This window comes from Homalodisca vitripennis, chromosome 6 (assembly GCF_021130785.1).
Source record: "Homalodisca vitripennis isolate AUS2020 chromosome 6, UT_GWSS_2.1, whole genome shotgun sequence".
NCBI classification, from domain to species: Eukaryota; Metazoa; Arthropoda; class Insecta; order Hemiptera; family Cicadellidae; genus Homalodisca; species Homalodisca vitripennis.
This window is the reverse complement of record NC_060212.1, coordinates 168,402,935-168,547,113: the sequence shown is the minus strand read 5'-3', so window position 1 is coordinate 168,547,113 and position 144,179 is coordinate 168,402,935. Positions and strand designations below refer to the sequence as shown.

Below are 144,179 nucleotides of genomic sequence, written 5' to 3'. Positions count from 1 at the left end.
TTAAAATTACTTGAATTTTGCATTCACTCTCCATAATTAAAATATTTGTTTAATTACTGTTTGTATCTCGATTTATTATGTAAGCATACATCTTTGTTATTACACATAATAATATACGACTGAAAATCAGTAAGAAACGCAGTGAAGAGATTAGAATAGACAAGCAGATAATTTAATGCAGTTATACTTTATTGGATTAGAGTATATATGAATCAGTTTACTTGAATACGTAAATTACAAAGGTTTAATAAATAATTATTTATATTATGTAACTGTTAAGGGGAGCCAGTCGCGAAAATATATTAAAAAATGGATATTTTAAAAATAATATTTTTTAATTCTATGTATCTTCCAGATTAAGAATATAGATAACACTTTATAGTTATTATATTTCGTTATTTATATAACAAATTTTTAGTAAACCCTTACACTCAATTTTGAAGCTTGCTCTAAGACTGGCCTGCGTTAGGAGTGATTTGTTATAGTAGATTATTTCTCTTTGGAATTTATTTTTCTGCTTAGGTTGGCTACATTGGTTTGTTTATATTGTGCATTGTAAAATAATCATTTGACAACACTGGCATGTGTCATCTACCAAACTGTTTGTTTACTTTGTGATCAAGTGTTATAGTTTGAATTTGTGTTTTAGTGAAAGAGTCCTTTTATTCATCAGAGTTTCTTAGCTTATATTGTTACATAAACTAATTTTCTTGTTATCTATGCCTAGAATTAAAAAGTTTAACCGTAACAGTAAGTTTAGAGGTAATCAGTTTACACGCACTAGGCCTAACGCTAACTCTTCGAACAATGATTCTGATATGCCTACGCCATCTACAAGCTGTAACAGCCCAAAGAAGTCATCTAGTTATAAGAAACTGAACAGTTCTAAACTGCCTGTTGTTGGTGAGTATAACAATACAAATGTACATTTCAATGTCAACCTGGAGGAAGTGTCCGCATTGATTCGATCTTTTTCGGAACTAGTGGAAGTTCCGAAGCCTAACTTAACTCTTTATAAAAATTTGTATACATTTAATGCACCACGCTTATTTAATTTAATTTCGTTCAAAATTCAGAAAAAAGAAACTAGTTCACAATTTTTAGTTGGCTTAAAAAAACTATTGTTCACGTTTCCTGACTGTGAAAATTTATTTAGCGTTATTGAATAGTTTGTTCTTTTTTCCTTCACAAAGGGGATAAAGGGGATAGGTTTTGTTTATTTGATCCAATTCTAAGTATAGCTCATTATAATAAATGTTTAGATATATTTAATTGTTTTATTTTACTTGTTATGAATAATAGCAAAAATGTCTAAGGCAGAAATAATAAATGTTTATTTTAAATGTCCTTTAAATTTTTTTACGTAAAAAAGATGTATTTTGATTTTTTTAGTCAGCACAAATGCAGCTGTTGTCTTCTGTGTTGTTTTTAAGTGTTTTTTCAAGTGATGGATATCCCACACGGGCCTTGCCTTTGGGATATACCTAATTTATTTCACTACAAAATTATGTTATTTTATTATTAATTATTTTAGTTCTTTTTTAGGATATTGTACTTAATTGTCTAGAATAATTATGCTGTGCTTAATTTTCTTTTAGTATTAGTACTTTACTGTTATTTGTTTGTATTATGTAAAAAAAGTGAAATAAATTTCTTTTTGAATTGAATTTTCAAAATGCAAGTTTTGTGACTGTTCAGATTGTCTTGAGATTAACCTTGATGACACATTCAAGTCAGGTATTGTTCATCGCATGGTTTTAACGTGTACTAATTGCCAACAGTTTCAGACCAAAATGAATTCCAAGGTTGTAAACAGAGCTTACGAGTTGAACTTGAGGTACATATATTATAGTTGATAAACACTTAGGTCGATAGGATAAGGAACTCAGGCTGGAAGAACATTTTCCACTGTAATGAACATGGCTGCACCGACCAACAAACCTAACTTGCACAATAAGTTAATTTTAAGTGCGGCCACTGACGTATGTGATGCATCACTCAGAAATGCTGCAACTGAAGCTATATAGGATAATGAGGGAAACCGAGATGTGGCTGCTGCGTTCGATGGAACCTGACAAAAGCGGGGACACACATCGATGAACGGCATTGTTACTGTAACTTCGTTTTGACTCAGGAAAAGTCTTAGAATTTGAGTGCATTTCTAAATATTGCAATTTTTGTGCTCAAGGAAGTTTGTCATCAACGCCGGAAAGAAAAGAGGCACATAAGAACTCTGGCTTATGCACCCAATCTTATTCAGGATCCAGTGGTGGAATGAAGGTGGCCGGAGCTAAAATCCTTTGTGCACGATCTGAGGCAAAGCTAGGCCTACCCTACACCCAATACTTTGGTGATGGCGACTAAAAGGGTTTTGCAGCGGTTCTGGAGAGTAAGCCATATGGTGATAATGTTAGTATATGTAAGTTAGAATGTGTTGGACACGTACAGAAACGTGTAGGCACTAGATTTTGGAAGTTGAAGAAAGAAAATAAAGGCGTGAAATTTAGCGATGGTAAGTTATTGGCATGAATAATGACCTGATAATAAATGACCTAAAATTTTATACTTTAAGATCTTTGCTATACCTCAAATACTGCTACATATATTTTTTTTAGTTAAAGTATTGATTATTTCTAATGTTAAACATTACGATTAATACGCATAAAATTTTTTTTCATGTTACTTCATAAATCAAATAGAGCATATGAATATTTTTATATTTACAAATACAGGTTATTTTATTGATAGGACAGTAACAAAAATCTTGGTGTTGATCCATCGCCTGTCGAAGGATCATTAGAGAAGGAACATGTCCATTTCTCGCTGGGAGGTGATCTCTTTTTCTCGTTATTTTGGCATTCTTTCTCTACTAAGACTGGTTGAGGGGATATAAAAACTGTTTGGTGGCGAAGGAAACACGACATATTTATTCAAAAAGCTAAGAAAACTACATTTTCTTTTCTCTTCCAGATAATGGAAACCTTAATCTTAGATAAAAATGGAAGCGTCTTTCAAAGATTAGTCGTATCCTTGGAAATAAATTGCAAGACGGTAAATATTTTATAATTTATCTTCATTAGTTTCCATGGATTCGCTGATTGTAGAGTGATGTTAGAGTAAACAACAGACAGACGTGAATGGCCTAATTATGTTATAATATAGTAATTTTTACTATTGCCGCTTGACTAATTTACATATTAGGAGATATCTGTGCAATCAAGAACAGTGGAATGTTACATTAGATTTCTTAAAACAGAGGACGAAGAAATTATTATGCCAGGCCTTGATGCGTTCCACTAAACTTTATATTTTACGTAGAACGAATTGACAGAAAGCCACAGAACAGAGACAATCTTAGAAAATGTATAGAAATCTAACTATGAAAAGTGGAGAGGAATTTAATAGTACATGATACAACAGGATTAGACTGAGTGCCCAAACCTATTATCTAAGTTTATTAGGAAGAGGATAGTCGAACAAAATACGTATTAAACGCCTAAGTATCTTGATACTACATGAACCCTCGCCGCTGATGCTATTCGAGTTTTGTTTCTTCTTTGAGTCAGAAGGAAGTGACTAATGTAAACTTACCACTTACCACCATATATATATAGTTGTATATTTTATTTTATTTTATGCTAAAGTTATATTAAATTACCAAAGCTATTTGAGGGAGACGGGTATTATGAAACACCGAAGCAGTTATACAGCACAGTTTGGTTGTATTACAATTTATCGGGATTTTTAAATGTTCTCAACTTTGAACTCACGGACAGCATCAAGAGGTGGCGGGTAGAGAATGACTCTGCGAGCCTACTTTTAAATTTTCAGTACAGAGGGTGCTGTAGTCGATTCACCGAGTGCCACCTAATACTGTCGTGATGTCGTGACAAGCTGGTTCACATGTTGTCTACAGTATCGCCAACTCAACTACTTGACGCTTTATATTGTTAGTAATAATTGCATTACTAATATGACCAGTGGGTTATTTGCCGCTGAGAAAGTTTATCTCTTTTATGAAGAGAGAGATCACTTCTTCGTGATGGGAGGCTGAAGAGCAAGGTGGCAGTGACCGCCCACGAACTCTGCGTACCGAAACTCCGGACATTTTCACAATCAATCCGCTTTAACTTTCCAAGGTTTCTCTCCCTACCTGGTCTGTAGATAGACCATCACTAACACTCAAAGAAAAGACTGTAGTAATAATACAAACTGCAATCAAATATGCAGTTGGAATTAATCAAATCTCCGTAACCAATTACATACTTATATTAATATGTCCTTCTCTCACTTGGCAGATTATGCATTGGCTGAGTTGCTGATGGGATGACGTGGGACATTTTAACTGATGTCATGAGGTATTCTAGTCGGTGTCGACTCAGTGTGAGGAAATCATGTTGTCCCAATTTACCTCTGTACTTATCTACTAATAAATAACTTAAGACTGTGACTATGACTACTAAATGTATATTATTTAAATCAGTTTACCCATTCAAGTATGTAATAATATGTGTAATTATCAAGCAATAGCAAACGAGGTAGGTATTACATCAAGGCACGTGACGCACTACAGACATTGTGGTTTCATGGGTGGTTTTAAGCTTAATTTCTTCTTGAAATATATTTCGGAAAGTTTTCTGACAGTCACATTCAAGAGGAGAAAATACACTATCATCGAACTTGATGTTGCCTCTGTGGAAATAAATCTTCATGAAGAATTTCAAGTTTATATAGATCTGTTAGGAGTTACAATTTTGCATGTCGAGTATTTTCATTTCTATCAAGGCAACAAGGCGATGGATGTCCCTCCATGATATTTTACTGGATCTTTGAGCTCCCTGAATATCTTCTAGATTTCTCTATAGTAAGTTTATCTGTACACATCGATTTTTCTTGTCTAGATAGAAACGATTGAGTCCCTACACATGGTTTGGCTGAGCGTCAATGAAGCCTGTCGATCAGAATGTTAGAAAAAATTAATATTCTATCTGCCAGAGGGATTTAAAAAATCCTTTTTGCCTGATATTTTGTTTCTAAGTCTGCCTGCTGGTCATCTTAAGAATAAAAATGGGCTATATAAAATGCAATGAGATCTAGATTTGAAACTGTTACTTCAAATGCAGGGAGGCCTATTACGAAATATATTCGGTAGAGCATTACTCACGTGTAGCTGTAATAAAGTTATAATTACTACAATCCAAAAGAATTTATATAAAACTGAATTTATAATTAGTATCGGTTAAATACATCGATAATCAAAATGCTGTAAGAAATGCGATTTCGTATATTGTTCTTTTAATCTTTAGATATTAAAGTTCTATTTATACACATATTTCGAGTAAATAATGTACTATATAAATGATGAGGCTATTAGTATTAACTGTTACATGTGTTCTGAAAGAGGAGAAATGATTGGGGTTTACAATAAAGAACATCCTATCCAAAACATTTACAAAGTAATCTTAGTTAATTACAACACTATTTAAATTTTACAGTTTTTCTAAAGGCTTTAAATTAATAATACACAAATAACATATTTACAACTGACATACTAAATAATATTTTAGCACTTTTATAAGGTAAATCAACATTAATATTACGATAAAATCTACTATTATAGCTGTCACAGTCGAGATTAGACTGTCAACATAAGAATGAATTATTAATTTCAATCTACAATGAAAGCAATGTGGTTGCGTAGCAACAGCTTAACACTCAACACTTAGCATTGTAGTAAATGGTCAGGGCTACTAAGCGTAACTACATTAATGTAGACCAATGTCAATACAATACATAAGTAATTCTTCTGATATTGGTATTAATACGAATTATTGTTTCATGAACCAATATCTTGCATATTTGAAGATTTTTTGAGCAACAGGAAAAATTAAACTAGTACGAGTAGTAGATAATACAACACTTTCCCAATACAAATTATACTTTGAACGATGCCTTATTTCATATCACAGCTATTTAAAATTTTTAATAAAAAATTAAAAGTACTAACTTAAAATTATGGACCAAACTACCTTTCTTGTAGAAAATGTATTAAGAAATTAAATGAAACTTTAAGTGCTTAAATAAAATAATAAATAACTAACTTATTAAAAGTTACGCCGAGCAAGTTTCAAGTCATTACATTTTGACTGTTATAATTAAAAAAAAATCTTTCATTGTGTTTCAATAGTTTCAAATTGGTCTTTTTTATAGTTTTATCCTTCTTGAATGGAAACTTAAGAATATGCATACCTAGTCGGTCTAAGCTTTACAATATGTCACTTATTTGTAATTCAAACTGCAAATGTCAATAATGTTTTGAATAGCTAATATAACACATAACTAGGTTAGTTATTCATCTCAGGAAAATATTATATTGCAGATCTATAAAAAAACTAATGTTTTGTATAATTTAAAAATATCAAATATCCTGAAAATATCCTGTTTCCGTCACAATCTTTCCATGGTCAAAAACACACTTCAAACATACAGTTGATTAAATGTGTTAAAGGTTCTATTTTATGTCACTCAACTTCAGCTTGCTCAGACCCAAGTAGGATGTTGATCAATTTTCTGATTTAGCATTCGTGTAATATGTTAGCAGAAACCGCTTAACTCATTAAGCACGCGCTTATGGGGTTGTGTTGAATAATTTAATCATAGTGTGGAATCACTGATGGCGCTAGATGGCAACGTTTTTTATATAAAACTCAAATTTACTCATGTGATATCAATTTAATATGTATCGCTACAAAATATAAAAACTACATTGCCTTAGTGCCTTAGGACATTGAAATCATAAAATTAAACTACAATCTGTTAGCATGATGACGGCCTCATCCATGTTCCAAAATGTATGTCTGTGTGTGGAAACCATGATTACAGCCAAAGTTAGTACTAGGTTGCAAGATTTGTAATAAAAACGTCCTTGTGAGCAAGATACCCAAACATTAACAATGGCGAGTCTATATGTTTCACAGGAGCCATTATAGTTCCAAATGATACAATATTTGACAGGTATCTGCTCTTACTGGGAATTCTACTACGCTGGTCTAATGATATTTGGTTAGAGGAGCATAGTGTTTTTATACATTAAATAAATGGAGGATTATTTTAAAATCCAACAATTTATTTAACAGTATACACTATTTACAGTAGGCCTCCTATATTATAAACGTAATATGGGATTGAAATTTAAATGTGTTGTAAATATTACAATATAATGTTTTCAATTTATAAAATGCTTTTATTTTTTTATTACTTGTCCAATGTATTGTTTCAAATTACAATTTATGGTCTTAATAGTAGTAACCCGCGAGTTCGCACGCAATTTCGCACGTTTTTTACCTGTATGACCACGTCTGGTTCGAGTGATTTTTATTTCCAAAGCAAATTTTGAATTTGCTTTGTTGCCACGATAAAGACATTAGGCCAAACCGTTTAGAGTTATGGCAATTGTAAGTTACTTGTTCTTAGTATGATACTGCTATATCATACTATGTATAATAGTATGTTCAAATATTTTCAATGCTTGATTTTGCCTTGTTTCCCGTTCAGGAAAAAATACATCACAGATTATAGAAGCCAAGTTCTGTCAAAAGAAAACTAATATCACCTTTATATCAGCCTTTAAATGTATAGTGACTGTTAGATAGTAACGTAGCCTTTTAGATCTAATACTTCTAGGCCAAATTCTTATGTTTTAAGATATTTTCTAAGGCAGGTGAGTGAGTACTTACATAATAGTTAAAATCTACTTTAAAACTACTTTAAAAATAATGATTATTCCTACTACAATTAGAAATAATTCTTACTAGAATTTAACCACTATAAATGTAAAAAAATTGAAAAAATAAAAATGTTTACACAGTACAGACGATTACATTTGACAAGATCCTTTAATTAATATATCACTTTAGAGACCGAGATGGATTATTTTGCTATTTTAAAAGCCAATGGGGCGCAGCCCAGAGGTATTTTCGAAATATGACTAGGTCTATATTCATCCCAGAAGCCGTGAGAATTTGCAAGTAAAATTTCAATACAATCGGTTGAATAGTTTATGCACGATATTAGAATTAGGACATTGAATTATTATTTTGTGTTAGTTATCATCTTATACAACATGTATTCAGTTTTAAATGTACTTAAACATTCCATTTAAAGTATGGTATTTCAAAAAGAGCATATGCTACTATTTTTTACAGCACTGCTTGGTACAAAGTGAGTTTCTAAAACGAACAATAGTATTGTGTGTATTTTAAATATTTAGTTTTAAGTATAGTTTTAGCAGAATAAATTCTTATTAAAATAACGTAGTCTTAACTATACTTGGTATTTAGCTATAATTAAGAAATGTTATTCTCTTTTATATAATATGACACTGAAACTTGCTTACTTTGACGTGTTTAGTCTTATCTTTAAAGCTAGTATAATTTATAAAATGAGTTAATTGGCACGATAATCTTTAGCTGCACGCTTGCACTTGTTTGTAATATTGTAAAAAAATACAAAAGAAAAAAAATGTAAAATTGGATAGATATGAAAATAATCCTTCTGATCGCTATCAAATAACTATAAAACTGTATAATTATTTGAATTTTAAAAGAAACATGACATGTATGATATAAACTATATTTGACATGCAAAGTTGAGCGTGTAAGGTGTCCTCTAGGCTAAAATGTACAATATACTTTCTAATTTCTAAGCATATAAATCAATTCTTTATTATTTTAAATATTGCATGCATTTAATTTCAAAAGGCAGTTAAACTGAAATTTTAGTTCATGTGTGTAATGTAAAGAGATAACAGAGGTTCGTGTTCATGACGATACAAATGTGTAAACATTAACATGAAGTTGTTTCTTAGAAGAATAAATTCACGAAAATCTCTAAACTCCACTACTAATTGTTTCGCTGTTGATAACTGCATTACGAAGAACTCTTATATTTAAGACTGCTTACACAAAAGGCAATAATGTGCTGTAATAACCAATTATTCTATGCAGTAGAACTAACTCTCCTCATCAGGGCGGTGTTTGAGTAATTAACTGAGTATATTGTAGTGGAGTGACATACCTAATATTCTTGGTTTACGAATTTTTTAGCTGTAATATGATGCAAAACATGGTCATATTAAATAAAAAACAATAACTTACGTCAGTCCAGCTTACTAATAAAATATTTACCTACAGTTTTATGTAAATAAATAAAATTAAAATGTCATTGGTACGATTGACTGGACCGATGTGGTTATATTTATTTCAAAATCTGTCAATAGTTCTATTAGTTTCTTTCTAAGAATGTAAATGTAAGACATCCATGTTTCCCAGAGTTTTCAATGAAACAAGAAATTACAAGAATTTCTTCTACTAGAGGGGGTATAATGAAACAGCAATTATAATTTATTGTGTTATCGGACTTTTAGTATATAATCGGCAAATAGTGTAGTATGTATATTATTTAAACATGCATTGCTATAAAATTAAGTTTAATGAACAAAATTGTGATTATATGCATGTAAGGTACTAATAACTGGGATTTCTGGGCATTCAGGCACGGAAAATTTACAGTAGCTGAAGGAAGAAAAGAGTGATCGGGCTAGAGATTATCACGCCTTAGTGTTTAGTACAGGCCATAATACAGGATATGTAGTATTGGCCTTCACTACAACATATGAGAAATAAAAATCAATCAAAATCAAAATCTTTTTATTGCAGCGACATTGTACATACATAGTATGGCTAACGTCAATACGGGGTTTCTAAAATTCCAAGCATTCATACACACAATACACATTCATACTTACAATTTTACAATCACGCCTCTTTCATTCTTCGCCAATGCAGCCCACTTGGCACAGCAGAGTCAGTCTTCTAATTGGGCGGTCTCCCAGTCAAATGCCAAAAACTCACCCGCATTATAGAATGCCTGAGACACCAAGAAGCGTTTGAGGCGAGTCTTTAACGCCTTAGGCGTTGGGGCATGTTTAATTGAATTGGGCAGTCTGTTCATAAACTACCGTTCTGTGTCTCCCAGTTTGCTCTGCCACGCGTCTCATACATGTGTATGTCTTGGCCTCTGGTTAAGGCACATTTACTCACACAAAACAAAGTTGTTTCCAAAATGTAGAGGCACGGCAGAGTCAACAGCTGCAATTTCCTGAAAGCTTCCCTGCACGACTCTCTAAAATTTGATTTTGGCGATTACTCTAATTGCTTTTTTTTTGGAGTCTGAATGCTCTTTGAAACTGAGTGTTTGCGCAAGCTCCCCAAAGGACCACTCCGTAGGCAAGATGGGGATAAATCAAGCCGTAATACGCCGTAATCAGTACCTGACTCGGACAGTATTTGGCTAAAGATCTCAAAACAAAAATGCCTGAGCAGATTTTTGCGCAAACATGGTCAATGTGCTCATTCCAAGTCAGCCCTAGGAATTTTGAAGAGCAGACTTCTTCCAGTGTGGAGTCATCTAACAAAATGGACGGCTCACACTGGTTGCCTGCAGTGTGCAAGGCAAAATTTAAAACGTTGGTTTTTGAAGAGTTTGTTGTTAGATTGAGGCTGTAGAAGTATTGGACACAGTTGTTGATGTCAACAAAAGCCTGTTGTTCCAAAACTTCGCTTGACATTGCATTGAAAAAAAGAGTCGTATCATCGGCAAACTGCACCAATTTTCCATGCAGAAGCGATGATTTTATATCGTTCACGTAAAGCAGGAAAAGCACAGGACTGAGTATAGACCCTTGAGGGACTCCATATCTCAGGTCCATTGGTTTGGATGATTTATTTGATATTTGGACAACTTGGGATCTCTGACTTAGGAACGAGCTAAGCCATTTAACAGGCACGCCTCGAATGCCGTGGGACTCAAGTTTGTCGAGCAGTGTACCGTGATCTACGCAGTCGAATGCTTTGGACAGGTCTAAAAAACACACTCATTGTGTGGTTTCGACATTCAATTCCCTCTACAATCATAACGACAAGACTCACAACTGCGTCTGTTGTCGATTTGCCCTTTCTGAAACCAAATTGTTCACTTGAGAGCTGATTGTATTTGTCCAAAAAATGAAGCATTCTTATAAGAAATAGCTTTTCAAAAATTTTGCTTATCACTGGCAAAATTGAGACAGGCCGATAGTTAGTAATTGAAGCTGGGTCGTCTTTCTTAAAAATAGGAATAACTTTAGCAATTTTCAGGAGAGAGGGAAACACTCCTTTTTGGAATGAATAATTTACTAATTGGGTTAAGGGTCTCACTAAATGCTTGCAGCATTTTTTTATGAGCCATGGAGACATTATATTGAGGTCGTTTGATTTTTTGGCTGGGAGCTGCTGAATAATTCGGTGAAGCTCATCCTCAACGACGGGCGCCAACACCATTGACGATGTGGGGCTTTGTCTTTGCAAGGGGCGTACTTGAGGTTCAGATGGCCGGGGACCCCGCCCATCAGCAACGGATGCAAAAAAGTTTATTAAACTGATCGGCAATCTCCGTTTCATCGTCCACAAGCCTAGACCCAATTTTAATTTTGACTGATTTATGACTTTTCGTTTTATTATTAATGATGCCCCAAGTTGTTTTTGAAACATTTTTTGGAAGAGAGAATAGATTTTGAGACATCATATGCTTTTGCAGCTTGGATCACTTTCCTGTATGTTTTTTTGTAATTCTTGAAAAAAGTTTTAAATTGTTCGTTTGAAGTGGTTTTGTAAATTTCGGAGAAAAATTTTAGTTTTTCTCTAGAAACTAAGATACCCGCTGTGATCCAGTTGTTTTTGGAAGTTTTTTTCGCAAACATTGATCATTTTTATAGGGCAGCAAATGTTAATGTGGAAATTTAGAGTGTCGTTAAACAATCTAAACTGCTGCTCTACAGGTTGGAATGAATTTAGAAAATCCCATCTTTCTTTAGAAAGAGAAGTGTTGAGGTGAGCGATGTTTTCTGGCCTTATGTCTCTTACTGTTTGTTTAATTTTGGGCTCCCTTTTGAGTTGTACCCCACTAACGACGGCTTCTTGGCCATAGTGGTCTGAGACAGCTGTATTCACTACAGACACCGCGACACTTGATTGGTTGGTGATTGATATTGTCGATAGCAGATTGTGTTGTAGCCGTCACTCTCGTCGGAGTTCTGACTAGTAACTCCAGGTCAAATGACCTAAGTAAATCGACTAATCGAATTGTAGAATGTTGAGTGTTGTCCAACGCGTCAATGTTGAAATCCCCCATCACGACAAATTCCTGACGTTGGTTAGTCAGGCATGTCAATAATTTTTCGAATTTAGAAAAAAAGTGTCTACATTCCCACTAGGAGACCTATAAATTCCGATCACGACTAATTTTGATTGATGCATTTGAAGTTTGATACCGACTGCTTCAAAATCTTTTTCGATTAATTCTTGGATCGGAAAGGGGGTAAACAAGAAATTTTGTTTAAGAAAAATACTAACGCCTCCTCCTTTGGAGTGAGTTCGACAAAACGCGGAAGCCAATTTGTAATTTGGAATTTTGCAGAGTGCGACGTTCTCCATGTTGAAACCACTTTCGGTTAATACAAGGAGATCGGTTTTCAGATCCTCGCACATAAGTTGGATTTGATCCAGTTTGTTGGTTGCAAATTGAGAATTTTGATGAAGCAGTCTTACTTCAGTTTGTTTTTTAGTGTTTGTTAGTTTTAATTGGGTTTTGTCTGTCAATACCGTAACCGTTGGAAATAGAATCGAGGGGGTGCTTAATTAGAAGATGGACACGGTTAAGGCGCTGAATAAGGACGACCCCCCCCCCTAGTCTAAGTGGGTGCTTATTCAGATCATGGACATGGGCTATTGCGCTGATTTAGAACTCCCTTTTGTGACGTAAAATTGATGTCACGAGCTAAGAGATGCTATTTCCAGGGGGTGCTAAATCAGGCGGAATAAAAATTAGCTGTATTATCTGGTCTCCAATCTGTGAAGTGAGAGGCTGAGGCATTGAATATTAAATAAGCGAGCGAAGCGAGCCCGTAACCGTTGGAAATAGAATCGAGGGGGTGCTTAATTAGAAGATGGACACGGTTAAGGTGCTGAATAAGGACGACCCCCCCCCCCTATGTCTAAGTGGGTGCTTATTCAGATCATGGACATGGGGCTATTGCGCTGATTTAGAACTCCCTTTTGTGACGTAAAATTGATGTCCACGAGCTAAGAGATGCTATTTCCAGGGGGTGCTAAATCAGGCGGAATAAACATTAGCTGTATTATCTGGTCTCCAATCTGTGAAGTGAGAGGCTGAGGCATTGAATATTAAACGGTAACAATCAAAGTTATTTAGCGCAGCCGTAGTATCCAACATCAGGACTAACCGTAATAACCTCATCAGTCCTTTGTCCTTATAATTGATTCATCTCCTGTATAACGAATCAAAAATAATATTATAAAACCTTCCTGCATGGGACTCATAGCTGGTTTATTCAACCACCAACACTTCAAAAGAGTTAAAGATAAACGTTATTTATTTTGTAGTAGATATAAAAAATATCAGTTGATTTGTTATGTACATTTTTTCAAGATACGAATCATAAAGATGATATTACATTTTTATAGCAAAACCACAAAGTACTGTATGTACTCAGTTGACATAAACTAAGGTAACTTACACAGGCTGCCTAAGGCGGACTTGGCACTGGATGTCACGGGTTGCGTGTCTCAGGATAAAGAGGCAGTAGCTTCCCTTCATGGGTACATGGAGGTCGTAACTAGTATTTCTATGAGGGCTTTCACGTTTTGCAATTTAAGGGTCGTAAATGGAAATTATTCTTCTCCTCCTTTGTAATAAGATTATAAATTTAAAATTAGCTATAGTAAAGATTGGAACTATAGTTAAAATGTTATATATTTTTATAAACAAATACTATAAACTATTACAATTTTCGAATTTGTATAAAATAGCGTTGTATCTTGCAGTACAGAATATACAGATTGAATACGTAAATAAAATTTTCCAAATCTTCATAATAGCATTGACTTTTCAGCTAATGGGCCTTGCATCAATATGTGGATAGTGTGGCTGAAATATTGTAGGGTAAAGCTAGTTTTGTTCGGTAACATGTACGTAGTGCTATTATGCAAACATTTAGTTTGCAATCTATTTTAGCCTCTTAATATTTACCCCATTTTCTTGAATCTAAATTAAAAATTGTAGGATTTATAATTATTTTAACACTTAACTCGATACATGTTGAATAGACTTATACAATTATAATTACAGTTTCATTCGTTCTCCGCTAGATAGTGCTCAACCACAACGTTTCAGTGGCAACAGATTTAAGTAACGGATGGATTATCTTCTCACATATATATTATTACTTATAAAAGTCTAACGGTGTGTCTCTGTGTGTTACTTAATCATGTAACAACTATTGGACCGTTTGTACTGAAATTGTACATGGACATTTTTAGTATCCCCGGTTAACGTATAAGCCTATGCCTATTTCGAAAACATTTTTTTACTACGACTTACTGATCTTTAAAAATCCCCTTTTAGTTTAATCAGGAGATATTGAATGTGCTTTAATACATATTTAAACAGGCTATAGTATATGTTTGTTGGTATTCATCTGTCAAATTCAAATACACATTTTAAAATGGCATGTGACATGCCGAAGAGCTTTTTGTCTGGGTTTATTCTTATTGGCATTATAATCCACTATAGTAAAATGATATAATTTATAAAATGATATGTGTGTTACACGAAAAGCTAAGGACACGACTTAAGTCACCTTTTAGACTGTAGAGTTTCACCACACTGGAGCAAAATAGATATAATTTCTTACTGAAATCTGCGAAAACATCTGAGGGGCCAAAACGCTTCCTCTTCACACTAAATTATTTATTTACTATTTATTTAGAAATAAAACATACAATTTTGTGTGATTAACAAAAATATGAAATAGACATTATTGTTATAGGATCGCTTCGTCCGTTAAAAAATATGTGTGTAATAAACAACACAGTCAAGTTTTATATACATTTTATCCCAAAGAAAATCATATAAAGCTCTTTTAATTAAATCCAAGAATTATACATTTTCTAAGGATGTGAATAATTTCTATCAGTAATGAACTACTTCAACAGTGAGTACATAAATTATAGCTGCTAGGTTGTAGTCACGCAATTTCGTAGGATTTGCACATATTATGAGCACATGTGGTTCTACTGAAATATATTTTCGACACCACTGTTGAGTTTACCTTGTCGATACGATCTATAATTTAGCACATACATTTTTATAAATGGCATCTAATAAAATTTATAAATCAATGTTCTTTCCTATAAACTTCATAAAAACATTAACGAAAATTTTTTTACAAAAGACATTCTATTGAACAACGTAATACATTTCCAACACGTTTCTTTAATAACTAAGTTTCCTTCTATTTGTTTAAAGTGTATACAATGTGAAATTCAAATACTTGTAGTTATTAAAATAAATAATTAACTAAATAGTAAATAATAAAACAAACAATTTTTTTTATTTTTTCGTACATTAAAGTTTTAAAAATATATTTCACAATTTTCTAGCACAATTAAAAATACTGCTACCTTAATTAATTTTTGGAAATAAACTACTGCGTATAGAGGTGAATGTTCCTTTTACAATATTCACGATGTCGATAATCCTTTGTTCCAAATAATCTGATTCAACACTCCTCACATTACAAACTACGAGTATGTAGTAAAAACGGCTTGTTTTTATAAACCGTCAGTGGTAATCTTACCAAAATTGAATACACTGTTTATATAGACATTAAGGATCAAACCGCCGATGTCTTGTGTAAATGATTAAAATCGGACACAACATCTATTAATAAAACATAGGATTTCCTATACGATAAAATTGAATATAAAAATTTCGCATTCTCATTAGTAACAATTTTGTTACTCTTGTTGGAAATGTATAATCTTTTAAAATAAGCAACGACACTTATTTTCTAATTTTCGATCGATTAAAATAAGTGTCGTTATATTTGTGCCAGAATAATAAAACATTTTAATATCGCTCATTATTAAAAAAATAAATTTTATTTGCTAACAGAAATTAATATAACACTTTGGGTTAAGATTCTTATAGTTTATAGGATCTACATATTATTGCAAGGAATAATAACGATAACCGATTTAGAGCAAATTTTACAAGACAGGGCCCACATTGTGGTTCTCAGCGAATAGCCAAGAATACTGAAAATTAATAAAAGGCAGCTCTCAATGTGGGCCATGTCTTCGTCACACGAAATCCGCTCTAAATCAGTTGTTTACTATTCGATTTCAAGAATCTTTGTGTAGTTAAATTTTGTGAAAATATCCTCTAAATAGTAGTATTCTTGTTAGTAGTTCTTGTGAAACATTGTTGGTTTTCAAGACATTCTAAGTTTAAAAGTTTTTTATGGCTGCATTTTGAAAATACTAAGATACATAAAGATAAATTCAGTGGATGGCCTTGTTATCATTAAAAGTGCAATGAAGTATAATTGACTTCATTGATTTTTTAGATATTTTTAAATAAAAACACAGACAGACAGATGAGAAACTAAGCGTCGGAGACGCTTAGTTTGTTCACAAACTTCACCATGTTCATATGGTGAAATATATTTGTCTTGACCTGAACTATAATGTAGTCTACCTTCGTCCAGAGAGTACGAGACTCCCTGTGTATATACTGTGAATTTAAAATACTACGCAAATAATGTAAAGTTGTTATTTTAAAATTATAAAAAAATTATTCTTATGACGTACGAATATTTAAGAAAATAGCTTACAAAGCTGTGAGAAAACCGGTAGTTTATTCAAGCTTACCTGATCCAGAATGATATGTTAGGATTAGTAATGAATTAATTCAATTATAACTACAATAATAATTGATCAGTTATTTACCTTGACTACATACAGCAATGTTTTAGTTAATTATTAGTGGACAATTTTTATGTTTGGTTTAAGAATATAAAACGTGAAATAGTGTGTTATATAACTTAACGTGTATTAATTCCTTGTAAGAAATCATTGCTTTCATAAAAATAGATTGATCATTATCATTAATATTGATAAATAACATTAAGATTTACTATAAATAACAATCTAAATTTTAATTTTATTTCATTTCAACCAATCAGTAGAAAAGGAAAATAATCTTAATGGCTTGGATGTGTATTAGTATCAGTTAATAATTTACTAATAAAAAAGGTAGGTACATAGTGAAGTCAAATTTGAAATTTAATTATTTTTGATATTTCATGTATTCTGAATATGTACTAACAGGAAAATATTGCGATTTTAATTAGCACTTCCAGTTTGATTTTTTTTAAATTTTCTTACCACAATATTATAATTTTAATTAGTTTGTTCAAGTACCAATGTAGGAGTTTCGAGATTTATAACCCAAATATAAATTATTGATTAACAAGTTTTCTTCTTTTGTATATAGTTTGGAATTGTACTAATTTTTGTGGAACATAATCGTATAATTAATTAGAAATAATTATATTCCTCTTGAGGCAATCGAATTAAAAGAAATTTATAAAAATAAATACAAGAAAATACAAGAAACTAGGTCAAATGTCACACAAAGTGTTGTAGAATATGAATAATGCAGCAGGAATGTAATGACAGCCAGTATGATTAAAGAAGTTTGTGGGGCTGTACAGTTAAGTGGTCGTAATAAAGGAATTCTTAATAATGTTATGGAGTACTGTATACCCTTATGATATTAAACCGAGGGCCCATAGCAATAAACACTAGAAACTTTGTGTTTTATAATAAACAGTTACGAATTAGAAAATATAAAACAATTTTACGGCATCTAAAAGAAGAAGATAATATTTAAAGAAATGAGTATATGAGCAAAACTGGCACGCTTAGTTTTGGCCCAGAGAAACAATGGGGTCATTTGCATTTTTATACCTTGTCGGGCAACTATATAAGATTCTGATTTTCAACATGTAATACCTAACATATTTTAATACTTGAGAAAGGAATCTCAGGAACGACATCTTTAAATTGTTAGCTTTACAATATAGCTGCTCTTGAATCAAAATATAATTCAGGATAGATTGATTATTTTCTAACCTACAGACTCACCATAATTTGCCATACGCATTCTGAATGTGTTTTATTGTCCTTCGAGATGGTCAGCTCAAAAACATGTGTAGCTACTCAAGAGAAATATATATTTAAATCATCTCGCTCCTTTTTTTCTTTCTTAATTATTTTTTTTTTCTTTCTACTTTGTTTCTTCTTTTTAGAGGCAGCCCATTACTGCACGTTCTAATTTCTATATATTAATTGTCCTCTCACCCTATACAAATTGTATTATACATTTTGCATATAACGATGGGAAATGTCTATTATCCTTTCAATATCCTCTCGTTATGAGGTACAAAATAAGGAACTAGTAATAAAAAGTAATGTCTACTTCAAATTACGGTCGTTGACAGTAAAATCAATAATTGTATTTAAAAACGGCATAGTCGTTCAGTCTATGACGCCTTTAAGCGAAAGGACTAATCTTAAACAACAGCAGAGAATATTGAAGCAGTGATTTTTAGTGATAAATATCGACATCTGTTGTCCCACTAAACATTAATATGGTGGGGGGGGGGGGGGGTGGGGGGGGGGGGGGGTGGGGGGGGGGGGGGGTGGGGGGGGGGGGGGGTGGGGGGGGGGGGGGGTGGGGGGGGGGGGGGGTGGGACCTTTCTGTTTCTGCTTATTTATTAATGACATCGGTAGTTTTTTTGGAGAGCTCATATTTTGTCTTCGCGGACGATGTCAAGATATTTAGAGAAATCTGTTCTGCTAATCAGCAAATCGAGTTGCAAAGAGACCTGGAGAGGATCCAGGACAGGTGTCGAGTTAACGCCTTGGATTTGAATGTAGACAAATGTATGGTCATTTCCTACACAAGAGCAACACATCTTTGCCAGTGTGATTATATGCTACATGGTGTTTATTCTTCGAAGAGTCGTTAGTGCTCGTGACCTTGGTATTCTTTTGACTTCTACCATGGACTTCAGTGAGCACATAACTAGCATTGCAAACAAATCTGCAAGAATACTTGGGCTCGTCAGTCGCACCTGTCGGCAGAACTTCTCCATTACATAATTTAAAGCTCTCTATGTTGCACTTTTTTCGGCCTATAGAGTTCTCTACGATGGTCTGGTCCCCCTACCAAGTGAGACGAACCTCTATTCTGGATTCAGTGCAGAGGCGATTCCTCAGGACGGTCGGTATCAAACTTGGCTTCCGGTACAGGGATGTTGATGTGCAAGAAATCCAACGCAGTCTTCAACTACCCATCCTTGCATTCCGAAGAATATTAATGGACGTGGTTTTTCTTGCAAAAATTATTGAATGGTCTCATCGACTGTCCGGAGATTCTTCGCCAAGTTAATCTTTATGTTCCTCGTGGATCCAGACATTGTCAGCTTTTCTGCAAGCATCACCATCCTACTAACTACCACTACCACAGTACTATACCAAGACTAATGAAAACTGGTAATGCCGAATGTCCTGAAGTTGATTTTGTTTGTTCCTCTCTTGCTGCCTTCAAAAACAGATTAGCTACTATAATTGTGATTGAGTAGTTGTCTTCTAAACCTTGGTTCATATAAAAATATTATGTTGTTATTATTATGTATATTGTTATGTTGTTATTAGGTCTAATTTTCTAATTTAATTTATATTGTTATTAAAGTTGCCTTATGTTAACGATTTTACACTACATAGTATTATTTTGTTATATTTAAAACTTTATGCTATATTGTAGTATTAGTATTTATTGTTTTATCATTGTACCTGAATGAGCTATTCTCTTATATTAATTAAATGTAAAAATATGTATTGTCGTGTACAAATAAACATTGTAACCAATCTATCGAAACAAAATATCCCAATTTATGGGGAAACTGACATATGCGCCACACTGTAATTTTAATTACAATTTACATGTAGTGTGGTTTTCCATATGTATCTATCAGAGGATGTGATATAATTTGTATTGAAATGTATTTGTGTAATGTTTTGGCTGGTTAACATTGCTCTACAACTGTTACAACGCTGGTGGTTATAAGGTATTGTTGTTGGGTTTAGTGTCAGTACTGCAGTCTTTGGGAAAGTTATAAAAGGGAAATTGTTAAAGGAATATTTTGTTAAGCATTTTGAATGTCTTCTCGCTTGGTACCGATCAGGCATTTTTAATCCTAAAATTTACCCTACACAGGGTAATGAGGCATTTTTATGAATAATTATTATTTATAAATTTGTAATTAGGAGTACATTCACACATTCTTTACGCAACAGGATGAGTGAACACTACACATTTTTTTTGTTTCAATTATTTTTTATACTTTAGTGGAGGTATATATAACTTTGAGGTAAAGGCCATATTGATAAGATTTTATACTCAAATATTCTTTATTATTAATCTAAAGTTTACGGAATTTTCTGGACATTTGCCATTGTTTAGTGATACAAAGAAAATCAGTAACACTACGTTTTCGCGTGAACTGCAATCTAATCTTCCTCGGGTGAATGAATAAGGAACCTAGCACATAACTACAAGCTAGGTTAAAATAAACAAATCATACCAGAGCGTTGTGACACAAGTAAGTCGGGAATCGAAACAAGCATGATGTGAGACAACTCCATCCACACTGACTCTAAAACATGCACTCAATAAAATGAAAACGCAAACACTATTTATTAAAACTGAACTACAGGACGTATTCCTGTATATCACAATCGGTCAGCTCTTGACGACCAATAACCTAGCTAGGACGCTAGGTGTTTTAGAATTAGTGTGCATGGAGTTATGAATTCTGACTTATATGAGTACCTGAACGCTTTGGTATGATTTATTTATTGTAACGTATATTGTATTTATGAGTTAGGTTAGTTGTTCATCTGGAACAGAGATGAGGTTGCAGATCTCGAAACGTAGTGTTTCTTTTTTGTACCACTGAATACAGCAAATGTCTGGAAAATCTTGTTTCCTTCACAATCCTTCCATCGTCAAAAACAAAATGCAAACAAAAGAATAAGCTTTACATTTGAAAGGATAATGTGATTTTGGGCATTAACAATTGCAAATCAAATCAAATCAAATAATTTATTGCCAAGGACAAAAAACATTTTGTATTAGCATAGTCAAGTATTTTTAAAGTGAATATTATCTACATTCTTATGTCATAAAACTCATTTACAGTATACAAACAATGCTCAATAAGTACATTCTTTACATACAATTGAAATATATTATATTCTAAACTTCTAACATTTAAAGGCAGATGATTGAAAAACTTTATGGTATTGGACTTAAAACTTTGTTGAGTTGTTGAGAATTTACATTGCTTCTTCCTTAAATTATCCTTGAATCTTGTATTATAGCAGTGCACCTCAGAATGACTTTTAAAATTGTCAATGTATTTTTTAACATATAGCAAACAATTATAAACATATAGACTAGGTAAGGATAAAAACTTTCAACTCTTTAAATAATAATTTACAATGTGCTCTAGGCCTAGCACCACACACTAGTTTGATAGCTCTTTTTTGTAGTACAAACAAACACTGAGACACTGAACTGTTTGCCCACAAGATGTTACCATAAGAAAGATATGTATGTACAAAACTATAGTAAATTAAAAGAAGTACTTGAGAGCTGACGATTAAACTTAACCTTCTAATCATAAAAAATTCCTCTAGACACTTTTGGAGCAATATATTTAGCATGAGATTGCCATTTAAGATTTGACTGGACCATTATGCCAAGAAATTTAATTGTTTGAAAAGTATTATTCCTTAAAGATATAACAAGATCTTGAGTTTTGGTCAAATTCATAGATAATTTATTTACATCACACCACTTAGCCAAAGCATCAACTTTTGAAGCAAAAAACGTCATCAATATTAGCATTTTGAGATTTCATGCTAGCACAAATATTGTCGGCATACAGAAAACAAGTAGTATTATTATCTTCAATATTACAAGGCAAGTCATTTACATATACTAAAAAAAAGCAGAGGTCCCAAAATTGAACCCTGTGGGACACCCTGGTCAACATTTCTAAAATTAGATAAATTGCCTTTAAAATAAACTGCCTGTGAGCTATCAGTAAGATAAGATTTATAAAATTAATCGACTTGTAATCAAAACCAAGAGCTTCAAGTTTCATTAATAAGATATCATGAGATACTGTGTCGAAGGTCTTTGAGAGATCAAAGAACTTTGCACTAATATGCACACCATCCTCTAAACCTTCCAGACAATCCTGAATAAAAGCAAGGACAGCATCTGTAGTTGACCTTTGTTTCCTGAAACCATATTGTTGTGTGGAAAGTAGTTTGTTACTTTCTAGATATTTTATTATTTGTAAACTAAATAATCTCTCAAAGACCTTTGACACAGCGGAACAAGTGAAACAGGCCTAAAATTAGCATATTCATCTTTGGCACCTTTTTTATGAATAGGAACAACTTTTGACATTTTCAGTTTATCAGGAAAAATGCAATAATCAATACATTGATTAAAAATGTCAGTAAGAACTTCAGAAACCAGATAATTACTCACTTTTAACATTTTAGAACTAATATTATATACATCAAAAACAATTTGAATTACTTAAGGAGTTAATGGCAGCAAAAACTTCCTCGGCAGATACAGGGTTCAAAGCAAAAACAGTAAGTACATTAACAGAAGACAAAATACTATATACAGATACATTAACATGAACTGGCACATTCTCAATAATTTCCCTAATACTACTGATAAAAAATGTGTTAAAACCTTCAGCTATCAGTGGACATGTCTTATCATCTAAACATAATTTAGGCTTACTATTTACATTGAGATTGTTATTAATAATATTCCATACTTCTTTAGGTTTATTTACTGAATTTGAAACTGATTTATTATGATAGACTAGTTTAGCACTTCTAACAGATCTTAAATATAGGCATCTTAATTCTTTGTATCTAATTTTTAGGGCTTCACAACCACTTTCTTTAAAATCATAAAAATATTTTAGGCATGTCTGCTTAAATGCATCTAATTCAGGGACATACCATCTTTTAACAAAATATGATTTCTTAAAACGCATAGGTTTTAAAGGAAAAGCTAGATTAATAGCCCATACAAATAAATTCAGAAAACTGAGAAAACTAAGCATCAATATCTTTACATTCATATACAGAAAACCAATTTACATTTTTTAAACAATTTAAAAAGGATGATTATACTATTGTCATTAATCTGTCTTCCAAGTTTAACAACACTGTCATCAGCGCCCACAATTTTGACATCAAGTCCAATTTTTACTGTCAGCGCATTATGGTCAGACACAGCCATAGGAATGACTGAGGTCGTCCATCTTGAGGGATGTCTATTGTCAATACAGGATCCATCGTAGATGTTACCAGGACGAGTTACAACGTTTTGAAACATAATGTGCATACCATAGCAAGTCACTAATTGGTTCAACTCCATCGTATCATAATGAGTAGTATCATTAAAATTAATATTAAAATCTGCACAGATAAGCACTTCAGTTTATTTAGATGATAAATAAAATAAAAGTTCGTTGAGCTTTTCAAGAAACAGGTGTAACAGATTTGCATCAGGTATTCTATATATACAAATAACTGTTGTGTTTAATTCTGTAATAAATACCGCTGACAGTTCAAAGATATCTACCATACACAAGTTCATAATTTCGGGAATTGGACGACAACTTAAACTATCTTTAACAAAAATAGCAGATCCCCCATGTATTTTTTCCGATCGACAAAATTTGGATACTAGAATGTAGCCCTGTAACCCAATCAAGTCAAGTTGTTCCGCTTTCAACCAATGTTACACATACAATATCACTGTTCTCTGTTGAGGCAAGCATCTCGATAATTTCAACCTTTCCGCAGAGGCCTTGACAGTTCCAAAGGCATACACCTATTTCAGATATACTGCTTCTAGTAATAGGCCTAGGCCTATTTAAAACTCTAGTTCCACTGGCAGTATCTTTAACTTTAAAACCTATGGTATCACTACACCTTTTTGATCCTTGTCCAAAAAAGACGACTGGATATTACCAACATTGTTTGATCGATTTAAGAACCTAAAACGACTAACATATGTTCCATTAGGCCAAAATTCTGGCACAAACACTGTATCCCAGTTTGATATAGGCACACCAACCTTAAATGAGGAATAACCTGGGAAACGGTTTTTTAACTGTGTAACTACATAATCTCCCTTTAACCCTTCATTAAGATAGTTTTTAAGGGAGTCACAAGTAACGTCTGTAGATAATCTCGAGACAAACAAGAATCTATGTTTCTCTACCACATTTAACTTATTAGTCTTGGTCGAACATCCAGTAATATATTTACCTTGTTTCCTGGGAGGTTTTCCAATATCGTTCCTATCATAATGCTGCTTTCTTTTCTTGACAACTTGAAAACCGTCACTACTAGTTTTTAGGTTATGATCAGCAGTAACCCTATTAACTGTGCTTGGTACGTTTTTGTTTGGTTCATTATCCCGAAAATTCGGCAAAATTGGTTGAATGGATTGATGGCTATTTACAGTTTCGCTACCAACCACTACACATTCCTCTGAGACTGATATGTAAGCATCACTTTCATTTCTGTCAAATGAGGCAGCAGAAGGCTTCAATTTATTGAGAGTTATTGTTGACTCATTATCCTTTGTGATTAAACTTTCGTTTCTGTATGATCTGTCCTGATTGCTTATATTACTAGGCCTAATTTTATTTTTAACTGATTTTTTCACTATACTAGAGTAAGAAAAGGTATTGTCATTGTCACTATTGTCAGTCAATAAGAGATCACCTACAGCCTCAGCTTGGTTTGTCAATGCAGATGACAGATTAGAATTTTCCGATAGTAGAAAACTAAGTTCTTTTCTCATCTCAGATTGGTTTTTGGATAAATCACAAATATGGTCTTTTAATATTCTTATATACTCCCTACACTGCCAGCAGTTTATATTTACTTCAGCATCTGAGTTTGCGTTACTAACGTTATTAACCTCACTTTGTCTGCATCCATTGCAAGTCCATGAAAATAATGTACCGTATTTGCTAATAATACGATTCTCATCGTCTGACAGATCCACACAATCAATGTGAAAGTATATACCACAATTTCCCGCACAGCAAAGCTTGTTACATTTATGATTTATTATTTTATTACAAGCACCACACTTCAGTGACTTACTTCTAGATGCCATCACGACTTCGTGCTATATGTTAACAAAAATAGAACACATGTTTCGAGGATCGAAACTATCCCTCCTCCTCGCTTAATAATGTTAAAAAATGAAAAACTAAAAAAATGGTGACTTGCCAAACACTTATCCCTAGCTTGCTTGTAAATAACTTTATCAGCAGCAAATGAACAAAAAGATTACTTAGTGTTAGTAAATGATGTGTAAATGTTTGCTAAATAAATGTCTTTTAGCATCACTGGAGTAATTCACTGTTAATTACAGAACCATAATTTATGTAATAAAAATGTCTTAAAGCTTAAAAATAGCCAAAAGGGTTTCTTTGAATGTTAAGATTATTATTGTATTGTCTGTTTTAGAAAACTGTTAGTAAAGAATACAGATTGTGTTAAATTCAAATTTTGACTTAACAAATCTGAGGTAAGTGGCAAAAATTAAAAGAAAACGCTATTTCTGTATCCTAGGTCATCTTGCACCACTTTAGTGATTAAAATTCAGCATGGAGATTACGGAGAACCAACACGTAACCAGTTAATTAATTCCTAATACTCTTCAACTAATTGAATGACCGGAAGAGTGCCGATGACCGAGCAGTATAAGACGTCGAACTTTGGATATGAGTTAGAGATAACGCAAGTTCAGATCATATCTGTGATCGTAACACTTGGTATCAGTATCATAGGCCTTTACTGTATCCACTTTTTTCATTATGTTTGATCAGATCTTAAAGTATATGTTGAGTATAAAGTATATCTCCGAATGAGGATTATGTAGAGTGGCGACAGATTATATCAAAATACTGTGTTTATATAGAAATAACATATAAATGTTAATACCTGGTAATTTAAGCATCACAGACCATTTTTAAATGCAGGTTGTTGGACTTTTCATAACATTTGCAATCTTTCTAAAAACGCATAATGAAGTAAGCACACTGTAGAGAATAACGTGGTTGCATGGTTTAAAAAGAAGATTGCCAGTCCCCACTGCCTTGACTATTTTGAACCAGGAATAAATACCGACATAACCTCACCTCAATCCAATAACGAAACCGAAAACAAACAAGTTAACTAACCTTACTAACTTAATATTAAGCAGTTATATATTACATTTTAAATGCTCCAGTGTTTCTCATTATGTAAAGGTTTATCGTTATTTTAAAGTGTTTATTATAAAATATATTCCATGGTACATTTTAAATAGATAACAATTATGTGTGGTTAGTGTAATTTTTAAGTTTACATTAGACAGAAGAATGAAATACTTATACCACATAAGATTATGTTTGAAAGCCTTACCAATAAATAAGCATGAAACTCAATCATTGTGTTTTTCTCGGTTACTGTTAGAAAAACGCACTCTAGTTTCAAAATCAAAATTTTTCAGCAGTGCTGTAAAATATATTGACAAACCAGACATTGAAAGATCTTTGAAAGACATTGCGAATAAGATCCACAATTTAGACACAATAACAACAGCAGATGTTGCTCATGTTAAACATAATGAATCAGGTATTTTGGACCCTTACGAAGAAGATGTTTCTGAAATTTCATCTTTCATATCACCATCATTCAATCTTGCGGCTTATGTCAACAAATCACATTCTCTTCAACAGCTTGTGAAATTGGGTGTAGATCTATATAAAGTAGAATTAAAGAAAGATGCTGCCCAATTCATTCTCAACTTAGATTTTGAAAAACATATGAAGTTACATTTGAGGTAAGTAAATCTATGTACTAGCCTATTTTACTAAACCTACCTCACATTATTTGGTGATGTTTTTAATTGAAAGTAGGCCTACTTAATAGCTTACATTTAATATTGACCCAAAACTGATAAAATCTTAATTCGCTGTTAATCAAGGGTAGAATTTATTAAGCATTTAAATAAATATATTATTTCTCACGGTATGTGTGATTTACTCCATATAAAAGAAATATTAGGACTCTTGAGTGAAGTTAAGCCAACATTGTTGGTTTTAGATAAGAATTCACAACATGATTTTGATTTTAAAATAGGCTATATATTGTGTATTTGAGATATCCAATGTCTTAAATGTTTACTTTGCCACTTCACAATATCAAAAGAAAATGCTTAAAAAATACAAAGAAAACAATTAAATCTCGGAAAAGCCAAAAACTAGAATGGGCTGACGCTAATACCTTTGGCTACAGGCACAGGTTCTGGTGCTGCTCCACATTGATGGCCAAGAACAAAACAAATGCTGACGACTAATACTTGAGAGTTAAAAATATTACAAACTTACCTAACCATATTATTATACGTAGCAGAGCAATGGCGGCTTCTGTAGATGTACACAAAGAGTTGAAATTTCCATAATGAAATAAAGGAAATCATTTTAACGCCTTTTATGCCCATTCTGATACAATAATAGTTTTATACTTTAAAGTGCACTCACAACACTAACTTTTACATTGAATATGCAGAAAAAACATCACTCACTAGCGCCACAAAAGAGAAAGAACTATTTTTGTAATGACTTGCAACCAAAACCAAATCCAACCAATTATGGAAAGCATTACTTTGATGCCCTAAGACATTGTGTAAACAGGAGCAAAATAACAAAGAAAAAGTAATAAATGAATAAATTTCACCACGGAGGTAGAAACGATGAATAAATTCCACCATAGAGGTATTATTTGTGGCCTACATGATGAAAAACTGAGAAAAGTACTGAAAATTTTAAAATCACACACACACATGCAATTGGTAGATTTATGTTTCCTACTCAAATTCCCTGTCTTTTTCTCGTGTGATTGTTAACCCTGTCATACCCTCCCCTTATACACCCTTAATCCTCCCTCACCTGAAATCCCGATTCCTTCTTGTCCCGTAGATAGTTGAACTATTTGAGATATAGGCTAATCTAAAATTAAATATGTTAATAATTGCTGTGAAATATATGGTTTGCAACCACATAAAGATTTGTTCAATGTGGCCTAGTCATATGTAGTGTAAGGTTGAAAATTTAATTAAAAACATGATTATAATAAATGATGATGAAGCTGATTAGAAACTTCTCAATAATATTATATTTTATAGAATTCAAAATATGTATGTACATCATTAATACCTTGACTGTTTCTTGTGGTGAAATTGTAAGATACTATCTTAATTAATATCTTCAATATTGTATTTGGAATCATAAAGTTGTTTATTACAAGTTAACTAAGATTGTAAAATGTTTTGTTCCAGATTTTTACACGATATTGGTTTACCAGCGGAGGAATTCGGTAAGTTTATTACTAAGAACCCATTCATTTTCAAGCAACAATTGGATGACCTCCAAGTTCGTGTAAATTATCTGGAAGCGAAAAAGTTTACTACAGATGCAATCACACGAATAGTCACAGCAAATCCGGTTTGGCTTAATTTCAGGTACGTTTTAAAGTGTGAAATATTTATTATTCAGTTTAATTAAAACTTAGAAAATTAAGTTTTATTTGTGCCTATGTACAAGTACACTTAATTTAGGATACAATTCATGATTTGATACCAACACATTTATTTATTTTTAGGCTATTAGTTAAAATATTTAAGATTCTGTATTCAAGCTTTTTTTATATGTAAATCCTTATCTTATGACACAACGAATATTTGTACAAGAGACCTCGCCAAATTCAAATCTGAATTGTCATTGTAGGGGACGATGAGAGATGAAAATGAGCTTAAGATCAAGATGGGAGTTAAGATCAAACATTTTTCAGAAGATGGAAGTTTTTGTCTTGATTGGATGTGATTTGGCATATTATATTTTCCTTCAGATGGCAACACTGAGCAAATGTTGAGTGATAAATTCTGGTGTACTGTTTGATGTAAGACCACATGCATATTTATAGCTTGTGTTATTGTGATGTCATGTTTAAAGCCCTGGAAGACTGGTTTTATTGTATTATAACCTTCGTTGTTGTCAAGATACATAATACGTAGTTTAGCAATGTCGGGAAAAGAATGTTAAATAGACATGAAAGTTGAATAGTAAAGAATTTATTTTGTAGGTATTAATTAAGAATTTTTAGCAATTTTAAGACGATTCCAAGTAAATTTTAAGCATAATTTTTAGGCAAAGCAACCACTAACATGAATTAAAATTCTACAAAAATAAAAATTAGATCTTTAATAAATATAAACAAAAGTAAAAATTAAAAAAAAACACAACTCCAAAACCATTGGCTTTGGACACATTGGATAGCAAATGCTACTGTAATGTCATAGCTGTAATAATATATCAAACATAGAATTTGTTCACATTTTTAGCACATTTTAAGAAAAATAATAAAGATTTCACTCTTTCTTATGAAGTTTATACGTGCTTAGTCCATGTTTCTATAATAAAAGGAGAAGAATCTTACAAATTGTAACCCCAGTCTGATATTTATGTATTTATTTTTGCTACAGTACACTGAAGTTGAATATATAACTAGAAAAAGTATTAGCACTCATACAAAAAAAATTACTTTACAAAAACTGGTGTTTGGTGGGTAATTCTTGTGCAACAATACAGTATTGAGTGCCCTGATTGTTACCAATATCATTTTGGAAAAGAATAAAAACTGCAGAATTTATAAATTGAGAAGAAAATATGGAACACTGTGTAAAAATATGATCTACATACAAGTATTATAACATAATTTACAAAAATAAGCGAATTGTACAGAAATGTAATTTTTTTGTTGATAGGTCAATATAAAATAATGCTTTACATACAAGCCCAACAAGTGTTATATCATAATGATTCCAAATTGGTATCCAATTAAATAAATTGAAAATTATGTCAAAAAATTTTAAATCATACAAATATAACAATTTTGCTAAATAATTTGCAATATTCATGAATGGTATTTTCTCTGAAAACCTATAATTTTATCACATAGCATAGAATCTAAATTTTTATAATACTTTTAGTTACAACAGAAAAAGGAAAAAAGACAGAAAAAGGATTCAGAACCACAGGTCATTTACAACAATGTTTGTTCTTACATGACTTTGATATCTCATAATATTTCAAGGGAGTGGTTGTACAAAATGCTAAAAAAAGCATTCAATAACATCTAATTATTCATTCTAAGTAGATATGATTTTTAATAATCATTACAAACATAATTGATTGTAATTACAAGTTTTTAAATAAGTACTGTATATACTTTTAACCCTCCATCAGGCGCTTAAAAGTAGAAACACCATCAGGCGCTCACGGAGGTTTCCTCCAGGTTAGTGAATAATGGATATCATAGTCTAAACTATTTTTATTTGTTTAAATATTCAACTGATTTAATTACAATGTAATATATTCATTTTTAGAAAATAAATAAAAATTACTCTCTTATGTAATGAATTTCCTAAATAAGAAATTCAAAATTTAAAAAATGTTACTGTTATAATAACAACATGATTTATTTTAAGGAATAATGCAATTAATTGTAAAAATGTTTAACCTACTGTAATAATATATGGAAACTAACTTAGTTTTTAACTTCTTACAAAAACAACTTACTTCAATTCTTGAGATATTATACAATTGTAATGTCAATTATTACTCTAAAATCAAAATTTATTCTTTACTAAAAATTTTTTAAACACTACACAAAGTTTCAAAACATTTTCCTTCTGGTTCTTATAACGACAATGTTCACTCCATAAACAGGTACCGGTGGAATTTAATACAGGTATTCAATTTTTAGATTTTTCTTTTTTAATTTCCTAATAAGTAAGGAAAACTGTGCAAACATAACGTGCTAGTTATAATGTACATAGTTACGTAGATTATGAGTTTATATTGCACTTATACATCACAGGAGAGAACATTAAGATAAGGATTCAGTCTTTACTTTTATATTCCTTTTTCTGTACTGTATCTGTATATTTGTATCAACGTAACATATTGTATTAACTGCCTTTAGGATGTAAATGTGTTTTTACTTTTTCTCTTTTACTGTACAAATTTCGTTTTGTGAAAATTTTGGTAGTTTAGCAGTTTATTTTGTACTGTATTTAATACTCCTACAGTTTAAAGCCAGCCAGCTGACGGTCATTTTGACCAATGCTGTCAAGTGTTTGAAGTTGGGTTCACTGTGGGGACCTAAATGTGTATACACAACTAAAGGGAAAATAAATCACTTTTTCATTTCATTTCATAAACAAAACAATTAGAAGAAAAAATCATATTTTACTCCCAGAGATATTCCCACCAATTCAGTCCTCAATGAAACACTTTCATACTCTTGTTCTTTTGACTAACACCATGTCTGGTTGTTTCTGTTTCAATTGGCATCAGTATATGTTGTGTGGTTATTATTTACTGATTTATATTTTCCAGCACCATAGAAATTGACAAGCGATTGGGATTTTTCCAAAGGACTTTCATTCTGTCAGGAGATGAAGTAAGACAACTGGTAGTACTCCGACCAAGGATAATCACATATGACCTGGGAAGAATAACAGTAAGACTAAGTTATATTTTAATTTATTAATAGCAGAGTCTGCTAGACTGATTGATGTTTTATAAGAAGAGGATTAAGTTACCTAATAGACCATAGATTAGTCTCTGTTTGCACATTAAGTAAGAACACGGTTTTGGTGTTAAAATAATTACAATTTCATTTGCACAGTTCGTCCCGCTTGGATAGTCAGACAGTCACAGATTATTGCGGTCGCTTATCTCTCTTTTGCCTTTGAATTTTGCGTGCTACCTCAGTGACCATTAGTGAGTTGACCAAACCACGCGCGGTATGAACCACCAGTCAGTGTTTTGGACTTAACGCTTGCCTGATAAAAGAAAATTCTGGACTATGGAGGTTATTTATAAAAATACAGGAGTCGTAAAAAAATTTGCACAAAACACTTTTACTCTATGTATTTATTATTTAAACACAGGCTATTTAAACAATATAAATCAGTATATAAGTACAGTAGAAATATTAAATTGCATTTTTTAAGAACAGTACATGATGAAATAAATTTGAATACAGTAGGCTACAGTACTGTACTATTCATGGTTTTTAGTAACTGCAGTGGTATATGGCTGGAAAAAGATCTAATATCTACTTGCTTTTTACAACTATTTTTTTTTTCAAAGTTCATAACTTTGGCTATACTATATTGTTTATTTGACTCAGCAACTTTTACAAACTTGTTGATTGCTTCACTTGCTTCGTTCCAAGATACAACTTTTGTTTCCGAGACTTCTTCATCATCACTTTCTGATTCGTCCTGAATTGGTTTTTGATTCAGAACATTTTGAACTATAGATTCATCACTGATTTATTCAAATGGTGAGAGGTCTTTATTAATCTCTAGCCATTCAACAATTTTGGTGCTTGGAATATTTCTCAGTTCACTCATTTCACTAGTTTTTTCTCTAATCTTTACCAGATTAATTTGTAAGCCTACGTCTTCATCATCTTCAATAGGATCATTCTCATGAGGAACTTCGTCATTATTCATAACACCTGGCCAGAGTTTTCTCCATGATCTTTTAACTGTTTCATTCTGAACATCGTTCCATGACAAAGCTGCAGTAAAAATTGCATCTTTTATGTTAAACAACCAATTCTTGTATAAATTAGCCTATGTACTTGCATTTAAAGTTTTGAATGATGTCTTGGTCCATGGGCTGAATTAAAGGCTAGTTTAGAATTTTGATACTACTTTTATCACATTATGTTATACGAGGTTTATATTATGTATGTCAGGGTATGGAAGTTATGTACTCAAGTAGCCCCCAAACCTGAGGAAGTAACTGAAACGATTGTGAAATCATGTTGAAACGGAGTAAAAAGTATTCTTTATTGTTCTGTATTTGATTGTACACTTAAGAATTAAATTTTGTATATTTCAGGTTAGTTTATATGCTGTAAAGGGAGACATGGGATTTAATGAGGAGGAAGCTAAAGCATTGCTTTTAAAGAAGCCCAAGTTGTATGACATTTGTAAGTAATATTATGCTGTTGTAATTAAACATAAACCAATAGTATTATTCTGCCCATGACTACTGACTACTGAATAATAAACGTATTACTGGAAACATATGGAGCTCCTACATTAGGAAACAACAGATAATTAAAAATAAATGTGTTAAAGTTAGGGGCTTATTAAGGGGCCATTTTTTAAGTGTTTTGTAGTTTTTAAGCCTCTGTGGTTTTAATGAAATTTATTAATTTAAAGTACAAGTTGTTATGTGTTGTGATTTAATTTTGAAAAGTACAGTATTTTACTAGTAAAAAATCTATAAGTTTATGTTTTTAACAAATTGTTCAGTACATATTTATAATTAAAAGTGTACTTACATTGCACGCTCTGTAACATATGTTTTGTTGAGCACATATACTGAACTTGCAGAGAGTGACAATTTCTTTATTAACATATTCTTTGAGAACAGTTACACGTCAAATGGTCAATAAATAAAATTATAATAAATTTCAGCAATTCACTGGAGCAAGTTCATAAACTCATTCTCTGAGTAGAACGGCCGTTCCAGAAGCCATGCTGTGAGTTGCCTCTTAAAGTTTTTTGGCTGTTCCCTCTTGAGGTGCTCTGGAAGGTTGTTGTAATAGAGGGCACCTTTGTAAGAGGGTTTTTGCTCGAACAGGCTCAGGCGATGCTGTGGGATGGTGAAGTTTGCTGCGTGTCTGGTGTTGTGCTGATGTAGGTCTCGGTGTCTTGGCTGTGTTGTTGTAATTGTGTGAATGATGACTTCCCTTATATAAAGTGATACTATTGTGAGTATTTTTAGGTCCTTAAATGACTCCCTGCAGCTGTCCCTGTAGTTTAAGTTGGCTAGGCATCTAATTGTTCTTTTTTGCTTTACAAGTAATTTATCTAAATTGCCCTTTGACGCCCCTCCCCATGCTGCAATACCATATCTGAGGTGCGATTCAAAAAGGGCATAGTAAGCAACTGTGGCCACGTCTGGACTGCATACTTGCTTAATTCTTCTTATGGTGTATAGGCTAGTGGATAATTTCTTGTTAAGCTGATCGACGTGGGGTTTCCAGGATAGTTTGGAGTCAATTATGATGCCTAGGTATTTTGTAGAGGTTTGTGTCTGTAGTCCGGGTAGTGATACATTTGTGTTGTTGCGCTTAGTGGTGAATGTCATTTGTACGGTTTTGTTCTCATTTAGGACCAGATCATTGGAGGAGCAGTAGAGTTTTGTTCTGTGGAAGTGCATGCTGGTTGTTAGTTCTAGCCTTTCTGTTTTTCTGTCGGCGAGAGTGAGTACTGTGTCGTCAGCATACATTATATTGTGGCCTGCTTCACCTATCCATCCAGGCAGGTCATTAACAAAGAGGATGAATAGGACTGGCCCCAGTACTGACCCCTGCGGCACTCCTCTTCTTATACTGGTGGCTTTGGAAAGTGTCTTGTGTTTGGTGTTGTCCTTTGTGTAGGCTATTTCCACATGCTGTGTCCTATTGGAAAGGTAGCTCTTGAACCATTCCGCCGCCATTCCTCGTACACCCAGCCCTTGTAGTTTGGAGATAAGTTGTTCATGGTTCAGGCAGTCGAACGCTTTACTGAAGTCGAGGAAGAGGCTTGTGGCAGTGCATCCTTCTTCAAGTTGGTCTAAGATATATTCAGTAAGTTGGATTATGGCAGTGGTTGTCGATCTGCCTTTGCAGAAACCATGTTGCTGATTGTTAAGGAGGTTATGTTGTTGTAGATGATGTATGAGTTGGGTGAGCGCTATTTTTTCTATTATTTTCGAGAATGTTGAAATTAAGGATATTGGCCTGTAACTGTTTCTTTCTGTGGTTGGTCCACTTTTATATTTCGGGTAGACTTTTGATATTTTTAATTTATCTGGAAAAATGCCTTGTGAGAGTGATTTATTTATCAGTTCTGTTAGGGTGGTGATATTTCATTTTTACAATTTTTGATCATTTTAGCTGATATTTCGTCAATTCCGGATGAGGTTTTAGGCTTTAATGACTGGATGGTTGTTTGAACTTCGTTCAGTGTAACCCGCCTAAATTGAAAAACATGATTTGTTGCTGGTAGGAAATCTGGTATGTTGTTATTTATTGTGTTGTCAAAATCTTTAAGTGTCCTTTCAGCAATTGTTGAAAAGAAATCATTGAAATGGTTTGAAACTTCTGTTGGGTTGTCTATTATTTTATTGTCTATTTGGAGGTTGATGTGGTTTTCCTTGTTTGGTTTGGATTCTCTTTCTCGGTTTATTGTTTGCCACAGAGCTCTAGACTTGTTTTCTGCCCTGTTGATATAGGCAGTGGAGTGTTCTTTCTGGAGCTGCTTGAGATGTTGGTCATATTCCTTTTTACTTGCAGCTGTTTTAGCTTTGTCCTCAGGTTGCCCCGTTAGTTGTTCCTTTCCTAGGTCTTTAACATATACACTTCTCAGCCTAGTGGACTCTTGATCCCAGATCTGTGGCTTTCTCTGTTGTTTGGGTCTGGTTGTTTTCAGTGGACAGGTGAAGTTTAGGATTGACTGCAGTGTGGTGTTGAAGTTATTATAGCCTTCGTTTGTATCCTGAGTTGAGCTTACATTTTCCCAGTGTTGTTCCTGTAATTTTGTTCTGAAAAGGTCTATTGTTTGCTTGTTGATGGTTCGTTTGTTTTCTTTAATATTGCTATTGATAGGTTTTTTTATAGTTATTATTGCTATTTGTGCAGTATGGTCTGATAGTCCTGATTGTGTTACTGAGGTTTCCATATGTTGGGTTTCTATGTTGGAGCATATCCAGTCTATTGATGTTGCTGTGTTATTAGTGATGCGTGTGGGGGGTAGGTTAAGTCTTTTAATGTTAAATGGCATTAGTAGGTCTTCTATTTTTGACTTTTCGGTGTTGTCAGCAGCTAAGTTGTCCACGTTTATGTCACCCATTATGACTATTTGCCTGTCGGCAGTAAGTGCTCTCTCGAGTTGTTCCGAGATGATGGCTGTTGCTGTATCAAGGTTTGCACTTGGGGGTCTATAGACTCCTAGCACCAGTAGCAATTTCTTGTTAAATTTTAGTTCAAAGAGGGCGGTTTCACAAGTCATTTCGGATTCTTCTCCGCTTGTGCATAATAGCGATACTTGTTTTTCTGCGCTTTTTCTTACATATCCCGCCACGCCCCCTTTGACATGATTTTTTCTGCAGAACCCTCCGACAAGTGAGTAGCCTTCTATACATGTGTTTTGTAGATTTTGATTTGACAGGCCATGTTCTGTTATTATCACAAAGTCAGGAGTTTCTTCTTGTAGGTAGTGTGCCAGTCTATCTATCTTACCCGACAACCAATTGATGTTTTGGTGAAGGATCTTAAGGTGTGTTTGGTGGTTTTTGGGTCTTGATTGGAGTTGTAGTTTTTGTGGGGATGGTGTGTGTATTCAAGTGATTCCTTGTGTCTTTCTTTTGTATAGAGCAGTGGATGTTTTGTATAGAGCAACTGTTATGAAGAGTTATTCCTTTTGAGAACTTTTTACTGACTATAAATAAATTAAATAAATACAATTGAATAAATAAAATAGAACTACTTTATTCAGCTGTAACTGGTTATTCTGCCAACATCAAGCTAAAACTGGGGGGTTTATACGGAACTGTGCAGTTTTTAATAGATGTACTTGATTGGGCCAAAAAATTTATTAACCTTTCTGGACAAGAGCCCTTTCCCAATGTATTGTATTCTGTTATGAATGTATTGATTTTTTTTTCAGCTACAAAAGCTTTAAAAGAACGTTTTGATTATGTACACAACATAATGGAAATATCACATGAGCAAATTCTCCAACAACCATCAGTTCTGTTGTTCAGAAACTTCATCGTAAAACAGAGACATGAATTCCTCAAAACTCTCGGCAAAGCTCAGTACGACCCAAAAACTACCAGGATATATCTCCCTTGACACTCTGATACAAGGCAGTGATGTTGATTTTTGTACAAATGTAGCTAAAATCAGCATAGATGTGTTCAATGCGTACCTCAAGACTTGTTAAAATCTGTATTAATATTTTCATATTATTGTTATTGTAAATATATGAGTTTTTATAGTCATTGTGTGATGCTTTTATCCTGTTCCACATTGTCTAGGTAATATGTATTCTTTTGATGATACAACTTAACTGTGGTGGCTCAATACATTTAAAAGAAATCGAAATCATAATGATTAAACACGAAGGGTGGAATAACAGACAAACCACAAGATTTCAGGTATTATGACAATAAAAATCCTATTTAATAATTGCATAATAAAATAAAAACCATCACCATCGCTATTCAAAACATGGCTCTGGGAATAAATACCTGAGGATGTATATTAAAAGTTGACAATTTTTAAAATTATTAAGTATTAAAATTTTTACATATAATTTTTAACATTTACTTTTAAATGTTATTAACATTAATATATGACCATGATACAATTGTATCTAGATACATAAATATATTTAAAACTAATTTTAACATGACTTAGTTTGCTAATTGTCTCAATGACAAATGAAGTATTTGAATTTGAACAAAACTAGCAGATGAACTGTTAAATAGATCTTCTGTAGAAGTAAGGCTACATTTGCTAAAAATATTACAAAGAGTATTAACTATAAAGTAAATCAAGTCATACAAATTCAAGAGATCTAATACAGTGCAATGAATTTGGGAAATAAATAGCCAAATGAGACCCAGAAGATAAAAAAGGTGTATTATTCACTTCCTCCTCCCATATACATATTTTTATCTTGTGTTTGTGTGTGTCATGTGGTGCCAGTGTGTTGGTACTTCAGACCATGCTGTGATGGACTTTTCTGCTCTGTCCCCACTTATCTGCTGTGGTAAGTGCACATAATATGGCATTTTTGTGTTGGGTCATACATACATGTTCTGACATACTACCTTTCTACTGTTAAGTTTAAATTTTGGCTTTGTTTCCCATTTATGAATGCTCTGAATAAATCTGAGTACAGTACCATATTTGAAATCTTGGCCTTTAACATATTTGACATGTGTTGATACCTGAAGAAAAAGCCAGATATGCCAGCTTTCAAAATGTGGTAGATCTTTAGGTTTTTGTAACATAATATTAGTAATCCTGCTATCAACCATGCAAAAATGTTGTGAGAGATATAAAATTAAATTATAAAAATATAAATATCGATGAACAAGTGGGAAGGATTGTTATAAAAATTAAAAATCAAAACTCCTTTTTATTGAAAAAAAAAAAACAATGTACACAACAATAGTTCACACACAATAAATTTTAAAACTCAAAAGATAAAATACATTTGTACAGCTTTTATTTTTTTATTAATACTGTACAAGTCATGATAAGTTACAAGTCCAGATCCGTTGGTAAAAGTTCACTTGTCACATATTCTACAAACAATTCAGTTTACGCATAATGTTTTAATGCGCTTTTCCGATTTCCATTTTTTTCCATAGTATTAAGCTTCTGTAAAAGAATGAGTCCAACAACATGAAGACTATGAAGACTCCTCCTATACAACTGCAGCAATCGTTGAAAAAATGACTCCATGGCCTGAAAATCCAAACAAATATTATTTTAATACATTTTTTATGTAAATAACAAACTAATCATTTATTATATACAACACTTTATATTATGAGACTATACAAAAGTAAAAACTTTTACTCCAACATGAGAATTGATGTTGCTGTTACTGACTGGCCATGATAACAGGGTTGAAGAATTTTATGTTGAGGACAATTTTTGAATTCCTCACATATATGACCAATTATTAAATTGGTCTGGGGCATGAAACTTTTACACCAATCCATCGTATAATAATTTAAACTGAAGTTTAATCTTCAAACAAGACTTGGTTTTCAAATCTCTACCATAACCAAACTTAACACATTGGCTGTAACAGACCCCATAATGTGCATTTTGTAGTGTTAGATAATGTGTAATACTTAAGATAACTCAGTATAGAATCACAGTGAAGGTGTTAATGCATGTTATAACATTTAGAAAAAAGTAATTGATCTTTGATCTCAGTAAAAATATTACTATAATTGTCCAGTATCAGCTTATTAGATATAACAGTAAATACATCAATATTGTATTGCACTTTGTAATATTATAGTTTTTGCAACATTAAATATGACAAAATAAAACATGAAAATTTAATGAAGTATTAAAATCATATGATGTGGGCTCTAAAAATTTAATGGCATGTTGCAAAAGATTCAATTTGATAATACTCAAAACTCATACAATCAATTGAAAAGTACGTTATTTTTCACAGATTTCATATTACATTTAAAAATAAATGTTATGATTGAGCTATATGAAAATGATTCACAACAGTGTATTAGTTAGCTCTAACATCACATAACTCAATTCATCTAATTAGAATATTCTGTGTTGTTATATTCAGCTAGAGCTGAATCCATACTTTGCCAAAAACGTGTCACTGGATGAGTGGACACACAGTGTGGAAGAGTATCCAAAAATTATGTTTGCGACATGCAGTTGTGCTAGACCGAAAATATTTGTTTAGTAGATTCAACTTTTTATCCTCTTATGGGGTTCAATATTTTACGAATTTAGGCATTTAACAGCTACATATACAAACATTACTCTTATAATTTCTTACATCCATTCAAGTATAAGATATTTACAATGTTTTGTGCTGTTTAGAGGTTATATTAATTATTTATATAAACAAAATTACCAAGACATTATTTTCTCAGTAAAGAATTCTAGGAGGCTTTTTTCTTCATCACAAGATTTGGAAAATAGTTTAAATCCTCTTTAAAAGGTATGTTTATACTAGTGACTTTGTTATTTATTATTAAAACAAATTATACATTTTTTTGTTTCCCAAGATCGGAATGGAATTATCTGAGATAGATCATCACCAGATGGACCTATAAATTGAGTTGTGATACTTGGAAGTAATGTCAAAATAGTTACAATTAAAATGTACATTTAATATTATTCAGTAGGCAGAGTGGACCAATAGTTTAAAATTACTGATGTCAGTCTTTATGACCACCAATGACCAGATAGGGAAGGAATAGGCTGTATGCAACCTCAGGATTGTTAGGTGGTCACACTTGAAGTTTGACTTGGTTAAGAAAGGAGTAGGCTGCTTGCAACCTAAGGATTGTTAGGTGGTCACACTTGAAGTTTGACTTGGTTAAGAAAGGAGTAGGCTGCTTGCAACCTAAGGATTGTTAGGTGGTCACACTTGAAGTTTGACTTGGTTAAGAAAGGAGTAGGCTGCTTGCAACCTAAGGATTGTTAGGTGGTCACACTTGAAGTTTGACTTGGTTAAGAAAGGAGTAGGCTGCTTGCAACCTAAGGATTGTTAGGTGGTCACACTTGAAGTTTGACTTGGTTAAGAAAGGAGTAGGCTGCTTGCAACCTAAGGATTGTTAGGTGGTCACACTTGAAGTTTGACTTGGTTAAGAAAGGAGTAGGCTGCTTGCAACCTAAGGATTGTTAGGTGGTCACACTTGAAGTTTGACTTGGTTAAGAAAGGAATAGGCTGCTTGCAACCTAAGGATTGTTAGGTGGTCACACTTGAAGTTTGACTTGGTTAAGGAAGGAATAGGCTGCTTGCAACCTAAGGATTGTTAGGTGGTCACACTTGAAGTTTGACTTGGTTAAGGAAGGAATAGGCTGCTTACAACCTAAGGATTGTTAGGTGGTCACACTTGAAGTTTGACTTGGTTAAGGAAGGAATAGGCTGCTTACAACCTCAGGATTGTTAGGTGGTCACACTTGAAGTTTGACTTGGTTAAGAAAGGAGTAGGCTGCTTGCAACCTAAGGATTGTTAGGTGGTCACACTTGAAGTTTGACTTGGTTAAGGAAGGAATAGGCTGCTTGCAACCTAAGGATTGTTAGGTGGTCACACTTGAAGTTTGACTTGGTTAAGGAAGGAATAGGCTGCTTACAACCTAAGGATTGTTAGGTGGTCACACTTGAAGTTTGACTTGGTTAAGGAAGGAATAGGCTGCTTACAACCTAAGGATTGTTAGGTGGTCACACTTGAAGTTTGACTTGGTTAAGGGAAGGAATAGGCTGCTTACAACCTAAGGATTGTTAGGTCGTCACACTTGAAGTTTGACTTGTTTTGAGGAAGGAATAGGGTGCTTACAACCTAAGGATTGTTAGGTGGTCACACTTGAAGTTTGACTTGGTTAAGGAAGGAATATGCTGCTTGCAACCTCAGGACTGTCAATTGTGACTTTGGACAAAAATGATAAAAAAGAGCTGAACCTGTACCATGATTTTATAAATGCAAATTGTCAAGATAAACTTTTAAGACAATAAAAAGTGTGCATGGTAGTGTTTTATAAAATGAATACATATGACCCATATACATAGCCATTTAACCTATGGAATTTTAGTATGGGGTAATGATGGGAATGTAAAAAGGGTACTTGTATTACAAAAAAGGGCTGTGAGAGTTATATATCAGGTGGGGAATAGAACTCACTGTAAACCATATTTTAGACAGCTTAAGATTTTAACTGTTTATTCTATTTTTATATTGGAATGTTTGTTGTATGTAAAAACTCATTTAAATTCTGTGCCAACTAATAGTTCTGTACATGGTTATTTCACAAGAAACTGTAATATGCTTAGATTAGATCAGTACAACTATCATTCCACTAAATCAAACTTTTTAGAAATAGGCAAAAAACTGTATAATTTGTTACCAAACCATATCCAACAACTTAGCTTAAGACCTTTTAAAATGAAAATTAAATGTTTGTTGTTGGATTTCTGCTGTTACAATATTGAAGAGTTTGTTAGTTTAATAAGTCAGGTAGATAGACTTAGTAATTAGTCAAATAATCATTAAGCCTAAGCATGACGTTGTGTCGCATTTGTGAAAATGATTACCACAATAAATTTTCTGATTTCATAGTTTTCTTCTTTTTACACCTAGTGTAAAGCTTTTGAGATAATCCTCATAAGTCAGTTATTAGAAGTCACAACATTCCCAGCCTTCAGCGAAGCCTTTATGATAAAAGTATTATGTATCAAAATTATGCATGTAACATGAAACTTAGATATTATTGGCAATTTACAGTTTGAATTTGCAATGTGGATACTCTGATTCCTGATTGAAAGTGAACACAATGGAAATAGCCTTGTCTTGTTTGCGTTCATGGGAATGTCAAATGCCTATGGCCACTGGGATACTATTTTTTCAGAAGAATTTGTTGGAAGGTATCGCAAATATCTCTCGGACCAATAGTGAGTCACATACTAACCATGGCTCTACTCTGACAATAAAGAAACGCTAAATATGATTTCATTAAAACAATATTAGAAAAACATTTCTCATTACATAGACACATTTCTCTTAAATTATGACATTTAACTGGTCTGTTGCTAATGTACTATACTCACACAACTTTGTCAGTTATTTTCACCATGAGTGCTGAAAGTTCGTAACTAAAAAATATTCCAGGCATTCCAGAATCTCCCCTACCTGGTGAGACCACCTGCAATCATAAATATGTATAACAGGCAGTATAATTGTCAAAATAACTTAAAACGAATACAAAATGTGTAGTAATTAAATAATTCAATAGGTAAAATTTGGGGAGAGGAATGAAAAATGTGATATGTCGGTTAGCTTCAAAGAAATTCATTGGGATCTACAACACAAGATGTTTTGGGGTTATTCTTTGTCGACCGATGTCATCTGATGTTGTCTGGTCGCTTTCAGCAACAAAGATGAAACTTTATTCACATGAAACTATGGAAGATAGCTAGATTACAGACTTTAAAATTAAATTTGGGCTTTGAATTGGTTGCAGATTCTAACAAAGATCCCAAGTTCCCAAATGATGACAAGTAAACAGTTATATATGGTTTTTTCATTGAAGATATTGAACGAAACCTTGTATTGAACTGTTTATGTCATTTAACTTATGTCATTGTACTATTTTTATCATTATCACACCAAGAAAGGTTTTGTGTAAATAGTTGAGTCAACTGTGTTTTAAATTTGTACAAATATTTCAATAATATTGTAAAAATCAAGTTTTGTTAGCTATGAAGGTAGTTTTATGGTGATAAACACATTTAAATATATAGAAGAACATTGTTTTCAGAAAATTTTACTTGTAAATGTATTATTAAAGAGTTAAGTGTTTTATATCATTTTAAAGAGGGAAGTATAAGCCTCGATTATAGATCCTTCAGAGGGTCTATAATCAAGGGTATAAGGTTTCAAATAAATATAGCATTTTGAAGCCAATATTTAATACTAATTCAAATTAAGTATACAAATACAAAATCTATAAAATTGCACATCAGGCTATTTGTTTGTCAATACACATTGGAGTCTGCAATATTGAAAACAGACATATTTAGTTGAATACATATTCAAAATATCTAAAAAGGAACATGATAAAAAGTTGAAGACAAGACTGTTACTAAGTAAAAACACAAACACAACTTGTATTTGTATTACATGGACACATTTATCAAAAGATGGACAAAAATCATTAAAAGCATAAAAAACACTATGTCACATATAAAACAAAGAGTAAAAAAGAATCAATTGAAAACCCCAAGACAATAGACAATAGACAATTTTCTTTATTTCACATATTCATAGAGAACAGTACAATGCGTCAATACATGAGATAGTTAAAGAATGTTAATAGTTGAGAGTTACAGAATTTAAAAATTCTTGAATAGAGTAGAAAGGTTGCTCCTGGAGCCAGACTGTGAGATGTTTCTTGAGGTGGCGTTCTGGTTTTTCTCTGAGGTGGACTGGTAGTTGATTGTAGAGCAAGGCTCCCTTATAGGAAGGCTTGCTTGTAAAGAGTGTTAGATGGTGAGGCGGCAGAGCAAAATCTGAAGCATGGCGTGTATTTTGGTTGTGTATGTCTCTTTGTCGGGTTTGATTGGTGAGAACAGCATGCATGATTGCCTCTTGCATGTAGAGCGCTGGGGCCGTCAGGATCTTGAGTTCCTTGAAGGCATCACGACAGCTTTCGAGGTAGTTTAGGCCTGCTAGACATCTTATTGCCCTTTTTTGAAGTTTTAGGATTCTTTGCAGGTTGGTAGCAGATGTTCCGCCCCAGGTCACAATTCCGTACCTGAGATGAGATTCAAATAGTGCATAATAGGCTATCTTTGCAGTTTCCAGATTGCTTGTGTGTTTTACCCTTCTTATTACATAAGTGCTTGAAGAGAGTTTTTTACAAAGTAATTCTATGTGTGCTTTCCATGTGAGCTTTGAATCCATTGTAATGCCCAGGTATTTGACTGTATCCTGAGCTGCAGTTCCAGGGATTGGTAGAGGTAATTCTTTGTTTTTTGTGGTGAAAATTAGCTGTATTGTTTTTTTCTCATTAAGGGCAAGGTCATTTCTTAGGCAATATTGTTTTGTGTAACTAAAAGCAGTGTCAGTAGTTCTTTTCAGGGTTTGAATGGATTTATTTGCTATGGTGAGGACTGTGTCATCTGCATACATTGTTGTTTCACAGTATTCCTTTAGGTAGTCTGGAAGATCGTTTGTTAGGAGGAGAAACAGTACCGGCCCCAGTACTGACCCTTGTGGTACTCCTCTGGCAATGCTTGTCATGTCAGAATAGATTTTTTTCGCTTGTTTTGTTCTTCATGCTCAATTTCAACTATTTGCTTTCTGTCACTTAGGTAACTATGGAACCATTTTCCCGTCTTCCCATTTATCCCTAGGGACTTCATTTTGTTAAGGAGATGGTCATGGTTAAGGCAGTCGAATGCCTTACTGAAGTCAAGAAACAGGCTAGTGACTGCATGTCCGTTGTCGAGTTGGTCAATAATGTACTCCGTTAACTGTATTAGAGCAGTAGTTGTTGACCGTCCCTTTAGGAATCCATGTTGCTGGTTGGTCATTAGATTGTTTTGTTCTAGGTAGGATAATAACCTATCTAAGACAATTTTCTCGTAGATTTTTGAAAAGGTTGATATCAGGGAGATCGGTCTGTAGTTCATTAAGTCATTCGTTGATCCACTTTTATGTTTCGGATAGACCTTGGCTATTTTTAGCATAGTGGGGAATATTCCTTGTTGAAGCGATTTATTTATTAGAGCAGTCAAGGGTTTAGTGAGTTAATGTTTGCAGGTTTTGATGAGTTTAGCCGAGATCTCGTCTATACCCGAGGATGTTTTGGGTTTTAGGGAGTTTATGGCTTTTATAACGTCAGTCTCTGTTGCTGGTCGTAGATTTAGGTTGCTATTTGTCATGTTGGGTGGATTGTAGATATTAAGTAGCCCATTGTTTAGGTTGTTTGGTTTTAGTGTCCTTTCTGCGACTGTGGCAAAGAAGGAGTTGAAGGTGTTTGCTACTTTTTTGGGATCTTGCAGTACTTCCCCGTCTGTGACAATTTGTCATTTACTGAGATTTGGCCTGTTGTTTTTTCTTTCGTTGTTTGTTTTATTATTTGCCACAGTGCTTTTGATTTATTGTCGGCCTGAGAGATGTGGTCTGATGTTTGTTGTTTTTTTAGCGTCTTGAGCTTCATGTCATATTCCTTTTTTCTCCGTGCTGATTCAGCTTTGTCTTCAGGTTTTCCAGTACAAAGTTCCTTGTTTAAGGCTTCTATATACAAATTTTTTAAGGTGGTGCATTCATCGTCCCAGCAAGTTGTTTTCTTTCGGCGAGTGATTGCTACATTTTTGAATGGGCAGCTGCTGTTTAGGACGGTTTGTATGATGAGGTGGAAATTTGTATATGCTTGATTTGCATCTTCCGTATTGTATATACTATTCCACTCGTGTGTTTTGAGCGTATCCTTTATGAGAGTCATGGTTTTCTTGTTAAAAATGCGTTTTCTCTCAGTTACAGTTCTGCTATATTTTCCTGCTGTCAGATGTAGTGTGGCCAGTTGGGATGTATGGTCCGAAAGGCCAGAGAGAACGACTGAAGCTTGAATGGCTTGGGGGTCGATATTCGTGCATATCCAGTCAATAGAGGTCTCTGTGTCTTTAGTGAGTCTGGTGGGGGGCAGGCTAAGTCTTTTGAGGTCAAATGATGTTAAAAATTCGTTAAGCTTCATGTTGTTACTGTCGTTTGCTCGGTTCCCCAGATTGTCAACATTTATATCCCCGACAATGACCATTGGTTTGGTTGTTTGCATGGCGCTTTCCAGCTGGTCCGTTAGAATGTCAATTGATTGCTCAATGTTTGATGTCGGGGGCCTATAAGTGCCAAGTACTTGGATTACTTCTTTGTTGATTTTTATCTCGAAAAAAGCTGTTTCACACACTAGCTCTGACTCTTCATTACTAGTTCTTATTAGTTTGATGGTCTTTTCTAATTCGTTCTTTACATATCCTGCGACCACTCCTTTCTTATGTAACTTCCTGCAGAAGCCTCCTATCAGAGTATAGCCATCAATCCGTGTATTTTCTAAGTTGTCTTGTGTGAGCCCGTGTTCTGTTAGTATTAAAAGGTCAGGTCTGTGATTGGCGAGGAAATGTGACAGTCTGTTTGTTTTACCAGTGAGCCAATTTATGTTTTGGTGGGCAATTTTTATTATATTTTGCTGAGATGGCTTGCTTTTTTTATTAGGTTTGAGTTCAGAAAAATTCTGAACCTTTTCCTCTTCCGCTGAGTCATCTCTACAAAATGTAAATGTTGAGTCTCTGGAGAAATTTGTCTAGGGAGTGGTGATTTCATGGGTTGGTCAGATTGTGAGATAAGTTCCAGATTGTCATTGAGTTGTCCAGTCAAGGTTGGGGGGACTTCCCCAGCAGTGTTTTGGTTCAGTTTTTTAGGCAGGGTTTGGCTGGCTCCCTCAGTAGTGTTTTGGTTCAGTTTTTTAGACAGGGTTTGGCTGGCTCCCTCAGTAGTGTTTTGGCTCAGTTTTTTAGACAGGGTTTGGCTGGCTCCCTCAGTACAGTTAAAGTTAGTCATGCTCAAGCTATGTCCAGTGGTTAAAATATTACCTCTTTTACTATACTTGTCAAGATATTTGGTGAGGAACTCCTCGTATGTTTCCCCCTCACTAAGTACTTGTGCAGTACATGGAGGAGACATTTTTCCCATGCCCTGAGTTTTCGTTACAAGTGAGTGAGCGAGATTGTCGTTCACAGGAGTTGGGATGGTTCTGGGAGGTGGCTATTCTGTTTAGAACGTTGGATGTTTTTAGGTAATTGAAATTCCTGGATGTTAGCTTTTTCAGTGGCTTTTGCCATTTGGAGGGAGACGCTAAGCTTGTTTGTCTTCTTAATCCATTTTTGGCTCATTCCTGTTGTTGATGAAGGGTTTTGTTTTTTCAGTGGTGTAGTCCGCATATGTTTCAGTTTTTTTCTGCAGGTTTGACTGACTCCTGGCGTTATGGGTAGGCTTGCATCTGTCGTGGGTAGGGGAATAGAGGACTCTGCCTCTGTTGTCCTTGTATATAAAATCAGTTTTTGGTTGCAGGTTTGACTGGCTCCTGAGGTCGGGGGTGAACTTTGTTCTGTCGAGGGTGTGGTCAATATGTTTTCTAGATTTTTACTACAAGTTTGATTGACTCCTAGTGTAGTTTGATGCGTGGTGGGCATATTCAAAGTGTTATTTATTTTTTGGCAGCAGGCACTTGAAGCTAAAGTTTTAATAGTTAGCTCCATTTGAGCAAGCTTTGAATTCATCTCTGATATTCCCAGAAGTACAGTGGTTTGATTTGCCTCAAACACTTGGGCATCTTTTGTGGGAGATGACGTCTGAGTAGCCGAGTCCTTACAGATTGTAGCCGTTATTTCTATGTTTTGGATTTTTTCCTGCAGTCTAGTGTTGGTTTTTTCTAGTTCTGCTATTCGTTTTGCATAATTATCAATCATTTGACCCAATTTAAGATCGTGGTCCTCAGAGGAATTCTGGACCTCTATGCGGAATTTCTTTTCTTTATCAAGTTGGGCTTGAACATCTGCATTTAATTGTAGAAGATTTTCAATTTTGGTTAAATATTTACTCATATTGTTTTCCACCTCTTCCATTTTTCCCTCCATACTAATTAGTTTATTTTGAAGCTCTAGTTTCTCTACTTTTAAAAGTTCGTTTTCAGCTACTAATGCTGATCCTATTTTGGCAGCCATTTGAAGATCATCCTCTCGACTGTTAGAGCTATCTAGTAAGTTGTTTTCAATAATACTCTTTTCTAGTTCCAGTAGGGTATCTGAGGTGTTTAGTGTTACTGGGTCAACTATTCTGTTTGGTAAAGATGGTGATTGAAACATCCTGCATGCCATGCAATGCCATTTTTCGATTTCGTGAGTGGGCCATCTTTTCAAATCCTTTTCTAAGATATTTTGGCATCCTGCATGGTACCATTTTGCACATAGGCCTGTGCATTTAATACCAGAATACTTAAAACCAATTTCGCATGTACCACACGGATATTTAGTGGGCATTTCAGCAATAATTGAGAATTCTTGATAAGAATTGGTTGATTATTATTAATAAAGTAATATTTAATACTTTATTAATAATTAATAAAGTATTAATGTCAAAAATTAGGTTTATAGATATCACTCTGCAAGTATGTCAAGTGATTTATAGCAAGATTCATAACAGCCAGTAAGTAGAGGCCGTGTTGTCTGTGGTCAGCGTCCCAGACGCATTGTCAGCAGGTGTCGGGCAATGCTCTCGTCAGTTGACCTAATAGCTGGCTCTATCTGACTTCCAGCAGGTGGCGTTGTAGATAATGTGTCAAGCAGCTGTGAGTTGGCAATGACGTCACTATTGTGTTTCAACTGTGCACAGCTGTTTATTTAATTTATATTTACTTGTTGTTAATAAAATAAATGTCAGTGGTGTTATAAGTTGACAAAAATTGCTTGAATAAAAAGTGCTTGAGCTGTGTAATGTTACAATGTATATCTTGAGAAAAGTTGATTGCAGATAGTGATCTAGTTTGTGCTGATAAGTTTTCTTGGATTTTTTTCTTCTTCAAGGTACTTAAATTATTTTTTAACTTGATGATAATATTATTAACTTACAGTTTAGAAGTAGTGATTGGTGTGCAGTTAAGTTGGTATTTTGTTGGGTTTACCACTTAAACTTCACTGAAATGTAGGAGCACTTTCATACTAGATGATGGGTGTCCGCCATGTTGATTGTTTTTTTTTTTTTTTTTTTTTTTCTGAGATGCAGAATAAAATAAGAATAAATCATATAACATATCAAATAAAATGTGATGACTACAATAAGAAATCAATTAGGCAGACAAAAAGAAAATTTCATACAAGATTTAAAGAACATTGCCCCCACATTAAATTCAACAGAGAAGAAAAATCTGAAGTCGTACTCCACTGTATTAATACTGAAAATACTATATCAAAAGAAAATATAAAATCAAAACATGTTAACACACCAATACATTCAAGTTTCTACAAGAGTAATAAAATACATCTTTAGTATCTAATGTCTTTTAAATATGATTTTTAAGAATTAGTTTAGCTTATTTTAATATTAAAGAACAATGATAAAATTAATTTTAAAATGTGGAGGTAAATGCATTCTTGTTTCCCCCATGGTTATACTCCCTCCCCGATTTTGGTGTGTGTGTGTGTGTGTGTGTGTGTGTGTGTGTGTGTGTGTGTGTGTGTGTTTTGTATACCTCATTTCAAGTACTGATATTTGTTCAGCCCACAATTGTTGGCATGTTCATGCCGGGGAAAAATCAATAATACAGCAAAATGATGCAATTTGTATAAAAATGGTCACCATACAAATTAATAACACATTTAAATTAGTATTAGTGAGACATTTTTAAAAATTACATAAAAAATTTTTTCATAGATATGAAATTTGGGTATTGTCGCTGTTATTTATTATTTTGTAATGTTCTCTAAATTTCACATATAAGAAATTTGAAACGGTTTTTATATAGCTTTGTGTACAAACTTAACTCTTAAAAAATTATTAATAACAATATAAGCTATTGTTCATCGATTATGAATTTAAATTTAATATATCATAATGAAGAGACTAATTCAAAATATTGTTTTGCTATTTGTTAATTAAATGCATTATAAGGATAATAAACATTAAGGCACAGTACAGAATATAATGTTTAATATTGAACTCTAATTATAAAATTGAAAATCTAAGAATACTGTGTGTGAAGTCTAAACATGCACATAGATTAATTGAATAGTGGGTACTTTGGTATTATCCTTAGGTCAATATTTTTTGGTTTTTTTTCTGATTAGAGACAAAAATAAACTAGTTTTAAAAAGAGCAGACATTATTTGACCTATTTTGAAATTTAAAAGTCATTAAGACGAACGGTTGTCGTATTCTACCTCCCAAAAGGAAGCGATATCGGCGATAATCGAGTTGAATGCATCGCCACCAGTCGCCGCTACTTCCGATCGCCACATGTATTTATGGTGATGAGCGGTACCTCTTTACGTCTATTTATCCATTTAGCACTTTCCCACATCGTTAGGTATTCGTACCAGTTTCTTCTGGATCTACGAAATGATACTTGTGGTTCACCGTGAAATGCGTAAATTCTGCTTTCTAGAATTTCTTATAACTATAACCCTTCCAACAGTCAGACATAATATTGTTCCGAGTTCAACATTTTTTTTTTATTTCATTGGTTAATCTTTTTGCATCACGTTTCAGAACTTTGATTAGTTTCGCCGGCACAAACCGCCAAATACCCATTGCCGATGCAACACTCTACCGACATTACTTTTTCGTTTAGTGAACAAAGCCTCATCAATCTCGACGATTTTCCTTGTCCACCAATTTCCCCCACAGTTCTTATTTTCCACCGCAAACACACACACACACTTCCCTCATATAATTATTCCTATCGACAACAGTTTTGCCGGACATATTCAACTGTTTCTCACACCATTTTACTGATGTTTGTTCCTTAGCCAAAAAATAAATAAAACGTACCATTGTGGTGTGGTGTAGGATCATTTGCTATCTTCCAATTAAGTACCGATTCTATGACTCATCTTTTTTACGACACGATTACAAATTACACTGCCAGAACGGATATTCTTTACCACAATACATTTTCATTTCGTAAATTATTGACGCAAACTTTTGTTGAAGGCAGTAAATGCTTGTCTTGTGAAGGAATTGAAAAGTTTCCTCTTCAGTTCGAGGTAAATCCCAGAGGCGAAGATAATTCGTGATGAAATTATAAACTAATCAAGAGCACGACAATCGATAAAGACAAAAAATAAAAGAACAATTAAATATTCGAAAGTGACAGGTGATTCGTGCATATAGGCCTACTTGAAGGGTCACGCGTCTAGGCCTTACTTGGAGGCTATTTGGCGACAGGAAGTATGACTCGTCGGGTATGTTTCCATTCACTATGAAACAAGGAAAGTACTAGTAACGCATAATGAAGTTTATTTTGGTCCTCGATAAGGAAAACTTGTCTAAAATTAGTGCCCTACGGATAATACCAAAGTACTAATATCAGTAGTGATTTAGTACATGCATTTCATAAAAAGTTAATGATATTCTAGATACAATTAGGTATTTTATTTCCTTGCGCGTTTTATTTATTATAATAAACATCAAATTAAAAATAAACAGTAACAAAATTAAAATACTTCACAGGAAATTTGAGGCATTACTGGGAAATGTACGAGGTAAACAAAACCTATTAAAATTATCTTCTCAACAATGTGGTTCTATTAACGTTAATATCCTGTTAATTATGTACAGAATCAGTATTACTTACTTTTGAATGTTTGGTCACTGAAAACTGGTTAGAGTGGAATACTGAGCCATCTTTTAGAACTCTCATCGTTGGAACAATTTTGATATAATACTGATACATTGTGGAGCCTGTAACATAAGAAACACGGGAAGAACATTTACTTGTCTAAAACACATTTACATATTATACAGTTCAGGGCAAAAGTAAGTCCTTTCTTTGCACAAATTGTAGTATCTACTTGATTAATCTTTTATCATGTTGTTTCATTGTCATGAACACACAAACAGTCAGGAAAAGTGGTTTGCAAATGAGGAAATTAAACATGTTCAAACCCGCGGAAAAACATGTATGACTTGTGAATATCCCACCTATAACCAAGCTTTGTTATGTAAAATTTAAAGACACATTGATTTTAAAGAATTGTTTAAACAGATTAACTGTTAATATTTTTGTCATATTTAATTAATATACAATGAATAAATTAGAAAAAAATTAGTTTTTGTAAAGTACATTAGTCAAACTTTTGACCTATTTAATAAACCCGTTAAACACACTTTTTGAAATTGTTATGAATAAAATATTATATTTATTATATATAATATGGACGTAGAGGGTGTTTAGAGCTCTGACAGAAAACATGTCACGACTGGTCCTAATAACGAAATAGAGTGCTGCATTAGCCTTTTTAGAAATGTGATTGATACGCTCATGAGAACCAAGGCCGGAAGCAAGTATGACACCCAGATCCTTTATTTTAGAACAACGTGCCAGGGGTTGGTTAGTAAGGTTATAATGATAAAGAATGCGGGCATCTGACCTAGAGAATGTCACAATAGAGCACTTGGAAATGTTCAGAAGCATATAATTAACGTCGCACCATTCTGCCAGCAAATCAATACTCTCCTGTAGGGACACACAATCTTCCACAGATGTAATTTCTTTTAAAATTTTAGCGTCATCAGCAAAAAGTAGAACATTTGAACCCACACATTGAACCAGATCATTAATGAAGATTGTGAACAACACTTGTCCCAGTAAGGAACCCTTAGGTACACTAGAAACAGCTAGGAAAGGTTGGGATAGTGAGCCCGCCACTCGCACCTGAAGAAAACGATCCTGTAGATAACATCCCAGCCAACGCAAGAGCGACCCACCGACACCAACAGCTCTGAGCTTAGCAACAAGGTGGTTGTGACTAACTCGATCAAATGCTTTTGAGAAATCTGTGTACATGTCATCAACTTGGTGGGAGTTAGAAAACGCTTTGAGGATACTATTTTGAAAGGATAGAGGTTTGAAGTGGTCGAACGCCCTTTGACAAAACCATGTTGTTCAATAATGATAATACTCTTGAAGTTGAACATCAATCTTCGAAGGACGAGCGATTCAAAGACCTTAGCCAGGGTTGACTGGATAATTATAGGGCGATAGTTCTTAATATCAGAAGGAGATCCAGACTTTAACATAGGTGTTATATATCCAATCTTTAAATTAGCAGGGAAGATGTTAGCAGCCATCAAAGCGTTGAAATAAATTGTGATATGAGGCGATATTACACCGCTGCAATGCCTCAGGATCATAGGAGAGATATCATCGGGGCTAGCACCCATGTTTGTGTCGAGCGACCTCAACTCAGCCTCCTTTTCCTCACAGGTAAATAGACATGAAAATATAGAAGTTGTTGCTTCAAGGTTGTACACTGGTGGATTTAGTGACGAGGGCCTGTAGGCCGAGGAAAAGAACTTCGCGAACAAATCACAGATACCCTGCGGATTGTCCGCAGATTCATCATCAAGCTGCATTTTTGAGGGATTTTTAAAGCTAAATTTAATATATTAAAAATGCAGTGGTCTAATCAAATGGTCAAGGCATTGGTGAGAATATTGATTTCAAAGTTAAACATTGGAAGGTTTGTTCTTCCTGTTGTTTAAGTTATTTATTTTCATTCTTGCCATCACCACGTTATTTTAGTATAAATGCTTTTGTTGTTATTAATGGTATGTCATTCTTGCTATACTCTTTGATTTTATTAGTTTATACAACTGAACTAGTATGATCAAAGTTAGAACTAATTAACATATTTCTTTGTGTTTTAAAGGACTTTCGGGGGAAAAAGTTAAAGATCTTTCTGTGTTCAGTCGATTCGTTAGACCGAAAGGCCGTGAGCTGTGTACATCAGCTGTGTTGATTTTTGTTCTACCAAATCTAAACTGCGTCTTATGATTTACCTCTGTAGCAACGCAAGAAGAGAAAGGGATCAAATTGTTGAGGGGTTATGTTATGAATCTAAATATTAGGTAAGGAGAAAATAGCTTTGTAAACTTACAATGAATGTTACAAGTAATATAATATTGTTATTCTCATTTCTTTACGTAAAACTGATAGGACATTTTTCAATCACCGCTTTTCAGCATTAGGCTACTTATAAGTTTCCCAGACACCCGGTAATATTGCTTTGTATGCCAAGTCTTGTAGTAGTTAGGTACATATTTTGTCTGTAAATTAACCCTTACGGAATCTTTTAAGTCTTAATAGATTGAGGTATAACTAGAGGTGGAAGTTACTAGTTTCCTGATATTAGGTTATGATTTGTACCTAAGGTTAAAAGGCAATACATTTTAATGTACTTTGATAATCTAATCCTTTACTTCAGCTTTTTCTTTGCCGGATTATACTGACAACTGAATTTGCTTGTGATTATTATAATGTTGAACCAGCTATTCTGTCATATTTGCACTTGCAGTAGAGGCTGATAAAACAACCAATGAACTAAATGTTAAAAGTAACATCAATAGGTCGTCTTATCAAATGAAACTAGAAATACATAACTGTTAAATTATTTTCATCACAAAACAACCTATTTTACTGGAATATTTTCAGGGTATATTACGATAAGCAACCCGTTTCTTTTATATTGAAACAGGATTTAATTATTAAGTAAGACTTTATTAACCAGCCTACATTTGTTATTAAATCATCTTTATCAAATGATTCAGCATATTACCAAACTTTGATATTATATAATAATCGTACAACAAGAATTATTATACATTAACAGAGTACGCATGGCTCAAGTCTTTCAGTAGGTACAATGAATGTTCGGACGTGTAGCACGCATCTTTCGCCCCCAGTGGGTAAAACTATTCTATCAAATTGAAACTTGTGACTTTATTTAGATAGCCTATGTGGACATTGATTGACAGTTCAGTTATTCAATATGTTAAAGTGTTTGATTGTAATAAAGTGATAAAAAAGAACCGGGTTCAATTATTGTACTCTGCCCTATTCAAAATTTAAGTTTCAATCCAAATTTTAAATTTCCCTAAAACATGTTTTTAATCCCCAAGGCTATGTTAATTCACAGAAACTAAGAGCTGCAGTATAGTAAGTGGCCACCAAGGCAATCGATTCAGTGAACCAAATTATCAATTAGAAATACCCTAACTATCTAGTACAAAAACATTCTTATTACATTTTTTCACAATTCTCACTTTCCTCTTTTAGGTTAACAAGAAAATATAAATATCTGTTAAATAATGTTAATGGCAACATAGATTCCAATAATTAGTACTGTATTATACAATAGTAGTATTCATAATCGATTGTTTACTTTGTTAGCTTCTTAGCTGGAAGATTCCGCTGCTGTTTTGTTTACTGCAGAACAACGCTTTAATAAAATTTAACAGTCTGAGCTCGTGTTTAGCTCTGATTAACAATTACCCAATTCATTGCAGCAACCAATAGCAGACATGTCAATATCATTATCCAAATAAGGTTTTAACATTGGCCTAAGTTATCTGTAGTTACCACCATTTTATATAGGTAAGTTCATATAATTTATTCAAGATTATTGTTAACATGTAGACTACTTGTATTATTCTTTTGTAAGTATATAATTTGGTTGAAATGTTGATAAACGTAGGCTGATATATAAATAATTTTTACAACATGCTGTATTAGGCTAGTCTAAATATTGATTATTAGTACTTAACCCTATAAGTGGCAAGCGCCGTCTGAGACGTATGATTCACACCGCCGCGAAGTGGCAAGCGCCGTCACATCCGTCGCTTCACATTTAAGGCTGTTGCTCCGCAACCATCCATTATTTTTAGGCCTATTTTGAACTATCGTATTCTCCATGAAACTTCCTATATATATCATATAGTATAGTGTGTATTCATGTTACTAATGTTTGCTGGCCTAAATGAATCCAACAGTTTTCGTTTGACCTGGCGGCAGACGAGAGAAAGCTGTCTACTCGTCACTGTTTTGTTTGGCGACTTTGCGTACTGTTATTGTCAGTATATTATTGTTTATCGCGTTGTTTGTGTTACCGGTAAATGTTTAGGTTATTCGTTCATCATGGAAAATGTTGGGGTACTTTGGGATTATACCGACCACACCAGTATGAGGAACACAAACATATAAATTTATAGAAAAAAAACATTATAGAACGAAAAAGCAACTCTTCAATTACAAACTTACAACGATTATTAATATTCTTAATGGGTTTCCTGTGACGCCCAGAATGCAGCAATATCAAGGATGAGTGAGTGTAGTGGATTTCCGCCTTCAGCCGCAACTGCCGACAGCCACGAATATTTTAGATTTAGGCAACTAGTCACGATCTTGTAAAAAACTAATGGTCCCCTCTTCGCTCCTGGGTAAATCCCAAATTCTCATAGTGTCACCCATCACTAATCTATTACACACACAGTAAAACACGAAAGTACAAGAATGCGGCGCACCAGCTGAACGGGCGGCGAGATTCTATAATCACGTTATCTACTAGACCGCTCGACTTTGACCTCTGTCTGAGGATGGGGAGGGATTTGCGATAAGACAATTCCTGTTTTATATTTACGAAATATACTGTGCTATGACAAACTAAGCCACTATTATAGGCCCTACACTACTGGGAGGAAAATACAAGGCCTAGTGACTAGTGACTAGTGACTCGGAGTAAAAAAAAAACAAACAAACAAAAAAAAACTGTTTGTACATTGATTTAGTTTTTCCCTTCTAACTTTTTTGTTCTTGTAAATAGAAAAAAAATGCATAGGTAGTAATTTGTTTAGAATAAAATTGTGTATATTCTGTAAATATGACATTATTTTGTAGCTCCAGTAGTTTCAAAGTGACGGACAGTAGAACTTAAATATTATTTTTTCTAAAAGAAAATCTTTACACACCTACAATGATATTCATCTGAAAATAAAAATAAGGAACCAAATATCATAATTATTCTTATTCTATAGTTTATAAGGAAAACAAAAATATATAATATTGCTAGGTTATCACTTATACAATATTTTCTAAAAATAAGTTTAACGATCACGGCAATTTACCCGAAAACGGCCTGCCACTGAGACCACAAATGACCGCCACTTAAAGGGTTAATTAACTAGTACTAACATTTTATTGACGATTTATAAGTAAATAGCTTAAAAGTGTACTTTGTTATAGCAGTGTAGTGTGTGACAATTTAATTTGAATTTAATCTTTATTAAAGATGATCAAAGGAGGAAGACCTAACTGAAATGGTTTTCAAGCACAAACAGGCCTACTCTAGTGCTAAAGTTTAAAGTCTTGTTATTGGCAATGGATGAATTTAAAGGATAGTACAATTTATTTATTCACGGTAAACTCCATTTTACAAAGAAATTATATATAAATTTTTTTAAATTTTTGTGAATCCTTGAAAATTTTGATGAAAGGAATAGATTCCAATTCTTGAAATGTAGGGTTCTATTTGTATAACATTTAACAATGGCAAATGTCTGAAATCCTATATCTTTTCAATATTTATAACAGTACAATCCTAGAAAATGTGTGCATTCAATAACAAGCATCTAAAGTCAAAGTCAAATATTCTTTATTGCCATGAAACATTAATTTTGTTTATAACATAAAAATTTTTATTTTGACGCAAGCCAATGCAATTCAAACATAGTATTTAATGTATTAATAACTAAGTAACTAACATGGTACATATGATAAAGTCCTGTACAGAATAAAAACATTTTTCTAGTAAAAGTTTTATTTTAAAACTATCTAGATCTAACTCAATTCTTAAAAATTCAGGAAGAGCATTGAATAATACTCCAGAAGAAGTTCATAAAACTTCTTTGTTGTTAGTAGAAGTTTATAGGAGAATTAAATTAGGGAACACTATTGTAGATCTTGGTATGTATTTGGGTTATTGATAATTTCAGTGTTCATTATGTCAGATTAGTGCTGTTGATAATATTAAGATTAATGTTTGTTAATGCTGTAATGTAACGAATTCCAAAAGACTGGCTCATAAATAGTTTGCAATACTGAACAATAATAATGATTTGTCATCCTGCACGCGCTTGAGCGCATGGGATAATGTAATGCCCGTGTATGTAAAACAAAATTTTTGTGAATAAAGCATTTTTGAACTTTGAATACTATAACATTACAATAAGTATTATTTTTTGTAAAGCTGTAGTGTGGAAAGGAATATTTAATTTATGTTTGTTTCTAAGGTTTTAGATTTTAGGATAAGAGACTGAAAAATACTATGGTTCTGTTTAGAAAAATTAATGTATACATAAAAAAATATATAGATGCAAGGGAAAATGTTATTAAAATAGAGGATTCTATAAAGAGTGTTTAATGAGACCTACAATTTGTTATATCCACAAATGTTGGAGGAGGATGCACCACAAAAATCAAAATTTGCACATTGCACCTCCCCCCACCCCTTTCCACATATGTGACACATCATTGGAAAGGGAATTGAAAAAAAAAAAAAAAACATTTTGGTAGGAACTAGAAGTCACTATTTATCTTCTTTCTAGGATGGCAGCTGCTGAAGGGCAGAAAATGATGTTTTCAGCTATTTACAAATGCTTTTTCACAAAACTTGGCTTATAGGGATTTTCAGGTCAAGAATATCAGTCACCTTATATCAGTTTTACAAATTACCCGGACTCATTTCCAAAATGGCAGCATGAAACAATGGGAATACTTGAATATGCTTGAAGAAATCATTTCCACCAAGGCTGCTGTGGTTGCCTTTACCAGGAGGTGACAGATGGAGGGCATTTGTGAAGGAAACAGGATTTTTCCGGACATTTGCCATCGTTCAGTGAAACAAGAAAACAGTAACATTACGTTTCGAGATCTGCAATCTGATCTCTTCTTCAGGTAAAGAACTAACCTAATACATAATTACAAACTAAGTTAAAATAAACAAATCTTACTAAAGCGTTGTGGCACGCCTAAGTCAGGAATCACAACCTACATGTTGTTGTCAACTTCACTAACACTAAAGACATGCACTTAATACAAAACTATACAAAACACTAATCTATAGTTTTGTATTAAGTGCATGTCTTTAGTGTTAGTGAAGTTGACAACAACATGTAGGTTGTGATTCCTGACTTAGGCGTGCCACAACGCTTTAGTAAGATTTGTTTATTTTAACTTAGTTTGTAATTATGTATTAGGTTAGTTCTTTACCTGAAGAAGAGATCAGATTGCAGATCTCGAAACGTAGTGTTACTGTTTTCTTGTTTCACTGAACGATGGCAAATGTCCGGAAAAATCCTGTTTCCTTCACAATCCTTCCATCGTCAAAAATAACCTTTAAACGGAGGGCATTTGTCCCTTTCTATTCAAAGGCTCTCCCGTTGAGCTGAAGTCTGAGGTCAAGTACCTGGGCGTGATCCTAGATAGGGTTCTAAACTGGGGACCTCATCTAGAAAGGGTCATTGCCAGGGAGAAATGGTCTCTAATACAATGCAGACGTGTGATAGGTGAGTCCTGGGGACTGAAGCCGAGGCTCTTGTACTGGCTTAATGTTTCTGTGGTCAGACCTGCACTAATGTACGGAGCTGTCGTCTGGTGGCCAAAAACGGAGGCCAATACGGTGGTAGCTCGTCTGGCGGGTATCCAAAGAATGCCCTGCCTTGCTATCACTGGAGCATTTCCTAGTGTGCCAGGTGCGGCTCTGGACTGTTGTCTTAACCTCGCCCTCCTGGACATTGTCATTTGGGCTATGGCCAGGAGGAGTGCCTACTGTCTTCAGCAGATGGGACTCTGGTCGGGCTGCAGCGGTGGGCACTGCAGAATTAGCACCCTGATACAGGAGGATGTTCTGCACATGATCTCTGATCAGATGCCACAAAAGTTTTCCTTTGACAAACCCTTTAGGATTATTTTACCCTCTAGGGATGATTGGTCACAGGAAAGGAAACCTCTTCCACCAGCGGAGCTCGAATGGTTCACAGACGGCTCTAAAACAAAAAGCGGCACAGGCGCTGGAATTCTGGGAGTGAGACCATGTAGGGAGCTGGTGGTCCCTATGGGTCCGTATCCGACAGTATTTCAAGTGGAAGTTGCAGCTATTATGGAATGTGCTTGTGAGAATCTTCGTCTGCGATATAGGAGCAAGACGATTAATATTTTCACGGACAGTCAGGCAGCACTGATGGCGCTGGAATCTTGCGTGATCAAATCCAAACTGGTTTGGTATTGCTATCAAGCCGTTTCCTCCCTTGCCAGAATCTAGGGTTCCTGGTCATGAGGGGATTCTTGGGAACAAAAGAGCTGATGCCCTGGCCAACCAGGGCTCAGCGACAATTATGACGGGCCCTCAACCGTTCTGCGGTGTTCCAAGGTGTGAATCCTCTAGGGTTGTCTCGAAATGGATTCGAGCGGAGCATGAGAGAAGTTGGAGGTTGCATCCGGGTTTGAGAATGAGTAGAATGGTATTACAGTCACCTTCCTCCAGGGTGGCTTCGGACCTCTCATTAAACAGATCAATGTCTTCTCAGGTTATTGGTCTCATTACAGGGCATGGTCACCTGAGGAAGCATCTTCACAGAGTCAGCATCCTGCAGGAGGATCCGCTCTGTAGAAGGTGTAATGAGCAAGAGGAGACTGCTGAGCACCTGCTCTTTGATTGCCCCACAATAGCAAGAGAGCGGTATGCCATCTTTGGTAGTTTGGACAGGGGTGGTGAATTTTCCCAGGACTTGATAGGTTGTTTTCGGTGGTTTGTGGAACTGCTGAAATTGTAGACTGGTGGGCCTCATGGTGTGTTTCCGGGGTGCGCAAAAAGCCCTTGAGGCTTAAGTGCATGGCAGTAGGCCGCCCCAAGGGGAAAAAAATTGAAGCTATTGAAGACTTGGAGGAAGATTTTGACCCTTGATTCCAACAACATACAGCTCCCTTATATTACGCAAGAGACGTTTGAGCATTTCTGGATCAAGAATTCCCTCATCAATGGATTGGATGGCGTGGATCTGTCACATTGCCGGCAAGATCATCTGACCTTAATCCATTGGACTTGTTTTTGTGGGGTCATCTCAAGACCATAGGGTACCCAACCCCTCCATATATATCTGAATTGTGCCAAAGAATAATTGAAAAATGCACAAAAATTACAACTATTTTGTGTGATGTTAAAGACGAGTTTGAAAGCAGGCTGATTTACTGCCATGAGACAAAATGGATCCTAGTTTGAGCAATTTTTTTGTAAATTTAGTTCTAGTTTATTTTCAGAGTTTAGTGGTTTAATTATCTGTTTATTGTTTAATTTAGTTAAAGCACGGTGGAGTGCAACATGTTGGTTTTGATAAAGTATATCTTTTACGTTTTCTCTAAACTTAGTGAGGTAGAAAATTTGTTTAATTTTTCCTTTTATTTCTAATTTTTTGTTATTGTTTCTTACATGACATTTTTGTGTATGAGTTTTTTTTATTGTTTTTAAAGGCTAATGACAGTCACCACAAATTGGTGATGAACTAATTGTGTCAATGGTCCTTCTGTACAAATGAAAGGAATACTTTCAAATTTCTGGCTGTGAAGGTGCATAGTGGTGTGGCACTTGCACTTATTGAGTTGAGCCATTTTATTTGTGTAAAACTAGTGTTTTTCTTCAGGTATTTTTTCAGTTTGATTTTTATTTACAGAGACACGGTTTTTTCTTAAAATATGCCTCATTAGTAAATGCATGGTTGGACCTTAAAAACATTTAGGTATTCTTGAAAACCAATTTTGAATTTGTGCTTCTCGACATGAAGAACCTTCAGATACAGATTTTTAATCAAATTGCAGTAAAATGGCTGGATGATGAAGGATAACCTCTTTTTACCCTTTTTTGCACCATCTTGGAAATGAGTGGGTAATTTGTAAAACTGATATCAGGTAGGTGTATCTTGACCTGAAAAAACCCAAAAAACCAAGTTTGGTGCAAATCCGTTTGTAAATATCTCGAACCTCATTTTCCACCATCCTTGAATGGTAACTTCCGGTTTGTACCAAAATATCTTTTTTTATTCACTTTATAACGATTTGTCACAAGAGGAGGGTTGCCATTTGCAAATTGGAGTGCGCCTTCCCAGTGAGGACCACCCCCCTCCCGTAACACTTTTTGTTATGTCAAAATTTAGGTCTCATTAGCCTACAGAGATTCCCACATTTTTATTTCTATTTATTTTTAGTTTTTGCCAACTGTTTCGAAATAACAGGCATGATCACTGACTTTTGGATGCTTTGTATAACAGTAATTAACATATGCACTTAAATCAGTATTAACATGGACTAATTTAAACATAACATTATTAAATTAATTTTTATTGTTTCAGTTGATACAAATTAATTTAAAACATCATGCCTGTCCCGTCAGGAGCATTTCAAACTTCTGGTCCATCATGCTTTGATAAAATGAAACTTGGATTTACAATAGGTTTCTGTGTTGGAATGGCATCTGGAGCTCTTTTTGGTGGATTCACAGCACTCAGGTAACAATAGATGTATTATTGTTCAATAATCAAATTTTATATCACCACTCTAATTGTACACTTGCACAAGCCAAGAGCAACAAACATATCACAGTTTGAGAGCTATTTCTTGCTCCCAGCTTGTGCAAGCATGCTCGCTTATGTGTTGAAGAACTTCGTTAAGAAAAATACTGTTAAAATTGTTTTAAAATTTGAAAAATAGTCAACATCTTGTAATTTTTTTATAAATATACAAGTTTTTTTCATTTGACTTCAAACATTTTCAACAGTTTGTAAATATTAACCCTGGATTTGGCAGTTGAAATACCTATAATGGCAGGCACTATTTTGCTAGTTGTTCACACCTTCATTCAAACTTACAGATATCTACACCACTTGATGGCAAATCTCACAAAGAAAAGTTTGATACTAATACAAGTCTAATAATAATATGAAAAACAACAAAATACTAGCCACTAGTGAAACTAGTCGTCTAACATTAAAGAAATGTCGCCAACAATAGTAGCATCAAAGTTCTTTCTTTATATCAAATCTTAATGAACAGATTTTAGAAACAGATAATCTTCTTGAGAAAGAAATTCTGAATGCAGTGATGTAGCAAACTTATTCCTAAACAAAATTCCTGCGACAAAACTACAGGGAAAAAATCTTGTTTTTCGCGGTAAACTGACATTTGTATTGCAACTTCATAATCTCTGTGCATACTTATTACATTATTATTCAATAAACTATACAACAAATTAATCTGTGAAACATCCCGATTAATTTGATATAATATTTACCCTATTTAAGTCTTATTTCAATAACAAAAGTTTGATTAAAAAGATTCCTGCACAATCGACTAGTGACTAGTCATTCAACATTGGAGAAACATTTTTTAGCGACTAGTCAGATGAAGGGTCAAAGCAAACCACACCATAATTTTTGAAATTTTTTCTATGTGCGAAGTTTGGTATTTGTAGATTTACTAGTTCTAGAGATATTAATTTTTTTATACAAAATGGCAGCTAGTGGCCTATGTTTATAGGACCTTTTTTATTTCAAATTACATGTACTATCACCCACAGAAGTTTGTGTTACCCTTTTGTGAACACCCTGTATATATCAATAATTAGTAGATATAAGGAAGGGAATTGAGCTAAAAAATATTGTAGCCTGCTGTCAAATAATGAATAGAATATTATTATAAGAATGGGTTTTCAACCTGAATATTAATGTTTGTTTGTGTGATTCAAAGATTTGTTATAAAGTTTTATTTTGATATCATTCTTAAGTAAAAGTTAAATAATTACAATTTTTTCAAATGATTTGGTCTGAATTACAAGTAGCCATATAAGCAACAATATGACCCATTTAGATCTACATTATCTTTGCTTGATACAAAACTAATTTTTTAGCACAAAACCTTAAAACCCCAGAAGATAAAAAAACTTGGGTCAAGGGACTCATGTGATATGGCACGTTGTACAACAGTGAATGCTAAATATTTTTATCTAAGTCACTGTGAATAATAAAATAAGTAACATGCTAATAAGTCGTGCAATGATAATATATGCTACTTGCCCAACCCGTTATGGGTTTTGGGTCCCCGTGTAGCAAGTATTTTTTGTTTTGTGTTTGTTGTTGTTAAACTTTTTAGTAACTATTTACACATATTCATCAATCAGTACAGACTGACTGGAAATTTCAATTTAGTTTATGACACTAAATAGATAATGTTATTAAGCTTATAATTATTTTTGGCCTTAAAGATAATTTGATTTGAACTACCCTAGAAATTTCAATCATTGAACACATTGTATATCTCATACCTGTCCCATGTCTTGACATATGATGTCCTATAAGAGACTTGAAAAAATTAAGTTTAATTTACCATGTTTTATACCAATTGCAGCTTACACAATAAAATATGTTTCAGGTACGGACTGAGAGGCAGGGAGCTGGTGAACAATGTCGGGAAGGTCATGTTGCAAGGAGGAGGAACATTTGGGACCTTCATGGCAATAGGAACTGGAATCCGTTGCTAGACTTCATTAGTTGTGACTGAAAATTTTCTTGTATTATAAGTCTATACACAATATATATTTTCAGTTTCCTTCAAAACTCTAAATCTGTTGCTTATTACAATTAAACTGTAGCCCATCTAGAATGTTTACCACTGATTATTTATACAATTGTTTCTAAATAAACTTGTTTTAAACAAAACTTGATGATTAACTAACTTACCCTCAGAGGCTATCGATACAGACTCGTCCAATGGATTTGCTTTCCCAGCAATTTTGTTTCTTCCAAACGACAGATGTCGGATGATATGTGATGTGTTGAAAACGGACGATGAAAACGGTTGAACATCATGGACTAAAAACAGAATGTATATTTATATATACTTTCAAATGGCTCAAACTTGAAATAAATTTATTTATGCTAGACAGAATTTAGAATACAAGTTTTATACTTTATCTTAGCCTGTGGTAGAGTCTTAATTAAAATCCACAGACCAAGAAAAGAAATAGACTGGACCATAGGCGAGTGACAGGTGAAGCCAAGTCAGAGCAGACTCACCAATGAGAAATATGGAGGAGTCATCATTACTGAGCCTCACTATTACTTATTTTACTAATCTCAATACTGTAAATTATTATAGTATACTAATATCATGTACTCTGTCCATCATTGGTGACAATATATCATTGCATGTGGTTAAAAATTGCATTTTTAAATCATGAGTAAAACAACCAAGTTACCTTTTACAGTTCTCTGTAATATTAGAACCTTTTAAGTATTGGTTCAACAGTCTGGAAATCTATTTTCTTCAAAAGAATGTGGTTCGGTATGGTTCATATCAAATATTTTAAGTCACATTAGCATTTATAATAAATTCTTAAGAAATATTTAACAACTGTAAGCAAAGTAATTTTTAAAATCAACCGTTCAAAATTGCCTCAAAAAGGCTTTGAATTTTGAACCAGAGTAACCTGTAATTGTGTGAATTGCTAACTCTTGATCCACTAGTGTTATGTTATTTAGTACTATGACACTATTCAGTGTAAATGAATAAAGGTGTTTAAATTGAATTGAATAGTGAAAACTTGCTAATTTTATCACTCTATGTTGAAAAAAAAAAATTAACCTTTATAAGAATTCTTTTACAAATTAAGTTACTTACCATGTACATGATTTATGGAAAAGCTTTGACCAGGGGCAATATGGAAACTGCCTCCCACCTGAAACATTACAAAATTTAATAAATCAAAATTCTGAAAAAGGGATAATTTATGATTAAGGATTATTTTTATTCCTATAAAAAAACTTCACAACTAGAATTACTAATGGAAGAATGATACATACCCTGTTCACTTCCATGTATCCATATATTTGACATCCTTCCTTTAAAGCTCTTGTTATTTTCTCAGCATCGTGGGAAGACTGGCATTGTTCTATTTTGTCTGGTTCAGGAAAATTCCAACGTTTATGCCTGTATGCTTCCTTAACTTCTTCACACGTGTTGCAACATCTGTGAAAAATACCAAACCAATACAAAATATTGTAGGGATAGTTCAGGAGCCCCGATTTATCTCTAGACTAAAGACCGTGTTTTTTGGCATCTTAAAAATTGAGTTGGCCTACATGAGCTTGGGTTTTCTGAAAGCATGATAGGCTCGGTATAAACTCAGGTTTAAAAATCAGTTCAGGAATCATGAGCTATGAAAATCAGGCTAAAGAAGTAAACCTTGTCTGTTCAACTACTTTAGGCCAGGAGTGAGATAGATTGAAGCAATTTTAAACTCAAACTTAGACCTGCCTGGGGATGTTTACTGTCTCCATGAAGAAGAGGAATATCCAATTCCAGAGAACAATTATGTTATTGTTCATTTATAACATTATTAATGAACAGTCTATTAGTACTAGAGTCATATACTGTATATGTATTCTCTACTATGTAAAATTGTTTCCTCAGGGGTATACATTCCAAAGATTAATAAAAGTGTTCATTGTCTCATGTTAATTTACACTTTATTGACAAACTATTTTTACTCATTACTTACGTGATATTTCTGGCTGGATCTTCAGCTCCATAACAGCTTCCACATTTTGGTACAGCCAATGCAGTATCATTGTGTTCACCATGCTAAAACATCAAAATAGGCTAAAGACCAAGGTTTTGGTTTTGCTATTCACTACAGGCAACCAATGAGTATGAGGTACGGCATGGTTTACTCACATTTAATGTTTGTTTCTCACTCAGCCCACTAGAATTGAAACTACTTTGCCGTTCTATTGGAAAAACGCTGAACTTTCAGGAAGACCCATCTCAGGTTAAATGAAAGACAGGACTTTATAGTTCTAATTTCACCACCCATAAAGCCAAGTGTCATTTCATTCATGAACGGATCAATGTTAAATTTCTACTAGAAACCTTACAAATGGGTCCTTTTAGAATTTCAAAAATTGTATTATAATGACTGTTTTATCATGGATACTTCGTTTTGTAAGCTAGGTGGTTTATAGATTAAGGTAAAGGTATAGATGTTAGAAATTAAATAACAAAGGCTGTCACATTGTCAATGTAATGATGTATTAGATGTTTTACTACTCATAGGTAGCAGCAACATTTAGTAAATAAGAACAATATTACTGTGAATAGATTATTTAATTATAAATTAAAAATACAGCCACATGATGGTACCACAGACAGAGAGATTTAATATCAGATCATGAGGTAATTTATTGCAAATTTTTAGTGAAACAACCTGGTGATTATTAATTGTTTTATTTAGTCTGCAGAAATTGATTGTAATAAGCCTATTTGCCTTACTTTTAGTATTATAGCTATGATCAGCATACTTAATATTTTTAGGATTATGAAGAGCAGAGGACCTAAAACCGATACTTGGAGGATACCGTATTTAATTGTAACTACCTGTGGCCAATTACTATTCACTAAAACCTTCTGCTTCTGCTAAAAAAAAAGATCTAAAAAATTTAAGCTGCAAATTTTGAACATCATAGTAAGGTTTAACAATAATTCTGAGTTAATAACACAATCAAAGGCTTTACCCCATAAATCAATCTGTCTTTTGAACAAAGAGTTTTTCTCTCGTTCCTTAAAACTGTAAAAGCAACTCTAATCTTGATGATACTGATGGGGACATATCAACGGAAGCCCCTACGGTACTAATAGGTATTACTACGTCACCGACTGCAGACTCTGTTATGTTGATCAATGGGAATATAACGACTGAGATCCCTACAGTACAGATGCATACTACTAAATCACTGATTGGGATGCTGCTGCTGTGTTGACCGATACGGACATAACTTGAGACCCCTACTACACTAATGCGTATTACCAAGTCACAGACTGAGGATTCTGCTATGCTGACCAATTGGTAATGTATCAACGAGTTCTCTACAGTACAGATGCTTACTACCACATCAATGATTGCTACTCCCCTGACTGATAGAGACATACTAACTGATACTTCTATCGCACTAACAGGTATTACCACGCCACCAAACTGTGGAATTGTTTGTGGTGCACAAAAAAACTGTAAAAAAATATTGATTGCACAGAAGAGTATAATTAGAACAATTGTTCAAACAATTAAATAACTAATTTTTAACCATTGTTTAGACCAGCGGTTCTCAACCTGGGGGGCGCGCCCCCCTGGGGGGGGCGTGGAAGAATTTCAGGGGAGGCGTCAACAAATTTTTAAAAAATACTTAAGTTGTGGTTTTTGAAACAGTTATTTTTTCATATATATTTACAACAACAACAAAATTTAATTTGATGCTGGACACAAACACACAATCATTGAAATTATTAAAATTATTAACTCAATAAAATGTAAAGCTTTGGTTTCTATGAACCCCGCTGGCGTGAAGTGTGAAGCGGGATTTGACGCTCACGAGAATCGCGCCAAGTGCGATTGCCGTTAGTAAGTGGTTTTTCTATAACCGCGTGAACCACGCTCTCAACGTGGGATCGGTCATTCAACATTTGTAGACATGGGTTGTGAGGATGTTAGCATTAGTGTTTCTTCTCGACGAAGGAAATGCGGATGAAGAAGTTATACTACCTGAATTTGTTAACGATGATCGTTCACCTTTATTTACAAGAAGAAGTAAAGAGAGGTGTTTTAAAATTTTAATTTTGAGACAATTAATGGATGACAAGACGAAGTTCAGAGAATATTTCAGAGTTACAGTAAAGTTGGACTGTTTTATGAAATTTTAGGATATATTCAAAATGACCTTACAACTCCTGCCACAAATAAATGGTTTCTACGCATTTTATTTTATAACTAGATTTTTGTAGTTTTTTCATTGATTGGTCAAATAACACTCTGTGCTCAAGCACATAATCAATTAACATTTCATCTAATTCTGGTGAAAAAATCTTGGATTCTTCGATAACACTATTTCATACACACACGGAACCGGCAATGCCGCAGCGGTAAATGCGCCAGTGTGGGTAGACTTTGACGGGATTCGTCGTCGTGTTGCGCTCCCAATTTCCGGCGGGAATGACGCCGGCCCGATATGACAAACCGCGCTCGTAATAAAACAACATGCAGTAGTTTTGGCGCGATGACGTAGTAACCGCTTCACGCTTCGCGCCGGCGGGGTTCATGGAAACCAAAGCTTAAGTGAGCGTCTGGCCAGGGCGTGAGAAACTAGCTGACTCAGAACAAGGCGCGTGGGAAGAGGACTATTCCACCTATTCCACGCGCCTTAGACTCAGCATACAACCCTCCCCCCCCGTCTGGACTCACCCTGCCTTTCTTTATTTGTAGCGCGGCGCGGGGCGTAGTGCGCATGTCTGCCACTGTCCACCACAAGCGCTACTTGTCACACAGTATCATCCAGTCCCAGTCGCGCATTTGCCTTCGCCTGTGAATGTAGTTTTATTGTAACTATTATAGCGATTGTGTTGTTGATTGTCATCGCCATTACATTGACAAATATTGTGTGTTTTAGTGGTTAGTTGTTATTAAAATGGCTAAATCACTGCCAAAGAAAAGACTCTACAGTGATGCCTATATTAAATACGGGTTTACATTTATTGAGAAAAACGGTAGTCATTTACCTCAGTGCGTAATTTGTCATGTAGTTCTAAGTAACGATGCAATGCGACCTGGACGTTTGGAACGCCATTTGAATACAAAATCACGCTGCTCTAAAGGGACAAACCTACTGAATTTTTCGTTTCTAGGAAACGTTGCCTAAGAGAATGAGAACTTGACCCCAGTGGAAGTTTTCGAATGGATGGAAAATGAAAAGGCCGTTGAGGCTTCTTACAAAATTGCCCTTGTTGATAGCTAAAGACAAGAAACCCCACACAATCGGTGAGTCACTCATAAAACCTTGTTTGCTTACTGCCTGTAGCACTGTGCTCGGTGAAGACAGCTACAATAAAGTTGCAAAAATTTCTTTATCAAACGATACAGTCAAACGTAGAATTGATGACATGGCTATTGACTTAAAAAATCACTGGTGCAAAAGCTAAAGAACTCCCCATTCTTTGCATTGCAGTTGCGATGAAAACAACAGACATTTCAAAACAAGCGCAGTTGTGTTGTTTTACTGTAGATATATAGATGAAAAGAAATTCCTTGAAGAAATACTGTTTTCTACAAATCTTGAAACAACAACTACAGCAGTCAATATATTTTCTTCTCTTCAAACATTTTTAGAAGCTAATGGCCCTTCCCTGGGAGAGAGTTATTGGGAATATGTACTGATGGAGCTCAAGCGATGACAGGTTGCCGATCAGGATTTATTGAATTGCTAAGAAAAAGAACCCTAAAATAATTGGATCCCATTGTATCATCCACAGACAAGCTTTGGCTTGCCCAGACTCTCCCTGAATCACTTAACACTGCTTTGAAATTAGCAGTTCAAGTAGTGAATCACGTCAAATCCAGTGCTTTGAACACCAGACTTTTTCGAGTGTTGTGTCAAGAACTGAACAGTGATCAAGAAACACTTCTCTTTTCCACACGAAGTTCGTTGGTTGTCCAAAGGTAATATGCTTGCAAGGTTGTTCAACTTGAAATCAGAAGTTGAAATCTTTTTGATGAGTTCAAGTGAAGAACTGTACAAGAAATTTACAGATGACAAAATTTATCTTTTACCTGGCATATTTATCAGACTTTTTTGAAACAATAAATCTTCTGAACCTAAAGCTACAAGGTCAGAAAAGTACTTTAAAGAATTATGATTTCGATTAAGAGTTTTACTGAGAAGATAGCTCTTTGGCAACGCCGCCTGCAGAATTCGGAGCGAACTTTTCTTCGTTTCCAAAATTAAACAACCTCCTCGATGAAACCCAAAGTCTTCCAAAAGTCCTAATAAATGAAATGAAGGACCTAATATCTGAGCATTTGTTGTCCTCTGAAGAACAAAATCGAAGCTTATTTCCCAGATATAAGCTCGGGAAAAACTGGGAATTCAAGTTAACAAGAGACCCCTTTCAAATCAACGTTGATATACTTCCTGGTTACATTCAAGAACAAACAATTGACTTGCAATGTGATTCAATAGCTAAAGTGGATTTCCCAAACATGGATCTCGAAGATTTCTGGCTACTATATCTTCCTATTTACCCAGAAGTAGCAATGGAGGCAGCCAAGTTGCTTGTACAGTTTTCATCTACTTATCTATGCGAGTCAGGATTTTCAGCCCTGGCTAATATAAAATCGAAATATCGAGCCAGACTAGATGTGGAAAGTGACCTGCGGTGTTCTTTGTCAACATTGCAACCAAACATACAAAAAATAGTTAACGAGAAACAGTGCCAGCCCTCACACTAGTACTACACAAGTAACGAAAATTTTTTGGTTACATTATTGATATTTTGTTGTAGTTTTTTCGATTATTTGTGTAATTAAAATTTGTATTTGAATAAATGTGATTTTATATTCCTTACCAGAGTATGTCTAGCCTAAGTTCAATGTCATTTTACGCAAACATAACGTAAGAAAGTTTATCATATATAAGTCTAAATTAACTTATTCCATAAAGGGAGGCGTGACCTCACACCAAAGTATGAAGGGGGGCTCAAAGGCTGAAAGGTTGAGAAACCCCTGGTTTAGACAGTTTGAGATATTGACAATAACAAGAATATATATTTATGAAGTCATAAAGTTGGTTTGTATAGGCCTGATTTATATAATAGTTTATAATATATATATATATATATATAATATAATAATATTATATAATATATATACTCATTATATATAGTATATAATGAGTTTACCTCCACACAACGCTTTAATATAAGGAATAATTCAAAATTTCAGTATTCCCACCATAATTTTCTATCCTTATTTAAAAAGTCATTATATATATATATATATATATATATATATATATTAGAATAATAAATCGGAAACTAAAACCCTTTTAAAATTCTTTTATTTCAGACACGTGTTTCGGTATAAACCATCTTCAGTGTGAACATTAACCTCTCTAACTAACCTTTAAAAAAGACGATCAATCTTCTACAAATAATATATACATTTCTAATTTTGTCTGGTTCTCAGCAAAATAATTTAAAAGTTGCATTTGACCAGCATGCTTTTCTATATAAACACAATTTGCTTCCTGAGGATTAACTTGGTTTCAGAAAGAGTACTTTAAGTTAACCATAAATGTAGTAATGAGTCTAGTGGACATAATTGTAGAGGAGTTGGAAAAATTGAGACAAAAAATTAAGTTTATTTTTCGACTTATCTAAAACATTCGATTGTATTATAACCACACAAACTGCTTCACAAACATGAATTACAAGACATCAGAGGCGTGCCTCTCCAGTGGCTTAGCTTATCCTACGCCATAGACACAAATTATCCAAATCTCAAATCAATTCCACCACTTTAACAGCCCCATTCTTAGAGCAAAACTCTTCAAAATCGAATGTCCTGACTTCTGCATTGTGATCAGAAAATTCTAATGACAAGCCAGCACTCTCATTGGATGAACTCGACTGTTGTACGTCCAGAATCGGGGATTGACTTGGAAGATTCACATAGACCATGTTTGTTCCAAACTTTCCTTGGGCATTTATATTTTGAGATCTTTGCTTTAATCAGGTTTTTATGGAATAATATTACGGCTTGATGTACCCACACCTCACCTATGGTTTGGTATTGTGGGGAGCTATCGCAAATGACCGGTCCTTCAGAGTTTTTAAAATGCAAAAGCACAAGTTCAAAGAAGTTACAAGAAGACCTTCAAATAGTTTCAATTGTTCACTCTTCTTATTCTGTACACTTTGGGAGACGTTATTTTGTATGTCTAAGTGTGCCTTAATAGGGGGCTGGGGCATACAACAATGGATAAGAGACAAGAAGCAGAGACACCTATCAAACTGTGAGACACATGACAGAGGTTTTCAAACACTTACCCTCACAGATAGTGGTTCATTTTATTAACAAGTTACTAAATAAAACATTTAATTTTTTTTTTTTTTGGGGGGGAGGGGATCTGTTATTGTTGAGCCTTCTATGTCAATAGAGACCTTAATGGTCTCACAATCAAGGTGTTAAAAATACTCTTTGAAATGTTTGATTAGCATCTCAAACATTTCTTAGTCCTTCTGAGTTTATCGCACAGTCAGTAAACCATCGCTGAAAGTAGGAATATTAGAAGTAGGAATATTAGCAGGATTATGTAGGGTATAAGAGTAAATGTTGTACTATGTTTGACAGGAGCTTTGATGTTTTAGTTTGTTAAAACTTTAATAAAATAATTCTGAGGATTGCTATACAGTATGTTATGGCTCCGGCAATAAAGAAATTTGAATTTGGTTGTAGAAACAAGTTAAAGTAGTAACACAATTAACATTCACTGACATGTTCTAGCAGAAACACACTATTTATTCTTAAAACAATACTGAAACATCCAAAAATATTTCTTTATCGTTAAATATGTAATTAATTAATTCTATTAATTTTCTCGAGAAAATTACTTTTTTTAGCTGATGTCCAATTATTTGGCTACAGGGTAGGGTCTGGTTTCAATTAATCCAGATAATTCAAGTTCTACTATACTATGAATTGTCACAATAGTCATAAGAAATGTATATTTTATAGATACTTGGGATTTCCTTGCATAAATTGGAGTTTCATATTACCACATTAAAATTATAGTAAGATATATATACTACTGCACTATATTATTTTATTACTCTATTCTCATATTGTGTGTTGTATTGTGTAAACAAAACGAATAACTTAAAGTGAATTATCAAATGAGCCTTAGCAATTACTGTAAATGTCAATATAATGTTTTAACTGCAGAATGTTACAAAATAGGACTTCAATAAGAATATCTCCATCCATACGTTTTCATAAATGTTACTGTGTGTGGATTAATTACAACAGAAGGCAAATAAACTCACATTTACCACACAGGTGTTCATTACACAGCTGTTCCAAATACAAGGTGAACAACTTTGTACAGAATTGTCACATAAAATGTAACAAACCTTTTTTAATCCAAATAGACATTTTACTTTATTTATAACTAGAAAGTTTACTAACTTAATTTGAACATGAGATCTCAATATTTGTTATTAAACATGATGAAGTATACAATAAATACTTTTGCTTATATGTTGGCAAAATATAATATAACTTATAAAATAAATGTTGTAACTAGGATTACTTCGTGTGTTACAAACTAGAGATATGGCCCATGTCACAGTACTGTCCTTGTACAAACCATTATCAATGCTCAATGACCTGGCGACTCCACCTGGACGAGGTAGTCAGGCACTCGTCACCAGTCTAGACAACGTGATGTCGTTTTCTTCTCCTATTGTGTCATGTCGTATTCAAAGTTGTAAAATGGTCAAACATCAAAACCTCTTTGACAAGTGAAGTAATTCAAAAAAATTTTGAATTTACAATAATTATACTATCAGATTTTTTAAATAGTAATCAATCAGTGGAAAACAAATATGTATAACATATTAATTTTCTTTCATATATTATATATATATATATATATATATATATATATATATATAATTATACATTAAAGTATGACTAATTTTTTATTACATGAAGTATTAAGTTTTGATTTTAATCATTAATTGTATTAAGCGTTTAAATCAAACATGTTATAACATTTGTATAACACAAAAAATCTAAAAAGAAATTACAAAGTTCCAGGAATACGATGTTGCATAGACTTTAGTTATAATTAAAAATGTACTTAACTGTAGTGGTAATGGTTAGTAGCGGTACGTGGGGGTGAGAAGGAGTACAGGTATATACTTTATATTTTATTTCTATTCTCAAATTTAGGCTTTCATGAGTTCACCTCCAAACATTTTTCTCTTTAATTTTTGTGTTTATAATATTATACTTATGTCTAAGGTTTTTCTTAACACATGAAGACGAGGATGGATCCCAATCCTCAAAACATGTGATTTATATGTAAACCTGATAACACAGTGGATTATTTTGTAACAATAATGATAATAAAGTCAAAAATCCCACTATACAGTCAACTTCAGAATATTTCTTTTATACTGTTAGCAAGAATAAATTATATTTATTAGGAGTAAAATGTTTAGTTAAAACTATTACCTTTCAAATTTTGTTAGTTTCACATTTATGTCTCACATTTTTTATGTGATCATCAAAACCGTAAATGTTTGCATAACCAAAATTAGCTTATTAAACTAACGAAAAATTTCTGTCATTCTTAAACCGACAAGAAAGTATTCTCCCTATATTATTTTGAATTCTAGAAATGTAAAGAAAAAAATGGAGATAACTGAAGAAAAAAATAGAAGCAAAGTCGAGAATTTACACCAAGAACTGGCAAAGTTACAGAGCCAGCTAGACAAAGAGAGAAATAACCAAACAAAGCTCCAAGAATTTTTTTGAAGAACAAGACAACAACCAATGCAAACTTATTGACAATCTAGAGAAAACAATTTTTAACTTAGAAAAAACTATAAAAGAACTCACTTCCAAATCGGAGTCAATAAAATCAGTAATCCCTCAAGCTACCAATCGGGACGTTGGTATTCAAACATGCTCACATACAGGAGAGACTCTCTTACCATTGATAACAATTACCGAATTGACTGCCCTTAAAAGAAGGCAATATGAAATAGAGTGTGAAATACAAAAATTAAAAGAACAAGTTGGGAAAACTTGCTCTCAAACCCCAAATCCCCACAAAATGACATCACATCTAAGTCAGAAAAATAACTGCTCTAAATTTAATGTATCAAAAAAATCTCCAAAAACAAAAAGAAGACTCAGTTCAGTGTAGCATTGCAAGTTGCCAAATGCAAGGAGGCTGCAACACTCCAAGGACAGGACTCAAGAAAACAACCAGGGCGACAAGCCTCTGAAACGAGTCCTCTGACGACACCAACATCACCAATGCCTGGCCTTAAAATAACTTCACCTTCCACATCTTCCCATAAGATCTCAAGATCACCACCAGCTTTAGCAAAAATCAGAAAAGAAGGAGAAAGTATCGAGGAGTTCTTCAACCGTCACATTGATGAGTACAAGGACAATATTAACATTTATAAAGACAATGTAAAAAAAAAAACAGTAGCAGTCGTGGGACTGCCGATAGAAGTGAAAACGGAACTATTAAGTTGAGAGTAATTAACAATACGTTATAGTAGCAGTACCTACATCTGTAATTGTAAATGTGACGAGTTTTTAATTTTCCAATTTTAAAATCCACTAAAAAATATTATCAAATAACTAGAAATCTATTTTACCACGCTAGTAAGATAAATCTTATACCGTAATAATACTCATTTCATGATGAAGAGGTTAAATATTAAAAACATAATTAAAATGAATAATGCTAAATTTTAAATACAAATATTCGTACAAATATTAAAAATGTTTAAAAATATATTCGTTGTTTTCATTATTCATTTATAAGTGAGTAAACACCGAGTGAACAACAGTGAGTTGAACACCGTTGTAAATAATACAGTTATTGCTACGGATAAAGTATATAATTGCAATAACAATTAAACCCACAATATTTTTAAAACTAATAAATTAGTTAAATTAACTTGGTTCTTTCGTAAAGGTATTTTTATTGCACAATAAACTAATTTATTGAGTTAATACGGTATCAGTGAGCCAATGCGCCAACTACAGTTCCGGCAGAAACGTTCACTCATCACTTCATACGCTACTACAGGCTAAACTAAACTTCCAATAAAAAAATGATAAATTACAAAAAAAATATTCATCTATTTTCACACAACTTTCTCGCTGACAAATTTTGTCTGACCAAAAAATAAAAAAAATCCTCGCTTACTACTTTTTTCTTGTCATTGTAAACGCTATGTAAAATGTAAACAATAATCAAAATTATTTCGAAATTTTTTTAATATTTAAAAATGTAACCAATAGATTGCCAATATTAAGAGCTTTAATTTGACGCATCTTACAGAATTGTACGACATTGGCTTCACTTTTAAATCGCGAGAGGAAGCCGTAAAGGTTACTGATTCTCGCAGTCTGTTTTCATACTCCGCCGGGACAGTTTTAACACAGCGAGACTGACTTTTTCATGCAGGTTAGTAGTCCGCGGCCAAGTCTACGGTTAAAAAACACAGCGAGACTGACTTTTTCATGCAGGTTAGTATCATTAGCATGTCGGTGACGCGAACCGAGGATTTTACCCTCTACCAAAACGCTCAACGCGCCTAAAGAAGTTTTCACTTCAAAAAATACGGCAAACCCTCTGCATTATGTGAAACTGCCACCTCATATATGCCTAACCAGTCTCCTACACAACCAGGACCTCAGACTCAAACCTCTTCACAGGATGCGACCCACCAACTTGACACTTTTTTAGACAAAACCAAAATCAAGTCCACAAGGACATAGCTGAGCCGAAATTAGCAACAGCACAAGAACCAAAAATAAATCAAAATCCCCAAAACATAAATTCTTCCAAACCTAGAAATAAGCACCAGAAACTTATGATTGCACACCAAAATATTGACGGCCTTCATAACAAAACCGACAGACTTGCTCATTTTCTCCACAACAACAAACCAGACTTACTAATACTTACTGAGCATGGCTTAAACAACGAAAAGCTGGAGAGCACTAGAATCCTTGGCTACAGACTTATAGGCAGCTTTAATAGACAACAACACAGAAAAGGTGGAGTGGCTGTCTTTGCAAACTTAAACCTTAAAAATAAAATTACAGTAATATCCTTATCAGGAACCACATCAGAACTTATATGTGAAACCATCCTTCTGAAAATTGAGATGAAACAAGGATTCTTGCACCTTTTAGGTTTATACAGGCCACCTAGTAGCAACTTGGAAGAAGCATTAGATATTTTATCATCTGAATTGGAAAAAATAACATCTTTTAAAAACCCGGTACTCGTAATAGGGGATGTCAATGTAGACAACCTGGTGGCAAGCAACGACAGAAGAAACTTGGACGATATGACTCACGGCTATGGACTGAGCAGACTTCACCTACCCCCTACAAGAATAACCAGTCACAGCAAGACTTCTATAGATTTCATTTGCACAAACATTAACGAAACTGAAATATCAACCAGAGTGCTAAAAACAAGCCTCTCAGATCACACTGCCCAGTTATGCTTTATCTCTACAAACATGACAAGCCCCACGCAGACACAATCATACAGAAGACAATTTAACACAAGAACCGTAGAAGAACTGAGGTATAATCTACAAGCACAGGACTGGTCACAAGTTATGCTCACAGACAATGTGGATGCTGCTTATAAAGCGTTTCATGGGATCCTCCAATCTGCAATGAACATAGCCTGCCCTCTCAAAATAGTAAAACATAAAAGAAATCCCACCAGAATATATGGGATCGAGAACACATTACGGGCCATCCTGACGACAAAAAAGAAACAGCCCAAAGGAAAAAATCCTACGACTTAAAACTAAAAACACTAAGAAAACAGCTCAACTCCTCCTACATTGAAAGATCTGACAACAAATCAAAAGCCATGTGGAAAGTGATTAATAATGAAAGAAAAGAGAGATTAAAAAAACCTCAACTTGAACGCTTAAACATACAGGACTACGCATCAGACTCTCCAATAGACATTGCCAATTACTTAAATAGCTTCTTTGCTACAATTGCTGACAGAACACTTGATACCAAAGGAAATGAACAACGAACAACACACACAATAGAACCAAATTACATACCCCAAATACCAAGACTAATTTTCCAGGAGACAAATGAAATAGAAGTCGGAAACATCATAGACACCTTAAAATCAAAAACATCAACAGGAGACGATGAAATATCTTCTAAATTGGTCAAACAATGCAAACATGAAATTATCACTCCACTAACAGCTATTATAAACAAATCACTTTTACAAGGGACTTTTCCCAGCGGGTTGAAACTCGCAAAAATTTATCCAAAATATAAGACTGGAGCAACTAACAAAGCCACCAGTTATCGGCCAATCTCACTTATCTCCACTTTTTTTTCCAAAATCCTGGAGCGAGTAGTGCTAACTAGACTACTGGACCATCTCAAACAACATCACCTTCTTACTCAGAGACAACATGGTTTTGTAAAAGACAGATCTACAGCAACAGCACTGGTCCAACTAATTGAAACCATCATTAATAAATTGGAAGCAGGATATATAGCCACAAGTATACTTTTGGACTTTACCAAGGCCTTCGATTGTCTAGACCACAAGCTCATTACAAAAAAACTGCAAACTCTGGGAATCATTGACAAAGAAATACCTCAGCAATAGGACACAGATTGTGGAAATTACTTACACTACACACAACACGGTCAAAAAAGTAAAATCTGAACCACTACCAGTAAGCAGAGGAGTGCCGCAAGGCTCTGTTCTTGGACCCGTCTTGTATATCCTTCTGACTAGCGACTTTCCAGAATACCTTCAAAACTATTGTGAAATGGTAATGTACGCCGATGATACAGCCCTTATTGTAGCAAACAAAAACAAAGATCAACTAGATATTGACTCCTTTGTAGCTTTCAAAATGGCTAAACAATATTTCAACCTAAATGATTTGGTTTTAAATGAATCAAAAACCCAACAACTAATTTTTACAGCTACTCAAAATAACTATCATGGTCTCCCACAAGTAACTACAATAGAATTCGGAAAATATTTAGGACTCACCTTGGACCGAAATTTATCTTGGGAACCACACATTAACCAGCTCTGTCAAAAACTAAATAGCAGTCTTTACACAATAAGGAGAATTGCACAAATCAGCAACACTGATGTAGCTATGACAGCATACTACTTGTTGTTTGAATCTCACTTGAGATACAGCCTGATAGCCTGGGGAGGCACGACAATCTCAAATCTCCAAAGGGTGCTGGTTCTACAAAAAAGGACAATTAGAGCTCTAAAAGGACTAGGACCACTTGACACATGCCGAACAGCCTTCAAAGAACTGAGAATTCTGACTGTAGTAGGACTCTACATCCAAGAGACAATCCTCTATACAATCAAATCAGGGCAAGCAAGGACTGGAGACGGACACTCCTATAACACCAGACACAGGAGCAACTTTCTCCTAAATCAACATCATCTCAGCTTATTTGAGAGGAAACCTTCTTATCGAGGAGCAATGTTCTTCAACATTCTACCTGAATCCCTAAGAAGACTGCCAGAAAAGAACTTCAAAGCCTCCTTGAGAAACTGGCTACTGGAGCGACCAATTTACACCATCCAAGAATTAGTTCAATGTAGAACACACAATTTTTTACAAACACTAACTCATACACCAATTGTAACATAAACATGACTTTTGCCCTGTTCTCCAAGAATATGTGCAATAAAGAATATATAAAAAAAAAAAAAAAAATATTCTAAGAAAACTCAATCAACTATCCTTAGATAACTTTATATGAATGGACTGGCCCTTGCCTGTCAGTAGGCTTATAACAAATCTTTAGATAATTTATTTTTGTATTGAGCTTCATATTACACAAAAGTATGACGTAGATACGTTATTATTAGGATAACATCCCGAACAGTGTTTTAATGTGTACTTCAGTAGCCCCTGTTCAAGAAGTAATTCAGATAGATATATAAAGAGCCGAGCATTGGTGGACAGCTGATTGTATGTTGGCAGTTCTTGTCATAAGTCATATATTTGGCCATTAAATAAATATTTGTACAATAGGCTACGTCATACAAATACATACAAATAAAAGCAATTAACATATACAGTTAAAACTACCTACAGACTAACTTTGAAAGACTAGACTAGATATATCACTTTTAAAGAACTCGTCAATTTTGTAAAAAGGATTGTTCAACAGCCAATTGTATAAAATATTTCTAAAACTATTGAAGCTACTATAATGAGCAGAAATGTGCAGTCTATTAAATAGCCTTATGCTAACAATTTCATAAGAGAATTTAGTTTTACTTAACCTAGCAAAAGGTACATGAATTTGGTGAGAATTTCTAGTAGCATAAGAGTGAACATGCTCATTGAGGACATAATTATTAACATTATTTTTTGCAAAAAGTAGGCAAGATAATATGTATAGATTTACAACAGTTAGTATTCTACTGCAAATAAAGAAGGGTCTACAGTGCTCAAGACAATGGGCGTTGTTGAGAATTCTGACTGCTTTCTTTTGAATAATCAATACTTCATTTATACTGCTATAGTTACCCCATAATAATAGTCCATATGTAATTACACCTTGAAAAAGGGCAAAGTAAACCATTCTAAGATAGTGTTTGTCTACACAGTGCCTCAAATGGTACAAGAGATATATGACCCTGCTCAATCTTTTACATACATTATTTATATGAGAATGCCAGGTCAACTTTGAATCCAGAGTGATCCCTAATAAATTAACCACATTATCATTACAATCAGCTTGAAGTCTCAAGGAGAAAACCATATTTTGAGTTTTTTCTAAATTCAACAACAGAACATTTGATTTATATACCATTCATCTGCTTCATCAATCATACATCTTAGTTTAAGCTCTCTTTCATTTTGATTATTTACTGTTGTAAAAAAAGTGACATCATCAGCAAACATTACTGATTTATAACTCACATTGTACTCAAGATCGTTAACCATAATTAGAAATAAAGTAGGGCCCAGAACTGATCCCTGTGGCACGCCAAACTTTACCTCAGAAGATTTGGAAAGATTGCCATTAGTAAAAATGTTTTGTTGCCGATAACTAAGGTAGGATTTAAACAAAGAATTTTGAATGCCTGTTACACCATAGAATTTAAGTTTTCTCAACAGGATGTCGTGATCAACACAGTCGAAAGCCTTAGAGAGGTTGCATAGAACTGCGCAGATGTCAAAGCCTGCATCGAAACCAGCCAAGACGCCCGAAACAAGTCCCCCAACTGCATCGGTTGTCACCATCCCGGCTCTAAAACCAAACTGACTACAACTAAAGAGATTATTTGTTTCAAAATATAAGTTAACCTGGATTTTAATGATGGCTTCAAAGACTTTAGAAAAAACTGGTACCAGAGAGATAGCTGTACGATTTAACACTTCTATGATCACCCTTCTTAAAGATTGGCACAACCTTTGATACTTTTAATTTACTAGGAAAGATTCCCTCTTTAAGCATTGCATTTAGACACATGGTGAGAGGGACATTCACTCCACTGCACACCAATTTCACTAAATTATTTGAAACATTATAAATATCACAGCTTTTGGAACTTTTTAACTTTAAAATTACTTTCACAATATCACTATACTCTATAGGCTGCCAGGCGAAAGACTGATGTGAAGGTAAGTGTTGCACCTCTAGGAGCTCATCTGGCTTTGTATTTGCTGCGGGGATTTTCTCTCGGATTTCATCCACTACCGAAATGAAGTATTCGTTGAAAGAATCAGCATCCGGAGTAGCATGTTGTTGTTGTTTCGGTTGAGTCTCATGTTTTACAATTTGCCACGCAGCTTTGCAAGTGTTGCTTGAGGACTGAATAAATTCTTGGTTAGCATGAAATTTAGCTTGTTTTAGAGCACTCTTGTAATTGATCTTGGCCAATTTATAATTTTTAGCATCCCTGGGATCTTCAGTCGCTTGTGAAATATTAAAAAGTGACATAACCATTTCTTTCATTTTTGCCAACTGAGGAGTGAACCAGTTGCGCAGACCTTTAGGTTTATGGTAATTCTTGAAGTTATTTGTTCTTGAGTTCCTCATTGGCAAATAAATATTCATCCAGCCTATAAACACATTGTGAAACTTATTATACATTTCTTCAGCACTTAATCCTTTAAGAGTTACACCCCAGTCAATATTCTGTAGACAAAGTTTAAAATCTTCAACTGCAGGTCCAGGTAATGGTCTGAAAGATCTTTCAAGTCGTTGAACCTGTGTAACTTCTTTTGAAGCTGCCATTAGCCGGTCATAGATGTTAAAGGATAAAAAACTGTGGTCAGATATTAAAAGATCAAGGACATTAACATTGTAGTCTGATGGTCTAATGTTTGTTATTGTGTAGTCAATGCAGGCTAAGCCTCTTGTTGGCCTAAAATTGGAACAATAAAGGCCGGCAGTTCTCAAGAGATTATGAAGCTTTACAGTTGTAGTATTGTTCCCATTTGCTTCTATATTCAGGTCGCCACACAGCACTATGTCAATCTTAAATTTAATCAAATAATCCAATAGATTTTCCAATTTTTCAAAACAAATGTTATTGTTGCCACCACTGGGCCTATACAAGGATACTATTAATAACTTTTGGTCACTGAGTTTGGCTGCAGAAACTTCGAATTGCCTCTCAACACAAAATTCTTTAACATCAACTTCTTTTACTTTTAGATCTTCTTTTACATAAATACCAGAACCTCCGTGACTACTGGAGACTCTGTAAAATATTGTAGCGAGTTTGTAACCTGTGAAGTTAAAGAGTTCAAAATTGTCTTCACTAAGCCAGTGCTCCACTATGCACAGTACCGAGTAATTTATATCTTTTAAACACATTTCTATTTCTAGGACTTTGTTAGTCAAGCATTGAACATTTCCAAATAAGATATTTAATGAATTTCTTGAGATCTTGTCATTATTTGGGGGTGCTAATATTAAATTGTGAACATCATTACTTAAAGTTCTTACATAGGTTGAATTGGCCGAGTTTAGGTTTCTTTCATCTTGTTGGCTAGTTTCTAAAAAAAGTTGTGGTGTACTGGCTGCAGTGGCGTAGCGAAGGGGGGGGTCCAGGGGGTCCGGACCCCCCCCGAAATTTTAAGACATATTAAAAAATAAAGCATAGAGCAGGAGAAAGAAGGACAGTTATCATTACTCTTGTCTACAAACATTAAATTGATTGATTTCACTGATTGAAGTGACCGTTGTTAAAAATATAATTGTCCTTTCATCATAAAGTATCAAACGATACTTTTGGGCTCGGCCTTTCGGATAGTGTAGTGTAATCACGGTATTTCTATACAGCGCGGTCACGTGACGTCGCAAAGTCACCTGAACCGTAACACGACGAACAGTTTAAATTAGCGACCACTTCGTTCAAATTCGTCGTGGGAACGTAAAGTGACTGCTTAGAATTAAGTTACGACGTTGATTTTAGGTGTCATTAAACTGTAAACGTGTATATAATTATTGAAAAAAATCACTTTCGGACGGAAAATACACTTGAAAACTCTACTGATTAGAACTTCAACTAATTTGAACTTCAATGATTGAGGTAAACGTGGGGTTTTCGATTGAGTTAGGACGACGATTTTTGTTATCATTAAACTGTACACCGTACCTATATAATTATCGAGAAAAAATCACTTCCGGTCGGTAAATACCGAAGAAAAGCTCTCTACAGATTCAAGTTTTGACAATTTTGGATTTCATTGGTTGAGTGGTTGAGGTAAAAGTGGTACTTAGGATTATGTTAGGACGGTGATTTTAGGTATTAATTCAACGCCGACTAACATATATAATTATCGAGAAAAAAAACAATTAAATCACTTTAAATTAGCGACTTTTTTCCTATGGAGTCCCACAGGGATCTATACTTTGACCAGTCTTGTTCCTTGTGTACATCAGCAGGCGGAACTCATCGCTCCTGAGAGGGAAAATGGTCCAGTATGTTGACGATACAAACGCTCTGCATTAAAGCTCCAACAAAACATGAATTAGAAATCGTTTCCTTTTTAGAACTGAATTCATGTATTCAGTTTTTTTCTAAATTAAATCTGAGGACCAACAACTTCAAATCAAATGCACTAAATTTCTGTTTGCGGCAAAGAGAGATTGAGGATCGCGCTGCTGTGATGGCGGACGATGTCTTCATAGAGGAAACTGATTCCACCAAGTTCCTCGGAATGTACCTTAATCGAAGTCTGAATTGAGACAACCACATTGAAAGTACCTGCTCAAAGATTTCTTCAGGCATTTATGCTCTACGGAACCTTTCCAAATTTTGCTCCCGGGATGTACTAAAAATGGCCTACTTCGGCTTTGTACACCCCCATCTAATGTACGAGTTGAGGCTATGGGGCAGCTGTTCTAAATACAAATTTGAGCGAGTATTTAGAAGTCAAAAGAAAGCTGTCCGCATCATTTCAAAATTGAAATCCCGAAATTCATGCAGAGATGCCTTTAGGGAGCTTGGATTTCTAACTTTGCCCTGTCTCTACATCCTCGATGTCGCCCTGTACTGCCGATTTAAGTGCGAGTTCGTCCGGGGCAGGGACGTCTATCAATATGGGACAAGAGGCAGGGACAACCTTCGGTTACATCCGCACAGAACAGCCGCATTCAAACGTTTGCCATCCGAGGTTGGTGTTAAGCTGATCAACAAGCTCCCTGAGGAAATCAAAAATTTAAATGAACCAACAAAATTTAAAGCTTGATTGAGACACTTTTTGGCGTCGAGGGTGTTTTATTCAGTGGAAGAGTTTATGATGAGCCGCTGGGATGAAATTTAAAGTAATTCGGTCATCCTCTATTTCTGGTGGTAAAATTTAGAAGATTTTAAAACGTATGGCAGTAAGTATGTATCAGTCTTAGGAATGAGTGTGGACTGTGTATGAACGGGTATGAATGGGGGCAATTTAAAATAGATATACATATTTCTAAATAATTTAATTTGACGATTGTACGCAATTTTTATTATTGTTGACACAATAAAAAGTATTATTATTATTACCTCCGGTTGGAATATACCAAGGAAAAGCTCTACTGATTCAGATTTTGACGATTTTGGATTTCACTGGTTGAGTCGTTGAGATAAAAGTGGTACTTAGAATTATGTTAGAACATTGATTTTAGGTATCAATTGAACGCCGACTAATATCTTTATAATTATGAAAGAAAAATTGAAAAATCGCTTCCGGTCAGATAATACACCGGAAAAACTCTACTGATAAGAAGTTCCGACTACTTTGGATTTCACTGACTGAGGTATTTTTTTATTTTCCTTAGTATATTCCGATCGGAAGTGATTATTTTTGTTTTTTTTTCTCGATAATTATATATTTATTAGTCGGCGTTGAATTAATCTCTAAATTCAATGTCCTAACATAATTAAGTACTACTTTTACCTCAACCACTCAACCAGTGAAATCCAAAATCGTCAAAACGAATCAGTAGAGAGCTTTTCTTCAGTATTTACCGACCGGAAGTGTTTTTTTTCTCGATAATTATATAGGTAGTCGAGTACAGTTTAATGATAACAAAAAAATCGTCGTCCTAACTCAATAAAAAATACCACGTTTACCTCAATAACCAAAGTCCGAAGTAGTTGAAGTTCTAATCATTAGAGTTTTTCAGGTGTATTTCATTTCCGACCGAAAGTGATTTTTCCGATAATTATATATTCGTCTACAGTGTAATGATACAAAAAATCGTCATTATAACTCATTCATAAATACCCCAATCAGTGAAATCCAAAGTGGCCGAACTTCTAATCAGTAGAGTTTTTCCGGCGCATTTTCCGACCGTTGCGTTAGTTTGATCTGTACCCGAGCAACGCTCGAAAATCGCCCTTCTTTTCTAAAGGGTTTTCGGCCGTCAGTGGCCCAATGTCCCCGAAGGGGTATTTCATTTTCTCCACAGAATATAGTTGAGTCAATTATACGCTTGAGTGAAGCTCTGTTGTGTTCTTTTTCTTTCTTATCACTTTGGTGCCTTCTACCCGGCCAGAATCGAACTTCGTAAAGTTTCTGTAGCTATACAAGAAAATTTGTGGTACTAGAGTTGCTGTGAGAGTTTAATTTGCCTATAACATATTTCCACTTTCTATAAGGCGTAGTTACTAAAGCTCCATGTTTTTGGTATTTACCTTTTACCAGTGAATTCATTGGCAAATAACACACAAAACGTCCCCGGATCCCCCGGTTTCGGACCCCCCCCGAACGAAATTTCTGGCTACGCTACTGACTGGCTGTAATGACTGGACTGGTAGATGATGGTAGGGGTGATGGTGTAGGTGCTTCTCTGAGTACCTCTTCAATAGTCACTGGGCTGCTGCTAATAGGTGTTGAAATTTCCTCATGTACTTCCACAACAGCGTCACAAATTTGCTTGGCTAGCCATTTTTTCCCCTTTGAGTTTAGATGTAAACCATGACGAGTGTGCAGCTGTCTCATTGCTTTGCTTACTTCCACAATAGATACATTATCATATTTACTGCATAGCTCTTTTATTGCAGTATTAGTTTTTCTTTGCAGTTTGTTAACACTTGACCACAGCGGGAGGTCATATCTAATTGGCAAGTCAACCAGAATAATTTTATTGTTCCCAGTTTTTTTTTATTGTACTCTCCATACTATCTATTGCAACATCAGCCTCATTTTTAGAGATGTCATTAGAGCCACAAACAATCACCAGGACATCATTCTTGGTTTTTAACTCATTTGTAATATTTCTGTGATTTAGAATTTCACTGCTCCTGCCTCCTGACCTCACAAACCCAACAGCAGTTCGGGTTCTTTGATTCTTGTTAATGTACCAAGCCAAATCTCTCCCATGACTGTCAGAACAAATCAAAAATTTACTTTGGTCATTCATACTAACTCTATTTAGCGTATTGTCAATATTTGCTTGATAGTTACTATCAGTGCACTTCCTCGAGGGTACTTTGTTTTCCCTTGTACTTTTGTTTGAAGAGAGGATGTCTCTTGCCTCTTTCGCAGGCACCACAGTATTTTTTATGCCCGTTGTGTTTGGAAGCTACTGCCCTGATAACATTTGGGATTACATTATTTCGTTGTAGCTTTCTGGAGATGAACTTAGGGGTTTGTAGAGGAGGGAAATCACTTTCTTGATAATCAGCTGACTTACACATATCCGTATTTTCACCAAGCAACTGAAAACTGTTACTCAAAGGTAAGATAAATTCTGATGGGCTGAGTAATGTTCTGTTTCAAGGAAACCTTGTTTTTATTAATTAAACTTTTCTAACTTAATTATTTCTTCCCTCTCTTTTTTAATAGCAAATTTTCCAGTGTAACTTTTTCTATTTGAAGGTTTTGTACTTTTTGAAAGGCCTCTTCCAAATAACAGTTAAGAGTTACTACAACCTTATTTAAACTCTCTACCTCTTTTAACAATGTATTAGTTTATATCATGTGATAAAATTGCTTCTTGTTCTTCTTCATTTGGTTCTAAACAATTTTCACAAACCCAATTTTTTATTTTGAGAATTTGTTGTATTCTTCTAAGTTTAGATTAGAACATTTAAAATGAGTCCATTTGGAACAGTTTCTGCTACATAACAAAGCCTTGCTACACTTACTGACATTTTTTACTACATATGCTACAAGGATATTTTATTTGGACATTTTTAACCATTTTATTCATTGTATGACAATAATCCTATTAATGTACAACTTATAAATATTCAAACGAAACTGTATTAGTTTAAAAAAATGGTATGTTGAGCTGTCTGTTTGTTTATAAACAAAGCAGAAGACAGTTTAATATCCTGCACAAGATGGTCTGTTGAGTTGTTACCAGTTTGATTTTGACCAGGTTAGACAAGCCCTATATGAGTCTTTTATCTGATCTACACATCAATGTCAAAGTAAATGTCAAGACAAGCATAAAATGAGTCTGGTCAAATATTGCCAGGTTAAAGAGTCCTGAGAAATAATATTTCTAGAGTTCAATAATCAGTAATGATATCTTATCTGAGACAGAGTCTTGCGATCGTAATCTTTTGTATTTTGTTTCAAAGTTGTATTGAATAAATATTGTTACCAACTGATATTCTGGTTTATTAAAGTCTTTGGTTTAGGAACAACAATAAGTATAAATCTAAACATTTTAAGATTATTTGGTACCACTAATCAACAGGTATTTAAAAATTTATTTGAACCTAAGCCTAACCACAATGTAGTTTACTTACAGAATGTTTTCCAGTTCCCAAAGCTGAAACAAAGGTTTATAATTAGGTAAAATACATATTTATATTTACTAGATTAAATCACCATAATACCATTTTTTTCAAGGGTTTGGTTACACTACTGGTAAAAAAAAAATAATTTTGCCTCACATTTAGTATCATTTAAAGCATAGATAAGTTCAAAAATAATTTTGGTAAATTTTGATTGTTAAATTTTAAAGAAATATAGGCTACAAAATACACAATGCAAAAAACATCTAATACATTTCCTTTGTAATATACTTACATTCTTCTTTTTTAGGATCCTCAATTGGATTGCCAGCTAAGTCCAAACGACGCTTGAATATGTTATGCTCTATATGTAAGTGCTGTTCACCTGATGTGTCCATTGCATCAAGTGCAAGATCTACAAAATATTGACATACAAATAATTTATGCGATTAATAACAACTAAATAATTAATCTTTACAACATAAGGGAATCATCTGTGATGTTTATTTAATTATTAATAATGCAGCTATAGTGGGAAGGGTTTATTCAAAGCAAATGTTGAGTTTAACTCCATTTTATCTCCCGCTCAGCATCTGAAATCCAACAATGTGGAAGTCCTGATACTAGTAATCTGGAGAACACGCACGTCTAAAGAGACCCAAAAAAAGGTTGGCGATGAAGATGTTCAAAATTAATTCTTTGCATCATTTCGACATCAGAGACACCTAGACCATAAAATAACTATCTGGTTTCCCAGCAGCCACTTTGTGTAATCTAGATGAAGAGGTGTTCTCAATGTCTTGTCAGGTGCACAATGATACAGATACACATACACACATGATACATCAGGTCACAGAGTCAGGTTTCAGATGCTAAATTGAGTAGAAGGTGAAATTGAGCCAAGCTCACCATGCACAATAATTACTAATGTCTGAGATGTATGGCTCCTTATAACTTGATATAACTTATTCCAATTTATTTTTTTATTATTTGCATCAGATTATTTGTATGATCTAGCAGTACCTGTGATGTAGAATAGAACAGAATATGTGATGTAAATTACATTAATAGTATCAACCAACATTTAGAACAAATCACAAGACAAAATCAACAGTATGTATTTATTGTCGAGTGTTAGTATGAGAAAGTATGTGTAATGTACGTACAGATGTATGTGGTTGTGTGTATGTGTGTGTATATGAGTACAGTTGTATAGACTGCCAGAGTCAGAAGTAGGTTGGATTTCAAGTTCTCTGGTATTTATGGTAAGTACTTTAACATCTTCAGTGCAACATGAGTCATGTACTGAATTTAGGATAGTTTGAGGTGCGTCCACCACAGTCAGATAAACTATAATGCATTCCTATCAATAGAATACTACAACGATATATATATATATATATATATATATATATATAAGTAGATATGAATGTAAGGGTTCTAGCGCACTTTTTGGAGTAAACAGAAAACCAACGGAAAATACTGTCCATTGAACCATAAACAAATCTGAGAAATCAAAACAGGAAATCACGAATGTTAAATAACCGAATCTATAGCTGTTTTACTGTTCATTGTAGGCTTCTAATTTCTAAGCTGTTTTAATGAAAAAATCCAGAAATCTTAATAAAAAATCTTTATTCTACAAAGTTAATTGTAACACAGTCTTTATCTTTAATAGTCTTCTTTCCAGTAACAATCAAGTGTAATTTTTCATTTTTGTTTAATTCTTTAATCTTTTTTTCATCCAAAACAGTCAAAAATCTGTTCGGTAAGTGTACTTTATAATCTTCTAACTCGGCAATTATAGTCATCCCAAATTTATCTTTCAGTTTCTCCAAATTCAAAATCTTATATTTCTTTTTTTCTTCTAATTCCATTAATTTCTTATACTCTTTGAATCTTAGTTCACCAACTTCATTCAGCTCCTTTAGTAGCTCCATTATTTAGTAGGAAGAAAATTTAGTAACAAAATTGAAAATCAACATTTTTTAAATACAAAATCCCGGGGTTTTGACCCTAAAACACGGTTTTAGGGTCAAAATCGCGCATCTTAATGTGCAAACACACTAGAGTTTTTTGAAAAATCCTTAAAATCTACTGAATTATTGCGGATTTTAACCATAAAAGTTGATTTTTCCTTAATAAAAAAGATATTTTTACTAAATAGTGAAAATTGAAGCATTCAAAATTTTCCTTAATAAATGGCGGGTGACAAAATGTCATGTCCATTCTGCAAAAAAGAAATTTTAAGAAGAAACTTCGATCGACATTACAACTCAAAGATTCACTTAAAGAACAAAGACATTTACTACAAGGAATTGAATCATTTAAGACAATGGGCCAAAGAAAATCAAATTGACGATCACGAAAAGATGTTCAATATTGAACAATTACGAGAATTAAAGAGAAATTTCAAAGTTGAAAAGAAAAATCTCAATCTATTTAATGATGAAAAAATTAATTCAATCGCTGAAAAATTGGCTATCGAAACTAATGATAAAACAAAGTCTGAAATGATCGAAGAAATTGATAAACACAAATCTGAAAATATCATTGATGTAGAAGTTTTATCGTCTATACACGGTCTTTTCAAGCAATACATTTTAACGAATTTAAACGATAATTTCATACCACTTTACAAATATCTTTCTATTTTGCGGCCAGAGATTAAGAGTTTAATAGAAAAATTTCAAGAAACTGTGAAAAACAGTAAAGGATATATCTCTTTGGAATGTGAATATGAACGAACTTTAGTGAACGGTGAAACGCAAATTTGCCCAATGTACTTTACTATAAAAGCAGACGAGATCTTTGACATAAACGACTTTATTTCTAAACAATTTAATAAATTAACACATCGAGAACAGACAAATCATCCAAATCGAGGTTCTGGATGGACATTAAAACGCTGTAAACAACTGATTTTGAGCCTTAATAAACACGAATTTTATGAACGCAGGATCATATATCGATTTACCAAAGAAAATCAAAGATAAGAAAGCTTGTATAAATATCAAAAATAAAGATGATTATTGCTTTATTTATTCTATCCGATGTGCTATTGAAAAACCCGAAAGAGACTGCGAAAGATCAAAACAATATGAAAAATTTGTAAATGACGAGATATTTTCAGGTTTCGAGTATCCAATGTCTTTAAAAGATATACAATTATTTGAAAAACGAAGCAGTAAAGCAAAGTATAATTATCCGAAAATGTCTGTAAATGTCTATAGTTTTGATGAAAAACTCAATATTGTTCCGTTGCAAATTTCAGAAGTTTATGACGCCAAATTAGAAATCAATTTATTGTATGTAAAACAAGATGAAAAATCTCATTATGTTTTGATAACAGATTTAAACAAACTTGTATTTTCTCAGTTATCTAAGTGTAAAAATAAAAAATTTCTATGCAGAAGATGTTTAAGCCATTTCTACAAATCTGGAGATTTAACAGACCATTTAGAAATTTGTAAAAATCACGAAGTTTGTAAGCCAATTATGCCGTTTCCAGGTCAAACAACTAAATTTACCAATTACCAAAAGAAATTTAGCCATCCGTACGTAATTTATATGGACTTTGAGAGCATATTAGAAAAAATTCCCACATGCAAAAACAATCCGCAAAAATCGATCACAACCAAGATTCAGAAGCACATTCCATATGGTTTTACTCTATACTTAGTGTCTAATGTGACCAATCGTATGTACAAGCCGATATGTTATCGAGCAAAAAATGAAGAAGATTTGCCAAATGTTCCTGCAAAATTGTTTGAAGAACTTAATAAATTATCGAAATACATAGCTAAAAAGTATAATTCTAAGAATAAAAAACCTATGAAATTGACTGAAGAAGAAGAAATTTCATACCAAAATGCAAACGTTTGTCACATCTGTGAATGTGAGGGTTTTGATAATCAAACAAGAAAAAAAGTACGAGATCATTGTCATTTAACCGGCAAATTTCGAGGTGCTGCTCATTTATCTTGTAACTTGAATCTCAAATTTCCTCAAAATATTCCCGTTTTCTGCCACAATATGTCATGTTACGATACTCATTTGTACATAAAAGAATTGGCTAAACAATATGGAAACGTTGATTTGATCGCAAACACCGATGAGAAATATATAAATTATTCTGTAAATTCTGGATATGGGTATGAGTTTGAAGATGATAAACCAAGAAAGTTCATCAAGTTTTCTTTCGTAGATACGTTCAGATTTATGGCATCGTCTATAGAAAAGTTAGCTAAAAACCTCAAAAAAGATGATTTCAAACATACAAATCATTTTATACAAGATGGTCTGAACGCAATTCTAGATAGACAACCAAATGACGAAGAAGAAATCTTTAAAATTCTATCTGGAAAAGGAATATTTCCCTATGAATTTATCGACAGTATTGAAAAACTTGATTACACAGAAGAATTGAGAATTCAAGATTTCTATTCACTTTTGACAGATGAGAGCATATCTGAGAAAGATTTTCAACACTACTTAAATGTATGGAACAAATTAAAAGTAAAAAATCTAGGAAATTACTCCGATCTCTATAACATTCAAGATGTTCTATTGCTCGCTGATATCTTTGAAAATTTTAGGAATATTTGTTTGAATTGCTATAAACTTGATCCAGCACACTATCTAACAGCTCCCAGTCTTGCATGGGATGCTATGTTAAAATTAACGAATATAGAATTACAATTAATTAGTGATTATAATATGTATTTGATGATCGAAAAAGGTATTCGCGGAGGCATTTCTCAATGTATTAAACGATATGTGAAAGCAAATAACAAATATTTAAAAGATTTTGATAAGACAAAGCCCGAAAACTATTTGTTGTACGTCGATGCAAACAACCTTTATGGGTATGGACTTATGCAAAATTTACCATATAACGAAATCAAGTGGATGGATCCTAAAACGTATACAACAGCAGAATGGAAAGAAACAATTTTGGAACTCACTGGCGACGAAGATTATGGATATATTTTAGAAGTTGATCTTGAATATCCAACAAATTTGCATGAACATCACAAAGATTTACCTCTTGCTCCAGAACATTATAACAACAAACTTTGCACAACTCTTTTAAACAAAACAGAATATGTTGTTCATTCTAGAAATTTGAAATTCTATCTAGAACAAGGTATGATTTTAAAACATGTGAATAGGGTTATTGCGTTTGATCAGAAACCTCTCATGAAAGAATATATCGATTTTAATACTAGTATGAGAACCAAGGCTATAAGTGACTTTGAGAAGGACTTTTATAAGCTTATGAACAACTCGGTTTTTGGAAAATCGATGGAAAATGTAAGAAATAGATGTGATATTAAACTAGGAAACGAAGAATTTTCAATGAAACAAGCTAAGAAAACGAATTTCAAATGTTTCAATATCTTTGACGACAACTGTATAGCGAGTCACATGTACAAACAAAAGGTTAAATTTAACAAACCGATTTACATAGGATTTTCAGTTCTCGACCTCTCAAAATTGCTAATGTACGAGTTTTATTACAACAAATTAAAGAAGTTTGATCCAGATTTGAATCTGTGTTACATGGATACAGACAGTTATTTCCTAGAATTGAAACGAGATCCTTTTAAAATTATTAAAGAAAATATAGAGGACTTTGATACGAGCGATTATCCAAAAGATCATGAATGTTTCACTACTAAAAATAAGAAGGTAATAGGGAAATTCAAAGACGAATTGAATAGCGAGATATTAGAAGAATTTTGTGGTTTAAGATCAAAGATGTACTCGTACAAATATCTAGACAAAAATCCAGTTAGGTGTAAAGGAATTAAGAGAAGCGTTGTAAATAAAACAATAAATATCGAAAACTTGAAGAGATGTTTGTTCGATGATAAAGAAGAATTTAGGGAGATGACTGTAATAAAAAGCTATAAACATGAATTGTATACCATCACCATAAACAAACTGGCACTAAACGCTAAAGATGATAAGAGAATTGTCCTAGAAAATAAGATCGATACAGTACCTTATGGCTATAAAAATGAAGCAAAATGTGGTATACTAGACGAATTAAATAAACTTGGAAACTTTGAAAATTGAGAAATAACCGGAAGTTTTTTCGAATATGAATTGAGAAAGTCAAAGCTGTAATTTTTTCTATATAAATGGAGGCTCAAAAGAAGTGTACAATTTGTCAAGAATATAAATATTTTGAAGAATTTCATAAAAATAAGACTAAAAAAAGGAGGAATAGGGTCTATGTGTAAAGATTGTCGTAGTAAATATGAGAGAGAACTATACGATAAATTAGAAAAATTAACGTTAGAAGAGAAAAAATGTTGCGTTTGTAAAGAAATTAAGGATATTTCCAAATTTTACGATTGGCATTATAGTAAAGATAAAAAACATACACGTTGTAAAGATTGTGCTAGAAGAATTAAACAAGAAAGTCAAAAGAAACCGACTCTTTGCGAGTGTGGACGAATCATTCAATGGTTACCTTATCTTCAAAAACATTTACAGACAAAATATCATAATTCTAGAGTTTAATAAAATTTAGAAACATTTTCATCGTGTAATTTAGATATTCTATAAATCAGTCGAGATTCTGCCATATTTGTAGTAAAATGATTTCCGTTGTATAAAATATTCAAAGATTCTTTCATTTGGTTATACAGATTGATAGAATTTGGTTCGTCATCAATGAACAAAATCTCTAATTCAGGATAATTTATTTTTAGATGTTTTTAATCTTTTCGGTATTTCTCTCTTTTGAGCTCTGATAACGTAATAAGGATATTCCCACATGTGATTCTTCTTAATTAACACAAAAACATGGTGTTTTTTTCTTATCAAAATCTTTACAAACAAGATCTGGTTTCATTAAGTCAATTTTTACACTTTGTTTTTGCAATTATTTCCGTTTTGATTTCATCTTTAATTTGCAAGTGCTTAACTTTGTCCTCTAAATATTTAATCTTGTTTTCAAGTTTGTACACACCAAATTTACGAATGCTTGGTAAAAACATCTCTCGTAACCCATTGTTGAAAGCTTTTTGCTTCTATTTTATGAGATCTTAAAATTAACGAATAAAGTCCTGATTCATTAATGAAAATAGTATCTTTGTGAATATTTGCGAGGTGGCCCTCGAGGGCTACCTTATCTTTTAGATAAAAGTATTGAGATTTGTCACCTTCATCGACATTATTTCTAATCGCTTTTTCTGTATTGTTATATTCCAATATTTCTGCAACATCTTTAGCCTTAAACCAAAATTCATTATTGTCGTCAACAATTGTTAAAATTTCTTTATTATTGAATTTTAGTTGATTATTTCTTAGATCTATGACTGACTCCATTTAGATAGAAAAAATTTAACAAGCAATTTTTATTTTGAGAGACCTGGTTCATTAATAAAAACAGTACAGGGATGAAGATTGTTAAGGGGCCATTCAAACAGCCCCTTGTTTTTTATATATTTAAAGGCTATTTTCTCGTCATTATCATATTATTTATGATAGCTTGTCTAGTATTTTCATATTGTAAAATTTCTGCAACATCTTTAGCCTTAAACCAGATCACATTGTTTTTCGTCTACAATCGTTAAGATATTCGTGTTATCGAATGTTAGTTGATTATTTCTTAGATCTATGACTGACTCCATTTAGATAGAAAAAAATTTAACAAGCAATTATTTGAGTTTAAAGGTCGAAAATAGTGTCTGGATGTAATTTTTGTAAGAGTCGCGATTCGATACCCTTGAAAATGTATATCTTCTAGTCTTTTCTTGAAAGTTTAAAGGTAGTCTATTCAATAGACCCCCTTGATTCATGTCCGTTGCTTCAACAATCTTAAGTAAATTGTAGTTTTACTCTCATTATTTAATAAATTTCCCTCAGAGTCTTGAATAGTCAGAACGATTTTTTGAATTCTTTTAATATTTTTTCTAATTGGAATATAATCGATTTCATTCGGTTTTTCACTGATTTTTGATCCATAAGCAACATTTGGGAAAAATGTGTACAAAATTTCAGATTCTTTGTGTAAATGTTCGGTATGATTTTCAAAACTAGGTTCAACGAGATTGCAGTGCACTTCAATTACATCGAACGGTCTAAATTTTGGCGTTTTATTTCCTAAATATACCTGATTTGGCTCAATAGTTTCTTGAACAAACCCTAACAATTCTACAATAATTGCTGAAAACATTATTCTTACTGGTGATTTTATTTGAATTTTATTAGAGAGATAATTTTTTTGCATTTCAAACTTGTTTTCGTCAAAGTTTAAAGATTTATCTGATTGTTTGAATGTTTTAAGATAATTTTTAAGGGAATTTTTTATTTGATCGAAAGTATAATATCCTTTGTTTAAACCATAGTATTTTGTTATGTTCTTCTCACTAAATCCTATACAATAAGGAGAACTTTCACTAATATTTATTACAAAATTGTCAGAATAAAAACCGCTTAAACCGATAAAATAATTTGATTCTTCCTCTAAGTGTATAGGATGTTCCAAGTTTAAAACTAATTTAGAGCTTTCTGAAGTCAACTTGAACAGCTTCATTTTCGCAAGCGTTGCTTCAAGATGAAAATCTTCTATTTAAATGGAGAAATTTTTAAAGCAAAAAGATCAGATAAAACTTCAAACGTTTGAAGAAAATAAGAGAGATCAACCGATCAGACTGTTAATTGTTGGTTCAAGTGGATGTGGAAAAACAACTTTATTATTGAATTTTATCTACAATAGGTTGATTCCTTATTCCAATTTGTATGTTTTTAGTAAATCTTTAGAACAAGACGCCTATAAAAAATTACAAGAAAGATTTGAAAATATTGAGAAGAACTTAAGTAAGAAAATATCATATTTTTATAATGCTTCCGAGGACATAGTTCCGTTAAGCGAATGTAAACCCAATTCGTTAATCGTTTTTGATGATTGTATTTTAGAAAATCAGGACGTTATCAAGGAATATTTCGTAATGTCTCGTCACAAAAATATCTCTTGTATCTATCTTTCTCAATGCTTTTCAAAGGTTGATAAACAAGTTATTAGAAATAATTTGAATATGTTGTGTGTTTTTAAGCAAGACGATCACTATTCGAGAAAGATTTACAACAATTATGTGGGATCTGATATGAGTTTTAACCACTTTAATGAATTGTGTGATAAAATTTGGAAAGAAGACTATGGATTTTTAACTATTAATCTAACTTTGAAGCCTAAATGGTAAATATTTGAATAAATTTTCCAATATAAACGTGTGATAATCTAGTTGTTTTTACGTTCCACGTTCACGTTCATGTTTCACGTTCATGTTTCACGTTTTTACGTTACGTTCATGTTTTACGTTCGTGTTTACGTTTCACGTTCGTGTTTTACGTTCCGTGTTCACGTTCCGTGTTCACGTTTCGTGTGTTCTCGTTTTCACGTTTCGTGTTCACGTTTCCACGTTCATGTTTCACGTTTACGTTTCACGTTCGTGTTCCACGTTCACGTTCCACGTTCACGTTCATGTTTCACGTTCATGTTTCACGTTCATGTTTCACGTTCGTGTTTACGTTTCACGTTCATGTTTTACGTTCACGTTCACGTTTTACGTTCCACGTTCACGTTTTACGTTCCACGTTTCAAAATTTTCCTAAATAAATGGCGAACGTAACTTCAGAAGAAGCAAAAAAACTTGATCAAATAGAAAAGAAATTAATCAAAGAATTTAAAGAACAGATTCGAATTGATGAAAAAGAACAAGAATTTATTCAAAAAATTAATCAACCTGTAACATCTGCAATAAAAAAATGTTGAGGGCAAAATTGAAAATGTTTTAAGCGATAATCAAAATTTAATGAATTTGGTTCCAGTTGTACGACAATTTGCTGATATTTCGATTCCAGAATCTGAGTTTGAATTGCCAAAATTACCATCTTCAACACCATTTAGACCTCGAATCATTGAAGACTCTACCATAGCTGAACCAATAAGTCCTGGAACAACGGATATAATAATTGGTGAAATTGGTAAAAAATTTCTTCCTAGAGCAAAGGATGATAAATTTGGTTTGTATTGGGACAGAAAAAAGAAAAGTTTTATGATTGGAAATTTGCCCGTGAATTTTGAGCATAATGATATCATTATTAATGAAAAAACATATGAAGGAACTCAAGGTTTATGGAGATTATTAACAGGCACTGATGTTCCAAAAGACGGTTTATATTCTGAAGAAGACTTGAAAAAGTATACTGAAATTTTATGGAAATCTGATTCAATTTACAAAAATAATGATCCATCTACTAAGAAACCAAAGTCAAGTAAAGGTAAAAAATATCTCAATTTGATTAAACCAATTTGGGAAAAAAGAATCGAAGGATCAGGTGTGAGAAAATACAGTGATAATAAGATTGAATACAGATATATCGACGATTTGACAAAACTCGATGGAATTATTAATTATATTTATGCTCAAGAGAAGGCTGGAAATAACAATTTTTTGAATGAAAAGAAAGCGATTAAGGATTTTATTTCGAACAAACTTGACGAAATGATTGAAAAACCTGATGGAATTAAATATTTAAAACGAGTTTTGCCGGCAATAAGTTCATCTATGATTGAGGATAGTGGACTTTTGAATGATTTTATCAACAATTTACCTTTTGAATTACACGTACCAACTTATCAGTATCTGGGGCCTGGCACAAAACTCGAAAAAAGACTAAAAAGAGGAGATCCTGGTATAAATAAATTAGATCAAGCTGCTATGGAACACGATATTTTTTATGCAAAACATAGAGACACAAATTCCAGACATATCGCAGATAAAGTTTTGCAAGATAAGGCAATGGATAGATTTTTATCAAAAGATGCTAGTTTAGGTGAAAGATTTGTTGCGCTTCCAACAGCTGGAGCAATGTTTTTGAAGAGAAAACTAGGAATGGGAATCGAAGAGAACTTGAAATTTTAACTATATAAATGGAGGTGAACGTAAACTTCAGCAAAAATCAGAAAGAAAAAAATAAAATCCGCTTTTAAGAAGAAAATACCCGTTAGTATTCAATTTAAAATAGATCAACTAAAAAATGGCGAAGATAAGATATTTTTAACAAATAGACAATACAATAAACTCGAAAAACATAAGAAAAACAATAAAGGAACCAGAATAGAATTTTCTCTTATAATCAGTTGAAAGAACTCAAAAATGGTGGACTTTTGAAAGATTTATTAGATTTTGGAGAAAATATTCCAGTTGTTAAAAATGTTGTTCCTTATGTTCGTAAAGCTGCTCCAATCGTTAAAAAAGATGTGATTCCTATTGTTCGAAACATTTTAAATTGGTTAGATAAAGAGTTGGAAGATGTTACAGGATCTGGATTAGATGAAAAAACTTTGAATTACGTGAAATCAAACATTGAAAAAAAAATTTAAACCTTTAACATTCGGGGAATTGGAAGAAATCTGCAAAAATATTAAACATTTTAGAGGAATCTTCATGAGAGATACATTACCTGAAAAAGTTAAGAAATTTGAATGTGGAATTGTGAATTTAGACTCGATTTATGGGAAGTGGAACACATTGGATTTGCTATTATAAAAAATGATAAGATTTGCGTTTTATTTTGATTCGTATGGAAGAATTGAGGACAAACACCTAATGAATTGATTAAATATTTGAAAAAATCAAGCGTTTATTTATAACGATTCTCAAATTCAAGACTACAAAGATCCCCCAATTTGTGGTCATTTATGTGTTTTTGTTTTGAATGAACTGAGTACTGTGTAAAGATTTTAAAGAAAGTTGTTAACAAATTATTGCTTAATAAATATGGATTCACAAATATATTTTTGACGTATTTGGAACACAAATTATTCAAAATGTAGATAATAGTTTGAATTTTGATAGTTTGAGAAATGAGTTTGATAACAAGTTAGAAAATGTATTACAAAACCTTCCAGATTCAGATATGTTTGCTGTCGAGATTGAAGATTTTTAAAGCAGAATATGATAACAAACTTGCAAATTTCATGAGTTCAAATGAAGTTGCTGATAAAATAAAAACATTGGAAAAAGAAGTTGATGATGGTGTAAAAAAAATTATTTACCAATTTAATGTCTCACATCGAAAAAGCTGATGAAATTACTGAAGCGATCAAAGTTGAAAAGAATTATGTTAGTTTGGCTAATAAAAAAAGAATTGTCGGTGTTCGACCTGGTATTTGACAAACATGATGTTGTTGTTAAAGAACAAATTTTAAAACCTCTAAAATTATCAGAAAACATCGATATTGTTGATTTACATGATCCGAAATGTTAAAAAAATGCCTTAGAATTTTTAAAGGAAAAAAGAATTAGCGGTGTTAGTAAAGGAATTAATCCCATTTGATGTTGTTGTAATGATTCAATTAGAAGATCCTATTAAAATGTTTAATGAACTAAAACAAAATTATGAGAATCATAAACAGCATGTTAAAGATTTTACAACAGAAGTCTATGAAAAACTTGATGAAAGAAGTAAAAGATCAGTAGACGATGTTGGTGAAATTAATGAAAAACTTACTAAATTTAAAAGAGTCTTTTGATAAGTTTAGTTTAGATGCTACGAAAACTTTTGAGAATATTGGTCATAAATTTGTTGAATACAATGATTCTTATGCTGTCAAATTTCAAAAATTAGAAGAAAACTTTTAATAAATTTAAAGAAGATGTTGTTATAAGTTTTAGAGCCATCGACCTCAGATTTAATGGATTAGGCGGCTATGATGACAAAATTTCTCCTTTATAAATGGCGCACATATACTGTGTGAGGTGTAAGGCAAAAAAAACTGAAACAAAAGATATAAAATACTATGCAAATATCAATGGAGTTAAAAGAGTTTCTGGAAAATGTGCTGAATGTAACACTAAAAAGAGCCAATTTATAAAACTTGAAATTTTTTCTTAATAAATAGAGATGGCGGGACATTACAGTGCTTTCGATCTTTTATAATGCAACACGAAAGAGATTTGAAAAAAGAACATTGGGATGATATTTCTCAAAAATATGAATTATCCGAAGATATGATGAGATTATACGTAAACAAATTGAATTGGTATAACATTGCTAAATATCAAACTTTATCATCAGAGTTCATTCAAGAAAATATACATTATCAATTAAAAGATCATATGTCTGTTCTTTGCCTCTATCAACACTTGAGTATAAAGTTTTTTGGATGAAAATAAAGATACAGTTGATTGGACAACATATATTATAGATAGCGGTTACTATCCTGTGCAGATTTTATTGAAATATGTGACCGAGATCGCAAAATTTAAGGAAGAGAATCCTGAATATGACGAAGTAGATCATTAAAAATGACTCTAATCTTTATAATTATTTTACTAAAATTTATATCTTTTCTTATAAAAACGTACATTAGATCGATGAAAAAATGATACACGATGTTTAAATTTTCTCTTATTAAATGGTGGACTACAGAAAGTATGCTAGTGATATTGAAAGGGCGGAGTTTAAAAATTTCTATCCAATTAGTAAACAACATTTGAATGAACCGAATAAAAGAACTGAGTTTAATATTGATTTTGGAGATAACTTTTGCTCGTCTAACTTCCAGTTTTATATTTCTGGAACTTTAACAAAACAAGATGGTCAAGCATATCTTGGAACTGATAATGTTAGATTAATCGATAATTTTATACCGTTTTTATTTTCTAAGATTGAAGTAAGAAAACACAATAAAATTGATAGAAGTAAGTCGAAAACTGTGGTCAATTAAGCACAATTAAAGGAACTATTTCGTATTCAAAAAGTGATGTATTTTCAAAACAGTTTTGAATCAACTTTTAAATTTGGACAATTTGAAGCGGTCGGTGATTTAGCACATTTCGGCTTAGGATTTTTTGAAAATGTTACTATTCCGATCTATAAAGGAGGATTTTATCTAAGTTTTATAAGAGCAGAAGACGGATGATGTGATTCTGAAGACTGCAACTGGAAATGTTATGCTGTTGATGGCAAAATTACAATTAACGAGTTTTTTCATTAGAGTTTCCGATGATTGATTACAAAACCACGAGTAAAATAAGGTTGATTGATGAAATTATAAAATCTCAAAACATCACGTTTAATTTTCTAGATTGGCAATGTATTGAACAAAAAGGTATTTCCGGAACAACTTATTCGTTCGATATCAACAAATATTTATAGAAATATCTTCAATCCCAAGTTCGTTATCATCGGTTTTCAAACAGATAGACAGAATAATCAAGAAAAAAAATCCTTCAAAGTTTGATAGTTTGGATGTAAAAAAAATATCAGAGTAAAATTGAACGGTTCTTATTATCCGATGAATTACAAAATTTAAACATTTCCGGAGGTCTTTTCAGAATCATGTATCAGATGTATCAAGATTTTAAGAAAGTTTACTACAAAAATATGGAAATGTATTACAACCCCAAAGAATTTATAGCAAATAGACCCATTTATGTCATTGATACAACAAAGAGTTTGACAAATATTTCTAGTTCAAAGAACGATATAATTATCAATATGGATTTTCAAAAAGCTGTTACAAACGCGATTTGTTATGATGTTGTTGTTTCTGAGAAATTTTTTAGCCTATGATGTGATTAAGAACGATATTAGAGAAATTCAGTAGTTAATGATGTTCATATTGTTCTCTTTCATTCCTTCTAAAACTTCAAAAATATACTCTTTCGCTGATGAAAAATCTCGATTTCTTCCGGAATAATCTTTGTAATCATAAACAAAATATCCTAAATAGTTGTACAATAGAATGAAATTATTTCTTTTTATCTCGGTAGTTGAAATATAAACATAAACATTTGCGCTGAAAAATTTATATCTCGGCAGACTTAGTTCCATAGCTTCCATTTATTCTTTTTGTAAAAATGGAAGAGTATAATGCCAACTGTTACAAGTGTTATAATAGAGGAGAAATTATTGATAAAAGATTAGTTTGTAGAGATTGTAATTTAATTTTGTACGAAAGACCTAAGCCTAAGAAATTTCGAAATAAATTAACATATTTGAATAATCTGCTTATGAAATTTACAATACGGAGACAAGAAGCAAACAAAATTTGTTACAGAATTTAGAAAACAGAATAAAAATTTTTACTTATCTCTTGGAACCATTGACAAAATTATTTTCCTTTTCAAAGAATACATTAGGTTTGTAGGTTTAAATACACACGTTTATTATGAGAAGATTTTACCTATAATCTTTCACTATTTGGACATTGAATTTGACTACGATTTTAAACCTGAAATCTTTGATGATTTTATAGTACATTTGGAGAAAGTAAATGAAGAACCTCTTGAAAAGAATGCGGTTTTACTCACATTCTCCCCGACTTCTCGAGTGATTGTTAGCAAATTTCATTATTTCCGTTTATAGATTTTTTATTAAGATTTCTGGATTTTTTCATTAAAACAGCTTATAAATGTAGAAGCAAACATTGAACAGTAAAACAGCTATAGATTCGGTTAATTTTTCATTCGTGAGTTACAGATTAGTTTATTGTCCTTTAGACAGTATTTTCCGTTGGTTTTCTGTTTACTCCAAAAAGTGCGCTAGAACCCTTACATTCATATCTACTTATATATATATATATATATATATATATATATATATATATATATATATATATATAAATGACCTTCCTAGTGCTGTAATAAATAAAACAATAGAAGAAGCCTAGTTGAGGTTCAAATTAAATTACTTTCTTTCAAGAATTCAAATGACTTTTTTCATCTATTAAATTTCTAAGAATATTACTTGATGATAATTTAACATGGAACTTCCATACTGAACGCATTTCCAAAAGGTTACCAAGTTTTTTTTTTAAGACGCATAATGAACTGTATACCTGGAAACTATGTAAAATCTGCATACTATATCTTTTTCAATTTATAATCAAGTGTGGTCTAGTCATATGGGGCAATAGCATTAAATTAATTATATCTAGCATCTTAAAAAAGAAGGCCATCAGGGTGATTGTCAGTGGATCATTGCAAACTACTTTTTATTAAACCAGACTTACAAACCGTCCATCTCTAATGTTTAGCAGTAACATGCAAAGCTATAATACCAAATACATAAATAGTATTGCAATAGAGCATTCTAAGCTTAGCAATAAACCCACTTATGAATTTCAACAGAAAAGTCAAGTATAATTCTCTTTTCAATTCTAAAAGGGATAGGGTTAAGATATTCGCAATTCACTGAGATAAGTATCAAAATGTCACTCTTTCCAGGATTTTACAGATGAGCATGTTAGTTTATCTTACAAAACACCATCTGTAAACCAATTTTCTAATTTCGGTTCATTTACATAGAATAAGAAGTATCCTGTGAGATTTCCAGATGATACATACATATGTCAGAATGTGTTTTGAATAAGATAAACTTTAGTATTTCAACAACAAAAATTAAAATTCAACACGTCCAAAAATTTGAACGGATCCAAACATAGACTAAATTTTAAAAGATAATGCATAAGAGCGAAAGATGCATACACTGAAGCTACGATTTCATTCAATAAAATACTTTCATTCTCTACTTCCGACCCTTGCTCCACTAATTTTCTCAGTGTTGTCTCATACCAGTGTTACTGTGGTCATTCAGATTCAAGTTTGGTCTACATTATATATGGTAAATAATATAAAGTTAATGTTCAACATATTAATACAGGACATGTGGTTATATAACATACAGTAGTGTGAATACGGCTACTTGATACACTAAACAATAAGAATATAACAATACAAATAGGATTCATAGTTATAAAAAAAACTAAATAACCGACACATAATATTTACAAAAAAAACTAACTAAAAATCAGTAATAGTATTCATCCAAGCTGTAACAGGGACTTGATACACTAAACAATAAGAATATAACAATACAAATAGGATTCATAGTTATAAAAAAAAACTAAATAACCGACACATAATATTTACAAAAAAAAACTAGAATATAACAATACAAATAGGATTCATAGTTATAAAAAAAACTAAATAACCGACACATAATATTTACAAAAAAAACTAACTAAAAATCAGTAATAGTATTCATCCAAGCTGTAACAGGGACTTGATACACTAAACAATAAGAATATAACAATACAAATAGGATTCATAGTTATAAAAAAAAACTAAATAACCGACACATAATATTTACAAAAAAAAACTAGAATATAACAATACAAATAGGATTCATAGTTATAAAAAAAACTAAATAACCGACACATAATATTTACAAAAAAAAACTAGAATATAACAATACAAATAGGATTCATAGTTATAAAAAAAACTAAATAACCGACACATAATATTTACAAAAAAAAACTAACTAAAAATCAGTAATAGTATTCATCCAAGCTGTAACAGGGATTTTCAACAAGAAAACTATGCAATCTTCTCTAAAATTAGAAAATGGCTAGTGCTTTTCAGCTAATTGAAACTTATTATTGTAAAATTTAATGATCATGATTAAATAACTTGTTTGGTCTTCTCTAACATAGCAAAAGGGACATCCAAAAATTCACTACTTCTAGTTGGTATTTCATGAATCTGGTTTCTAAGTTTTTATAAATATACAACGATGAAAACTTTATATACAACTTAACAACTGGTAATACATTTAATAAATACAAATAACTGTTTATAATGTTTCAGATAATGATCTCTACAAATAATACTAGTAACCTTTTACAAAAAACTTACAATCACAGGAAACTGCAGGTATGATGAAATCAACGTTAATACGTAGTTTAGTACCTCTGGACGTATCAACAAATATTGTTTATAATGTTTCAGATAATGATCTCTACAAATAATACTAGTAACCTTTTACAAGAAACTTACAATCACAGGAAACTGCAGGTATGATGAAATCAATGTTAATACATAGTTTAGTACCTCTGGATGTATCAACAAATATTGTTTATAATGTTCCAGATAATGATCTCTACAAATAATACTAGTAACCTTTTACAAGAAACTTACAATCACAGGAAACTGCAGGTATGATGAAATCAATGTTAATACGTAGTTTAGTACCTCTGGACGTATCAACAAATATTGTTTCAACAGTGTCTGTGTTAAAAGTAAACTCGTAGAATCGTTTACCCAACAGTACAAGAATTATGAGCCAACACATCACTGATGCTGAAACAAAGTCAACAAGTGAGAAGTATATATTTAAATTATCATAAATAAGATATAAAAAATAACAACTACTAGCAATGTTTAATGGCCCTTCTTATACATGGTTGAACCAAAACACAAAAACATTATAAAAATGTTTCATTAAAATTCATAACATTTTTTTAAAGGACATTATAACATTAGCTCAAGCTATATTAAGTAACTAAAAGTGTGACTTAAAAATAAATTAGAGATGTGGCTTCATATTGGAACCATACATAATATGGTTTATAATACAAATATATATATATATATATATATATATATACATATATATATATACACATATATATATATATATATATATATATATATATAATTTCAATAAACATTGAATCGCAAAAAGTACTTGCTCCGCCGGGAGTCGAACCCGGATCTCTCACTTGCCGGGTGAATGTGCTACCATTACACCACAGAGCGCTTACTTTTTTCCGATTCAATTATTTTGTATTTGGTCGTATCTGTCACGTATGCGTTTAAATAAGCAAACTAACATATGATCGGAAGACCAAATACCTGTCAAACGACTTTTTTATTTACATTAAATTGTATAAATGGCAATAGCCTTATTTAATTTCAATAAACATTGAATCGCAAAAAGTACTTGCTCCGCCGGGAGTCGAACCCGGATCTCTCACTTGCCGGGTGAATGTGCTACCATTACACCACAGAGCGCTTACTTTTTCCGATTCAATTATTTTGTATTTGGTCGTATCTGTCACGTATGCGTTTAAATAAGCAAACTAACATATGATCGGAAGACCAAATACCTGTCAAACGACTTTTTTATTTACATTAAATTGTATAAATGGCAATAGCCTTATTTAATATATATATAGTATATATGTATACATACAATATATAAATGAATGAGTTTGAACTTGTTTCAGCAATTCTTTCTCCAGTTCTTGGTGATCGAGAAATTGTTATGGGGTTAACATAATTGATATCTCAAAAACTGTTCCGAGATACATAAAATATGTTTTGTTAAAAACTTTAGACAGGTTCATAAAGACTCTGCATCGTTTTGACCTCAGAGATACCTAGACTACAGAAAGAGGTACATCTGGTTTCCCAACATTCAGTGTAATCCAGATGAAGAGGTGTCTTCGGTGTCTCATAAGGTGTACAATTGAGATCGAACTGATGGCCACAAATGAGAAAAACATCTTGCATATTACTAAAAGATCAAATTCAAGACTATCTGATCAAGAATGCCTTCAGCCATTCCTACCAGGAAATGCAACTTGGCAAAGCAAACAAATGTTGTAAATTAGTCTAACCATGACTTTGTACTATCTCGCAAGAAAAATAGCTCCACTTTTAATATCCTGCAACTTTATTAATTGTCATTTTCATTCCCTTAAAACTCATATTGTTTTGTTCAGAGAGACAATTTCAATAGGTTAACTCTAGATCTGTACAATGTTCAATTTTCACTTTGCAAACTTATATTTAATACAACCACCCAGATACAACATTTGCTTTAATTGTACATTATTATACACAACGTTTTTCTCAAGAAATGTTGATTAGGATTATGTTAAATAATATAATGAATATGGACTTTATAAAGCTGTTTACACAAAATAAATTAAGTTTGTTTTCAAATTGAAAGAAATTCAAAATATACAAAATGTGTCTGATTTTATAAGAAATATACAGATATAATTAATTTTGTAAACATATAGAAGAAACTTTCCCTATGAATTATTTGAGTTATGTGTAATGGCAAAATTTGAATGTAAAAAAAAACATTATTTTTGTTTTATTTTATAAACTAACTGTGTATTAATGAAATATTGCATCCAGGTGAGTGAAATCTCAGTGTGTTATGTTATGAAATACTTTTTCAATTAATACTACATTAAATGGACTTTCTATTCAGAAAATTGATATTATATAAAATCCTCATCAAGACATCACATGTTGATGCGACAGACTCCAGTAAAAATTTGAAAATAATGCAACAAATTTGACCAAACTTTCCATAGACAAATATATAATAAAAAACCAAATATTAATTTAATGAAAGAGAATAACTATAATGTAACCACTATTTCCTAATTTTGAATGTACGCACAATCTACTTACAAACCACCTGGTAACTTTCAATCATACAATTTTTTCCTGATTTAAATAAAACACATGATTACATGATGAACTTACACTCTCACCCTGAAAATCATGATAACCGATTAAAAAAAGGAATAAATTAATTTCCTAACATTTTACCTGCTCATTAATCCACACTCAAATGAAAAATATTTTTCAAAACTGATTGACAGTATTAGACTTAACATGAGGTGACAGCTGACTAATAGACGCCATAGCAGTGAACGCCATTAAACGTGACGTTGTTATTGTTTTACTAAGCTGTTCTGACCACAGAACACTCAGATAAGCTATCAAGAGCAGATAATATAGATAACAAGAAGTGAAGTAAATAAATGTAACTAGAAAATTACATTTCCATTTCTAAAAAGCTAAGTTATTTTTAATTTCCATCTCCTAAAACCACATATAGTTTTGTTCTGGAGAATAAGCATAATACGTTAATAACGTTGAAATTATAACTGGTAACTCCGGCCGTTAACTTCGCTAATGATTAATTGTATTTTTATTGTAAAACCAACAGAAATTTGTGATTGAGTACAGTTTTAAGACGAAAAATATATTTTTATTGTATCTTGATATTATTTTTGACTGTAGTACATTAAGCGGCCACCACTATAATGAAATCAGAGTACTAAATTATCGAAAAGATATACCTAAACTATTGACTACAAAAACCCTTTTTTAATATATTGAATAACAATATTGTTCCAAATCCATTTAAACAAAGTAAAATAATTTGTAAGGTACTTAAGTAATGGTCGCAAGTACAATGGCGATGTACGTGTGTTATTTGTATCACATGCTGTCAGACACGTTTATCCTTAAAAATGGTAAAAAGTAACTAATTGTTACAATGAATGTTTCTTACAGTTTGTAAATACACATAGCCTAGATAATTTTTAATTCATCATTAAATTATTACTTTTTTAGATATAAAAACAGTTCAGCTATAATGTGATTTAAAATACATATAATGTAATTTGGTTTGACATTTTGGTTTCAGTAGTTTAGATAAGAATGAATATTGATAGTTCGATTGTGGTGGCTACTTTGTTATAATGCTGCTACCAATAACGTAATTAAGTTTTGACATTTTGGTTTCAGTAGTATAAATAGTCATGAATATCAATAATGGCTACAGTTTAATAAACAGCCACAAACACAATCGGATGATGATTATGGATACTATTGAATACAAAATTTTACCTATAGATATTCATAAATAATCATTGCCAGCTTTCTTATTTAGACTGGTGACGTTATTACCAGCTGTTGTTATTTTGTTTATGAATAAGAAGGCTAGTGACAACAAAAACAATGACGATGAATATGCAAATATTGGCTCAAAATGTTTTTATAAACACTGAGCAATGTTTTAAATAGTTAGAAAAGGAGAAGTAAAGGAGCTAGCTCCTTAAAAAACCTGTTTGTAGTGAGAAGATGAAAACTTCAATTAAAGGTAGAAATCATAGAAATAGTGTTTCACTACAAGAAAAGTCAGAACAAACACAATGTTGCAAAAATCGCACCCAAGAAAAACTTTTTTTACATTAAAAATTTAGTGTTAAGACCAAAAATCATGTACTATTTTAGTTAAAATCAGACAAACTGTGACATTTTAATTAATGAATGTAGTTTTTACAGCATCAGTATCATGTGAAATACTATTTTAGATTGGTTAAAGTAATCATAAGTAGTACGCTGCTCAAACAGACTTAAATTGAGTTTAGTAATATTATGTAATCTGGAACAATTGCATTTCTTTTACATAGAAAAGTATAGTTTCTCTATATTAACATTTTTAAAGCCTAAAACGTAATTCAGCCCAACATCATCATTCAAAATTTATTCACTGTAAAAACGTGTTTGGAAATAAATTAAAAAATAAAACCATGTGTTTCGTTATTGACTAATGGCGGCAAGAACAGTGACGTACGTGTCTTCTTTATATCACAAGCAGTCACATTTATCCTTGAAAATACATAAGTAAATGTTATTTTTTGTAATTGTATTAATTACATATATTATATTTTAATCTGTAAATTATATTAGCATTTATACATTAATTTGTAAGATTGAAGACTAGCCAAACCATATTGTTCTTTTAAGTACGGTATCTATTAAGTTCTCTGTTATTTGGTCTGAAATTTTGTTTTCAGTCCTTTGTATAGTCTGGAATATCGATGCATCCATATCATTTGATAATCATCATACGATTGTTTTAAGGAGCCGCTTATTATACTGCAATTTTATTGTGTTGGTAGCCACTTATTTTACTGCTGCTTTATTTTGTATTTTACATTTGTTTTATGTAAAGATGCCATTTTACCTACAATTACAGAATTTATGTATAATTTTGTTAATAATCAATACTTTTTACCAAAAAAATTAGGAAGTTACAGACAAAATGTCAATTAGTACACAACAGCCCAAAAATTATCAGGTATTCTTTGGTATCAGACTCAACCTTTTCAAAAACTCAAGTTTTTATTTTGGTCCTAAACCGTACAATTTACTTCCAAATGTAATCAAAATTTAAACAGTTTCAAAAATTATTTAAAGACTTGCTTGATCGGGAAGGCTTTCTACAGTCTCTGCGAAGCTCTCGTGATACCCATGTCTTGATTAGACCGATTTTTTTGCAGTAGGAATAACTTAAAAATGTTACAAGAATTTATTATTTTTTTACCTTTAAATTGTATGCTGTTCTGTTGCTTTTTTATAATTACGTATGATACTGATGTTTTGACTTGCACAGAAAACCTTTGAGTTCTATTGTGTGAATAAATTATTCATATTCTTATCCCCCAGATAAAGTCGCTGGTATTTCTCAAACAGAAAGAACAATTTTATTCTGAAACCTAAAGGGTTAATTACTTTTAACTCAATTTTAAAATACAGGAGAAACTCGTATGCTCAGATTTCTCGGAAACTTAAACAGTATACTTCCTGTATTCTGTTATGTAATATAGTATATCAATAAAATTTCACCTAATCCATCTAAACTTGTCAAAAGTAGCTTATTTTAAATCTTATAATAGGATAGACTTTACCAGTGCCTCCAGAAACTGTTTTGACTCGGAAATCTTCAATTGGTTTAGAGTATGCATCAAGCTGCTTTAGAGTTTCTATTCCAGGTTGAAGTTTTTTAAGAAAATTCATATTTCTTTAGTGTTTAAAAAAATATTAACACAAAGATATATTTCTTAAACTTAGGTTTACCACTTAACCTATAACTGTAAACAAACAATCGGCGTTCTGACAACTGTGGGACGGTTATTGGTCAGAGGGTGAAGCAGAATAGCAAATTACAGATTATACATACAAGCAGAAGGTAGTCAGAGAGTATAGAATGGAAAATCGAAATAGTCACAGTCTCAAAGGCTGCTTTCATAATGTCCCTTAAAAATTATTTAATAATTCAACTTCCATGACGTCTGTACCTCATAATCTCGTATGCCTCAATTTTTCAGAGAAAGATTTGTTTTGACTGAGAGGTGGTCAAATTGTTCCTAACATTTTATATACTTTTTAAAATGTATTTACCTTTTATAGAACATAACTAATGAAGCCCAAGCAGGAGGACATTTGTTACAATTATTAAAATAACATTTATCAGCATACAGGAAACTAATTAGAACTTCAACGGCCAAACTGGTGCAGTACAAGGATTGAAGAAGGTAGCAATCAGCCTAAGGAATATACATTTGGAATGTAATTTAAGAACTTAAAGAAGGAAAGCCAAACACAAATATTGTACTGAATATCAATAAAGAGGAAATAAAAAATATCCAAGTAAAACCAGTGGATTTCCTTACATAACCTTAGAACTACATAGCCTTCTTCAGATAACTTTTGTTCAGTATGAGGAAATAAAATAATACTTTTTCTTAAATCGTCATGAACAAGATACTTAAAATGCAAGTTTAACATCAAATTGAATGAGGTCAGAAATATAATGCTACCATCGCCTTCAAAACGTTAAAGGAAACTATGAACAGACTAAGATTGTATACGGTAGTGCTCAGAACGCGATGAAAAAATGCGTATCACATACGTAGTGTTACAGAACTAAGAGATCCGGATGAAGGCAAGCGCCTACTGTACTGTAGATGGTTTCGGAAATATTGTATACCAATGGAGTTGCACAGCGTGAGGGTGTTTTCTTCACTGGCGAGGCTTGGTTTCATCTCAGTGGCATCAATTTGGGAGTGCCGATGGCCGAGCGGTCTAAGTCGTTGGACTTCGGGTCTGAGTTAAAGATAGCGCAGGTTCAAATCCTGTCTGTGACCGTTGCACTTTTTATCAGTACAATCAACCTCGTACTGTATCGACTCTCTCCTTTATTCTGTTTGATAAGATTCTCGCACAGGCCAGTGTCCCATGAGGACGGACAGAATAAAGCTTAAAAGGGGATCGGCCTCTCCTTAAAAAAAGGCAATGCGCAAGAATTTAGTTAACCGAAAATCCTTATGTCTTCTACGAAACTCTTGCACTATCAGATAATTTTAGTGCGGTTTGCCGTATCACGTCGTCGAATAGTTGACACTATTTTTTTACGAAGGACTTGTAGATAGTGTTGTGTACGAAGGCATTATTACATAGTTTTATTTCGTTATTTTAAAATAATCAACGTGATTGTTGGTTGCAGCAGGACAGTGCCACATGTTACACGTCTAATGTCACAATGCAATTCTTACTGGGCTGTTTGGCGGAGCGTGTCATATCTGAAGGATTATGGCTTCAAGATTCCCTGATTTGACGGTCTTCAGAGTTTTTTCTTAAAGATAACGTTTATAAAAACCGTCCACACGCTTTGGATGAATTGAAAATAATATAATAATGGAAATCATCAACATTACTTTAAACGTGCTGAAAAAGTCTCATCAAACATGATAAAAATAGTTCATGCATGCATTACTGAAAAAGGTGGAAATTTTGACCAGTTGCTGTGAAAATGTAATTAATTTGTAAAAGCTAATAATAATCAAAGTTTGTAAAGTATATTTTGGTTCACTTGGTTACTTTTTTCTTTTGACTACTTGATTAACTTTTGATGTGCGTGACTTAATGATCACTTTGCAATGTGTTCTTTTTTTTGCGTCTGTTTATATGGTGCCTGTGAGTCTGTCTATGACTTTGTGTATATCTACTAATAGTGCATAATCCAGGACTGGTATCTTGGATTAGTTAATAAAAATGTTAGTTGTGGGTTTCTATACAATAGTGTTATTTATTTAAAGAAAACGTAAATAATACAGTTGAATAAGCTTATATGTATGTATATTTAGAAAATTATAATAAACTTTTAGGTTATAACAGGCTAGCCTGTATATGAAATTTGGTACATACTTCCACTTGTATTTACAGGTGGAAGCCAGATTTATATATAATTGGAGGGATTGTATTTTGTCTTGATGAAAAACTTTCAGATTAGACTAAACTCAGAAATTACATACCCATGAACTATTAACTGGATAACCTCTTTTGATAAACAATTTTCCTGATTTTGTAACAGCATTTTTTCATTAACCCTTTTACTGCCGGCCATTTTTTTATCGTACCAGTCAAAATTGCCAAGGGGGAAAATCACTGTTGTGCATTCATTTACAAAAAATGCTGTATCTTTTTTATTTTTCATTAGATTTACATGAATTTTTACTTTATTTACTCGTATTTAAATGCTGTTTTTTAAATAATAAAAAGAAATTTTAATTTGAAACAAACTCATTATTTAATTTTAAAAATTATGTAAATAAAAAATAAATAAAAAAATAAAAATTGTGTTTGGCATCTGATAATTTATTTTTAAAATTATACTAAAATTTTGAGCATGATATCATTATAAACTAGAGCAATTGCTTAGAACATATACCAAATTTGAAGGTGCTACCTTGAAACATAGCTGCACTATGAGGATTTTCCCAAAACTGGTAGGCCTCCTCTAGGCCTACCAGTGGAAGTTGAAGGTAAACTTATCTGTGCCACATCCCCCTCACTATCTAATAACTCCTCATTATCTGATGGTAAGATAAAGTCAGGATCGTCATCAGTGTCATCCACATCACTTTGATTGTCATCAATAGCCCTAACACTAATATCAGAATCGTTCTCGGCATCTGAATCTGACAAATTCTGAAGGAAATCAGTTCGTCTTGCACTTGTACACCACCATCGATTAGACTGTTAATTATTGTTCCCTCACTCACAGGAGAGTTAGATGTAACTCTTTTACTCATTTTATCCTTGATCAACAAAAGTAACACTTCAAAAAACTTTCGATAACATTGTAAACAACAACAATGAACGAAGATTTCAGTAATCTAACCCGATCATCTGGTTTTGACAGCTGTCTAGGTAGTTCGTCAATTCTAGTCAAAGACGACGAAAATAGAAATCCAAAGTTCTTCAAATGGCTTCTTTCATTATCCTTTCCTCCTAAACAACCAAAATACAGAATATTTCGGCATTTGAACATAACAGTAGCCAGTAACAATAAAAAAAACAGACGTCCGACATATCGGACGTTGGCGTTTTCGGCAAAAATGCCGACGTCCGATATGTCGGACGTCGGCAGTAAAAGGGTTAAATTCTTAAAAATAGTGAACATCATTATATAAACCGAATATGACATAGGACCGGTTTTAGGTAGAGTACGATAAGCGGATCCGGTTTTTATATCGATTAATATAATCATCGATACTTACTATTCATTTATCGAATACGAGTCTTATCATATCTATAATCATATTTGAAATTAAAATAATTAATATAATACACATAGTGACAATCTCATAAATAATGAAGGAGCTATAAGGAGTATTCATAAAATTAGAACTAGAAATAGGTCAAGCTCATAAATTATAACAAAATGATGACAACATAATTAACCAAACTATTTATATGTTTTCTCCTGGGTAGCAATGATTTACCGCTTTCAAGAAGTTGAAAGCACCCTTTCTAGAAAACCATACGTCTCTTTAGTGCAAATATTTACATAACTTAGATGATCTGCAAGCAGGTCCGCTGATATGCTAATTTTTAGACCCTTTTACAATCCTCTATGAGTTTTCTACTGTCTATAAAAGACAATATGTTTATTATATGAAACAGTGACTTAAAATTTATACAAGTTATATATTGATAGCTATAATTAAATAATATTGTTTGTCAATATCGATATAAAAAATCGGGTCCGCTTATCATGCTGGACCTCTGGTTTGTATATTGCTTAGTGTGACCACTTTAAAGGTCGGTAATACAGCCAAGTATTTTACAATTTTTGTAAGAATTTCAACAGTACATTTTTCAACAAAATCCATCAACGCTTAAGCAAGCATGGCCACTTTAAAGATACGCTTACACAAGCCAGGATCAACAAAGAAATTGTACAGCTTTGCATTATACTTTTCATATTTTTGTTCAATGGAGATTTTTTTCTATAATGTCTACTCATGTTTGAATAATTAATACAAATAACATATTAAGCAACAGGTTTCAGTCATCATGGAAATTGATAAACAGTCAACAATTACCCATGTTCACGTCGCCTGATGGCTAACAGTGACAACTAAACTGTCCTTATAGACACCCAAATACAATGTCAATTACAAGGTTTATGGTTTTTGCGTTCATTGTTTGTTAACTCATCATTATACTGAACATAGTGGCACTGCACATTATAAAAGCCAATTACATTCAAATTTGGAGATATCCGATGTAACGGATGTTGCCTATTTAGCTAAACCACTGCTGTTTATTACATCAGACACTAAGGCTAAAAATTGTTAATGTAAGATAACATAATGCTCAGTTTCCACACGTTATCACTGGCATAAAGGACACAGACAAAACAGTCCTGTGTCATGGTCAGTCTATAATACAAATTATAGATGGATAAAATTGTAAATTTATCCTTACATTAATTAATGAATTACCCAATACAGTACTCATTGAGATTGAAGCGCTAACATGATCTGGGCTTGAATTTAGCTACTTTACTAAGGGATAATTTTGTTTCTGCCAGCAGTACGGAGAGGCACTGAAGACCCAATTAAACCTTAACAAAATAAAGTGATTATTAAAATTGGAACTACTTTCTCACAAAGAGATGATTCTTCTGCCTCTCCACAGAGTCAGCATTCATCAGTCTGGCTTAAACCAACCTTCACGGCATCAAAGGGAAAACCGTGCTACAATTTTATGACAGCCATTTTAATTCTTGTAAATTAGTATGATCTATGAGACCTGCAAAAATGCTGTGGGATCAGGTAGTTTGTTCACCCATCCCATGGCTTGTGTTGGACACGAATTACGTTTGCAGTATTACGGGTATCAGCACTCATCCCATCACTTTTGCTTATACGCCTATGAATTTCTTATTTCTTATATGTTTAAATTTATTACTGGTGTTGTAAAGAAATAATAGTTAAATAAGTATTAATTTAATGTAAATTTAGTCCTTCATATGATTTAGAAATGAGAGTTTAACTAACATGACATGGCTTTCTTAGGTATATCATGTAACTTTCTAATTAACTAACATGAGCACAAGGGGTAGATTTGGTCCTCTGGTGGGAGCCATAGATGAAGGAACAAGCAGTGCAAGGTTTCTGGTGTTTGCGGCTAACACAGGCGAAGTATTAACGTATCATCAAGAACAAGTTACGCAGATTTGTCCAAAAGAAGGCTGGGTGGAACAGGATCCATTTGAAATATTGACAAAAGTCAAGAACTGTGTAGAGACATCTATAGATCATTTGAAAAAGCTTGATATTGACCCAGGAGATATTGTGTCCATAGGATTGACAAATCAGCGTGAGACTACTATAGTATGGGATCCATTGACTGGAAAACCTCTCTATAATGCAATAGGTATGTAAATCATTCATCTTTATTGTTCCTTTCAGTACATTAGTTAATGGTTAAATCCAAAAAAGTGTAGAATGTAAATACATATTTAAAAAAATGTATGGTGTTTAATCAGTAAGACATTTGTAGCTAGCAACACAATTAATTTTAAAATTTTTACATTACATGTTTGCCCAAGTAAAACTGCAATTAGACATTTCAAAATTTACCTGTGAGCTATAAAAAAACTAAGAATAAGATTTATGCTAAGGATAGGCAAAAATAAAAAAAATAGCAGAGATGTGCAAAAATCAGTAATCACTACAAATCATAGAGCCAAACCCGAAAACATAATACAATACACATAACACAAGATGTGTACCAGGTGCTTTATATAATCTGTTTGTAATTCATTACGTGGGATGTACAAATTAAAAATTACATTCTCAGTGATCTCATATGTACAGTTTGGTCCTATTATTTACAAAGGTCTGATAAATCTAACAGCTTGAAAATGAAAAGCTTCAAAATGAGACATTTAAAATACACTTAAAACAAGTTTGTATATTTACACAATTCTGTTATTTTTCTTAAGACTTGTACAAAGTAAAATTTGTTACTTGTTATAAAAACTACTTTTTCTGAAATTTTTAAATTGTGACAAATTTAAATTGGTATAAGTTTACTATTATTTACTACAACATTTTATACGGTTTTGATTTCTCTTAATAGGTATATCAAGGGCAGTAAAAGGTTTTGATAAGTATGATAAAATAAAATAAATATATTTATTAACATAACTTATAATTGATTGTAATTAAACCAAGCTAAAGTTTATAGAATCTACCATATAATTTTCAAGATAATGGAGTTTCTATTGTTTGAAAGTGTTATAAATGTATTAACATGCCAACCATTAGAGCCGTCATACCATCAGAGTTGTAAAATTAATTTAAAAATAATAAGCAACTTCAGGTTCATCTTTCTACATGAAATGAAATGAAAAATGACTTTATTAGAGGCGAAGTTAGGACTATAAAGTCCTCTCTACCACTTAACCTCAACATGAATACCAGATATGAAATTATCTTTCTTCCACTGTCAGGTTGAATATTTGATTTTTATGCTCAGAAAACCAATAAATTATGTAATTTAAACTCTTCAAAATAATACATTTTAAATGTGCTTCAAACAACATGATCTCATTGACCAACCTGTTTTCTTCAAGTTTCCTTTTTATATATGATATTGTTACAAAAATTAGTGGTGTAGAGTTTTTGGCAATTCTGTATGATGTAATACTTTTCATAAACAGTATTGTAATGATTATTAACTTTCAAAATGTTTAATAGCTTGACTTATTTAAACATAGACAATTTTCAATGCTATTAATTTAATAATGTTTGTACTAATTTATAAGTTTTATTTTTCCTCAGTATGGTTGGATGTACGGAATGCCGATACTGTGGACCAAATGCGGTCAAAAATTTATGGTAAAAAAGCAGAAACTCTAAAGACAATCAGTGGCCTGCCAATAAGTACATATTTTAGTGCTCTTAAACTGAGATGGCTGTTGGATAATGTACCAGAAGTAAAGACTGCTGTTGAGCAAAAGAGGTGTTTTTTCGGCACTGTCGATACATGGCTAATTTGGGTAAGTAGTCGGTTATAAAAGAAAAGCCATCTTATTATTCAAACTACCTCTCAATCTTTGAGATTGCCATTGTAGTGAAAAGATATAAATTTTGAAATTTGTCATTTACATATTGGTAATATACATGTTTTTAAGATAAGGTAATGTAATAAGAAAGAATCTGTAAATATTATTAGAATATATTTTGTTCACATCATACCTACTCTATGAACTTCTGAAGAAATCTGTTGTCTGTAAAGAAGACCATACCATGACTGTTTTTTCACTTCTTTTTCATTGTTGAACATAGATCACCAACAGAATTGTAATATGGAAGATCCCGTTATCTTTCAAGACATAATTTTACCTTGTGTTTTTGAAGGAACAAGCATTTTCATTGAATAACATTACACAGATAAAAAGTATAACACGTTTGTTTCCTCAGACACATGATACACATAAGAACTGATCATTATGTTTCTTATTATAAAATTCACAGAAACATTAATTTCTTGTTCAGAAGACATTGATGTACTCTTTTAATGACAATTAAGGAACAAAAATTGCTGCCATGTATAGGATCTTTCACAGATAAGCAGTTATTATTTAGGAAACCTTTTTTTTTATTGAGTGGTGTGATAACATCTAAATTAAAATAAAAATTTTTAAAATTATTGTTGCAGGTTTAATTTTTTATCTGACATTATTTAAAACAATCTCTTGTAGCTTACTTCACATTATATTGAAACCATAACCATTTGATTTCACTTGATTTTATTAATACTTGAGTTGGTTCTGTGCAATTTCAATAAATTCCAAAAAAATAAATTAATAAAATATAAATTCATTCCTCCCTTGGCCTCACTATTGGTTTCTATGTATTCAACTGTTTATTACATTGTTCTTCATGCTTGTTTGGGTTTCGATCCTTCCATCTTCATATAACATGGTGGGAAAGATTGATTCAGTGGGAATACTGAGTTAAACTTCATTTCACCTTCCCCTTAGTCCAGTATCTGGAATCTGACACTGGTACAGATAGACTCCTAGGATGTGGAGTACACGTCTGTATGAAGAGATCCATAAAAAGTCTTTAGTAGCCTAGATGACTCTGATGTTGAAACAATGCAAGGAGTTCGTTTTGAACGTCTTCGTCACAGACTTTACGGATACTTCAGACAAAAGGCTACTCCAGATTCCAGGAGTCATTCTGTACCAGTGTCAGATATCAGACGCTGCACTAAACAAAAGGTGAAATGGAGCTGAACTCAACCTTCCATTTTGTTCATTTTGTTTTTCTATAACTTGTTTTTGAGTGGATATTGTCAATGCCCACTCAAGTTCTAGCTCTCAAGTTCAGACAGCCCAAAAATAAATGCAATCAATAAATGTTAAGAGTTTACTATGAATAGGCTACCTGAACATCAACTAGTTTAATAGTTTGTTCCATAATTTATTCCCAGTCATTTTAGTTATAAAAATAAATTTAAATACATTTTATTTTCAGGTGAGGAATGTTCATAAGGTAACTACCTGTACGTTTGATGGTGAAAAGCAAGTTAATGTCTAAAATGTTAATTTTGGTAAAATTTACTAAATCCTTGGATATATTAATAAAGCTGTAAATAAAATATGAAAACGCTCAGATTGTTATGATATTGTTATAGTAATATTTATTATTGATGAGATTTTTTCAATAATGACATTAATGATTTCCCCCTCTTCTTATCTAGAACTTGACTGGCGGCGTTCATGGAGGTCTACATATCACTGATGTTACCAATGCCTCAAGGACAATGCTTATGAGTCTTCAAACCTTGCAATGGGATCCAATGCTTTGCAGGTGATTATAATAAGTGTGGATTAAAATGACCTAGTGTGGCGATTCATCTGTTAAGCAGTTTGAGTAACAATTAAAGCATATCAACTTGTCTAATTTAAGCCAATTTCTTCTGAATATTTCACTGGTCAGTGTTTTGTGTATATTACATCAAATCTAGACAAATTTCGTACATTGAGCTTTACACATACCCATTATAGTAAATTCTCCCCTATTACCCCCTCCTCCTAACAAATTAATCCCTGCCCTACTAATATTCCTCCTTCCCTACTAATTAACTCTCCAAAAATAGGCCTAAAAAAATGAATGAAGTTCTATAACTATTTCAAGTAAGTTGTTAACTTAACTGAGTCATGAGAAACCTGTGATGAGTAATATTGGTGCATATCAATGAATTTATATACCATGTGTAAAACATCATAAGTTCAGTTTCTAATAAGGTAATTTTTCTGAAATTAAAAAAAAAAACTTGTTTGAAAATGAGCTGCTGCATATCAATAAATATTTGCATAGTTAAAAATCAATTTGTTTAAATTTCAAAAAGAAAAATATTAAAACACGTACATTTGTGTTAGTAGTTAAAAACATTTTAGCACAATTGTTTATAATCTTCAAATAACTGTAAAAACTGATTACAAAATTGAGAATAACTTGTAATAACTGTACAGTCAATATTTACATCCATAAATGAGGAAACAGAAATTTACTTCTAAAACTCAAAAGCAATTTCTAAGCCAAAATTGAAGGTTGATTTTTTTTCTAGAAATCAAAGCTTTTTATTACCAAATTCTTTTAAATTAAAATTTGTTTGATAATCGCAACACCATTTTCTCCCTTTAGTTGGAATTTTATTTTATTATAATTCATTACGTGAATAATTTTTAAGTCAAACTATTCTTAAGTCTGAATAGTTATTGTATTAGGAGCTGAGTACTTTATTATGGTATTCCCTAAGAGTTAAAGCGATTCAATAACATTTTTATTCTTTTTAACACAAAAAAAGCATTTTGGAATGCTTACTACACATATTATTCCTATGATGAGTATTTTGTTCACGTCTTCAACATTAACTCTGTTTTAACAGGTTTTTTGATATTCCTATGAGTGTTTTACCACAAATTAGAAGTTCCTCAGAAATCTACGGGTATTTAGCAGAGACCTCACTACGTGGTGTTCCAATTTCAGGGGTAAGTTTGTTCTTATACTGTTATCTACAAGTTTTTTTAGTCAAATGTAAATGACTCTATTTAACCCATTACCTACCAATGAAAATTCCAATAATTTCACCCTCTGGTAACAAATTATTTTTGTTACTTTGCTATGAAAATCATTGTGTGGGTGCTTAAGGTAAATTAAAAATATTAATCACCATATAATATGTTAAAATTGTATTTAGGGGAGACCGGGGCACTATTGGACTGGGGCACTATTGGACAATGCCTTTTATAGCTAGAGGGAAATTTTTGTCTCCCTTCAATTTCCCATTTTGGTATGCCTGAGACGGTCACATTTCACTGTGGAAAGTTTGGTTATTGTGGCACATCTTCTTAGAAATTGAGTTCATATTTTATGTTTTTTACCCAAAATGAAGTGATTTTGCATATTCACAAACTTATCTCTTTCACAGTAAGTATTATCCTGAAACAATTGTGTCTATTATTTTGAAATTGTTAGTTTAACTGACTATGCAATGAATTCATTCATTTTGAGGTTATGTCACTTCCTTTCTGTAATCTTCAATTTTTATATCTTAACCTACCTCGGGGCAGTTTTGGACAAAAGTATGGGGCACAATTGGACAAAACATTATTTTATGTTTTGTCATTGCTACATACTGTTTTTTTGTTTTTCCAGGTTAAAGATGGTTAGGAAGTATATAAAGAAAACAGACAGGGCTAATATTTCTGAAGAATCTATAGTAGCGGCATTAAATGACTATAGAAATGGTAACTACCGATCCATTAGAGAAGCTGCCGAAGCCCATGGGCTTAAAAAGTCGACCCTACATTTCAGACTCAACAAAGTAAAGCAAAAGGAAGTCAACAATGAGAATAGTCTTATAGCTAATGAGCCTAACAATGGTAATGGAGTTGATGAGCTTAACAATGAGGATCATGTCAATGAGCCTGTGGGCAATGAAAATGTAACTTTATTTCAAGAGGTTGAAGATGAGCACCAGCCAGTAAAAGAGGTTACTATAGAAGATATGGCCCCTGTTTATAACACTAAATACTCTCAAAGACAAGTATTTACACCTGAACAAGAACAAAAAATTGCAGACTATTGCATTGAAAGGTCCAGAATGAACTATGGCCTAACTTACATGATGGCCAGGGAATTAGCCTTCAAATATGCCTTGGCTTTGAATCTCGATCAACGCATACCTGCTAAATGGCGTACTACAGGCTTATCAGGAGAAGAATGGCTAAACCATTTTATGAAGAGACATCAAGGACTTTCACTTCGCCAAGCAGAAAAGACTAGTCTGTCCAGGAACACTAGCTTTAATAAACACAACGTGGGAACGTATTTTGACAACCTAGAAGCTTTGTTCGCAAAAGTAGAAGTTCCTCCGTCAAGAATTTTAAATTTAGACGAGAGTGGAATAAGTACTGTGCTGGAGGCGCCAAAAGTGATTGCAGCAAGGGGAACAAAACAGGTGGGCCAAGTCGTATCAGGAGAGAGGGGGGAGCAAATAACTTTCTGTGCCGTCATATGCGCCGATGGGACTTACTTGCCACCAATTTACATTTTCCCCAGAAAACGCCCAAACTTTGCCTACATGATTGGGGCACCTGAAGGAAGCAAAGCTCTTTATTCTGATTCTGGTTGGATGACATCAGCTCTCTTTTTAGAGACGCTTAAACATATCCAAAAGGCCACAAAATGTTCTAAAGAAAACCCCGTGGTTTTAACCCTGGATAATCATGAGTCCCACATTGGCTTGGATGTGGTGATGTACAGCAGAGATCATGGCATACATATGATCACTAGCCATCCACACACAACGCACAAAAGTCAGCCGCTGGATGTAGCAGTTTTTAGTCCGTTTAAAAGGCGCTTACGTTCTGAATTCAATCTCTGGCTATCTCAACATCCTGGTCATACGATTACAATTCGAGAAATTGCTCAGCTTACTGCTAAACCATTTGTTGAATCTTTCACTGCATCTAACATCAAAAGTGGATTTCGTAAAGCTGGAATCTATCCACTCAGCCGCAGTGTGTTCACTGACAATGATTTCAAGGGTGCCAGTGTGACTGACCGTGTTATGTCATCGCAAGTAGAAGAAACCAACAACCATAATCCAGTGCCTGGTACGTCATGTGACTTTCCGTTGATGGAAAATAGCCAAAGCTCTGACGACCCACAAGGCTCACAATCATCAAACAAGCCAACTATTGACCCGAATGTACCTGGCCCATCAACGCCACAACCAGTAAATGTTAAAAGACCTACTACATTGACGCTTACTCCAGAGGATGTCATGCCTTACCCCAAATACGTTCCTAAGGGAAAGGAAAGGCGAGGCCGAAAAAAAGGTCGTTTGCGAATTCTGACTGATACTCCAGAGAAAGATGCTCTTGTAGCAGAGTTAAAAGAAAAAGAACATAAGAAAATGTTGGTGGAAAAAAGAAAACAAGAGAGGGCAGTAAAAAAGGAAAGTAAGAAGAAAAAAACTGAGGGGGCCTGTAGAAAGCTGTATCAAGATGACTCATCTAGCAACGAAGATGAGATACAAATAAAACTAGACGATGGAGGCCTTAGTCCTGAAGACTTTTCTGAGGATGAAGAAGAACTGTTTGATTACCTTCCTGATAAAAACTATGCCACAAATGACTTCATACTGACAAAGTTTGCTTCTAAGAAGGCCATCTACCACTTTATTGGCCAAATAGAGGAGCATGTGACTGATGGTTTCAGTGTGAAATTTCTCAAAAAGAACCAAAACTCTTACAAGTTTTACTTCCCAGAAAATGTTGAAGTCAGCTTTGTCGAAACCAAAGACATCGAGTTCAAGCTGCGACAACCAGATATAATTGGTGGGACATCCAGAGCAGCAAACTGCTTTGTTTTCAAGGAAAATTTGACTACTTTTAATTTCAAATAGTTTTTTACGTGTGTCTTCTGTTTTTTTCAGTTATAAAGTTTGTATATATGTTTACTTAAATATAGATGATGTTTGAAACCTATAAATGAGTTATTTTTATGTCCAATTAAACCAATTTTTAGCACTGTCCAATTGTGCCCCAATAAAAAATCATTTTGTCCAAAACTGCCCCGACGGGGCAAATTTGGACAAAATGTAGAGGTTTATAAAAAAAAAATAATCCACATAAAAGGGTGCTCAAATTATCTAGAAAATTTGTTGTGGGGTTCTAGAAGACCAACTAAACACAAGGCAAAAAACTAAAATTTTTTAACTAACAGTTTTCATAATTAGAAAAATGCATAAAGTGAAACATGAAATTACGTCCAATAGTGCCCCGGTCTCCCCTAATGTTATTTGGAATCAACATGTATAATCTGTCATGAACAAAAATCAATCAAATTATCTGGACTAAATACCTCCAAGCAAATGTCAGAAATATGCAACCAAGACACTTTGAAACAAATGTACTCTGCATTTATACATTCCCATATTAGTTCATTAATATGCAACTTAGAAAAAAACTTGACATGATCCTAAAAAGTAATTAGGATCAAAATTTTAGTTTTTCATACCTTCTAAAATTAGAAACATACAAAAAACATCTTTTCAAACAAAATTTAAATAAAAATACTGTACGGAACATCTTTTTTATTCACTTGAAGAGTGTTTTTAGAGTTAGAGCAAAATTCAGTCATTGTCTAGACTTATTTTATTTTATTTGTTGACTAAATAATATTCTTAAACTGTTAGAATTATAATAAGTTTGTTTTATTGTACTAGCATAATACTGTACACTTATACTATTTAATGTGTATTTTCCATGCATATACAGTAATGAATAAAGATATTTGAATTTTATTATCTTACATTTTTAGTATTTAGTCACCGCAACAATTGGATTTATACCAGATCTACCACTAAAAATAAAATTATGTAGATCATTACCTTGCCTTGGTAATTCCCAAGTATGAAGGTTAGGCCTTGTCACATAATTTTCTTAAATTTCTTCATCATCATTTTACTCAACATTTTGTCATCAAAGTTACCATCACCCACATTATATTTACTTTCATTGAGTATGTTCTCCACAAATTTACTAAAACTCAGAAAAGAACGTCATTTCAGACGGCAAGTAATAAAAACAAACAATCAACAGATGACACAATCGATTTCAAGGGAGTTGACCAGCTTCCAAATTGAACGTGTTATATTTCAGGCAGTTCTTGTCATCGGTAATAATGATGCTGATGCTAACTGATGACAGGCACAATTCGTTACTGGTAACCAATGGGTTAAAAGTTAAGTGACTGGCACTAATAAGATTTTAAATCGTAGCCTGTTTTTGGGTCTTTATAAATCTTTAAAATGTGGTTCTAAGGGAATAATGATGTGTTATGGTTATACATTATTTTTATCAGGAATAGATGGAGAATAATATTGTCGTTAGAATAGTTTTATTATAATAATGAAGAAAAATTTGTCATTGTAAGTTATATCTTTATGTATTTTTATATGTTTGATATATTGGGAGATTAATAATTGTTTTTAAATGTTACTTTTTTCCAGTGTTTGGGAGACCAACAAGCAGCGTTAGTCGGACAGATGTGTTGGAAACAAGGGCAGGCCAAAAACACTTATGGCACAGGTTGCTTCTTGCTATATAACACAGGCACTGCGGTAATTATTTCACATAATAATAAAAACCTAGTTTAGACTAGTTCACACCACAGTTATTTATCAGTTTAATTCCATACTCCTGTAATAGTGGTTATACTGGTTTATTTGTTGATGAAAAGCTGACATATAATTTATATTTATAAATTAAAACTGAAATTTGTTAAAATTTGCCTTAAAATGACCATAAAACCTTGTAGTGCCGCAGATGTGCGTCATTTGGTTTGTAGCAAAAACATTTAATAATTTTAAGCAAATGTACAGCATCTTTTTGAAAAAAGTTTAAAATTTAAGAAAAACAAGTATAACACGTTACACATTGATACGCACATTTGAGGTTATTTCAAAGTATATTAACTGCAACATGGACACCTGATGAAGTATCTTCTCAGAGTCTGCATTCTCCGGGAGGATCCGCTCTATAGAATGTGTGACAAAAGCAAGAGGAAACTTCTCAACATCTGCTATTTGACTCTTCTGCAAAAGCAAGGGAGTAATACGCCATCTTTAGTAATGGACAAAGATGGTGAATTTCCCTCGGAGGATCTGATCAGTGGTTTTTTGGCAGTTTGAGAACTCATGGTATACTTTTGGGGTGCACAAAAGGCCCTTGAGGTTTAAGTGCATGGCAATAGACTGCCCTTTGGAATAAGATGAACTGTGACTGAAGGAATTATATCTGTGGTCTATGGTAAACGTCATATTAATTATTCTCAGTCTGTATGTAAACCTGTGTATTTATCCAATAGCCCGTAGAAATAGCCCTAGTGTCTCACATAATTACTTAAACACCCACAAATCAGACTTTTCAGAACCCCCACCCCTATATAACAGACTTGTAATGGTAACAATAACCCCCCCTTGAAAATTACATAACACTGCCACCAACACCCTCCCGAACACCAATTTATAGTGTTCTAAAAATTACAATATAATAAAGACAAGTGTAAACTCTAAAGTAAGATGTGATTTATTAATACAAAACTAGCATTTCATAACTGTACAACATTGTTAAGAATGGTTTTCTGTTCCATATAGTAAACATTTTTGTATTTTAAAATCAACAATTGAAACAGTTTTACCCTATTTACTTTTTAGACTTAAAATCTAAATACAACCACAATGTACCTAGACAATCACAACACCATTGCATGACACATTTACCCTCTTTGTTGTTTAACCATGTTGTCCTCTTAAAAAAATTATTTTTTAAAATAAATTTTGAAACTTTTGGAAATATTATAGCAATTTCATAACACTTTCAATTATTGTAATATATTGAAAATTATCAGAAGTAAAAGAAAATATTTTACAGTATAGTATTGAATATCCTCTATATTGTTGTGTGAGGTGTGACCAGCAGTGCGTTGTCATTAATGTTTCGAAAAGAAGTGAAGTTGGAGGAAGAAGGAGAGTAGATGAAAAAGCAAGTACGCTATATAAAGCACTAAAAAACCATGAATGGACTTATCCAAAATCTCTAGGAACAAGTCGATGCATTACTTGCAAACTTTTGTTGTATAAACTTTGATCACAGGTAAAGAAGTTCTTTAACATGAACGTGGTTGACTGATTTTTTGTAAAAACTAGAAAATATACTGTAATGCACATAATGTAGATTTAGTTATTCAATCACAACTGTTGATTACCACATGTGTAAATTACATTATAATGATACATACATTAGTTTTATTTATTGATTGGTAATATTACTTGATTTAAATCAAATTAGGCACCATTCTCTCCCATGTTTTGCTGTCGTGGAAGTACTATAGGTAATTACCTATAGTACTTCCACTAAATGTGAATCATATATGTGAAATTCACTTACCTACCGTATCTCTCAGAGTAATCCTGAGTTTACTGTAATTGCTTTCTGGCTCAAAATAATGAGTTGAAAACTTTTGGCAAATATCAATTTGTATTAAGCTTGATTTAATAACTGTTATATTCTCAAAAATTAATATACAAATTACACAAAATAATAAATAAGGCTTAAAAAGAAAATGTCTTATTGTTTCCTTTATTTAGCTTTTTCCAATGTGTGTCTTTAGTACATTTATCATTTTTAGATTGTGCAATCCACTCACGGCCTGTTGACGACAGTTGCTTACAAGTTGGGGAAAAACTCACCCGCTATCTACGCCCTAGAGGGGTCAGTGGCAGTGGCAGGGGCGGCAATCAGCTGGCTGCGAGACAATCTGCACATTTTGTCAGATGTCAACATTACAGCCGAGCTGGCACAGGCTGCTTCGTCGACAGGCCAGGTCATGTTTGTACCGGCCTTCTCTGGTCTCTATGCTCCATATTGGCGCAATGATGCACGTGGGTACGATAATTGTAGTCACAGTTTGTTATTTTACAACAAGACTAGTTAAACATCTCTTCCATATATTAGGTTTTCTTACTTAACAATAAATACGATTAAAGGGTGGTGTTGGAAATAATACTAAAATATACAACTACAAATGTACATCTTAAGATAGATTACTAATTTTATGATTACAGAAGGAAAATAGCCAGATTGCAGGAAAATCCCATGGAGTGACTTGCACCATCATTGAACTTGGCGTTGCCTATGTAGAAATGAAACTTAAATGGAAAATTTCAAATCAGTTTGTTCTCGATATATTATACAGACAGACAAAAATTAAATTTTTCCAGCTCCGTGAGTGATAGCTTCACTAATGCTCAGCCAATTACTTAAAGGAATTAATTTCTTTATAAGTAAAACCTTGTCTATGAAGTCATCTTTCTTACAGAAACTGTACAAATTTCATATTCCTGTCTTCAGCCATTTTTCTGTAAGCCTAATTACAACAATATCTCCAAATACAACTTTAAATGTCTACAATGTTTTATGTAATGGCCAAACATTTATAAATATTTTTCTTGCATTCAGAAAAGAACTGTGACCAAACAATTTTTTAGTAAAAAATGTACTCAACCAATTATTGGTTGCACCACCTGAATGTTTTAGTTTTAAAATATTTTCCCTGTGGGACTTTAAATTGATGGTGCTTGTTGTACTTGAATAATATCTTATTAGTCTAATATTTTAATAGGTAGGTAATGTTTACAGATCCATTCTTTTAAAAGTTTTGAGGCATGATGTAATATGGGTTTTTCTAGTGTCTCATGGACATGTTAATTATGTGGTAATTAGTTTGGTACAAGTGTCTACAGACTCAGTACTTCTCTAGGTATTTGGGCATACTGTACTTGTAATCTATGTTGTAGAGTGTTTATTCTTACACTAAATAAAGAAAATGGTCTAATATCTAAAATGATTTAAATACTACCACACATAATAATATTGCATCTTTACATATTACATATGTAGATTCAGCATCTATAGTAATTCATATTTTTGTACAAATCACATTAAGTTTACATTTCTGACTGTAATGATGATGGTTCTTACATTATGAAGGTGACTTAAATTATGTAGTTCTGAACTTGACTTTATTTCAAATAAAAAATAGAGATTATTGAATACCAGATACTTTTTTTCGGTAAGGACTAGTCTCTAATGAAACCTCTTGTCTTAAATGTGGCTCTAGTGGTACAATGATCAGTGTCACTGAGCCTAAACTTCTGTACACCCTTCCCCATGTAGTCACTTAACTTCCCACTTTATTGTGGCTGTAGCATAGTATTGTATTCTGGCTGTTACGATGGAGTTATGTGTTGAACAAACAATGGGAGCTGAATTTTAGCATCTCATTTAACATGAATCGGCCGAATGGATTATTTTTTTAAATACTTGTAAATTTAGTATTTTTCAAGCGTACTTAGTTTGCTATTTTTGTGAAATTGCTGTAAAATTTCCAACTGTAGTACTCATCCATAAAATGTTGAGCGAACAATGAAATCTGTTTTTGTAATTTAGGTTTTGGGAAATGCTCTTTAAATTTGTGGCTAAACGCCCTGCCTGTCTGTCTGACACAATTGTAACAAGTTAGTCTGTTTTTTGTGTGAACAAAGTTATACACTGATTTGTATGTTTTTGTTTGGACAGAGATTTACATCTCACAATGTTCCTGTTGTAGTTGTTGTCTTAAAGACTAGGTCTAAGCTATGAGGTTTAAGGTCTTTAATTACATTGTTACAATATCAGGCTATGCTTAACAAATATGTACTTCTTATGCTGTTTTTCATTTTCCTTTTTATTACCTAGTAGTATTTTACTATAATTCTTCCACCAAAGTGTTATCGTAATACCTTTGCAATATATTTTATGATCTTTAATTTTTTATAATAATTGGTTACATTCACTGGTACTATAAAAACATCTGTAAATCATAGAATTATAAGCAGCCATTTTTTATGTATGGATGATATGAAGTTAAATGGATAGTGTATACTTATAGTAAACACTATATTCAAAACTATTTATGCTTTTGTCTAGAATGAGGTCTAAAAACTTCAGTTGGTTTGATATTTCTTTTTCAATAGTGAAACTTAGATTGGGCAATGTTGTTAAAGCACTCGTATTTATGGAAAAGATATAACTGGCAGACATTACCATTAACCCTCGAACTAGCATTCTTTTTTCTTCAGGTGGCAGGCCATTTTTCAGTGTTTTGTACCCGTACTTTAAGCATTTTGTAAAATATACATTATTATTATAAACCTGCATGTGTAATACATTATTTTAGGAAAATGTTGAGATAATATTATACTAATAAAAACATTGTACATAAACCATAAAAAAATTACTACACTATATTTTTGTATTTATTTTTTTGTAAATTGTGGGGCTATCCCAGGTAAAGTGTGATAATATAAATATTAGAACCTGAAATAGACAATTTTATCTAGTTTCAGAAAATATATAACGGTATCCAGGTTCTTTTGAAGAAAAATTATATATATTGTAAAACCACAAAAATAGTACATGAAAGGCTAAATTTGTTGCTCTGGTTTTGATTATTTTCAAAAATTAACAAAAATATAATTGTTATACTAAATATTTCCAAAATATAACAAATTCTAGGGAATTGTATTTACTACAAAACCATAAATAAATTATTTACGATTATTTTCAAAAATTAGCAAACAAAAACTGTACACTAAATATTTATAATATATACAAAAATTTACCATAGCCTAAAATAAAGCTACAACAAGCTAGAGACCTACATAATAAACCATGCCTATGATATATTACTAGTGAAATGGCTAGATGAAGACAATCTTTCTGGCAAGTTTATATGACATCACTGTTGCCATAACAGCAAAACAAATTATACCATTGAAATCAACAATTCTTTCAGTTTGAAATGGTATATAAATAGTGGTGGTGGTGTTGACTTATGTACTATATGAACTGTCAAAACATGTGCGTTTCAGATCAACGCAGATAAAATAAAATAGAATATTACATAAAATCATGCACCATTAATTAGCAAGTTATTACAGTTGCTAAATAGTACACTTGTCATTTGTTTAAAAACTTAGGATGGGTTTAATTTTATTATTGCTACACAATAAATTTTATTTTCATAAACCATTAAATTTAGAAATTAACAATATGAAAAAAATACAACAGTTTAAGTTAAGAACACAATAGAACACATAAAAACACTATAAACTATAAAACTATTAATAATTGCTTAGAGTACGGTATCAACAAGGTTAAAATTTGTCAAAAAATGTTCATCAAGGGAATAAAATACCTCACTTATAAGCCAGCTAGACAACTTGGCTGCAAATGAATGGCTTTAGCTCTAAGCTCCTAAATGTTTGAGGTAATTTATTGAAACACTTGATTTGTAAATAAATATTTGCTTACTAATGTTTTTCTTAGTCTAAAGTGCAATAATATCGTGAGCTTGTCTAGTTTTATAATTAATTATGGATTTCTTCAAAGCAGTTGAAGTTATTCAGGTTTTCCCTCACATGCAATAAATTTTGAATCAAAACTGTACAATAATACAATTGTGTCATTTACATACCTATGGAATACAATATTTTATTACTATATTTATTCTGATCAGACATTAAGTATTTGTTTTATACGTAATTCTGATAAACATGGAAGATATTAGTAGAAAATAGAGTCAAAACTTATTTTCATTCCAGGTTGATATTTGGTATCTCAGAGGAGACGAAGAAGGAACATTTAGTGAAAGCTGCGCTGGAGGCTGTGTGTTTCCAGACACGAGACATTTTGGAAGCAATGAATCAAGATTGTGGGATACCACTCACCAAGCTGTTGGTAGATGGCGGCATGACCGTCAACAGTTACGCGATGCAGTTGCAAGCAGACTTGTGTGGTATTCCTGTTGGTAAGGGTCATCTGCTATTACTCTTCGACTATTAATTGTGCAATTACAATACAAAATCATTCACAAAGTAAGTTGCTGAGGGGCATCTGTTGCCGAATGGGTGGGGATAGCGGCGTGACCTGAACGGTGCTGTCTAACTACGTTCAGTACACATCTGGAATGTGGCTACGCCATTTTATGCGTTCTAAACTGGTGTCCAAAGTGGGCACTGCAATCAAATTTCCTGTCGACTTTAAAGTACATATTGTCATTAGATTTCTTTTAGTAAACAAAATTCACTGTTAGTTATGTTCTATATATGGAGCTTTATTGCAGTTAAAAATTATGCCAAATGTTTCTTGAAGAACAAACCAATATTTCCGAATAAAAGCGAAGTGGGTGATCGCCTGTGGGTACTGACGAAGGTTATGGTTACTCACCAAACAAATCAATCATTTCTTTTTTTAAGTTTGTCATTGATGATGAATGGTTTGAAAGTATAATGGAATTTCTGACATTTGCCATTGTTGTATCTTACAAAACGTATAACACTACATTTTGAGGATTGGAATCTATCGACAGCCAGCTCTAACTCGACAGGTATAAATAACTCACTTGCTATTGTGTGCATTTTTAACTTGTAAATACTTCACTGGATACATTTTGAGGATTGGAATCTATCGACAGCCAGCTCTAACTCGACAGGTATAAATAACTCACTTGCTATTGTGTGCATTTTTAACTTGTAAATACTTCACTGGATACATTTTGAGGATTGGAATCTATCGACAGCCAGCTCTAACTCGACAGGTATAAATAACTCACTTGCTATTGTGTGCATTTTTAACTTGTAAATACTTCACTGGATACATTTTGAGGATTGGAATCTATCGACAGCCAGCTCTAACTCGACAGGTATAAATAACTCACTTGCTATTGTGTGCATTTTTAACTTGTAAATACTTCACTGGATATTGTTTGTTATCGTTGACAATAAATATCTTACTTAGCTGTACTTGTATTTACTTATTAATGAAATGACTCTGTTAGTGCATCCTTGGATGTTCGAAGCGACTGCCCTGGGAGCAGCAATGGCTGCCGGCAGTGCTGAAGGAATCGATGTCTGGGATCTGAAGAACATGCAACCAGTCCCAAGTGATACCTATCTCCCTGCAATATCTGACGATGGTTAGTATCCTACGGTTATTTATCTTAGGTTTGTCATATCACCTCAATTGTTTTTCTTTAAAGATAATATAATTGGCATTAAAACAGAATAGTTCAATTGCAAAAGTTTTCTTGACATAATAGAAACATATTGAAGTGTGTTATTTGTTTCAAAAATTAAACATTGGAAAATTCTACGAGAAAATACAAACTCTATTCCGATATTGATTTTTTTATCTATAAATAAATAATAGCTTAATATATTTTTGTTTAAATTTATTGAGTTAAATGTGTTTCTATTAAAAGCAATAATGTTATTATGTTATAAAACATAAGTATGTACTATACTTTATTTAATTACCCAAAAAGTTTTAAGTTGGCTTTTCTAGGAGTCTTAGTTAAGAGTTTCACAAAAGTAAATTTTAAAAAATTAGCACAATGTTTGCCTGAACATTATAAATTCTGTGCAACCCCCTTGACTATCTCAATGTTATTGCCTAGTCTTCCTTAAAAAATTATCCATATATTATAAATGTAAATTATTTATTTTTTTGTATTTTCTTTAACTGTAGTTAGTTGTGGTATCTAGAGGGGTTTCTTCTACTACTCTGTATGTTGAGAGCTATATAATTATTTTCACTGTTTGTCCCAGAACGAGACCTGAGGTATGCTAAGTGGAAGATGGCAATACACAGGAGTATTGGCTGGGATCTTGAAGCTAGTCCTAATTCTAGTCAAAATAATAATAGTTCAAGTAAGTATGTTTTCATCTGCAAAAATCTTTTAACGGGTTATTTCCTTATAACAGTGATGTTGTGTTTTAAAAGACTGTTTTATCAGTGATTAGCAGAACAATGTTAGTGCAGTTTGTAATGCAATGTAAGTTATAAGTTAAGTTGTCAATGCCAGAGAATTAGTTTAATTCAGTACATATTTCTATACTGCCCAATGTTTTCAAACTGCCTGCTCATTTTAGATATTTTCCAGAGTTTTACATACAAATTAATGTCATTGATATTATGAACATGAGCAGGTAGAATTCACTTGCTTTCCCCTCAAATAAATTAGTATAGAAACAGTATTAAAATGTTCTATTTTAGAACTTAAAAGATTGTTTTTTTTTTACCTTATGTTTGAATTATATTTATTTGACTTGGTACAGAATATTGGAGATCCAACTCAGTTTTTCTTCCAAATTTATTAATAGACCCTCAAAATATTTATGAACCAATAAAAAAGATACCTTTAAAAATAATATTTTTGGACCTTTTTATGGATTAACTCAGGCCTCGGCAGTGTACTAAGTATGGCCCTAAGTGATGTTTCGCAGATTGTCAGCTTGGTTCAGCGATAACGTATCCGTGTACATCATTCTGGCTCAGATTTAACCCTGGAACTGGCAAACGCCCGATATCGGGCGTTTTAGTCGCATCCTAGATGGCAGCGCCCGATATCGGGCGTTTTAATACGTCTTTTATTTCTCAATATTACGTACTTAAAACACGATCAAAGAGTATCGGTATTGATACCAATCGAAAGAGGAAGGTTCAATTTATGTAAATAATAATACACTTATAAATAATTTATCGTTTCGTTACACGTCCATACGACTTATAATCTCTGACTGTTTGTTTACATTCTCCCGCGTACCACGCTAGTTGCGCGCGCAGCGATGAGTCAACTGGTTCATTCGGCTATTGTTATTTCGTTAGCTGCATGGTGTCCTGTGTGGTTTATTGTTTGTTTGAGTTCTTTGTAATGATGGTTGTGTATATTACACAATAATAGTAAGTTTTTTGTGCGTGTTTACGTAATGGATCGTAATTTCCGCGATCGTTCAAGTGACATTCGAGAACTAGTTGTACATTGATACCAATCGAAAGAGGAAGGTTCAATTTATGTAAATAATAATACACTTATAAATAATTTATCGTTTCGTTACACGTCCATACGACTTATAATCTCTGACTGTTTGTTTACATTCTCCCGCGTACCACGCTAGTTGCGCGCGCAGCGATGAGTCAACTGGTTCATTCGGCTATTGTTATTTCGTTAGCTGCATGGTGTCCTGCGTGGTTTATTGTTTGTTTGAGTTCTTTGTAATGATGGTTGTGTATATTACACAATAATAGTAAGTTTTTTTGTGCGTGTTTACGTAATGGATCGTAATTTCCGCGATCGTTCAAGTGACATTCGAGAACTAGTTGTACATTGATACCAATCGAAAGAGGAAGGTTCAATTTATGTAAATAATACACTAATAAATAATTTTATCGTTTCGTTTCACGTCCATACGTTTTCTAATCTCTAAACTGTTTGTTTACATTCTCCCGCGTACCGCGATAGTTTGCGCGCGCGCAGCGATGAGTCAACTGGTTCATTCGGCTATTGTTATTTCGTCAGCTGCATGGTGTCCTGTTTGGTTTATTGTTTTTTTTTTTTTGAGGTCGTTGTAATGATGATTGTGTATATGACACAATAATAGTAAGTTTTTTTGTGCGTGTTTACATAATGGATCGTAAATTCCGCGATCGTTCAAGTGACATTCGAGAACTAGTTGTACATGAAATAAGCAACGATGAGGATTCCGATTTAGACATTCAATCAGAACATATTTAAAAAAATATATATAATAAAAAATTAAAAAATAGAAAATTAATATAAACTAATAGTTACAAGATTGTAAGAAGTCCAAGTGAGCTTTGAAGTTCTTACTTTTGTTGGTAAGTAGCACTTTCGAATGTCAGTGTATGATTTTTGTATCGTTTACCACATGTAAAAATAAACACCTTATAAACTATGTGTTGTTTTATTTTTACTCAGAATTAAATGCTCTTCCTTTTGCATATTTTGGATTTTGCGTATCACTTACAACAACAATTTTACAAATCAAAAACTTTGAATTAACTTTTCTTTTTTCTAAAAAACATTTTTTCCTGAAGAGGTAGAGTAAGGGTATTTTTTTTTGTTTTAATTATATTATGTGAAAAATGTTCCTTGAACAATGCTGAATAAAGAAATATATAATAAGTTATAGGTACTTTATAGTAAACATGTAATAATAAAATAAATATAAGGCAATGTATGAAGTACTAAAACACTCTGCCACTGAGAGAAATATGACCGCCAGTTCCAGGGTTAAACGGCTGTATTTGAGCTCTAACCCTTTAGATGATTTGTATTTAAATTTTCCATAATTTAATGTTTGGCCCCACCAGATTGCTCTAGTACTTCAATAAAATGATAATGTACATAGCAGTGACAGTGGCACAGACACTTTGAACAATAAATCACTTCCAGAAAATGTTTGTTACTGTAAGTGCTGCAAATAGTGAAATATCGATTTAGTTCCTTATTTTACTGAGAGATTACAGTAATTTTCAGCCACACCTGTTAATTATACAGAAAAATATATTCTAATCTAATAATTAAACGGCAGATTATTCTAATCTGCTGGTGCGGCAACTGCTACAGTAGTACTTTCTTTAACAAAGTTAGTATAAATACACAAAGGCTTAGTAAAGTCTCAATATTTTAACTAATGTTTGTCAGATCTTCATGATAATTAACTCAATAATAAAACTCATAATAAATCTAATAATATAATTAGCTATAATATGTTTAGCTTAAATTAATTTATTACGGTCAGACAACAAAGAAACATTGACCGTCCAGTGATTTCACTGTTCAGAGCGGCCATTTTCACTACTTACCCTAGCTTGAGGTAACATACACATGCTGGGGGAGACAATTACATAATGAACATAATCACATATGTTGCTAACTGAGTTCTAAGGATTCATTCAAATTTTCAATTATAAATATGGAAATCACATAATTTTAATTTGCTGAAATAATTCAGTTTCTCCTAAAATGTTCATGTAAAACATTATATATATATATATATATATATATATATATATATATATATATATATATATATATATATATATAAATTATTTATTTCAAAATTTGATGCTGATTTATTTAAATAACTGCTGTAGCACCCAGGAGGTCTGTTGTATTTTATTTATTACATCATTTTGTCATTTTTTGAAAATAACATTTAATTAGTGATAAAGTAGTAAAAAGTCTTGGAAATGGTATTACATTGCTTTAATTATAAATCAGTCAATGACTAACTTAATAAAAAAACTAATCTGAATGTGTTAATTTTTCAGATGGAACAGACAATATCTTAAAGTTGATGCCATGTGGGGTCTTCCTGATGTCTTCCATTTCTTTGATATTACTAAGTCAACATTTTACATGTTGACATCCAAGACTGATAACATTAGTTACTATGAGTAATAATAGTTGAGAGTAATGAAAGGGTTCTTTGCAATGTTTTCTTTAGTGGTAAAATCAGTAAATAACAAGCTAAGTTAGAAGAATTAAAAAATCTTACTTTTTGAAGTTTTTTTTAAAGTTATTTTTCAGTTTCTTATAATTTACTGCAACATACATTTTCCGTAGGATAATAAATTGTATAGTGCCAAAAAGGATTAAGAATTTAATAATTTTTAGTGGTTTAACTTATAAAAGTGAGACTCTTCACATTAATTTAGGGTATAAAATACCTCAATGGGAAATTAAAAAATCTCAAAATAGAAAAATATGTTAATTTGCATATTAGTTCAACAATTTTATAGCACAGGCATGTTATAAACAAAATTGTTAACCACTAAAATGGTGGCCACTTAATTATATTACAAATAACATTTTTTATAAAATATTGAGTACTAAATAAACCATGAAATTTATTGTTTGTTTGAAATTTGTTTTTGACGATGTAAGGATTGTTAAGGAAGCAGGAGTTTTCCATACATTTGCCATCGTTCAGTGATTAAAAAATCAGTAACACTACATTTCGAGATCTGCAATCTGATCTCTTCTTCAGGTAAATAAATAACGTAACACATAATAACAAACTAGGTTAAAATAAACAAATCATACCAGAGCGTTGTGACACCCTTCAGTCAGGAATCACAACCACCATGTTGTATGCAAATCCACTAACTCTAAACATACACTTAATATAAACAAAACACCACACTAATTATTAAAACTACCTACAGAATACAGGTCCCAGTAGGTCTGCATTCACCAACCAACCACCTACGACTGACCACAGGCCAATAGTTAATGGTAATCGTTACAGTAGAAACAAGATGGCGGTAAAAAAGGAGGGAACAGGAGTGGGCCCTTTTTTATTATTGGTTCATCTTGACGGTAAATATTACCCTCTAACTCAAAATAAATGCATTAAGTGCATAGTTCTAACAGTTCCATAATTACTGGCACAGGAAGTTTAGTTCTTTCCTTTTAATTTTTATTTGATACTGAAAAGAACTAAAGGTGTATGAATAGTTTGGGTTGTAAGTAAAAAAGTGAGTTGATAAGATTAATTTCATTACAATTTTACCACAAGCCTGTTAATAGTTTTTAAATTTTTTAAATGTCTATGAATTGAGTAGTGATTTAATCCACAATAGAGTGAGGAAGAAAAAATTGTACAGTTGGCATTCCTGGTTTTAGTTGATGACATCTGACGTTTGTTTGATACCCATCTGCTTGACATTAATGTTGGATTCATTTTGGTTAGAAACTTGTGAATTATTTTGAAATGAATGAAAATTGAAATTTATATACATACAAATATACAGGGTGGCGCATATGTCATTTTCCCCAGAAGAGAAATTTAAAGACGTTAAGGTTAATTAAATAGGCTTTTAGGCAAAAAAAAAAAAAAAAAACAAATTCATTATATGAAATTACTTTCATAATATTACCATACAATGTTATAGCAGTTGTTCGAAATGTCCACCTTGATATTGTAAACACTTCATACAACGACTGAGAACAGAATCACACATTTTTAGCAATAAAGGTTTATTGTTATTAACAAGTTCAAATGCATTTCTAATTAGGTTTCTGAGTTTTTCAAGATTTTGCGGTTTTGAAGCATACACAGTCTCCTTTATAATACCCCACAGTGAAAAATCACATGAGGTCAGGCCTGGCGAGAGCGCAGGCCAATCGATTGTACCACAGAGACCAATCAATTCATTAAATTTGTTATTTAAAAAATATTGAACTTGGATACCGAAATTTGCTGGTGCACCATTTTGTTGCGAGATGAGCGAATGGATATTGAAAACAGGATTGTTTCCGAGCTCGGGAACTACTACTTCTTGCAGCAACCATAAGTAACTTTCTGAGTTAACATTTCCTTGAAGAAAATAGACCAATCAGTGCAGTACTCGAAATACCTCCCCATACCATAACACCAGGCACTTTGTGTTCTGCTTGGATTATGTTATGAGGACTTACATCCGACCAGTACACACAGTTATGCCAATTAACGCGTCCATTTAGTTTGAAACATCACACCACAAAATTGATTGCAAGAAATTTGGATCAGCGGCTTTGACAAACGCTTCCTGTGTTTTCATATTTCTTATTTAACTTCTGCATATACTCTACTGTCGAGTGGGTATCGTGACACCTGGATATTTACCACTATATTCTTTGATTATTATAGCAGTATTTTTATTATGCTTCCAACACAACTGAAGGATGTAAATTTGTTGGTATGTAAACATTTTAAAAACACACAAAAACAAATAACAGATGCAAAGAGCGTCACTGGAAGAGATAACATTGAACTTACTCTGTGTTGCTGCCGACCTAACATTGTTACCAACCTATTGAAACAATATATACCAATTTATGGGTAAACTGACATGTGCACCACCCTGTGACATATGTACAAGTGTGTGTGTGTTTACAAAAAATTATTTTGAAGAAGAACCAGAGAAAAATTATAATAAATGCCTACCTAAACATTTTTAATTTCGATTCAATTCTTTTTCTTTACTATTATTAATATATATTTCAGTGAAATTGTATTGAAATTACTTGCAATTTGTTAAAAACTAACCTGTAATTAAATATATGTTCCTGTATTACATGAATTTAAAATTTTAAGTTTGTAAATAAAATGTTCTTATGTTGTGGTAAAAAAATGTATTGTTTAATGAGAAGTAGATTATGTTTTTTTATTGTTCTTCAGTTAATGCAAAGAAAAATCCTTTTAATATTGCTATAATTTAAAAGATACAATGTTTTCAATAAACCAATACAATATTGGTAAAAACTCGATAGTCTTTTTCATGGTAAATCTAATATAGATGCTCCTAAAAGGTTGAAATGATTTAAACCTACGTTTCAATTTAAAATTTCAACACATAATGTAGGTATGGTGGAAAGGATTGATTCAATCCGAATATCGAGTTAAGCTCCATTCCCCTTCCACTTCAAAGTGCAGTATCTGAAATCTGACACTGGTACAAATTGACTCCTGGAATCAGACAGATCTGAAGAGGTCCATAAGGAGAAAAAGAAGAGTTAAAAACTGAATCATTTAAAGTAGTATTTTAAGTCTGTGTTCATGTACAGTTTCTCTTGTATATGTTATACCACTCTAAAATTATTAATATGTAGTAAGAAATTTATCAGATCTTAAGTGGCTTAAAATTGAACACACAAACATCATCAATATTGTATCTTTACTGTGGTAATCTGGTACCTCAAATCATAGTACATCTGGTAGCAACTGGTCTAGGTAATATTTGCTTCCTTTGCTGCTCCGTGTTTACATCACATAATATTACATAGGTTTTATATTTCTTTAGTTGTTTGCATGTGCAAGGCAATGCTAAATACTGTACCGGTGAGTATCCTGTAAATTGTTTTGAACCAACCGGTGTTGTTTGTTTTAATGAGAAGATTCGTACAGTGTAAGGCCCAGAACTTTAGTAGGTAAACATCGTATTTAAAATCCATGTTAATAAATTGTTGCAATGTGAAAATTGTAAGTAAATTTAATATAAAGTCCTAAATGTATATAAGGCCTTGTTGTGTAAAGTTTGTAATTCTGTCATTACAAAAAAAATATTTCTGCATTTATTTTTAATTTAGTGTTTAAAATATGTTATGGCTCAATCATAAGTTTTCAATAAGTTTAGTGCACAATATATAAATGTATAAGACTATGTTTAGTTTTATAGTTAGGTAAATTGGTAGCTAAGTTTTTAATTTAAACCTAATATGGTTTGTATAATAATAATAATAATAAATTCGTTTATTTGTCGTAAAACATGTTACATGCATTGACAAAGTCTAATTCAGCTACAGACTAAGTATGTATCATTGGGTTTCTATCATCTTTTTTGCTATGTGTGTTGTATAAGGTTTGTTATATCTTTATTTTTATTTCCAAAGCATTTTACCTTAGAGAGGCAAAGCATTTTTATAGTATTTGTCATGTTTTTTATATATATATATATTTTTTTTCTCTCTGAGATAACTCTGGAACTGGCAGTCAGAATTCCTCTCAGTGGTGGGGTGTTTTTTTGTACTTTGGACTTGACATAGTATTTATTTTACTATCATATGTATAATATAAAATAATTACACTGTATACAGTTTTTATCAGGTATGTTTAAGAAACATTTTCCATGTGGATAACATAAATATATGTATTTCAAAAAGTATATATGTATTTCAAATGTAGTTACTGTATTCTTGCAAACATAGCACAATCCAAAACAGTTAATTCAAGGTGTTTATTTCTACTAAAGTTAGGATTAGTGACATGAAAAAAAACCCAAATATACTAAAGTTAGGGCATTTAATTTTGAGTAAAACTGAAAAGACCAAAAGGGTTACAAAATTGTTTTCATGTTATGGTAAAGTAAAAGGAAAACAAGTACAGATGGTCAAAATAGCAGTTTGCCTAAAATATAAAACTTCAACGTTTACTTTTGATTATTTAGTATTGTAACAATTTTTTTTAGAATAATTTCACTTTTAGTTTATACAAAATAAATATTACTAAAAATAAAGTTCTCAAATATACTAGTATGATCGCTAAAGTTACAATCTATTGTGGTCATAAACTGTAATAGATCACCATAACATTTGTTCACAACAATACCAAAAACATACAATTACCACTCATAATACTTTTTTTTTTTTTTTTTTTTTTTTTTTTTTTTGACTTTAATTTATTTACAATCTGTTTATATACAACAAACAATAAGTAAATTTGATGATAAATCATTAAGGACATGGTTAATCAAAGTTCATTAACCTTAATTAACATAAACATTTAAGAGATTTGTTCATCTTTAAAATCGATCAGCTAAGTT

General features: G+C 32.8%; 4 protein-coding genes across 7 annotated transcripts; 3 read left to right on the top strand and 1 right to left on the bottom strand.

Moving 5' to 3' along the window:
- Positions 1–26,187: 26,187 nt before the first annotated feature.
- On the top strand, positions 26,188–37,283 carry LOC124365129 (transcription termination factor 3, mitochondrial-like). Its single transcript, XM_046821080.1, is given in 6 exon segments — positions 26,188–26,986; positions 28,484–28,666; positions 31,605–31,728; positions 33,126–33,216; positions 36,947–37,113; positions 37,115–37,283. Coding segments are annotated over 6 exon segments (1,140 nt in total). The 5' UTR covers positions 26,188–26,522; the 3' UTR covers positions 37,226–37,283.
- Positions 37,284–38,619: 1,336 nt separating this feature from the next.
- LOC124365127 (endoplasmic reticulum-Golgi intermediate compartment protein 3-like) lies at positions 38,620–112,662 on the bottom strand. 2 transcript variants are annotated; one of them, XM_046821076.1, is made up of 11 exons: positions 112,429–112,662; positions 107,057–107,218; positions 89,341–89,460; positions 89,058–89,080; positions 66,719–66,801; positions 66,021–66,186; positions 65,839–65,896; positions 64,899–65,030; positions 51,916–52,022; positions 42,617–42,711; positions 38,620–38,760 (listed from the first exon to the last, which is right to left on the bottom strand). In XM_046821076.1, the coding sequence occupies exons 1-11, from the start codon at positions 112,535–112,537 to the stop codon at positions 38,628–38,630; spliced, it is 1,188 nt and encodes a 395-aa protein (XP_046677032.1). In that variant the 5' UTR covers positions 112,538–112,662; the 3' UTR covers positions 38,620–38,627. The 2 variants fall into 2 exon arrangements, with proteins under 2 accessions (XP_046677032.1, XP_046677033.1); XM_046821077.1 differs by lacking the exon at positions 112,429–112,662 and adding an exon at positions 109,493–109,569.
- On the top strand, positions 54,034–64,877 carry LOC124365128 (reactive oxygen species modulator 1-like). Its single transcript, XM_046821078.1, has 3 exons — positions 54,034–54,191; positions 62,517–62,672; positions 64,591–64,877. Exons 2-3 carry the CDS (start codon positions 62,542–62,544, stop codon positions 64,697–64,699), a joined length of 240 nt encoding a protein of 79 aa, XP_046677034.1. The 5' UTR covers positions 54,034–54,191; positions 62,517–62,541; the 3' UTR covers positions 64,700–64,877.
- A 1,828-nt stretch (positions 112,663–114,490) lies between the features above and the next one.
- LOC124365126 (glycerol kinase-like) lies at positions 114,491–139,727 on the top strand. Of its 3 annotated transcripts, none has more exons than XM_046821074.1 (11): positions 114,491–114,576; positions 117,889–118,249; positions 119,662–119,879; positions 121,592–121,701; positions 122,783–122,885; positions 127,418–127,528; positions 129,598–129,854; positions 133,613–133,818; positions 134,848–134,985; positions 135,617–135,718; positions 139,146–139,727. In XM_046821074.1, the coding sequence occupies exons 2-11, from the start codon at positions 117,919–117,921 to the stop codon at positions 139,238–139,240; spliced, it is 1,671 nt and encodes a 556-aa protein (XP_046677030.1). In that variant the 5' UTR covers positions 114,491–114,576; positions 117,889–117,918; the 3' UTR covers positions 139,241–139,727. The 3 variants fall into 3 exon arrangements, with proteins under 3 accessions (XP_046677030.1, XP_046677031.1, XP_046677029.1); XM_046821075.1 differs by having other exon boundaries at positions 114,497–114,623; XM_046821073.1 differs by having other exon boundaries at positions 114,497–114,652.
- Positions 139,728–144,179: the final 4,452 nt, after the last annotated feature.

Bases quoted from the DNA above. Each gene is read 5' to 3' on its own strand.
- LOC124365128 (XM_046821078.1), top strand. From the start codon at position 62,542: ATGCCTGTCCCGTCAGGAGCATTTCAAACTTCTGGTCCATCATGCTTT. The intron at 62,673-64,590 runs GTAACAATAGAT...AATATGTTTCAG, and splicing joins GGTGGATTCACAGCACTCAG to GTACGGACTGAGAGGCAGGG.
- LOC124365127 (XM_046821076.1), bottom strand. From the start codon at position 112,537: ATGAATTTTCTTAAAAAACTTCAACCTGGAATAGAAACTCTAAAGCAG. The intron at 107,219-112,428 runs GTAAAGTCTATC...ACTTTGTTTCAG, and splicing joins AACAGTTTCTGGAGGCACTG to CATCAGTGATGTGTTGGCTC. The intron at 52,023-64,898 runs GTAAGTTAGTTA...CTTATGTTACAG, and splicing joins TGTATCGATAGCCTCTGAGG to GCTCCACAATGTATCAGTAT.
- LOC124365126 (XM_046821074.1), top strand. From the start codon at position 117,919: ATGAGCACAAGGGGTAGATTTGGTCCTCTGGTGGGAGCCATAGATGAA. The intron at 122,886-127,417 runs GTAAGTTTGTTC...ACTTTTTTCCAG, and splicing joins GTGGTGTTCCAATTTCAGGG to TGTTTGGGAGACCAACAAGC. The intron at 129,855-133,612 runs GTACGATAATTG...TTTTCATTCCAG, and splicing joins TGGCGCAATGATGCACGTGG to GTTGATATTTGGTATCTCAG.